At 36.4% G+C, this 106,176-nt stretch overlaps 7 protein-coding genes and 2 pseudogenes across 9 annotated transcripts; 5 read left to right on the forward strand and 4 right to left on the reverse strand.

Moving 5' to 3' along the window:
* Positions 1–28,537: 28,537 nt before the first annotated feature.
* Positions 28,538–29,662, reverse strand: LOC129248173 (stromal cell-derived factor 2). Its single transcript, XM_054887636.1, has 2 exons — positions 29,446–29,662; positions 28,538–29,338 (listed from the first exon to the last, which is right to left on the reverse strand). Exons 1-2 carry the CDS (start codon positions 29,519–29,521, stop codon positions 28,752–28,754), a joined length of 663 nt encoding a protein of 220 aa, XP_054743611.1. The 5' UTR covers positions 29,522–29,662; the 3' UTR covers positions 28,538–28,751.
* Positions 29,663–32,557: 2,895 nt separating this feature from the next.
* Positions 32,558–34,693, forward strand: LOC129235762 (uncharacterized protein CG1161). The gene is made up of 5 exons (XM_054869790.1): positions 32,558–32,725; positions 32,785–32,939; positions 33,010–33,118; positions 33,235–33,360; positions 34,193–34,693. Exons 1-5 carry the CDS (start codon positions 32,654–32,656, stop codon positions 34,358–34,360), a joined length of 630 nt encoding a protein of 209 aa, XP_054725765.1. The 5' UTR covers positions 32,558–32,653; the 3' UTR covers positions 34,361–34,693.
* A 1,029-nt stretch (positions 34,694–35,722) lies between these two features.
* Positions 35,723–36,815, reverse strand: LOC129244782 (proteasome subunit beta type-4). Its single transcript, XM_054882625.1, has 3 exons — positions 36,575–36,815; positions 36,017–36,515; positions 35,723–35,948 (listed from the first exon to the last, which is right to left on the reverse strand). The coding sequence occupies exons 1-3, from the start codon at positions 36,721–36,723 to the stop codon at positions 35,796–35,798; spliced, it is 801 nt and encodes a 266-aa protein (XP_054738600.1). The 5' UTR covers positions 36,724–36,815; the 3' UTR covers positions 35,723–35,795.
* A 2,103-nt stretch (positions 36,816–38,918) lies between these two features.
* Positions 38,919–76,602, reverse strand: LOC129244766 (ceramide kinase). 3 transcript variants are annotated; one of them, XM_054882594.1, is made up of 5 exons: positions 75,995–76,602; positions 44,799–45,104; positions 43,019–44,691; positions 42,760–42,959; positions 38,919–39,564 (listed from the first exon to the last, which is right to left on the reverse strand). In XM_054882594.1, exons 2-5 carry the CDS (start codon positions 45,046–45,048, stop codon positions 39,444–39,446), a joined length of 2,244 nt encoding a protein of 747 aa, XP_054738569.1. In that variant the 5' UTR covers positions 45,049–45,104; positions 75,995–76,602; the 3' UTR covers positions 38,919–39,443. The 3 variants fall into 3 exon arrangements, with proteins under 3 accessions (XP_054738569.1, XP_054738578.1, XP_054738586.1); XM_054882603.1 differs by lacking the exon at positions 75,995–76,602 and adding an exon at positions 59,873–59,955; XM_054882611.1 differs by lacking the exon at positions 75,995–76,602 and adding an exon at positions 45,257–45,348.
* Positions 56,628–56,813, forward strand: LOC129236589 (U2 spliceosomal RNA; annotated as a pseudogene).
* A 2,254-nt stretch (positions 76,603–78,856) lies between the features above and the next one.
* LOC129253222 (DNA-directed RNA polymerases I, II, and III subunit RPABC2) lies at positions 78,857–79,531 on the forward strand. Its single transcript, XM_054891507.1, has 2 exons — positions 78,857–78,996; positions 79,089–79,531. Exons 1-2 carry the CDS (start codon positions 78,968–78,970, stop codon positions 79,453–79,455), a joined length of 396 nt encoding a protein of 131 aa, XP_054747482.1. The 5' UTR covers positions 78,857–78,967; the 3' UTR covers positions 79,456–79,531.
* Positions 79,473–81,769, reverse strand: LOC129253221 (protein downstream neighbor of son homolog). The gene is made up of 4 exons (XM_054891506.1): positions 81,548–81,769; positions 81,327–81,481; positions 80,430–81,256; positions 79,473–80,369 (listed from the first exon to the last, which is right to left on the reverse strand). Exons 1-4 carry the CDS (start codon positions 81,596–81,598, stop codon positions 79,642–79,644), a joined length of 1,761 nt encoding a protein of 586 aa, XP_054747481.1. The 5' UTR covers positions 81,599–81,769; the 3' UTR covers positions 79,473–79,641.
* Positions 81,770–88,808: 7,039 nt separating this feature from the next.
* Positions 88,809–89,441, forward strand: LOC129253484 (jerky protein homolog-like; annotated as a pseudogene).
* A 5,892-nt stretch (positions 89,442–95,333) lies between these two features.
* Positions 95,334–96,644, forward strand: LOC129249486 (neuroendocrine protein 7B2). Its single transcript, XM_054889336.1, has 2 exons — positions 95,334–95,476; positions 95,567–96,644. Exons 1-2 carry the CDS (start codon positions 95,458–95,460, stop codon positions 96,325–96,327), a joined length of 780 nt encoding a protein of 259 aa, XP_054745311.1. The 5' UTR covers positions 95,334–95,457; the 3' UTR covers positions 96,328–96,644.
* Positions 96,645–106,176: the final 9,532 nt, after the last annotated feature.

Raw genomic sequence — 106,176 nt, forward strand, 5'->3', positions numbered from 1 at the left:
TTATGAATGGAATTGGTGTTATTGTTGTTATTACTATATACTTACTTAATACGTTATTTGAAAATGCTGCTGAAGTAACAACCCATGGCCGGTTATAAGTCCGAGTCGTTCCGCTCGCATAGAACCGGCTCTCATACATTGACCTGAAAGGCAAAAACAAACAAACAGTAAAAATGTAGCTCAAAGCTTCAAATTTGACTTCCTTGATGAGGATTAATAAAAAGTGTTAATATGAACGAAATCCACCCATAAATACGGTAAGGCGGTATTTTTTACCATATTTTCAAAGCTGTTAAAACTACTAGAAAGCTCTAACTTGATATTTAAAGCCTTCAGAAAAAATTAAGTCCGATTTAATAAAATTTTTGTTTTCAAAAAGAGGGGACACAGCCCACTTTTGAGCAAAAGACTTTTTATCAGACAGATGCGAACCTGCATTTAATGCCTGCTTTTGCTTTTTTATTTAAAGCGTTGTGCAATTGCAACTAGTATATACAGTATATATATATTTTTTGTATTCAATTTAATATTATTAAAGGGGACATTGATTGCCCATTTCTGCTTTAAAGTATTAATTTTCTAACACCTTCCAGAATTCTTCGTAACGCTCTTCCTTCCTATTTAATTTAGGTCAATACAAATTCTGCTCATAATGCTCCTATTGAACGTTCTCTTCGTTGTCTCATAACACGCACTAAAAAATATTAATTAATAGTGGCAGTTAATTATTGAATATTATCGATGTATGAAAATTTATCTTCAAAAATTTGATCACCAATACGAAAATCCAGGAAATTCGGAAAGCTTCTGAAAAAGCTTCTGCGACAAATGAATAACACGCATTGAAATTAAACGAACCACCCTTGAAGTCCACATTAGTGCCAATAACAAAGCTTTCTATGTCGTGAATTTTAAATCGAGCCAATTCGTGACAATTTACCCCACACTTCTATGAATAATAGAAAAAGTTCTTTTCTAATTTCGGTCGCCCCTCAGCAGGCAATGACAAACCTCCGAGTGTGTTTCTGAGATGAAAAATCTCCTCATAAAAATATCTGCCGTTCGAAGTCGGCTGAAAACTGTAGGTCCCTCCATTTGTTGAAGAACATCAAACCGGACACCAGAAATAGGAGGAGGAACTCGGCCAAGCACCTAACAAAAGTGTACGCACCAATTATTATTTTTTATTTATTTTATATAAGGTTACAATTTCACATTTCCGGTAATCACGCGAGGCAAGGCAAACAACTAGCTTTTTAGCTCTTTATACCAGTGGGAGTTATGAGAACACCGAGCTCGCAATTGAAAGAGTAAGCAATAACATAAGTAAATTGTTAAATATATAGATTTCCAAACACAAAAAAAAAACCGATCGATGCCAATGACGTCATTTCAATATTGTCGATTGATCGCGATAGACGATAAAATTTAATAAACTTACTAGAACGGCGTTTGTGTCTTCCAGCTATGAGTTTATTGCTAATCTTCCAACAAATGAATTATATTATTTTCAATTAAACTTAACCTGTTTTGTTATGACAATAACGAATAAAATTTTGAAAGTTTTAAAAATAAATCATTATTGTAAAAACCTAAAACTGATATAATACTTAGTTGTTCAATAAATTTGCGGTTCGATAAAAGAGGACATTTTTGTTGTTATGTTGTTCAATCTGTCATTTCATTACTTGTTTACAAGACTACTTACTACAATGGAAAAAATCAAGTATCGGCAGTGATTGAACTTTTATTTTTGGAAGGCTTAAAAGCAACGGAAATTTATGAACGAACGTTGACAGTGTATAAGGGCTTTCAGTCATCACAAAGACGAAAGGTGGGTTGCCGTACAAGCTTTGAAGATGATCCACGTCAAGGACGACCAAAAACAAAAGCAACACCAGAAATCATAGAAAAATATAGAATATCATATTGGAAAATCATCGTGAGACTGAAATATGTATGAGATATCACTATGGATGAGACTTAGGTATATCATCATGATCCTAAATCAAAACAAGAGGCTAAAGAGTGGTGTCAACCTGGTTCTTTGACTGCGAAACGAGTTCGTGGCCAGAAATCGGCCAAGAAGGTATTAGCATCAAGTTTTTGGAATGTGAAAGGAATTTTGTTTATGGATTACTTGCAAACTGGTAAAATAATAAATTCTGAATATTATCGTAACTTTTTAGACCAGCTGAAAGAAAAAAATCGTGAAAAAGACGAAGTTTGCAAAAGAATAAAAATCTTTTTCACCAGAACAATGCCGCAAGAGCATTTTGACAATGGCTAAAATCAATGAACTAAAGTTCGAAGTGTAAGAGCATCCACCGTATTCACCAGATTTGCCTCCTAGCGACTTCCATCTTTTTCCAGAACTAAAAAATTCATGCGTGGAAAGCGTTTCTCATGACCTCAATGATGAGGTCATAACAGCTGTGGAAGCGTATTTTGCAGCGCTTCTGGATTCTGGCTTGAGGGATGGAATTCGTAAATTGGAATCTCGTTGGAACAAGTGCATTGATGCTCAAGGGGACTATACTGGATAATAAAATGCATTTCAAACCATAAAATTGTGGTTTTCTTATTGAACTTATTGAACAACCTAATGGTAAACAGTAAAATTACATATACATAAATATTCATACATACATATAGTACTCGTATATCATTTATTACTTTCGAATTGCCTTTCAATGGTTTTTGTATACCCTCTAAAGAAATTATACGCTGACTTAGGGGCTTCTTTGGTAATCCTTTTTGACTCTTTATCCTGACCTTCAATTAAAAATAAGAGTTGCGCCTTGTTCACTCAACCAGTAGGTCTATGGCGACGCTTATTAGACAGAATTTCAAGTCCCTGATTTGATGGAATGATATATTTTAACACTGATATGATTGTCATCATGTAAACGGCACGTGAGAAGAGTAAGAGAGAAACATTCATTCATTTGTTTACAAAAACCCATTCACTAAAGTATTATGGAGAACTATAGCTGATAAGCCAACAGTTGTGCATAGAATCGCCATAGCTATTTTTCTTACGGAAAATCCGAAAGTGGGAGTCAAGGCGTTTAAGAGTCATTATTACGACAAATCGACAATCTAAATAGAAAAACTTAATCGAGAAGAGTTACAGAATGGAGTTGCAATTATACTGAAAGAAGAGAACATCTACAATCCTAAATCTATTCTATCTGCTATACCTTCTGAGATTAAAAATGAAGTGCCTGAATTCTCAACTACGAATATCGTCATCAAAGTTTCAACTAAGAGAATTTTTGGTGTGCGTCTGTTGTTTCACAAATAGGGCACCTACCTCTGAAGGGCAGATAGCTTTTATGAGAAGCTTTTTCAAGGCAGAAATACACTGAGAAGTTTGCCATTGCCTGCTGAGAGGCGACAGCTAATAAAAAACTATAATTTCATGCTTCGAACGCGAGGCAAACGAGTGGTAGTCAAACACAAACTGACTTGGCTAAGGCGTTCGTCAAAATATCAAAAATTGTAATATTTAGATCAGCTTATTTAGTCAAGTGAGCTACAGAGCTATGATACGATTTAGTCAGTGATCACCACTTAGTGCTAGTGTTTATTATTTACTTACTGTTTATGGAGTTCAAGCAGACTCTTGCTACCAAAAGGCAGCTCATCTATTACCTGCAAGGTTAATTATAGCTAGAAGTAATCCTTAACTAGACAGTACGATAATAGTCCCTTCACCTTTGACGTTACCTTTGACGTTAGAAACTAAGCGAAATGTCTTTGGCAGATACCTCTAGGATAGAAGTTTTTGTCTGACCAAGAAAGAACATTCACACAAAATACAACCGAGTGTGACCATTTAGGTAACCAGTAAAACTTATTTAGCGCTCTTTCCACTAAAAGTGTAGCCAAAGACTCTAATTCTTCTGGAAACCCCCACTGTTTTCCAGCTTATGCTACGCTCTGATTTCACCCCCTCAATAGTGTAACATCTACTGGAGGGCCAATTAAAGCCACAGAATAGTATCGATCTCACAAATATAATTGCTGACCCTCCCCTTACAAACCCAAACAAATATGGCCGTTGTTATCACACAAAATCCAGATAGAATTTAGATGTTTAAACAAATATGTATACGGAATTTTAACCAGACTTCATTTAAGTACTTCAGAGACTCTATTTTCTGCAGAAGTTTTAGGCTCCGCTGAAGTACTGTCTACTAATGGTGTGAACTAAGTAAAAATTATTTCATAAGTCTTCTGAGAACGGCTTTCATGTGCCTTGGTCAAATAATAACTCGCTTAAGGTTAAATTAAAAGAAAGAGAAAAGCTATATGAAAAGAGATGAAATGGAAAGATATTCTGAAACTATGGCTGAAAATATTCAGTTATCATAGGACACCAGCAGTAGAATTTCAGAAATACAAGTTAAATGCAGCTAATCTGTAGATATTAACATTTATCCGTTATTGCTCATGCCTACAACAACAGAAATATGTATGAGGTGCCTTTTTGCAGGTACTCATTAGAAATATACGGTCATATAGAAAGTATGAAATTCATCAATTCCAAATAGTCAATGCCAGGTTCAGCAGGCAAAGAAATAGGGGCGAAAAAGAATAGTAGAGCGGGTATGGCCTCACTCGTATGCATGTACGCTTTCACTCTCAATTTTCATTGTTGCCAGAACAATGTTGTGTAAACAAATTCTTGTATGCAGTGGTTGTAATTGTTTAGAAAATAGGCGCAAGAAATGCTCGTAGCCATATTTATGGAGGCGCTTGAAAGAGAGCTTGTATGTGAGAGCAGTATTAAAAAGGCAGCGGGCTTAAAAAAGTGGTCAGTGTGTTCATTTTTATAGGTGAAAACGAGAGAGAGAGAGAGAGAGCAAATGTCTAACGACGCAATTTCTTATGCCTTCAGCACCGAACCGTCGACCTCCTGAAAGTATGCTACACTACGTATTTATATGTATGTAGTTATAATTTTTAACAGAGGTGCCAATTGGTAAGGAATACTTGCACACACATGAATGCTCACCGATTGCTATATCTTATATGTGAAATTAATTTATTAATTTCTTTATTTCGTTTTAATTTCCTTCATATAGTTTTTATTTATGTTTGTTGGGGAAGAGCACAGTGGAAGGAAATCTGTCATGTCATAAAATACTTTTTTGGTGTTATAATAAATACTGATGGATTTCAAGTTCAATTTTTTCGCAGTGACAGTCATGTTGGCAGCAGTATGTCACTACTCGTATTACTATGGCAACCGGCGGAAATGACGAGAGCGTAAACATAAAATATACATAGCCTCTCAGTCATTCAGATGTTAGAATGAGTAAGTTTGATGACCGTCATTATTTGATTTTTATTTCTATGTTATTTTTTTGTTTTATTTTTGCCTCTATTCAGTGAGGGTTACACATGTTGTCTCTGCAGTAGCCACCACTTTCGTATCTATCTTTCTCTCAATGTCATGTATTTGTTATTTGTTTTGATTTCAAATGTGACGCTTTTAGGCTAACGGCGCTTTCTGACCCCCTCTCTTGCTATGCTGTTATACTGTCAACGCTTGAAAGCAACGAGAGATTGTCGAAATTTGCATTATCAACACAGATATCTGAAATAATGGAATCTATGTAATACATAGTTAATTAGAAGCTTACGTCCATTCACACACATATACATATGTTTATATGTACGAATATATGCAGATTGCTTGTTGCCATGAGAGACAAATGTTGCCAAAAAACTGATTTTGCATAGACTTCCTGTTGAAAATGAGCTTAAATTTTTTATTTATAGCTTCATTAGTTGAACACAAATACCTTACAGAGGTACAAATACAACGAACTTATTTTTCTACTTAATTAACTTTACTTATTTGTGTCAATTTAAATTTAAAGAATAAATATTTATTATATGTATGAATCAGTCCATTGTTCTCGATTATTTTATATATAACTAATATATTTGCGGATTAGAAATTCAACTTAAATAAAACCTCACAGCTTTAGAAATACATTCGTGCAAAAAAGAGTTGTACCAATATTCCAACCTGTGTGAATTTCAATGGTTGTTTTCACAATCACTGTCTGATTTTGCAAATTTTTTTGCAGACTGCTTCGAGTCAAACGTCATAGTGGATGATGAGACTGTTTATACGTCCGTCAGTCTTGAATCTTTAGATTTTGGCTCTCTGTTCGTCTGAAAAGTGGATGTCATAAAAAGCTTCTAGGGTCTAAAGACTTTTGTGAAAAGTGATAGTGACGATAAATAGATAGTTAGGCCATCAAAGACAACAAGTCAAACAACTCTGTCTCACTCCTGACAATATAGGGGTGCTCCATCTTTTATGTCGGTATGTAAACGCTGAATAACTTTGTCATTTACCAACCGATCGACTTCAACATATCGTCATATGAATTCAAAAAAGCCCTAAGTTACAAAAAATTCAAAATCGACTTTTTAGTTGATTTTCATGCACCGTATCATTATACATGTTCCTTTAAAATTTTATAATCCAACAACCAATAATGACGTTGGTATAAACAAAATTCGAAAAGCCGGTGACGGTGACGGTGAATAAAACATTTTCATTTTAAAAGGTTTTTTGCTTCTCCCGTAAAATTTTTAAAATGTAACTTAGGGCTTTTTTGATTTCATGTGACGATATGTACATGTTTTCGATACGTTAATTCAGTACAATTTCAACCATGGATCGCATTACACCGAAACAACCGAAATCGACACTATAAAACCCGAAATGCTTGACAAGGTGATGACAAGCGCAGAAAACAGATCGCAGTTTGTAATTGCTAATAAAGGTGGCCACTTGATTGATATTGTATTCAAAAAATAGTTTTAATAAAATAATAGTTTAAATAAATAACCAAACCAATAAAAATACCTCACTTATACAAATCAGAAGTTTTTTTTTCAAAGTTATTCAATGTTTCTATACCGACATAAAAGATGGCGCACACTGTACTAAATTTTTCCGACATATCCGCGCCTGTCCAGATCACAGAATTTTTATTTTTTGAAACTTTTTCGGTGAAATTTATCATTTTGGTTCAAATTCCTAAGTTCTGTAATTTGACGATCTTTGCTCTTATTTTCTCAAGCAATATCAATTTTCTCTTTGCGTGCCTTTACATATGATATTTAACCTATCTCTTTCTTCAGGTTTTTTTATTAACCAGTGAAAGATCGCTTCTGTTCACTCTATTTTTAAATCGGGTAGTGGGCACGAGCATTTGTAGCAGGAAGTTAAAGAGCCGTAACAAACCCTGTTGTTTCAGACGTTCTACTGTCACAAACTTAGCCATTTTCTCTGAATAATGTATTTCTGAATTTAAATGTGGTTTTAAATTTTACACCATCTATGCAGATTACCCGAAAGCCTTTGATAGAGCATCACATGCAATTTTAATGCATACCATAAACCTGAATGCATCGGCTCCCGCTTTGTTTTTTTGGCTTGGGTAAAATCTTATCTTTCGAACCAATTGCTATTTATTGAAATGGAAAATTTATAGCGCCCTCAAAAGTTCCACAAAGTAGTATTCTTGGGCCAATTTTATTTTTTATTTTTATGGACATTTATTCCTTTTTCAAAACCTCGTACTTTTCACTTTATATATATAGAGTATTTGAACATTTTTGGTAATATTACTTGCGAGACCGATTTGTCTTAAATAAGTCATGTCATGAACTAAATAAATCGAAATGAAAATATCGACATAAGAAATTATGGCCGAAGCAGCAGAGCCTTTGAATTGTACGCCTTTGTCGATACGCAGGCCTCAACACCTTGCATGACACAGTGACAGACTGTGAAGCGTGTTTTTCTTGTCCACTTATTTCAATTTAAATCTTGTTGGTAAACGTTTTGTAAGAGCACCTGTTGTATTTCGAGGCTGATTCTCAAATTCGTTGACTAGTTCAAAATTATAGCACGTAAATATGTTGTCTATGGAGTTGATCGCAAGAGATAGAAAACGTTTCCAACCCCTTTTTATTTATTAACTTTATTTTAAAAATATACAGTACAAATTGCCTTACAGACAAGTCAAACATGTAAAGAAAAACAAGCCAAATTTGGCAACTAAAATATTAGTAAGCAAAATAAATACAATATTAAGCAACTAAATTTAAAATTTTACAAAAGTAGATTTGATAACGCGAAATCAAATAGACTGGAATTGGATAATAAATTATAGTCTCTAAGTGCCCGGGCAAAGCACCCAAATTCAGTAATTTAGTTATTACCCATAAAAAGAGGTAACATTGAGATGTTCCCCTTACATCTTATATGTTCAAGTAGAACTGAACAGTCGACGATGCCATTAACAACACTGAAAATAAACAAATGTGAAAGAGCTGTTCATCTCTTTTCTTGAGATTCTAGATTAATTAGCTTTAACCAAGAATTATGGAACGGAACAGAGGCCTCAAATCGTAGGCACCGTAATACGGCAACTATCTGAAGGATAATGAGACAGGATCATCTATGCTTTGAATTTTTCGCAAGATCATCAAAATTTTCTTTCCCTAAAATCGAGGCTATTTCAGTATAGTCAAAGTCAAAACTATCACCTGAAAAATGACTATACTTAGACTCACCCTCCTTGTTCCTATAAGTAGGCTTTCTGAGTGGTTTTAGATATGCATTTATACTCGTAAGTGTTTTTTGAGTAAGCTCTGGGGCACAGTTGGGAAAGGATTTGCTTCATTTGAGACGCCAGAGAGTTCAAGCTAGAAAGTAGGTTCCCCGTTTAAATATTAATCAAAGTTTTCTTGGAGTATATTTTTCTCAAACGTAACTTTCGTTACAATTCAAAAAAAAGTGTAAAGAGCTGCTATCTTACGAGCTTCGTTAACTCTACGAAATACATCGGAGTATCGTTCAACATCAAATACACATAATGCAGAGAAAGCAAAAAGGAATTAAATATAATATAATATAACGAATATACCGACTGCCAGAATACGCTAGAAGCTCATTTAGTTGTTGGAGTAATCTTCATTCAATTGCAGAAACTTTGCAAACAATGTTCAGCAATTATTAATTATAATATATATATACTATATACACCCTTTTTGTGGTGTGGAGCTTTTTCTTGGCAGAAATACACTCAGAGGTTTGCCATTGCCTGCCGAGGGGCGACCGCTATTAGAAAAAACGTTTTCTTAATTTTTGGTGTTTCACCGAGATTCGAACCGACGTTCTCTCTGTGAATTCCGTATGGTAGTCACCCATCAACCCATTCGGCTACGGCGGCTGCCATTATTAATTAATTGCACCAAATTGGGCACTTTACTTTAGCATACATCCTTCATAGGTATACCCCTAATCATCCCTGCATTTATTTCTGCAAGTGAACAACCTACCCTGCTCAAGTGCTCGATTACTTCGATGGCTATGAAGATAGTACAGCACTTCTAAACGGCGTACATATGTATGTAAGAGTATATATACATTTTCACACACATTGTACGTATGCGTACAAATTTATGGTAAGTATTATATATACTTATACATACATACATATATACCCAAATATGTAAGTTATACCTAAATACATACATTTTGGGCATATGCATAAAAAATTGCAAATTGCACTGTGTGGGCGGTATTAACATACCATAAATAAATAATCGTGATAGAGTAGATATTGTTTTCTTAGATTATCTTTCCTCTTATGTACATATATTATACGGGATATTAAGTATGTATGTATATGTGTAAATGTATGACATTTAAATTAAGTTAAGTTAGGCTAAATTAAGTCAAAATAAGTTAAGTTAAGCTTAGTTAAGTTGTGTTATATAAAGTTAAGTTAAGGGGTTATACGCAGTTATGACTTTCAAAAAAATCGATTTTTTATTGCATTTTTGTAATGTACATGTATTCAAAAGTATACGCCCGAAATTTGAAGTAGATCTAAGCAATACTTTCGGAGTTATACCTAAATATGTAGAGATGCCTCGGCACGTTTTAAGGTAGGTATTAAAACTTTAAACGTGTTTTTTTCAAAACGGCATTTTTCAAGTCGGTGTACACGATATCTCGAAAACGGCTTGTTTGATCGGTCAACCGTTTTAACTCAATCTTTAAAGATACATTTTCTAGTAATTAATCGTTCCTTTTGTAAATCTGATACTTATTTTCCATTTTATAATCAATTTACGGCCAAATTTTAACGTAAAAATCGAAATCATTTCTTTTAAAAGCTGCCATTTTGTGAAAATTCACTATTTTGATTAGCCGAACGATTAATTACTAGATAATCTTATATATTAACAAAATTTGTTTGGTTTTTTGATTTCAGATAATCCAATCCTGAGTTACGATGTACACCGTAAATCGTCTTTTTTTAAAGGAGGTTCCAGAAATCGCCTGCAGCGCGCTCTATAATCAACATTTTCATAAATAAAAAATTTTGTTACGTTCTTGAAGGATGCTTTTATAACCGCCAAAAATTAAAATATTCTGAAGTTTCTTCAGGATAAATCCTTGACAACCCGTCTTTTATTTGCTTTATAACTGCGTATAACCCCTTAAGGTATGTTAATTTAGGTTATGTTAAGTTGAATTAAGTTAAGTCAAGCTTGGTAAAGTTATGTTGTAGGGCGATTGATTATCCGATTCATCCCATGTAAAGGAACATAGCCGAAAAAAATTGTTGCCTTGCTTTACAAGATTTCAGTTTTGTCTAGTTTTGTCATGCTTTGACTAATACACCCCGTTGCATATTTATAAACGCACAATAGTTTTACTAATATTTTTTACTGTGTTTTAGAGAAAATATTTTTGCATACACTGTTTAGACAAGTATGTTAAGAGAAACAAGTTCACATAACAAGGAACAAAAACAACATATTATAATTTGTTCTAGGCAAGAAGAGAATAGACAACTATAATTGTTGCAAAATTATAAACGCACTTCGGGGATTCGTTTATAATATTTTTTATTTGCTCTCCCTAGTAATGTGTGTTATTTCCATTATTTTCAATAACTTCAAAGATCCTGGACGCTATTGAATCCAATAACTTTTGCACTAGTTGTGTGCTAGGGGAGTCTCATGAATGAATAACGGCATCTTACAGCTCTTCATTTGCAACTCTTTTCTGGAACGAATTCCTCCCACTCCAAGTGACGCCTCATCGTATATTGTCATCATCCAAGCTTTGCGATTTTGGCCGAGTTTAATAAAGCGCGCCAGTCGTTTCTTTCTTGTGATAATCGGCACCAGTTGGAAACACTAAGTGAAGCCTAGTCCTTCCTCACCTGATCTTTCCAACCCAGAGGAGGATTTTCTCTTCCTTTGCTACCACCAGCTGGTACCACATCGAATACTTTTAGAGCCGGAGCGTTTATTTCCATCGGATGGCATGACCCAACTAACGAAGCCGCTGGATCTTTATTCGCTGCGCTATGTCTATGTCGTCGTAAAACTCATGCAGCTCATTGTTCCATCGCTTGCGATACTCCCCGTTACCAACGTACAAAGGTCCAAAAATCGTTCGCAGAATCTTTCTCTCAAGCACACCAAGGGACGGTTCATCGGATGTTGTCACCGTCCAATCTTCTGCGTCATACGTTAGAACGGGCATTATGAGAGCCTTGTAGAGTGTGTTAGCTTTGTTCGTCGAGAGAGGACTTTACTACTCAATTTCCACACATAGTCCAAAGTAACACTTGTTGCCAAGAAAAATTCTGCTTTGGATTTCAAGGCTGACATTGTTATCGGTGTTAATGCTAGTTTCCAAATAAGCGAAGAGTCTTACAACCGCAACAGTGGCGTGGGTGCCGATACACGAGTGCGCCGACTGTTTGGATGATGACAGAAGGAACTTCATTTTGTCCTTGTTGACCACCAGACACCTTCGCTTTGCTTCTTTATCCAGTTTGAAAAAGGCAGAACTGACGGTGAAAATACTAAGGTCGGCACTCGCCAGCAATTAAGTTCTGCGGCTCGCACGATCTTTTCCAGCATCAAGTTAAAGAAGTCACACGACAGTGATTCACCCTCTCTGAAAACTAATTTTGTATCAAACGGCTCGAATAGGTACTTCCCAATTCTGATGGGGCTGCTGGTATTGAGCAACGTCACTTTGCATAGCCGTATTAGTTTTGCGGAGATACCAAATTCAGTCATCGCGTCATATAGGTAACTTATTTTCGTACTGTCGAAAATCACTGACAAAAAGATGGTGCGAATTGATTCTATTTTCATATCTTCTTTTTCTTTCGACGTATTGTGAATATCTGATCGATGGTGCATTCTTCACTGGTGGCTCAATTTTAGAGAACTTAATAATTCCCAAACGCTTTAAAACTAGACTTGAAATAGCCCGAGAAACATTGACATCACATTTAGTCTTGATATCAAGTGAGCTCTTTGTACTGTTTCGCGCCACGCGAATAACTTTTCACACTTCACTTTAAAATTTGTTTTGTAATTGTTTTTTTTTTTTTATAATTTCGCACGATACAGTGACTTCTTCTTATTAGGCCTTATCAGGCCTAAATTTTAATTTTACCATTTCTGTAAGTTATATACCACGCGGCATTTCGATATGAAATGACAAAACACCTTCAAATTTCTACATTTCTGAATCACTGTACTATGCTTTTATAATTTTGCAACAGTTATAAAGTGTGATTGATTTAGAGCTATCGGATTTTAAATTAAATTCTCTATTATTTTTGTGTAGAACCATTTATAACATTTATTTTTTAAAGATAATCCCTTTCAAATGTTGGCTGAAACTGCGCCGTAATTCGGCCAGTTTTTAATGGCTCGCTGGAGGACTTCGGTTGGTATCTCGTGAATAACTTTAGTAATGTTGGCTTCCAATATCTCAATCGAAGCTGGTTTATCCCCAAAGCATTTAGACTTTACATATCCCCACAAATAAAAGTCCAAAGGTGTGATATCACGCGATCTTGGTGGTCAATCCACTGGTCCGAGACGAGAGATAAATTGCTCACCGAAACGACCACACAGTAAATCCATTATTTCACGGGCTATAGGGTGGGCCATGTAAAATTTGCTTTTTGAATCGGCTATAAAAAAAAACTAATAAATATTTTTTCAAACTTTTTTTTTATCTTGAAGATTAAACATTGTCATTTATGAATGAAAAATAATATCGTTCAAATGACTGCCACGACTGGCTTTACAGTAGGCCATTCGATCAACTCAATTTTTAAGCACATTTTCGATTGTTTGGGCTCCAATTTCATGAATGGCAACTTCGATTTTGTGTTTTAAAGCATCAATCGTCTCTGGATGGTTCGCATAGCATTTGTCCTTAACTGCTCCCCACAAAACATAGTCCAACGGGCTTAAATCACAGCTCCGAGGCGGCCAATTGATATCGGAATTCAAATACGGTAGCCAAAAGTTCGAGTGTAACTTTGGCAGTGTGACAAGTTGCACCGTCCTGTTGAAACCAAATGTCGTCCATGTCATCCTCTTCAATTTTTGGAAACAAAAACTCGTTGAGCATGTCACGGTAACGCTCGCCATTTACTGTAACCGCGGAAGAAGAAGAAGACTCACCACTTTGGAAATAGGTGTTCAATATTTTCCAATTTTGTTCAAGCGTATAGCGTCCCATTTCGTAAATGTCAAACCTTTAAGTAAATTATGAACCCATTTGACATGTCATTTGTGTTACCATTCTCAAAAATATAGGTGGTTCAAAAAGCAAACGCTATATGGCCCACCCTGTATATGGCAAATAGCGCCGTCTTGTTGGAACCAAATGTTGTGGAGTCACAAAAGTCATCGCTGTTACATTGGCGGCAGCCTCGCCTTTAAAGAAATATGAGCCGATTGTTTTCAATGGATGTAATGGCTGTTCTTGAATGGCCTTGGTTTGCTCTTCAGTCAAAATATGTCAATTTTGCTTATTGACGTATCCATTAAGCCGAAAATGGGCCTCATCACTGAGCTCTCATTTGGCCAGAGCGCACGATGGACACTTTTCACAGAGCGTCAATTTTCATAATATTTAAAATTATACGATTTGCAATCGTTATTGAGGCGTAAGCCTTTTCATTAAGAAATGTCAATGAATACTGAAGAAAATATGTATTTAATTTGACAGTAGTCACCCCTTATTTATCTTAGTCCCTTAGGTTTGAACACTTACATATGCCGTCTTATATGTGAGATGTGCGGCCGAGCTTTTCCTCAAACATTGTCAGATGAGTCGTCTGAGAAATTTTTTCATGGTAGAAAAATGCTGCAAGGCTTGCCATAGTCTTCCAGTGGATGGCAGTTATTAGAAAATATTTTCCTATCATATGATGTTTAATGTCCACCGAACACTGTCACGCACAGACCACTCAACTAAGGCGCTTTGGCGTCTTTTCGCACAATAAAATGATTCTGTGATATTTTATTTTCAAAGAAAGTTATGGATTTCTGATGGAATTTATAAGCATGGAAAAGATCATCTGTTTACAAAGCAAATAAAGTAATCATATTTTGAAAAAATTCTAATTGAAAGTAGTAAAAAAGTAAATTATTGTAATGCCTGAAATAAATAAACATCCTTTTTGTTAAATCCTCTTACGAAACTCGGTTCAAAATACATAATTTTGCAATATTTTTGCTATTTCTCTACTTGAGGTTTTCCCTACAGGGGTTTATTCAATCATAAAAAGCTTATATAGTGTATATGTATAAATAATACATATATAACCTTTATGCTTGCCTATGTCTAATTTTGTACATATTTTATAAAAAATTGATACCAGACCTCCACGTCACTACCACTATATCCGCTGTTGTTGTGTGATTTGTTTGAATTACAATTTTTTTTTGTTATATCCCTGCTTAGAGGCCTGCAACTGCATCAAGTGTGTCAACGAGGACAAGGCAAAAATTAAAGGCAGCCTTCGCAGGATCCGTGAGGCTTTGAAAATCGATTAAATCAATATCGTACAATGCCATGCTGCAAATATACGAGCGTCATGTGGTTAATAGACAAATTTGCATTATAAATGAAAGTATAATTTTTGAATACGTATGTAAGTACATATAAAAACATGCACGTACATATTTTTTATAAAGAGTTTTCATGCACCTATATTTTCATAAGTAAATATTGGCAACTGAGAATGGCAAAGCGTGTTGATATTTCCGCTCAGTAAAGTTTGGTAAGCCATCATGAATCGTTTAATGCCAGAACAACGTTTCCAAATATTGGAAATTTACTTTGAACATAAACATAAACCTATTCGCGAAGTTCATAGAGTACTCTGTCTTTTTTAAGTGTGGCTTACACGCTTGACGCATGATCGGTCCTTATTTCTGTCGACATAAGAAAGGAGCTGCCGTTACGGCAAATGGCGAATGGCCATCGAGCCATACTGACTGATTTTTTGTCAGCTAAACATTTTTTGGCATTTGGTTCCAACAAGACGGCGCAACTTGCCACACAGCGCCTTTAACAATCGTTTTTTTGGAATATTCAACCATCAGTGACACCTTACGGTCCAAAAATTAGGCTGATCGAATGGATCATGTAACTCGTAGCCGCAACGGACATATGCCGAATATCATATTCAAAACATAAGTGCCAAAAATTGTCCATCAGATTATAATAAAAAAAATTCATTCCAACAATATTTCTGTTATTAAGTTGTCAAGCCCTTAAAAAAACACCGTTTATGATACATATATATGTCATAGTATTATTACTTATTTAAAGAATATTTCCAAAACCATTTACGGACCCAAATCAAAGCAAACTTCCGAGAACATTTCCGTCAAGAATCCTAACAAAGATGTAAGTTACCAAGCCAATTATAAAGTTTTTGTTTTTCACGTTTTCATAAACTGTTAGTTAAATCTTGGGATTAGTTATAGAACATAATGTCATTCAAAAGACTGTCTCTGACAATCCATTTTTTCAGCTCCTCTCCGAAGGTATTCCTACAAGTTGCGCAAACAAGTTGTTGTTATTGTGGTCTAAAATCTTTGGCTCTCTTTTGGAATATTTTTTGTCCTAGCAGTGTTATGAAATTTTATCTGCAGTGATGAAATTTTCATAAGGAAATTCGATATACGCGTCATCTCATTCTTATGTTAACACATATAGTACGTACGTAAAAAATATCACCGTACTACTAACTGTCGATAGTAGCATTGTTCGGAGAGCAAGTCTCTCCCCAAGTCAAATTTAACACTGCCAAATACTAGTTCGCCACCTGTTTTCGCGGCCAGACGCAAATGTGCAAGTACAGGGTGTCCGATGGAGGGCGACCTGGGTGGCCCGAATATTTCACCAAAAAATCAGTTTGTTTGGGAAGAAATCATTCCGTATCGTCATGGTCTCTCTGGCGGTGTACGGCGCGGCGCCATCCACAGAAATTGCTTTTCCTTGTTGATTTTCAAAATCATGTGGTCCAATTATTCCACTGCTTGACAAAGTACACCCAACCGTCACTTTGGGACTGTGAAGTTGTTGTTGATGTTTTAATAGTGTATTCTGTTCTTTAGGTGATAAACATCGTGGATTTTGCTTATTTACTCTTCCATTAGATACTTTGCAGTACGAAATCGCTCGAACATTGTAGCGCAGTAATTTTTAAGAAAATTATGAAATGGTGAAATCTAAGATCCTTCGTCAATATTTCATGTACAATAGTTTTTGGAAGCCCCTGGGCAGCCACTCTCTGACGCGGATTATCGCTTAAACTTGTAACGACAAGTGCAATATTTTCATTTGTTCTCGATATCCGGCCTTTCATACAATTCCGAACTTACAACGTTTACCAAATTTTCCTTAAAAGTTACCAGATTTTACTTACGAATGCTTTTTTTAATGTGTGTGTTTTTATATGAAAATACAATTCTTACGGTTAATTATGGCCTATATGATGAATCCAATGTTTCAGCACAGCAAAGATGTAAGTGAAATATTCAACCTGAGAATAGCGACGAGTTTATGCCCTTGATTGTTCTTGCACACTTTCAGCAACAGCAGCATTTTCTCCGCTATGCAAACACCAGAACGTGTTGCTGTATCTAACAGAGATCTACAATAGTTTCGTAGGCACGTTTCCTTAACCCTCTAGTGCCCAAATTTTATTTTTGAATGAAAAAAATTGCTTTGGGTGGGGATTATGATAAAATTATAGGTTCTTTATCAAGAAAGTGAAATTTTGTTCCTTGATCCGATTATTTAGGGATAAAACCTTACCCCGCCCGCAGGCGGCTTTGGGAAAGAACGCCAAAAAAAATTTAAATGAAAAACTTGCAAATTCAGTGTATTACGTACTTTTATTGAAAAAAACGGAAAGTTTTTAACAGAAATCAATACAAAACAAACAGTCAGTCTTATTTCAAATAGTTTTACAAAAATGTCTACAAAAGAAAGGCATGCTTTTGGGCATAAATAAGCAGTTGGTGCAAATTATTTATGGTGAAAATTTTGAAAGCAGTCCTTTTGCTGGAAAAAACAAAGATTCAGATTACATTTTCGGCACACGATTTGAGTTTCGGAGGTGCAGCCAGGATATTTGCACCTTTTTTTACCGGTGCGTGAAAAAAACTTTGCAAAATATCCAACTCCGTCGTTGCGAACGTCATCAGGAGGTAAGTAAGCTTTTCTTCCAGTAAATTTTACTTGAGGAGCTTGTCATGGACGACCTGGAGCTCTTGGTATTGAAGAATATTGTTGTTTGCAGAGTACGTATGCGATCTCTACCCGGAAGTTCGGCGGTTGGTACTGCCTAGCATACGTGTCAATCTTGTTAATTCTTCTGAACAAAACATAAGCGTTTATCATGGCCATATCATGCAGGTGTAAAAAAAGTCGGTGTGTGTACTTATTGCTCTTTACCGGAATCTTATATCGCCCAATTAGTCCATCCATGAGGTCGACGCCCCCCATATGACTATTATATTCACGGACTACATTGGGGCAATCGACATCAACAAATTTTTTTTCTGAGCAGACGAACCGCGACACCTTGTTTCTTGTTTCATTCTGGAAGGGCTTTTCGCCTGCGTAACTCGATGCGAGTCGCACTATTTTATTGTCCTTCCAAACTGATGAAGAAATGTCAACTCCTAAAGCAGATCCACAAAATTCAGTTGAATATCCACGGGGTTGTTTCCTGAGATCAAGATCTGTCGGAAGTTTGTAATTCGGAATTCGATTTGAACGAATAGTTCCCAGCGAATATACCTATTCCGCGTGATTTTAGATAAACCAGAAGTGGCAGTGACGTGTAATTGTTGTCGAAATATGTTATATGGTTTTTAAAATCTGGAATATTACGGGACAATCGGACCACCACATTCGCTGATGCCCCAAGATCTGGTGTATCAGTCAGAACAGCATTGTCTCCAGCGCCGCAATATATTTCGAAGTTACAACAAAATCCGAAGGAGTCACACAAAACGAAGAGTTTTATACCCCATTTATGTGGTTTATCTGGCAGATATTGTCGAAGGAAAGTCCTCATCTTCGTTTCGCACATTTGTTCATCGACACGTAAACGTTGAGTTCTCGGAATGGACTGACACCTGTTATTGAAATGATCCACGATAGGTCTTATTTATACAAACGGTTGTAATCTGGAGCATTTTCGTTGCTTCTTATTAGATCAAATCGATTTCGTGACATTGTGTCCTGAATTATTTGGAACGCATATTCACCCCAGTATGAACGTATATTTATATATTTTCGTATTTCCGAGTTGGTTGTTGAAAAGGTAGTGCTAATAGTCTTTTGAGCGCTATAGAGATTGGTTTGTTCCACGATATGGTCGATGACACTGTCGCCCAAAAAGTACTCGAAGCACTTAAAGGGAGTGTCAAGACTTTTTATATCATCTCCCAAATCTAGCACTAAGTTCTTCTTTCGCCACAACATTTTTTCAAAGGTCTGCGATTTAGGATCGATATCATTAACTGACCCAACCAACTCACCTGGATCGGTTATGATAGTTTCAATACGTTGACCGACAACCTGCTCACCAGGAGCTTTTCGTTTGCGATTCTGTGATTGCGGAATATTTGAGGAAGTCGAAGTAGATGGGGGTAATACATGTGCAAACGACGCGGGACTTCCATTTAAATTGACACACACTTCTGATTCCAGCATAGAATCTGACAAATTTACCGCCCTGTTAAACACCTCGTCAATTCTAGAGTCGTTAGGTAATTCTGCATCGTCCACAATTTCGTCTAAAAGATCTTCCAAATCTTCTTCCACGTCTGTATCATCGTCTATTTCTAGTAAATCCAAAAGTGATGCAATATCTTCATCATTGAGGGATGATAATTTACACTTTTGTCGTTGATCCATTTCTAAAAAACAGAAACTTTAAGCTTAGCCCCCCTCTAAAAATATCAAAATTTCAAACTTACCGCATAGTGTTATTTATTCCGAGTTATCCCAGGACCGCCTCTAGACGGGCTGTCTTCAAAGGTTTATAAAATACAGAAAACACTTTTTTTTTTGTTATTATTTTTAACTTTCGTATTAATTTTTATTATAAGCTAAATACACTTCTAATATTTTTTTTTAATTTTTAAAATACAGCACTTCACTATTTTCCGACTTCAAATGACTATGACGGCTGATTAAAAAACAAGACGCTGCTGCAAACGCACCAGCAATAATTTTGGGACTTCCCCGAATTAGAAAGAGTTTAAAAAGTAACGAAATGGTATTTTAAAAGGGAATAAGCGTTAAATAAACTTAGGCCGTCTACAGGCGGTATTGGGTACTAGAGGGTTAATTGCAGGAAAGTTAGAACGTATTTTTCGTGCAGGTTCGGTAGATGGTACTCTATTTTGCAAGTACATTTTTATTTCCCTTGCTCAACCCATATCGTAAATGTTAATCTTAATTTATGTTTGAATACCAGTGTGTTTTTTATTCATTATCTATTCTATCAAGTTGCTTACAGACTAATTACAACGAAGAGTGGAATAATTATCAACTAAATATGATTTTAATACCTAAAAAATGAAATATAAAGTAATTGAAAATAGAGTTTTCGGGGATGAAAAATACAGTTGTATAGAACCCGAGATTCAATTGAATTCACTTTAGACTCGAGGGAATTAGGACTAGTATTATCTGTCCGACTACTATAGCGTCTACCAGGCAGAAGTTTTAGTCATAAGGGAGGTAGCTGTATACCTTAACATGCACACCGTCACAAAAACTAGGATAAATATCTTCTCGGATAGCCAGGCGGACATTAAATCAATGGAGGCAGTTATACTAAGCTCAAAAGTTGCTTAGGAATGCCGGGAAACTCTAAATTATATTAGCACTATCTTCATGGTCAGTCTTATATGGGTTCCGGAATATAGAGAGGAAATTGCAAGGCCGATCAGCTAGCCAAAAACAATCCTAATCTTCCACTGCTTGAAAACAGAATCATTATTGAATTATTATGATACTATGGCAACTTGCAAATTAAGAACAAAAAACAATATTCTCCGCCAACAGGTCATGGATAGATAAGAAAAGGCCAGGAGAATTGATCTAAATGGTTCCATGATGAATAAGCACTGAGGCAAGGTGAGGAAAGTGGTAGTTATATCGAAGGCAGAAAAGAAGAACTTATTTATTCCTAAATCCTTCAGGACAGTGTTACTTACCGTCATTTACATTAACACTTATAGAAAAGGTAGTAGGCAACTATATCGGGACCATCACCCTAGCAGATGCACTACTGCATTGACGTCAACACACATACATATAGGGTGGGCTGCCCCTAGACTGCTCTGTATCAACTAACCAATGTGCTTCGAGACAGTATAGAAAAGATGGAAAGTGCATTTATCTGCTATTGTTTATTCCGTTTTATAAATATTTTAATTAAAAATGCATGTTTCGGGTGTTTTTTTAGCTGCATGAAATGACATGCATCGATAACTATGGTTTGACAACTGAGAATGGCAAACTGTGTTGATATTTCGTCTGAATAAAGTTTGGAAAGTCATCATGAATCCTTTAACGCCAGAACACATACAGCACTTCGTACATGTAACGTGCGTTTTATACCCTAGCAGCATTATCGGGCCTTATTTCTTCCGAGGAAGGAGCTGACAGTACGGTGAATGACGAGCGGCATCGATCCATGCTGACTGAGTTTTTGTTTCCAAAAATTAATAACAGACAGCACAACTTGCCATACAGTGCGCTTAACAATCGATTTATTGGACTGATCGAATGGAAAATGTAAGTCGTAACCGCGGCAGCTATCATATTCATAAAGGGTGTTTTTTTTAGAGGTTAGGTTTTCAAGATGAAATAAAACGTATATAATTTAATGTTATGGCCACGAATTTAGCTTTATTATAAAGATAAGGGTTTGCCATTATGTTTTAAAAATGATTTCGGGCAAGTGGCCGCCGCGGCTGCCTCGAATAAATTCCAGCCGAGAGGCCCAATTTTCGACCACTTTTTGCAGCAATTGGGGCCGCATGTCAGCAATAACGCGCCGAATATTCTCTTCCAAGACGTCAATCGTCTCGGGCTTATCTGCGTAGACAAGCGACTTCACATAGCCCCACAAGAAATAGTCCAGCGGTGTTATATCGCACGATCTTGGAGGCCACGCCACAGATCCACGGCGCGAGATAATGCGCTCACCAAAAGTTTCCTTCAATAAATCGATTGTTGCGTTGGCTGTATGGCATGTAGCGCCGTCTTGTTGGAACCAAAGGTCGTCCACATCAACATCGTCCAATTCAGGCACGAAAAAGTCATTAATCATGGCTCTATAGCGCTCTCCATTGACTGTAGCATTATGGTCGGCTTCATTTTTAAAGAAATATGGACCAATGATTCCCTCTGCCCATAGAGCACACCAAACAGTGACTTTTTGAGGATGTAACGGCATCTCAGCAATGGCTTGTGGATTATGTTCACTCCAAATGCGACAATTTTGCTTATTGACATACCCGATCAACCAAAAGTGAGCTTCATCGCTGAACAAAATTTTCTTGTGATGCGTCGCGCGAACCGAACCATTATTTTCGTAATAAATTTGCACGATTTGCAAACGTTGTTCAGGTGTAAGTCTATTCATTATGAAATGGCACACCAAACTGAGCATAAATCAAGTGACAGCTGTCAAAAAGACCATCTACGAAAAAAGTAGTGCCAACTTGAAAACCTAACCTCTAAAGAAAACACCCTTTATTATTCATATCATATTCAAAAAATTAATGCCATAAAATTATCAACCAGATGATAATAAAAAAAAATGCATTCCAACAGTATTTGTGTTTTGTATTATCCTTTTAAGTTCTCTAGTTCTTAAAAAAACACCCGATAGTTGTCAGCTGTTATCAGAGTTTACCCTACTCTTTAGCGTTACTCTCACTCTCTAAGCGAATTTTTGTTCTTTTGGGAGTTTTACTAGTTTTAGTCCGAGAATAAGGGATCGCGTTAGCTTGTGCAAATTTCTATTATATTAAATTATACATCAATTGTACTTGCACTATTATAGCCACCTACGATTCAAACAATACTACGCTTCATAAAAGAAATATTCTAAACGAGCTCTCCAACTGAACTCAGTCAGCCGATGTGAATGATCAACATATGTATGTATGTAGGTAAAAAAGTTGACATAATATTATAATTATGTGCACATTTGAAGCTTTTCTCCTGAACTGGAACCCATTTAATATAAAAGATTATAAATTATGACTTTAATTACGTCACGTACTCATTATTCGCTATCATTATGCACGAGGTATTAGCATTTTTTTTTTTTTTTTTGTTAAACAAATCTCACTTAAAAATTATTTTAAAATACATACATGCATAAAAATGTATCGCGTAGTTTATAACAAATAGTTATTTAAGCCTTAAGACAACAAAATTAGATAACCGTGGCATGTGACACCTCTGTTAAACATAAATTAGCTGCCGGTCGATTTCGTCACACCGTAAAATGCGCTCATCCCAAGTTTTCACCATTCGAAACACCAAAATTCTACCGAACCGAGCAGATAACCATAAACGCATAGTAAGTTTGAAAACAAAAATGCAACTGTCACCAACCTGTCGGTAACGCACACTTTAACCGGTTGCTGCTACCGATCGACGACAGCGATCATAACAACTGCTTAGCGGCTATACAGTGCGTAGAATATGGCGAAAACGTAGAGAGAAGATAAAAAATTAATATTAAAAAAATTATTAATACTAAAAAAAGTTCGGCTTCAATTTAATTCGGCTATAAATAATAGTCCGGGAGCTAGAAGTCATTTTGACTTCATCATTTCATGCCGACTGATTTTAATACTGAAGGCAGACGCCATCCAATGGATGACGAAACCAACCGTCACCTGGCGCAGTAGCGGTGTTTAACAACTCATTTAATACCGGCTGAAATTTGTTTGTGTATTGTTGACATTAAGTAGAATAAAAAAAAAGTCAGCTGCTCCGTAGAGGGACCGTATTATATTTCGGAAATTTGGTCTCAAGCACACCTGAAAGTACCAACTGTCAATGAGCCTTCTGACTATGGCTGGGTAGAAATAAATAACAGATATGAATTCATGTGGTTTTCTGGTACTCAGTTACCAACATCCATTGATCAAATAACTCAATCAGAAGAAGGCAAGAATTTTTTTTTTTAATTTTATTTTTTTTTTAAACATGTATCCTAAATTATTTTTTGTATTTTTAAACAGATGACGATAATGAAGACATGGTGGAAAACAGCTCCGACTGTGACTCTGACAGTGAGTCAGAAAGGGAAGAAAGTGAGATGAGCAGAAGCGAAAATGAAAATGATTAAATTACCAAACATAATTAAATAACTTTTTGTATTAAATCTTAAACATTATTAATTTAAGTACTGAAAAATTATAAATTAGTTGATTTGCTTAACAAAATATTTATTTATTTCTATTCTTAAGAATCGGAAAGTTCCCATAAAAAATTTGATTTAATCGAAACATTGCCATAAAATTATACATTTCAGTTTGCACATTAAATGTAATGTTGAATAACTTCAACGTACGTCATTTCCTCCCGAAAAAAAATGTTTGTGCGGATTGTTGAAATGATCCTGTAAGTAATAAAACAAATCAGCTGGCAGTATGTTGGGGGAAAACTCGTCAGCTGATATATTTACTTTGGCTATAAATGTTTCCGACTAGGACCTACGTTACACCTTCAGGGCATCAGCTGACGCACATTCCACCTACATATAGCCAGCCGACTTATTTATTTATTAAAAACAATGCATAAACTATCATCTGATAAATTTTCATTTGGGAGGAAATCACTGAAAAAATATTTTTTTTTTTTCATATTTGTGCGACCAGCTGACGTATAATCCACCACTTTATAATCAGCTGACAATTTTATTTCTTCAAAATATTAGTCTAACTTTAATTTAATCAATGTTTTAATCGGGAGGAAATGCCTAAAAATATTTTTTTTTTACGTGCGAGGGTGGCTATAACTGCTCAACCCACCCTCGGAGCCGCAGCTGACGCTTACAACGCTTCATAATGCAACTATCTGAGGTAGTTTACGAATTATCGACTGAGAGGAACTTGGTCGTGAAAATCTGTCGCTGGCTTACGGACTATAAGGCGCATGAATAATTTTCAATATCGTTTATTCGATTTTTAATATTTCTTAACTTTGTTCAAGCGAAGAACAGCCCATTTTGTAAATACCTCACCGTAAACTAAATTTCTGCTGTTAACATAAAAAAATACAATCGGGGACTCTTATAGAAATAAACCACATTTCTTAACGTTTGGGTTCATTTTATATTTATTTCAGCAATTCTGAAGTGAAGCTAAATAGTGTATCTGCAGATTACAGAAGCAAAAATGTATTAGAAATATTTTCATAATCCTCTCAATGGTGTTTTATGAAGAAGTGTTACAATTTAGCAATTTACAGACAAGTGATAACCAAAAATATTTTTTTTTTCTTCCTACTTTTTCATTTTGTTTAATGTAGTGCATGAATATATTCTGTACAAGTACTGGAGTGAAAAATATCAAACGAATGAGTGTTTTGAAAATGTTTGAGCCACGTCTACGTACTTAAAACGGCACTTTTTTATATTTTTGCTTTAATTAAATTAGTTTTAGTATGTAATAAGAAGTTTTTATAATTCCACCGAGGTTTGTTTTTTTTTTTTTGGGTGCAATTTAGGTTAGGTTATGCTGGTAGTCGGTCCGTATGACCAACTCACTTAGACCTTACAGGTCATTGTGATACCACTGTGCGACACGGGAACCTTGTTTATTTATTTTCATTAAACCATTTTGAGGCTCTTATGAAGCGCAGGATTGATCTAATCCCCGCGCCAGATAGTTCTGTGAGAGAATTGAAAAATTGTTTACCTAGACAACCTGCTCTGATTTTAGCTAAGGCTGGACAATTGCAAAATAAGTGCTCAACTGTTTCTTCCTCATCTCTACAACTTCTACAATATTCATGGGATAATACTCCCAGTTTCCAGAAATGCCTGCCAAATAGCCAGTGGCCGATGACACAAGCCACGACCTTCGAGAGATCTTCTTTTGAGAGGCTAAGCAATTCCTTTGTCCTTTTCTTGTTTATTTGCGGCCTGGGCGTTACGCATGTATCTTCATCTTCCCATGACCTATTGGCCTCTTGGGTAATGTTGTTTTTTATTATTATTTTACTCGTGGCCAAAAGTATTCCAATGGTACTTTTATCACGGAACAGTTGAAGAGCAGTACCTTTTCTGGCTAGCTCATCAGCTCTACAGTTTCCCTCAATATATGTATCTGTATCCCGGAACCCAAATAAGGCAACCTTGAATACGATTGATCATCATTGATTTAATGGCCGCTTGGCAATCCGAGAATATATTTATAGTCGTTTTCGTTACGGCATGCGTATTTAGGTATGTAGCCACTTCTTTTATGGCTAGAACCTCTGCCTGATAAATGCTGCAGTAGTCTGGTAGTCGAACAGATAGTTCCGGTCCTAATTCTTTCGAAAATACTCCATAGCCAACTTTATCGTCTAGCTTGGAGCCATCTATATAATAATTTAATCCCCCCCTTCTCCATGGCCTTGCTGTCTGCCACTCCCTTCTTGACGGTCTTGAAGAGCTTGTCGAAGGTAAGTCTAGGAATAAAATAGTCTATTTTTGTTTGTGACTGTTCAGAGTGTGCTAAATACAGGCGTGGCCAAACCGCCGTTCTTTCCATAGCGCCATACTTTTGAGTCTAAGCGCCGGGGCGACGGCCACGTTTTTCCCTACGAGATTCAGTGCAGACAAATTGATTAACACTTCTAGCGCTTTTTTTGGGTAGTCTTTAAAGCACCAGAGATGCATAAAAGAGCTGTTCTTTGGACCTTACTCATGATTTTAGCGTAACTCGCCTTTAGAGCAGATGGCCACCATACAAGTATTCCATATAAAGGCTGGTTAAATTTCAAGGGCCGATGTTGAATGTGAACCACACCTAAACGTCAACGACACCGTTGGACTTCTGGGGTTATTTGAAAGAAAAGGTGTACGTCGATAAGCCAGCAACAATTCCAGAGCTAAAGAATGAGATAATTCGGCACATTAACGGCATAGAACCTCAATAATGCCTCAGCGTTATCGAAAATTTGGACCATCGGGTGGAGGTGTGCTGCCAAGGCCGCGGCTGCAATTTGGCCGATATTTTCTTCCATACGTAATTGAGCTATACCAATATTATTATAATATAGAGAAATGACAATAATTTCCTAAAAAAATTCTATTTTATTCAAAATCAACACCGGCCCTTGAAACTTAACCACCCTTTATTAAGATTGGTCTAACTACCGAAGTATATAGCCAATGAGTAACGCGAGGTGTTAACCCCCGTTTAATCCCGACCGCTCTTTTGCAAGTATATAATGCAACGTTCGCCTTTTTTACTCTTTCCTCAATATTAGGTTTCCATGTGAATTTCCTATCTAATATGAGTCCTAAGTACTTGACATTCTCTCTCAAAGGAATCTCCACACCCTTGAAAACCAGCGGGGAGATTATAGGAAGCCTACGTTTCCTTGTGATGAGAATTATTTCAGTTTTTCAGCAATGGGCTAACCCATTTATATTCTTACTCCTGTCTTTATTATTATTTTTGTTATTATTAAGGGGGTCTTCTGGTCTCGAGGCCCTGAAATGAAGGGTTTTTTTGGGGATTGATTGTGACAAATCCTGTGAATATTTAAAAATTTTTTTTTTTTTATTTTAAAGGTACATGTCTTGGCTTTTAAAAAATGGTTTTGACTTTGAAAAAAATTAACACCCGCGACCTTGAAATGGCGCTGAAGACGTCCACCTCCAAACGAAACAGGTCTCCATTTTGGTCACGGTTTTTCCACCTGGGTAATCAGAAAGCAAAAATTAGATATGCGTTGTCTTCAGAGTTGCCCTGGTTAAGTTTTCCCGTGACAGATTTTTTTTTTAAATTTTTTTTCAAAAGTTATGCAACAATTTGCAAAAAAAATTTTTTTTTGCTCATTTTTTGAACTTTAAAAGGTTATAAAAATGGAATGAAAAAAAATTTCAAAAATCGTACACGGGGAAACTTAGCGGTAAGTTTTCCGAACCTTTTAAGACCAAAACCATTGAAATCGGAGTATAACTACTATGAAAAGTGTGACCAAAATGCTTAAAAAACACGATTTTCGGGGAAACGCGTTTAAAGATAAAGTTTATGATAAAACGGCCGGAGGAGGGTACACTTTGGTGCCCAGAAAAATGTGAAAAAATGCGATTTTCAAAAAATCCTTTCTGTGGCGTATTCTCGCATACACATACAACAAAACTATGCAAAAAAAAATCGATTTTTTTTTCGCTGGAGACCAGAAGACCCCCTTAATATGAAAATCGTTTTGGTATAGACTCTCATAAAGGACTCGTTTTTTATCGTTCCCACGACAGTCAGTCATTCCAGCATTCCGTTATTTCAGTATTCTGTGTGATACGAATAAAGTGAGCTCCTGTGTGCAGTTTAAACTTGTTTATTTACATATAATAAATTTGTTTTTTTTTTTCGCTTAGTATAATGTATTTATGAGATGAATGCAAAATTTCTTTGCCAGTTTCCAAAAGCGTCATAATTCTCAAGAACTAAGTTTTTCAATCAATTTATGATAAAAGGTTACGCTTATAAAGAATATTGAATTTTTTCACGAAATGGCTTTTAATTTTTATTTATATTGGAACATTATTCATACAAAAGAGCTTAAACGCGGGTTTATTTAACTTTTGAGACATCCATAGGAGTAATATAATTTTTTCAAATTTTTTTGTAACCAACTATTAACAAAAAACAAGAGTTGGACTTTAAATACCGACCGTGCCGGAAAAAAATAGTATGCCGGCGGAGGGTTAACTCTAAGATACAAATTTAAAAAAATTTAAATTTATTCTCGGTTGCGTAGATTAGTCTCTGAATTTCATCAACTCATCTTCACAAAAAACTGCTGATAAAAAAACATACAAATGTACATACATTATATTAAGAAATGTATACAGAATTTTAAATTTTTTTTCACACAAAGTGTATTTATTTGGTTTTCTTACAAGACTTGATCATTGCTTCAGTGTGGGCGAATGTATGTTGTCATTATTTGCAACAAACTAAATTCAAATTGAACTAATTATAGTATATGAAAACATAAAAGTATTATAAAGTAGTACTGCAAATTCTTACAAAATGAAAGCGTAACTCATATATTTATCTCAGTTCTCTTAGAGTTCCGTATGTGCATATTCAGCATGTGACTCCTTATCCTTTGGTACGATAAACAATCCTTCCGCTGTTGTCCACCGAGAACCGTGTTGCGGACTACTAAAACCGACCACCTCCATTTGCCCCGAAATCGGTCTTCCAAACGATCGTCCAGAAAGACCCAAATAACTGCCTGTATCTAAATGCCGTAATCTAATGTGAGCATCACGCACCCACTCATCGTTGGTGCACACCACTTCCCAATGATCTCCCGTATCGCCTACACCATCTTCCCCATAAGCAGATACCTCCTGTTCTCCAGACAACGGTGAAGAAAAATGATGAGAATGTAAATTCTTTTTGGTTGTCAAATGTTCTAAACGGATAGTATCGCCGCATTGTATAGGTTCGCCACGTTCGCATTGTTTATTTGTTGGAGCCTTTATGACCCAATGACTATTTACGTCTTCTTTCAAATCAACGCCTGTTACCGACTGTTGTCCCGAACCAGACCCATATTTAACATCGTGTGAATGCAGGCGAGAGCCATAATCAGAGTTGAGAAGCTTAATTATTGATCCACAAGTAACAAAATTCGTTTTGGCAGCTAAAATAAAAACGAATATTAGTGATAACAATTCACTGACCGCAGAAAACAACAAACACATAACTAGTGGGCGGACCACCAATCACGGACGACCACATCAAACTTACCTAAAGACGCCGGAAATCTGCAGAGAATCAATGTAAGCATTGAAGTTAGAGGTAAATACACTTTACTCGACTTCATTTTTTCAAACTTTACTAAATTCTTTAAATTTTTTAAGTAAAAGTTCTAAGTTTGTTCGTAACAAAAAATTTACGTTTTCATTGGAATCTGTAAAAATCTTAATTGTCAAAATCGCCGAAAGACACGCAAACAACCGTCAAAAAAGTTTCTTGCGAAAAAATAATCAGCGTGCGCAAACTTATTAGAGGAATACCAGATCGCTAAAAAAAAAAAACAATAAATATTTTAAGGTAAACCTCTTATGCCGTTCTATTTGTACAATTATGGCCGCATGCGAGTTCGACTAAATATGATATCATTTCATTTATCATTTATTAAGTCTATTCTTTCAAAACCTTACAGACTAACAAGAATGATAGAGTACTCAATTCGCTTTAGCAGACTACTACCTCTAGTAATGACTATAGATAAACATCTGATTTCAGCTTAGATAAAAATAGAGATATAGGAATAGCGAAATTAATTGAGACTATTAAAAATTCTATTAATATGATTAAGCGACATAGCAACGGGGTAAAAACTTAAATAATTTCATATAAAGAATTTAACATCCACCGGAAAGAGAAAACGCAAACCCTTTTGAGAAATACTAAAATTTATCTGATGCAGTAGGTCTGAACAATTTATCATACCACAGATAGAGAAAACTCCTAAATCACTGAAAAATGTCGCCAATGCAGCTAATAGGAACAAATGGATTATTTTTGAGTTTACCTTTCAATCTAAATTTACTTAACTATTTATTTATTTAATAAACAATAAATTAATACAACAAGAACATTAACAGAACTTTTATATTAAAATGAGTAGAATAAAAATAAAAAAATGCACATGAATATGACAAACGTAGCCGAATGGTTTGGTGCGCGACTACCAATCGGGAGTACCTAGGTTCGAATCTGCGTGCATGAACATCAAATATTAGAAAACGTTTTTTGAAGTGAAAACTTCTTTAGAATCGTTGGGAGTGATTTGAGAAAAAGTGAAACGAAAAAAGCGACACTCTTGGCTACGAATATTACATATACACGTAGCGACGAACTAAATAACTTTTAGGCCAGCGCCGACAGCATGGCGCGATAGCCGAGCGACTAGCAATGTGAGCTTCCGATCCAAAATCCTTGGTTCGAATCACAAGAAAAAAATTTTTTTTATACAGTTATTTTATTTTATTTTATGATATGTTTATGAGGAGCTTTTTTTCATGGCAGAGTAGATCGGGTAGATTTAAAGAAAATTAAAAGGGAATCCAAGTGTGGTACAATGGACTCAATTAATGTCAGAGTGCTGCACTAAAAAAAAATGTAATTATATTTAGGTTCAATAAGATCAACCCGGCGAGACAATTTTTTAAAGATAATTTTTCATAAGCTAAAGCGTCTTATCCAACATAAGCTTTGATAAATTCAAATATTATATTTCACATCCTAGTAACCAAAACCTCCTGCTAGGGATATGGTCATATTTCGATGGTTAAAAATTAGCGCAAATTTAATCATCCAATTTTGCTTTTGATAAACTTTTTATTAAATAAAAAAGATCAGTTTGAGTGGTGGAAATCTTTTTTTATCTTTACGCGTTTCATTGCTTGTTCGCAGCTGCCTAACGAGTAACGTGATTAAATACTACAAAAATTTTGAGAGCAGATGAGGGTCCAATCGATGGCAGATTATTGGCCATATAAGCTGTATGGCAAGTTTAAACAGCTATGTTTTGTCTTAAAACCAGACTGGAATGAAGATTGCAAACTAAATTTATTAATGTGCGAAGATTGTTCAGGCAGTGAAGATTCAAAAAGCTGAGAGAGAGCGGGTAAGATAACTTGACTTGAACTGAATGAGTTAATTGAACTGTAAACTTGTTAGAGCCAGCGTTTCATAAGGCAATGGCACACAACTCATTATGTTGCTTAATAGTCCCCAGACCACTGCAAAATTATTCATGTTATATATGTATATTTGATAAAATCAGACAAACAAAAGAACGCGCACAGTTTAGCTGGATAAATAAATTTATATTTAGATAGCCAATCGACCCTGAAAGCATTACAATCACCTAATATTAACTCGAAGACAGTAAAAGAATGTATCTACATTTTGACAGAACTATCAAAGTACTTCACAATAAACCTGATCTGGGTGCCGGGTCACAGCGGCATAGCAAGCAACTGCAAAGCAGATGAACTAGCGAGATTGGGTACCACATTACCGATCCAACTAGCAACTTTGTAGATGCTTAGAAACTTGTAGGATGCTTATAAACAAGCACACTATCACAGCTGCCAACGGGCTATGGACTCAGTCCCTGACCTGCCCAACAAGTAGAATGGAACATGGGCAACAACTAGAAGGGAAAAGTGGAAATATTTCACTTACTTGGGGCTCTCATTAGTTTCATCGTAACAGCTGGCACGGGCCTGAGTTTACGTCGGTGAATGCTGGTACCATGACAACCATTACGTCAAAAGCGAGATATTATCTTCATTGAAACATCCATGTCCTATTCCTATTCCATTCAGACGTTAACGTCAGAAAATAAAGCAAACTCATATGTATTGTAATTTTTACAGGAAATGAAAACCTTCAAAGCGATATCATGTAAAGTGAAAAAACATTGTAATCTCTTATGATTTGTGATAAACAACAGAGTTTTCAGAGAAAGAGAAACATAATTTTTAAACGCACATATAGAAAAATTTGACTTGACCTTCTTAAAAAACGGTACATTTGGTTCAGTCTGCTTTACAGCATCTGAAAGGACTAGTCAGTTCTTCCACGACAGTTGGTTCTTCGTAACCGGAACAATCCGGAAATATATCCGGCCAAGAATTGTCGCTTCAGCTGCATTCCCCGTATTTGTATGGGGAATGTTTATGCTGCTACAACCGCACCAACGAGTTTTAGTTCTTTGATAGTAAAATTATTAAGGCAAAATATATTTTCTTTCTTAACAAATAATGAGTGGCATCCTCCAACCACAACAAAATTTCAAGTCCATCTTTCTGAACATGCTCATATCAACAGCTGGTAGTTGACAGAAAAGGAAAACATTAAAAAGTGATTAAATTTTCGTTTTGTGTGTCGACGATATTTTGTTAGAATACTAGCAATTGGTTATTTAATTTAACCAAAAATGGCAAGACGAAATCAATCGACTTACAGTGCGCCATTATTGGGTATAATTTGCATATCGTTTGGCGTTTTGGTGAGTCGAATAATTTTCACTAGTAGAGTCACAAAAGTTTAGTTGGATTTTGTTTATAGTTGGTCAAGGCTGACGTACCAGCACAAAGTAATATCACCAAACTAAGCCCGACTGGAAACAATAATGTTGCCTCAACAAATAATCTGTTGAGCAGTACTGCAGCAACACATTTAGTAAATCCATTTGCACCAGCAACAAACTCAACACCTAAGTGGTATGATAAGTGACATTCAATACGTCGTCCTCTCGATACTAATTACGTTTTTTTTTTTTGCTGCATTTAGTGTTTGCGATGGAGCTTTAGTGCCAAGACTCAGCGAGAACGGAAAAGTTTTAGAAATATGCCCAGAATGTAAATGTCAGCATGAAGCTCGCAATACAACACTTATTAAGGTAATTTCATACATATAGAGTCTTTATATCAGAGTGAACCACATCTTGAAAACATAAATAAAATATTTCAGTTATGAACAACTTTCCCAGGTAAATAATACTAATATCTTTAACAGGTCGTTGTCATTATTGTGATTTGGATTATATCAATATTGGTGATATATATGCTATTCCTCATATGTTTGGATCCCTTGCTGAACAAACGTGTTAAGGCGAATTATCAGGAACACACAAACGAAGATGTAGATATCAAATACTCCAACGTACAATATAGTCTCTTAGTAGATGACAATAAAGACTCCGATTGATTTTATTTTAGTTTAAGTTTTCGTTTTCATATTATTCTAATGCTGACGTACATATTTCAGTTATATTCTTTTGTACTTGTTATTTTTTATTTGAATTACTATTAACCATAGATGTTAAATAATGATTAGATAATGCTAATGATTGCTAATTAGCCTTCTTTTGTGAAATTCTCTAATTCATTAAACAATTAGAATTAGTTCAACTAATTCCCATTAGATAATTCAAATTTTTATTCCAATGGTAAAACTAATTGCAATTAGTTGCCATTGGCAAAAAAAATTGGTTTACCTTTACAATTAGAAATCTAATTGACTTCTGCTAATGCAATTAGATATTCAATTAGTTAATTCTAATTCGAGCTAATTAAATATCTAATTGCATTAGCAGAAGTCAATTAGATTTCTAATTGTAAAGGTAAACCAATTTTTTTTGCTAATGGCAACTAATTGCAATTAGTTTTACCATTGGAATAAAAATTTCAATTATCTAATGGGAATTAGTTGAACTCATTCTAATTGTTTGATGAATTAGAGAATATAAACCAATTGCATCAATTGCTAATTCTAATTGGAATTTAACATGTTTGCTATTAACACACTAACTACTCACACATACATTTCTAATTTTTGTTTCCATAAGAGTTAACTCCTTTTCTAATCGAGTATTCGTAAAAAACACTAGCCCAAAATGACACTACTACTTTTTTAAACTCTATAGTTTTGAAATTTCTAACACGCTATCCTTATTTTTCTTTACAATTATTAGGACGACGCAAGCGCCACTTCCCCACCATTGCCAACTGGCATGGGAAACCAAGAATTGAATTCGCGCGCCAATGTATTGAATCGTGTTGGTCATCAGACGGACAAATGGAAGAGACAAGTACGCGAACAGCGTCGTCACATTTATGACCGACGTACAATGTTGAATTAAATTTTTTACATATGTGGAGAATCCGCGTATATTTTCTTTAATATTTTTGAATTTAATATTTTAATCAAGACATTAAAACTGTAATGTATATATACATATTTACATATGTCACCACTATCATTAGCTATTCAACCATTCGCGCAGTGGCGACGATCTCATACCGGAAAGTACTTGCTTAGAAAATCTTTTTTTGTTTGTGTAAGTAAACTTTATATAAACCGATGTATTCCAACTAATCGTTTCAAAATTACGCATATGCCTGCATACTTACGAATATACAAATATACACATACATTTGGAAAAATAAAGGCTTTTGGCGATAATGTTAGTAGAGCTCCTACGAGTTATTATTGAAAATGCCAGAGTAGGTGACAAACCCCGATTTCTTATTTATGGCACGGTACTGCGCAGTTAGTTTTATGAAAGTCAATAGAATGATTACCATTTTATTTGCTTATATTGAAATTCAACAAAATAGTTAGTTATTCTGTACTCCGTACATTACAGATGCCATTTGTGCAATACTTTGTAAATCACAATCGATGAGCAAAAGGAAAACATTTTTTTAAATATTATTCCTATACCGTTAAAAGCAATTTCCGCACGAATCAAATCAACCATGGAATGAGCTGCTGTTGTTGCTGAATGGATAATGCTTGGACGAATACAAACTGTTCCAGTCACGTAGAATCGGCAGTCATGGGAACGGTATATAAGTAAGGCTTAATTTTGTAATTGTTAACTAATCCTTCTGAAACTAACTTTTAACATCTCGGCAATTAAATCAAACTAATTCGTAACACTTGCTGGAATACTTCATCGCTGTTACTGTTGTTGAAGTCCAACCGATTTTTTCAATTTAAGGGAATCGTATTGTACTCAGATCTTTCCAGTTGTCATTGTAGCAGCCCTAATTAAATCAATGGGATTTGTAAACGCTGTAAGGTACGGTGCACTAGACAAAAAACAAACCTAGTCATTCCAGTAACGTTGAACCGGCTGCCATGCGAATATCAGCCATTGTATTCATCTGCCAGCCGCTGCCATTGAAGTCATCTAACGATATGCCCAGGAAACGTACTTCTTCGGCCAATATGTAATGCAGTGACTTGTATCATGCAGGGCTACTGTGGTGCAACAGTTTAAACTTTACCCTTAATAGTAGGGAATGTGAGTGACATTCCTTCGCCTTATATTTAAGAATTCGGGTCCTTCCGGCGACATTGCAGTGACTGAGGTGGGAACGCGCAGATTCTTTAATGGGTTGCATAGATCTGTCCTAAATAACGGACAGAGACTATCCACATATTCTAAATTTATTAAATGTAGTCGACTTTTTATTTTTTCAATAAAACAATACCATTGTAGTCCAAACACTTCAAAAAATATATTTTTAATTATATTTTTGCTTTATTTAAAAATTATAGACTTGTATTTAATAACCATTAATCATAGTAGCCAGTTCCCAATTTTGGCTAACTTCGAAAGGACCTTGTACAATTGTACCTTGAGCGGTGGAAACAGCCACTGAATATTTAGATATAGCACGGCAATCACGATAGTACAAAACTTCCATACACTTGCGTAACTATCAAACAGATTTTAATCATTTTTTTATTACGATATGTTAAATTATAATTAAGAAACTTTACTTACCACTTGCGAGGCCTCACTTTGCGAGAGCACCTCCCCATTTGAGATTTGTTCACGTACTAATGGCAACGCGAAATGTTTGCCAAAGCCAGTAGCTACTACATTATCTTCATAAGCACGCCCGCGCAGATCCACATGACCTAAGAATGGCTCACCATCTTGCATGCCACCAACAACCATTTCTAGCCACAGTGGATTGAAGCGGCTGCGGCGATTGTAGAGCACGCGAGTTAACCAGTTATACAAGGACTTAGGTTTCATATCAATGTCATCCTGGTAGCACATGTCTTCAACCATCTTTTGATCTATGCTTCGTTTCAGACTTTGAAAATCTGCAAAATCACCACCGGCACCTATGATTGTTTTTTCATTGATCTTGAAAACGCGTTGTACATCCTGGTAACGTGCTAAAGAGCCATAAGAGATGAGGTTGTCGGCAGCAATCATCACACCACCATCAAACTTAACGCCTATTACGGAAGTACCGGTAGTCATTGGGGATCTAAAAATAAATACATAAATTAGCTTCCAAATTTTTAGTGGCTATATCTGCTAACTTACGACGAGTGCTGGGTACCAGACTGCCCAGCAGCTGAGAAACCGCCGAAGTTTGCCGTGCTTTGGTTAGTTCCGGGAAAGTTGTAGAACTGTCCAGGTACTGGACCATGTTTCCACAACTCTGTTTGAATGAAAGGTTGCTGAGAATACATACTTAACTACTTTTTCCACCAAAATTAAAATTCCAAGCTGAAACAATGAAATGCAAGTTGTGAACGATGACAACCAAATTATTGCTTGTCAGGTGAAGTCTGCTAATAGTTGCCATACCGTTAAAAATTGATCATAAAATAAAAAATAGCCTTACTCAACACTGCTGCTGAAATAGCAGACTGTAGCAGACTAATTATTCCATATTTATACTAGGTAATTATTTAGCACTATATTTAAAAACTAAAGGTACGTTCACATATGCAGTGATTAGCAATAAATCTACAAATCTAATTTACCCGTTCACATATGGAAGATTAGCTGCAAAATTGTCAATCAGTTGTCAAGACTGTTTTTAAAGGTTTTTCTTAATAGATATTGGATTGATGGAATATATTTGGTGTTTTCGGTTCGTTTAATTATTATTAACCAAATTACTTACGTTCGCTATCACGAAATGCTTTATTGATTTCTTAAGTACTTAAGTCGAGATGAAGTACTTTGAAGAAATGAGGGTCGCAGTAGCGCACACCCCAAAATCTAATAATTTCTATGACAGTACACTTTTAAAAATACGCATATTCTCTTATCTAACTAAAACACAATGCGCCAAAACCAGAGGATAAATTGTATATAGTATTTCAAATAATTTTTAAGTAAAACAAATGATCCTCATATGACTTTGCCTATAACATTTTACTAAAAACAGGCATTCTTTTTTACCCAAGCATGGAAACTCTTTGTAAGTTATTTTTGAAATATTAAAGTCTGTTTTTGAATTCCGTAAAAAAGCAAAAAAGTTCAAAAGTGTCAATCAAATTAATATCAACTTAAAACTACACTTGTGCTCGCATAATTGAGTCACATCATCGCTCTACAATGTTCGCAATATTTTTCAAGCAAAAATTCATTAAAACTTTCCGCTTTCTCTAAGGAATCTTTAGAAAATATCTGGGTATATAACTTTATATACCGTTAACTTTTAGATCATTAAAATGCAAGCTTGAAGTTGCTTCAAAATCCGTTGGTTTTTGATCATTTTTGCATAGGATATTAAGAATTTTCTTCCATTTAAAGCACATTTTCGAAAGTTATATATGGGATGTTGAAAATTTTGATATAGTGTTTGAAGCGAAATATCTTCGGTTCATTTTAACATTTTTATAATTTTTTTAATTTAGTATAAAATATACCTAATAAACAAAGTTCATTATTTTGTTCAAAATGATTGGTGCACATTAACATTTTTTCAGTTAAAAAAAAAAGCTGGTTCTAATGCGAACGATAGTGGTTTGCTTACAGAAGCGAAAGATACTGCATTCACAAGAGAAGGAAACCGCTGTCAATTTTATTTATTTATTTACTTTTTTCCTAGTTCACTCCTCTCGGGAGCATAGGGCCTCGACAAGACTCTTCCATCTTACACAGTTCTGTGCTGTTGTCTTTGCACCGTCCCATGAGATGTCGGCATCTGTTAGTTCGCGCGGCATCGACCTTCTCCAAGTTTTTTTTGGTCGACCGCGGCCTCTGCTCCCTTGCGGGTTCCAGTCAAGTGCCATTCTCGTGATGCTATCTGGTGGTTTTCTCAGTGTGGGACCTATCCATCGCCACTTTCTGCGCTTGATTTGCCTAAGAATGGGTTCCTCGATCGTTAATCTCCACAGTGCGTTGTTGTTGTTGTAGCAGCATAAACATTCCCCGTGCATTTACGAGAAATGCTGCTGAAGTGACAGTCCTTGGCCGGATATAAATCCGGGTCGTTTCCGTTACGTAGAACCGACAGTGCGTCGTTGCTGATGGTGTTTGGCCAGAATATTCTGCAGATGATGCGGAAGCATTTGTTGATGAAGGATTGTAATCTCTGTGTAACCGCTGCCTTTACACATGAGCCGAATATTCGTAGTTTAGTGCGCTTGGAGATTTGCGAACTCCCCCATACCGTATGCATTCGCCCGAATTCCGCCCTTGCTTTGTTTAGCCGGCAGTTGGCATCTTCATCTGCTCCACCACCTGCCGTGATGATGCAGCCGGGGTAGCAGAACCTTTCAACGAATGTCAATTTTATACGTACACTCAAATGAATAACAATTTATTTTTATATGTTTGATTTTTTATTATGAATAAATTTGAAGGACGACATCATATCCCCAAAATGTCACCAAAATTATAAGAAAAAAAAAAATATATACATATACAAAATTAAGAAAAATTTTACAATATTTACATAATTAATACTCAAATGGAATGTTGACTTTTAAAATCCCATAAAAACATACGAGCTCGTACATACTGGCATACACAAAAGTAGTATGTAGACATCATATAAACTTAATAAAAGGAATGGATAGAATAATTGAAACAAAACAACAACAATAATAACTTAACTTATGTAGATAGGAAACATGTTGTTTGATTTTTGATTTTCTACTTTTTAAGACACACTCTTCGATTGGAATATTACATCCTGCACATGCATATATACAGTCTTATTTATAATAATTGATCCAGGACCAATTCCACTGCATACATAAAGCTTCTGGTTTCCCTATTAAAATTCTTATAACACTCTCGTTCATCTCTTAATTTTCTATGAAAGGACACGTTTGCGCAGACGGGTCAAGGTTGCCAATATAAGGTAGCATACGATTGCTGTCCCCAATACCTTTGGAAATGTTACTCTGTTGATCATAAATCAAAGTACCTCCGACGGGGTGTGTCGATGTTAATCATCATTTTTGCAGCAGCCACAGCAACAGCAGACAAACGACTTTTTGTTACTTTTCGATGGTTTGTTGTATGTGTGTGGGCCACGCATGAAGACATCAATGAGTTGGCAATGGGAGCTGAAAAAATACGAAAAAAAATATTTGAAATTTGATATTTATTAAATTTTTAACCCAAGTTTTCAGAAAGATTCTGCAAGATTGTTGTAACATGCGACCAAGCCCTTGTTGTCGTTAATGTAATTTAAGGGTAGACCCAAGATGTGACTTGCTTCGACAGGGTCGGACTTAAGGAAAAGGTTTGCTGGGTGAGTAACTTTGTGGACGACAAGTGATTACGACATTACTTAGTTGTTGTTGTCAGTGCGGAGTAGTCACCGGCCGTCTTCGTCTAACTCACCTAATGGTAGACCCAGAAAACTTGCTGTTTCGACAGCATGTGAACAGGTGGTTAGTGTCGTGCGGTGTGCCTTCACATGCTGGACATATATTGGGTAGGTTGGGGTCGATTCTGGATAAATAAAAGTTTAATCTGCTGTAATATCTAAAACGTAATTGGGCCAATTCTCATAGCAGCCGGTTCTACGTTACCGGAATGACTCGGGTTATTCCCGACCAAGGGCTGCCGTCCCAGTTAACTGCAAGCAAGACATACATATATTGAGCATGCTGCTGTCCAATCTGAATTCAATTGCACTTGCTTGTACTATAATGAATAAGATGGTCAAACCTAAATGCAGACAATGGAGCTACTAAATAAACCATGGACAGACGTATTTAGAATTGTAGTAACCATCACTGAACACTGGCCACTAAGAAATCATGCTTTAAGAATATGACTATTGTAGCAGTTAAATCACAACAACAACAGCCACCACCAAAAAAATACAACAAGAAAGTCCTCTTATAACAGCACATTACGCTGTTGTCAGGACAATTGCGAAGAAACTGTTCCCTATTTCCTGAGCGAATGTCAGGCAAGGAACGCTGTTCTTTTTCTATCCTCGACAGAACCAGTTTCTTGAAATTTTTCACCAAGCTTTTAGTTGTCGACGCATTCGGACGATTATTTCCACCAAAAAATTCACGAATTTTGTTCTCAAGGATCGACCATTTTCTAAATAAGTTTCAATAATTTTAACGCGTTGTTCTATCGTGCAAAATTGTACATTTGTCTACTTGAAAAATGTCAAAGGTGACATAAAAAAAAATATCGTCTAGGAATTGTTCACTACTAACTTCTAGATGCCACTTTTGGAATACCCTTTATTTGGCGCGTCGAAATGAAATTACAAAGCTGCGTGTGTGGTGTTAGGTTAGGTTAGGTTGAGGCGTTTGTCCTGTGGGACACACTTAGGCTCATAGCCCATTATGATTCCGCGTGGGGAGCTTCCCTATTTCTCCTAAACCCAGTGTGTGCTTTTCAAAAATTTTAGAATACCTCCTATTTCTGCAGAACTGAGATCTTCCAATTCGTTAAAAATTGTCTGCCTAGAATAGCAAATCTCCGTCTGGATAGAGCAGGACAATGGCACAGAAGGTGTAAGATTGTCTCTTCCACTTCCTAATCAAGACAACTTCTACAGCATTAAATAAATTCTATTTTTATTTCAAAAGAACATGGATACCTACGATATTGTACAAATGCTCGAGATTTAATTTTAATTAATCTGCTGTAGGTATATATCCGACTGATGATCTGGGTTATGTTGCTTTGAGATCATCGGTCGACTGTGACTTACTGGCGTAGATCTGACTTAAGTAAACTCCCAAAAGCGTAATAAAGTCTAGTGAGGTAAAATCACATGATCTTGGTTGTCAATTCACGCAACCCCTTGCGAGGTGACGAAAAATAACTCGGAATATACCCTCAAATTGTTCATAACAAAGTTTTAGCATTTTCACCTGCTGGTCAATTTTGTTACTGGTCATGTGGCGATTACGAGTCAGTGGCTGAATAATTAACGACATACAGTGGTGGCTAAAACATATGCAACCAGTGCATATGGAAGAATCACATAATTTTTAAATTAATTTTGTAGAATGTTGATTGAAAGAAAAATAATTATAGTTCTGTATGTATACGTTCATTTAACGTTTTCAAAGTATTTTTTTCGAAATTTTCGAACAGAATCCATCCTTATAGAAACAAATAATTCAATTTTTATAGGTTCAGTTTTAGCGGTTGTCTACTATGGGACACACTCAGACTCATAACAATTTTTTCAAACTCATAAAATGCATGGGCAAAACAAATGCAATTCCCGAGAATAGCTTGAAGTATTATAGCGATATTTTACGGTTTATTAAATTTATAATTACAAAAGATAAACTTGGAATGGGGCTCCGGAAAAGAAGGAATGATACAAAAACGGATTTCTAATAATTAATAAATTCACTAAGGGATAAAAATCGATTTTTTTTTTGCATGTTATTGTAGTAAAACATTTCAAAAATACCGTGTTAAAATTTTAAGTCAATCCGAGCAAAACTTTTTAAGTTATAGAGCATAAAGCCGAGCCGCCTCAAACATCTGCCGAGACGCAGCAGTTGCGCGCGTAGTCCGTTACAAACTTTAAAAGCGGTTTTCTCGAACCTTTTTTTTTTAAGTGCGTAGTCATTGCCATTTGAAAACTACTCAACCGATCCTTTTGAAATTTTGCACACATATTTTACATATAAAAAACCTCCCCGCAACGTTTTTTTTCGCCATTTGTTTTTATATTAAGGTGGTTTTACACCTACAAAATGGCGGCATTTTTTCGTCAAAAATCACTTGTTACTTCAAACGACTACCAAATGGCTGAAAATGAAAATAAATCGTCAAAATAAACGTTGGGGGGAAGTTTAACTCATACTTTAACTAAATTATTCGATTTTTTTGATTTCAGATGATTCTCGCTGAGATATGCTGACTACTGCAAAATGTATTTTTGAAAAGACGTCGACTTGAACCGTTGCGCTACAATAAATTCATGGAAAAAGTGTTTTTTAGTGTTTATCCCATTAGTTTAACATAATTCTGATTTTGTGTCCAGAAGTTGCATTTGTTTGATCCATGTATTTTTTTTGGGTGTTATAAAAAATTAAAATATCTGTTTCTATAAGACTGGATTTTGTTTCATTTGAAAACATAAAATAAAAATAAACTAAAATTATCAAACTTTCAATCAACATTCTGCAAAATTGAATTAATAAAATTGTTTATTATTCTATAATAGGACGCCAATGGCCACGATGGTATTTAAAAAAGCCGACACAGCTTGCCAGCATCAATGCGTCCCTGTTAGCAAACCCTTTATATATGATACTCACATCATTGTTAGCTCTTGATCAGTGATAACCTCGCCATCACAATTCCAGCTGGATAATTCATCCGTTTCGTCATAATTAAAATCACTTTCTGCAATTGGTTGGCTGGAACCTCTAATGCTATACTCCTCTTCAAGACTGGCATTGGGAGAGCGAAAGCCGAACTCTTTGGTGCGATACGTCTCCACAAAAGGTAAATTTCTCTATAAAAATTTTTTTAATTACGGGTTATAACCTAAATTATATAAATATCGTTACTCACAATATCTCCATTGCGACCAGCCATATTTATGAGCAACCGTATGCTATTGAGCAGCGATGTTTTTCGCACCAGAACTAAGTCTAGATAGCCATCGCCAATATGACTGTACGGCGCTACACCGTTTGGGCTACGCGTACAAGCACAGGTAATATTAGCGCCACTTACCATGAAAAATTTGCCCTTTATTGTTTTCCACTGTGCACATTGCCTTCTTACGTCTGTCGTACTCTCGGAGTTATCAGTATTTACTGCAGCAACAACATCAGTTGCATCCTTTTCTTCATTATCATTAGTCACAGTCACCGCAGCTTCGGATCCTTTATAACAGTCCGTTGAGCTGACATTCTTTATCTCGTCAAAATCTATTGTTTTCTTGCTGCTTAAGAACAGCTCATTTCTTGGTGATTCTGTACCAGCAAAGCCAATTGCCAACCCCTCTTTCTTACATTTCGCACTGCCGATTACATCACTGTTATCGCCACAACTCTTCAACGAGTCATTAGAAGAAGAGGGCAGTTCATCATTGTCGAGCGCTGACGTATCTACGCCCACCAATATCGCTTTCTCCAACAACGCGCGCTTCGTTGCCAGTTCAGCTTCTGCAGCAGCGACCATATTGCAACGGTCACAATTCGCACAACAAATTGTGTCATTTCGCGCTTCCGCACTTGTCTTACTCAACGGCTGCAGCACGCGTAATTCCGCTTCATAACCATTATTGGCAATGAACGTTTTAACACCGGCAAACTCATAACGCTTCGGACCCATCCAACGATAGCGTTCGCTCTTCGCCGCCACATCACCCAAGTAACCGTACGATAATAGACTAGCACAAAAACGTAAGATGCCTTCACGGTTGCGCACGCTGCAAATATCCATGCCGCGACGTTGACCCAAAATCAAATGTATGGCTGCGGTGGGCACATCGGCAGTACCGTGCACACTGTAAGCGATGGTGTCGGTGCTACCTGCTGGTATTATAGCGATCGGCAGAGCTGGTTTGGGCACATACGCCGGTTGGCGTGGATTCAAGCCGGCATCATATATAGCACGAAAAAGAAGACCATTAATTACCTCCGCTACTGTGCCATCGCCACCAACACAGCAAATCGCGTCGAACGGAGTCAAATCGTCGCTGAGCAGGATATCACGAATTTGATTTGAGCGCTGAGTTAAAATGCATGACGCATCGATACCAGCCAGTTGAAAGATTGGCTTGCAGTAGCGCTCATAGACGTCCACACCAGTCTTACGTCCGCCATAGGGATTGATGAAGACCAGTAAGCGACGTACCCGCAGCCGTGTCGGCGCCGTATTCGCCAGCATTTTGTTGAGCAATGTGTGCCATTGGCGAACGACGTACGCGTCTTCGTTATACAACAACAGTTTGCGCACTTCCCACCGATTACAATCCGTAGCCGATTTGACAATGCGTGTGGCATACGATAGCGCCAAGTATTGTTCTGTAGGTGGCGAACTGATGACTTGTTGTTGCTGTTGTTGTCCAAATATACCATTCGCACCGAATTCAGCATTTGGCTGTGGCGCGGTAATCAGCAAAGCCGCCGATTTTGTATTGCCTTTACTCACTCTGATTAGCTCGTTTATGTGCAGTACCCTCGAGTTGCTGCCATAGTTTGCGCGACGCGACAGCTGCTCCGTTCCGCACTCGGCTTTTGAAGTAAAAATATTGAAAATGATATGTAGAATTTATTTAATTTACATACACACATACATCCACACATTCGTATACTTAAAATTGCTTGCTTGAGATGAGTACCTTTTTTGAAATCACCCTTGGCATCGCTGTCGGTGCTGAGTTTCGTTTTCAGTCGCTCCCAAACGATGTGGTCATAATTGAGCAAGACGCGATAGCTTTTCTTCTTAATTTGAAAGATGTTTAATAATATATCACAATGCTGGCTGCCGTCAAGTGTAATCGGGGCTTGTGGTGGTGCTGCGGCTTCAGCTTCTTTCTCCTTTTTGCTTGCCGCGGTAGTCTGCGTAAAATCCGTGCTGGTCTGCGTCATCTTGGCGGCTGCTGGCGTGTGACTGATTAGTTAAGCGCGACTCGACATACTGAAAGCTGTAGAGAAACACATAATCACATAAGTAGAAGTGATTGAAACAGGTTTTTACGGAAAATAAATAAATAAATGAAAAACTGTGGAGAAGCAAATTGTAAAAAAGAACCTAATGTGCGAAAACATGAAAAGAATACAAAAAAATTGAGAAAACCATTAAAGCCGCATTTTCCACGCCAGCGCTTGTATCGAGTCAAGAAAAAAAGACTAATTTGTTTTTGTTTATCAGAATTCGCCAAATGTAAGCAAAACTTGTTTCTTGGTGAGCCGATGTACACAGACTAAAATTGCTAACTCGAAACTGATTGCTAATTGTGGTTATTTTTATTGAAAAAAATTTATAACTCGTATTGTGTAACAAATTATAAATAACTTAGTAATTTTTTTTTGTATCTGAAAGGTGGTAAATATGGGCAAACATATGTATATGCACGATTCTCGTTACTAGGGTGGTTCGATGTGCCCATGAAAGTTAGAGCTGATGGGTTTACAGCTTCAAATCTAACACTTGAATTGTAAAAAAAGTATCTCTTACAAGAACACGCACACTAATTTTTTGACTAATCTCGCACATAGTTTGGTGATGATAACCATGTAAAGCAGACTTCCATGAGCATTTCCGTAAAAATGCAACAAATTTTATTTCATGCACTTATTTTTTGTGTAAAAAATTCATCAATCAAACCTAATATAGGTATGAAAAGTATTTTGTGGACTCTTCACCATCGATCGAAATCTACAAATCCACTAAATTACACAATTTTGGACGCGTCTGTATTAGCACAAGTGATATCGAATATTCTGGTCACCCAATTGAGGTCATCGAATCGCATAAAGGGTCGACCAAATTTACGGAAAATCGTTGGAAAATCCGCGAATGATGGTAATAAGCTATCCGCAAGGTGAGTGTCGCGTTTGCTTTTAATTGACAACAAAGGTTTACCAACATCAAAGGAGTGTTTTCGCGATCCAGCAGAAAGAAAGCAATCCAGAAAGAAAGCAGAAAGAGGGAATTTGGATGTGGGCGGTGGAAAATGCATTGCTTTGAAAAGGGTAAAACGATAATCGGCGTATATTAGTTATGAAAGCAAAAGCGACCCCATTCGGCGAGGAATAATTATTTCCCATCAGGAACGCGCACCGGTGGAAAAATCTACAGTCAATATAGCTAACAACGAATTGCTGAATTGCTGTCTTATCCAACATATTCTCCAGATTAGGACATTGAAATTGCGTTGTTTTCAAATATAGTGTGAAATAAAGGCTCATCGATGAAGCAAATCTCGATAAATCGTATTATTTGGAGGGTATCAAAAAATATACGCAGAATATCACTTATATGACGATAGCGAAACCAGAAAATGCTCTATTTCAAGCAGGACCGGCGGAAGAGGAAAATTCCGAGTATTGGGCTAGCGAACCATACAGCCCCCTCATATTCGGAGAACTGAAAAAAGATCTATCGTTCGTACAGGAAGAGCCAGGTATAGTCATCAGTAACTGTACACATTTTAAATATCCGGAGAGAAGCGATCGAATACTTTCATTTTCATGGAAAAAATCAACAATATCCTTTAATTTCTGGATTACAATATCATTCCTTTTCGTCGATCGCAAGAACATGTCTAAGTCATTTTTCAACCTCGATTCGTCAAAATCATCTTGATAAAACTCAATGATTGTCTGAACCTCAACAGATTTTCCAGTTGCGAAGGCTTCAAGAGAGTAGAAAAATCGAGCAGAATTCGTATCGAATCGATCTTCTAGAGAAGTGATAACTTGGTCGAATACTTCAAAATACATCTTTTGGAACATTTCTTTTGGGGTTGAAAACAGATGTCTTTGTTCTGGATTAAAGTCGTAGTGCTTTAGAAGTTTTCGTCGTCGAGGCAATTGTGGCTCATCGATGCCAAATTTTCCTGAATCCTTGATGCATTTTTCCCATATTAGTACCAAAAATCTTCTGTAGGGCAACGCGATGAGCAAGCGTTTTTTTTTTGGGAATCAGTAGAGATAACTTGAACGATGTTGCTTTTGACATTTCGCAACTAATAAAGGGTCTCTGTACTTTCTTTGTATAATGCAGATGCAATGTGTTTTTTCATAGCCGGTGCAGCATTGCTCCATTTCAAAAATCCGCACTCTACCCACGCCTGTTTGGACTTCAAAACACGAGAGTCTAGTGCATTAATCAATTTTTTTATCACATGCTTGTGTGCAAATGGAAGAAAAAGCATTGTCGTTTTTGAATTCCAACCAAGAATTTTCCTCTTTCCAACGTTTCCACGTTGGAAGCAATTCTGAAAAAAGATTCGATTGTGATTCTTGATTGAAGTCTGCTTTGTTGGCACTTTCACTCGGTGATGCCGAATTTTGATTTGATTGCGAAAATTTGGGATTATTTTCGTCTTTTTTATAATTGATGAGGTATTTGTCCATTTTATCGGATTTTCCGGTGCACGAGTAGCACTCAATTTCAAAGTATTTTACCGGCAATGCAGTTCGTGTTGACCATGAATACGTATATGAAACAGAGAGGTTTGAGAGTTTACGCTTGTTCAACTCAACGAAGGTGACATGGAGGGACATTTGAAATGTATAATTTTGAGAAAATGTTATAGTTTGTTTTGGTTTTCATTAATTTTATTGTTATTCAGATAAAAATTCATCTTTGTTTCAAGATTCCGAGTATTGGATCCAATACTAGGTGAATTTCGAGTATTGGACACCCTATACCAACAACATATCTTTCGCCGGCCCTGATTTCAAGAGTACTTACTTTGGAGCACATCTGACATAACAATTGGTGCAGCTCGTACTAAAGCTGTCGATTTTATTCGCACAAAATTTTCGAGCATGAGCTCGAGTATATATCGAGCTTTTTCGAGTAATTCGAGCAATACTTCTGATTATTTCGACTTTCTTCTCAGCACCCTTTTAAGTTTTACAAAAAATTTGTATGCAGTGCTAATGTCGTGGAAAACTAAAGAAATTCTGATAAATAAAACGGACAATTTTGAACAAACTTTCGATCAGTTAGTTGAGCTTTCGAGCTACGTGCCTGGGTATCTGGAGCGCAAATTGAAACCAATAGAAAGTTACAAATACTGGAGGTATAACCTCTGTAGATACACGTGGAAGAATGGGTAAACAATTTTAACTTGCTTGGTAAAAATCTACCTTGCGTTAGAAACATTTATATATTTATATATTTATATGTACATATGTACAAGTATAAGTAGTTCTATATGATTGGCAAGTAGAAATATATTCGGCGATTTGTGATTGCCGAGGTCGACTCACATAAAACAATTCATTGGCTTTATACTGGAGCTCGTTGAAAAGACTACATTGGTTTAGCTGCTGAAGAGAGTGAAACGAATTCCTTTACTGGAATAAATGTGGCTATATTAAATTTTGTACCCGTAAACATTGCTAACGGAAACCCTGTAGCCCTCTTACCCCTTCAAGGGAACAAAGGGCCAGTGAAATGGTTCACAGGAATTTAGAGGTTGGATATATACTTTCGTACCACGATGGAGAGCATAATAAGGTGGCGCCGATCATAGTACCGCTGCTTTACTCTCAGCGAATTTGAGAGAGTCGCTGTGTGTGACGTCGCACTTGTGCAATTTATTCATGTGTTGTTTGTGTAATTTCCTCTTCTTCTTGCATTCCTGTTAGCGATTAAATTCCTCGAGCCAATTTAATTCTTAGTCTTGGCAATAGCAAGGGTGTGAATCGGCGGCCGGCCGCACATTATTTCATGTGTCTATTGCAGGTGGATTCATCTCAGCAGCTTAGCTTCCCCTAAACTCCCTTGATTTCTCTGGTAGGACGAAATGCTAATCTATTCCCATTTTTGCCACTTAGGGGCAACACAGGTATACTACAACAGGTATACTCACAACATTGTTATGGTATCAAATTAGTCAGTGAGTTTAGTGTTGTTGAACGAGCCAAAAGAAGTGCAATATAATACAACTATATTACTTAATTGAAAACACCGCACTGATTCTAAAACAACAAAAACAGAGATAAACTTGTTAAAAGCTAAACGACAATTATTGAGCTTCCATAGTATTATAAATGTATGTATATTAGCCAACGACAAAAGATTTAGTTTCCAGTTAAAATGTAATTGCTCAAATATATTTTTGTAGCATTTTTTTGCCGACTGCCACAGCAGAGTGTGCTTGGCACAGAGCGTGGCACATCGGCTGCAGATTATGGGTTCGATTTCAAATTTACGAAATATAAAAATCAAAAATTTTAGTTTATTTTAATATTCACGATTGAATTATCACGATGCATGCGGCATGAAAATTTTAGTCCGTCTAACTGTATGTATGTATATATTATGTTCTTTATATTAAAAATATAATTAGACAAGTAGATACATATATGTAAAGGGTGTTTTTTTAGAGGTTAGGTTTTCAAGATAAAATAAAACGTATATAATTTAATGTTATGGCCAAGAATTTAGCTTTATTAATATATAAAGATAAGGGTTTGCCATTATGTTTTAAAAATGATTTCGGGCAAGTGGCCGCCGCGGCTGGCTCGAATAAATTCCAGCCGAGAGGCCCAATTTTCGACCACTTTTTGCAGCAATTGGGGCCGTATGTCAGCAATATCGCGCCGAATATTCTCTTCCAAGACGTCAATCGTCTCGGGCTTATCTGCGTAGACAAGCGACTTCACATAGCCCCACAAGAAATAGTCCAGCGGTGTTATATCGCACGATCTTGGAGGCCACGCCACAGGTCCACGGCGCGAGATAATGCGCTCACCAAAAGTTTCCTTCAATAAATCGATTGTTGCGTTGGCTGTATGGCATGTAGCGCCGTCTTGTTGGAACCAAAGGTCGTTACCACATCAACATCGTACAATTCAGGCACGAAAAAGTCTTTAATCATGGCTCTATAGCGCTCTCCATTGACTGTAACATTATGGCCGGCTTCATTTTTAAAGAAATATGGACCAATGATTCCCTCTGCCCATAGAGCACACCAAACAGTGACTTTTTGAGGATGTAACGGCGTCTCAGCAATGGCTTGTGGATTATGTTCACTCCAAATGCGACAATTTTGCTTATTGACATACCCATGCAACCAAAAGTGAGCTTCATCGCTGAGCAAAATTTTCTTGTGAAAATCGGGATCGATGGCCATCTCGTTTTGGGCCCATTCACCGAACGTGCGACGCGCTTGATGGTCGTTCAGCTTCAATTCTTGCAAATGGCAAACCAAACTGAGCATAAATCAAGTGACAGCTGTCAAAAAGACCATCTACGAAAAAAGTAGTGCCAACTTGAAAACCTAACCTCTAAAAAAACACCCTTTACAAACTTATAACTAGTAGAACGTACGACTATAACATTGATTTTAATTTCAAATAAGTATATGATAACACATTTTCTGCATTTTTAATTCAAAGGATTCTGGTTCAAGTGTATTATTGCAAAATGCAAACGATAGCTAAAGCTTCAGTACGCACAAAATATTATTATTTAAACTCAAAAGTGTAGTTATGAAAATTCATTTAAAATCATTTCCCTATACTTGAGGTAGCAGGATAAATATTTACACAAAGCTCTATACTCACAGCCATTTAAGATATTTATAATATTGGATAGATCTAACGTATTTTCACCAAAATGCTCTAAACGAAAATGTTTATAAATTGGGATGTTTTCGGGGTGACCCAAGTTACAAACTGTGCAGGCCGTAGAAAGTATATTATTAAAAGGTATCGCATTTAGATTAAAAAGACTTCCTCTTGCACGAAAAATTAACCTAATAGCGTAGGCAGAAAAATCATTACTCTAAGTGCTAAGTTAGCATACCAATCGTGTGATTCTGATTTAACAGCAGAGTCCAGAAAAGTGGAACGTCTTTTATTCTTAAGATTGTCTAAAAACGAAGGTATGACCGCAGACAAAAACTCAGAAGTAAAAGCAGTAAGAGGCTCCATATTTAACATTAGCGAAATGACCTTCAACTTTTTACCCAGTGAGCGCCGAGGCGTACAGTCTCCTCAGCAAGGATGCGGGGAAGCCTGTGACTTGGCATAATAAAACACCGCGAGACAAAGTACATATGTGCTCGGAGTTTATGTAGATATTGCGGAACAAAATCTGTTTCGATGTGAATCATATAATTCGGAGTATTTGGCGGCAAAAAAGTTATTTTTTATTCGTCGTCACCCCAAACTTGCGCCCCATAAAACATGATTGACCTTGAGCACGCGTCATAGATTTTCAGTTTATTTGAAATGCAGATACGAGGATTATTGATATATTTAAGCCATGTTGTATTGATAACGGTTTTAGAATCAGCAAGCTTCAGATTTAATTGTTTCGCATAAGAAAGTTTGTATGCAATTAGCCCGCCCAGATGTTTATATTCGTTCACAATCCGTCTAACATAACTGTGGATGTAATCAAAACCAATATCACCGGTTGGGAAAAGCCGGCCCAAAAATGCTAATCTAGATTTATACCACATATAGCACATTCTTTTTTATTATTATTTTTATTTTGCCTTTTATTGAATGAACAAAGCGTCAATTAACACGTGATCTTGTAATTGTACGCAAATAATGAGAATTTTTTATTTTTATTGTTTATTTGCATGCAAGCGAGCTGAGCTTTTAGCTGCTTCTGAGTAACTATGCACTTTGCAAAGAAATGCATGTATTTGCAAAAATAAAACGAAGATTATTAAAAATAAAGTGCGCAGTTTTAACAGAAATTCATGAGGAAATAGCGTCAATCTATATACATATGTACATATGTATAGTGGGAAGTAAATATTCAGTAGGTATGCTATACATATAGCATATATAGGGTGAGCCATGTAAAATTTGCTTTTTGAATCGGCTATAAAAAAAAAACTAATCAATATTTTTTCAAACTTCTTTTTTTATTTTGTAGATTAAACATTGTCATTTATGAATGAAAAATAATATCGGTCAAATGACTGCCACGACTGGCTTTACAGTAGGCCATTCGATCAACCCAATTTTTAAGAACATTTTCGATTGTTTGGGCTCCAATTTCATGAATGGCAACTTCGATTTGGTGTTTTAAAGCATCAATCGTCTCTGGATGGTTCGCATAGCATGTGTCCTTAACGGCTCCCCACAAAAAATAGTCCAACGGGCTTAAATCACAGCTCCGAGGCGGCCAATTGATATCGGAATTTCGGCTGATTATTCGGTTTTCAAAAACGGTAGCCAAAAGTTCGAGTGTAACTTTGGCAGTGCGACAAGTTGCACTGTCCTGTTGAAATGAAATGTCGTCCATGTCATCCTCTTCAATATTTGGAAACAAAAACTCGTTGAGCATGTCACGGTAACGCTCGCCATTTACTGTAACCGCGGCTCCTCGCTCATTTTCGAAAAAAAATGGCCCGATGATGCCGCCAGACCAAAAACAGCACCAAAAAGTGACTCGTTGTGGATGCATTTGTTTCTCTACAGCAACGTGTGGATTTTCTGAGCCCCAAATCTGACAATTTTGCTTATTGACGTAACCACCGATGTGAAAATCAGAAAAGAAAAAGAAGACTCACTACTTTGGAAATAGGTTTTCACTATTTCCCACTTTTGTTCAAGCGTATAGCGTCCCATTTCGTAAATGTCAAACCTTTAAGTAAATTATGAACACATTTGACATGTCATTTGTGTTACCATTCTCAAAAAAATAGGTGGTTCACAAAGCAAACGCTATATGGCCCACCCTGTATATTCATTTTTCTTTTTTTTCCTTTTTTTGTAAAACAATTTGACTTCGAGTTAATATAAGTAATTTTCAAGAAGTACAACAGAAATTTTGTTAATTGAATATTAAGAAGATAAGTAAACAACATTTGACACTTCTCTTAAATCATTTCTACACCAGTCACAGGGATTAATACACTAGTGTATTTTTAATAATCCAGGATAGTACGGCTCCATTAACCTTCATTTAGTCAATCCATTGAATCAAAAATGATAAAACCTGGTTATGAATGCCGACTGGCAGCAGGGGGACTTTCCTTGTTGTTGTTATAGCAACATATAGGTATCTACATTCCTCATACATGTACGAGTAATGCTGATAAAGTGACAGTCCTTGGCCGGATATGAATACGGGCCGTTTTGGTAACGTGGAATCGACTGCTGTGGTAACTGATAATCCCTTAGTGGTAGTTGCATCTATTACTTGTCGACACTCCCAATAGGGGTGATCATATTTACTGGACGTTCCAAAAGCAGTGAGCAAATTTAGAAATTGAATTGGTGTATGAATTCGGAAGTTAAATGAAAGTGTTTTTTCATAACAGTTATAAATAATTTGTAGTTGCCCTCTGTATCTATATCTATACATACGAGTATATGTAATATGATACACGAAGGTGTTGTATTTTTTGACCCGTTTCAAAAATTGCCGCTTTTGAAAAATTACAAATCGAACTAAATGAGACAAAATAGACGCAGGAGTGGATTGGTTATAACTAAGCGGCAACGAGGAACTGCAGCCTGTACGCGGTTTGAGATCATTGAACCCTTGTTTTCAGTGAAGGTTTAGAAACTGGACCTGTATTTTCACTGAACATGCAGTGATGCTTATAAGTTGTGGAATTGGTGATTCGAGTTCCTGAATGTAATCGGAATACACTATGTATTCATCGGATGGCGACGCAGGATGAAGGGTTTATATCTGGATCTTAGATCTGGATTGGCGCGTACACCCTTTTTGGGTGTTTGGCTGAGTTCTTTCTCCTATTTGTTGTGTGCGTCTTGATATTGTTCCACAAATGGAGGGATCTACAGTTTCAAGCCGACTCCGAACGGCAGATATTTTTATGAGGAGCTTTTTTCATGGCAGAAATACACTCGGAGGTTTGCCATTCCCTGTCGAGGGGCGACCGCTTTAGAAAAATGTTGTTCTTAATTCTGGTGTTTCACCGAGATACGAACCAACTTTCTCTCTGTGAATTCCGAATGGTAATCACGCACCAACCCATTCGGCTACGGCGGCCGTAAATATGTATATATGATAATGTATCTTCCTCTGATGGCTGAAATGTCCTTGTCCTCTAGTCCTCTATTTTGAAGTGATACTAAATTTAAATTTTACAACGAAAGAAACCTCGCCGAACAGCGTTTAACATACATAGTTACCGCTTTAACTGTTCGGCGGGGAAATGCCTAGGTTAACGGCCTTGGCGTTGCAGTGACTGGGAACAGTTGTTTGCAACAGTCGGAATAGTAGGCGCGCTATTAACACTAGGGTGGCTTGTCGTGATGAAGATGAAACGGCCGACGGTTTTTTGTGCGACTGGACCGCCTTTGTGAACATCTGAACTTTCGAATACCCAATATGTAAATTAATAAAATTACGCAGACGGAGCTATGAGAGAGTGCTGAGAGCAAAGTGCAAAATTAGACAAACTTTTTAAGTAAAAAGATTTACTTTTAAATCGGTTAGATGTACGAGTATATCAAAGAATATTTAAAGGGACCAGAAAAATGGACGATAAGTATTATATATAATAAGGTTTTTGTTTTCTACGCGTATTTTTGTAGCGGGTAAGAACCTAATAAAATTTGTTATTGTAGTTTTCCAGAAATAAGTTTATAGGGTAGGATCCGGAGGGAAATAGCTTATAAGATCGTTTTAAAACTGCGGACGATAATGCGAATAGGTTGAACGCTTCCAAATGTCGGCTTGTGTGGATGACGACTTGTCGAAAAAGTTCATTTAACTTTAAAAGAAGGTCCAAAAACCCCCTAGGGGTAACTATTCTCTTGAGTTATTGAATCTTGAAATTTAACCTATTCATTTCTTACGAGTTGCAATTAAAGAGGAAAATAATCGATGAGCCATATTTCAACGGTAAATTGTTACTAAAACTTTTCTTAAATGACAGTTAAGTGGAAAATATTTCTTTTTTGTAAAACTATTTTACATTCATAAAAATTAAAGAACTTTATTCAAATATTCGTATACCAAAAAATCAAATATTTACAACTGCCATTTTTCAGATGTCCACATTTCTGTGTTCGCTAGTGTTCATCGGTGCATATGTGTAATCGTTGACAATAACACTGTGTAGGCGGAGAAATCGAAACTATCACTGCAGCTCGCATAAGTACATATACTTATATATTTCCAAAGGTATCGACACAAATTGTTACAAATCGACAACAAAACGCACGCAAAAGCCGGCAAAACGCAAAACGGAATGATGGCAGCGGTTTTCACGATATAAACAGTACTTCGAAACTTGTACATGTGGGCTCGCTTAATTTCACTCCCTAATATGTTAATAAAGGTAGAAAAGATATAAAAAGAAGAAATAATCGTTAAAACGCATTAAAAAGCATTTTTATTTCATATAAAATCGTACAAAGTCTAAAGTTCCGCATCGAGTGGCAAACGTGAGGGTAAAACAAAAAAAATACTTATTTTATACTAGCTGTGTTACACATACATACAAACACACAAACACATACATAAAGTACAAAAGTTTTAAAAAAGTAATCATTAATGTCAAGTTCAAGTACAAAGTGGTTCACCTTCGAATGTGGTAGTGATGCATTGTATGTACAACAACACTTCCACATCTACGAATGCACTCAGGTATGCACTGCCATATCTGCGAGTAAGATAACAGTATCTAGTGAATCTTTATTTTTCTCTTGGATATAGAAGCATATACTTATGTATGCATGCATATGTGCATATAAATAAGATTGACGGGTTGTCTGTGATTTTTAATTTTACATTTGTTACAATTCAACGATGTTAACTCGTTTGCGTCGTCATAAACTGGCGATATGTATGCAAAAAGCTGCAAAGAACTGAACACAAGCAATTAAGAAACCTGCTGATCTTGAAATGTTCCCCCTAGCCAGTAACACCTATGTACGTTCCATTGTTCTTTGTTCGTTTTTAATTCGCTGAAACTGGCTAGAATGACATTTGCTTCGTTTACGTGCATATACATACATATATGTATACTCGTACGTACATATACTTATGTATGTAGATGTTTTAGTTACGACCCCATTAGTGATAGAGGCCAAGCAGAGGTGATAATAAAAGTAAGTAAATGCCCACGCTTGGTTGGTTAGTAAAGACAACCTTACTCATAACACTGGAAGTTTTACGGTCACACTATGCGAAATAGCTTATGGGACACTGAAAAAATGTTTTTTGAAGTGAAAACTTCTTTAGAATCGTTGGGAGTGATTTGAGGAAAAGTGAAACGAAAAAAGCGACCAACTTGGCTACGAAGCGTTATATTATATGTTGATATGAAAGTAGCGACGAAATAAATAAAAATAACTTTTATTTTTTCTTGTGATTCGAACCAAGGATTTTGGATCGGAAGCTCACATTGCTAGTCGCTCGGCTACCGCGCCATACTGTCGTCGATGGCCTAAAAGTTATTTAGTTACGAAGCGTTATATTATATGTTGATATAAATAATTTTTGTGAGCGTGTAATTCTCAAAAGTTTTATTAGGTTTATTATTTAAAATGTATTGACTAGGTAGTGTGGTTATCAGCTTAACATCTGAAAGATCCTCCATCGGAGGACAACAAATGTTAAACTAATTTTTGGAAATGCGCGGAGTTTTTTAGGGGCTTGCTCTCCACCTCTGCCACGGGTTGGCCCGGTATTGCAGTACCGCCGGGATTTCAGCTTTGAATAAATACAAGAAAAAATATACTAATACATTTAGCTTTGGTGGGAAGAGACATAAATTTTTATATGAATACAAGTAGACGAAAATGGAAAAAATTTGTAATTCTGTTTCTTCGGTCCGTTTGGGTATTTTTTTTTGACAACATCGAAACCAAAGCATTTGTATCATATTTTAGCTATCATAAGCCACTCGTATCATTTGTTGAAATTGAAAACATTGAGGATGAATAATGATAAAATGAAGAAAATAAAATATGAACTTTATAGCAATATTATAATGAACCTATAATTATCCCGCTCCTAATGCTGCTTTCGTCTTATTCTCTCTCAGTTTGTTTTACGGAAGGTTTCACTTCTATCAAGTCTAACCGTTAGACTGGTATTTTTTTTTATAATAAAATAAATCAAAACTTAAATCTTTTTATCTTTCGCCATAAGGAAAGAAAACAAACTTAAGAATAAAGGATTTTAAAGGAATTTTTTCAACCTTTTAATGTAATAAAAATTAAATAATTTGAAAAAGTGTAAAAGGAAATAGATATTTGCACAAAACCAATATTAAACCCAAGAAATAACAATAATCTAAAGAAAACAGCATAAAATAATATTTACTAGCTCAGTCGTCATTGCATCGAGTTTATGAGTAAATGACGGACACCAAGGACGATTTTTGCCCATTCCTATTAAATAGTCCTTTTAAGGTGCAATAGGCTAATAAACTTGCGCCCGTCTTGATAAACTTGCTTGCAACTATTTTAGAAGAAAAATTATGAAGTTGTTTTGTCCCATACAGCTATTTCATTAGTAGATATACATAGAATCTTTAAATTAAAGTAAACAGGGCACAGCTTTCTGCAAAAAGGTAAATCTAGAATACGATAAAATGTTCCGTCTTGGATACAAAAAATCCTAACTCTTTGAAATTTTCATACAACCAATATAAATGTTCAAGGTGTTGTTAATAAAATGTATGCTGTGTTTGAAACTAGACTACTCCATAAAATCAACCGTCTAAATTACAATAGTATCCATCTTTTTCAATAAGTTTATATGGTAACTGTCCAGGTCAGTACCCAAGTATTTACTATGCCAGGTCCCATTTATTTGATATTTCTAACGCCGAGGAGGTATACACTTCCGCGGCCGCAGTTACTAAGCTAAAATGGCCATAAATCTTCCAGATCACAGATCACTCTAAGAACAATCAAACACGGAATTTATAAAATTCAATGTTTGTTTGTCGAGAGAACATTTTACTTCCATATTTCCAACGCGGTCCAAGGCAGCATTTATTAGCTGGAGTACGAAATGGGTCACTTTATCCTTGAACAACGTTTCGAAGTATTGAAAAGTGGCCGCCAAAAGTCACATCTGCGCTATCTAAACTGTACATTAATTGAAAGGAAATTTCGGATGAGGTACAGAAGGGGGAATGTTTACTATTCTACCCACTGGTTGGTGCGGTGGGTGGAAGGATAGTAGGCATGGCATCTAATAACGTCAAGTGTGTTACAATTTTTTGGTTGGGGTTACGCATTTGGACACAATAACCCGAAATCAATGAAATTCAACCTTATAGTAGAAGATCCGGCCATAGAATGATCTTCCCCCATCACGTTCCGGGTTGAAACATATTTTTTTATAACATTTAATATGTCACAAAATATATTTCGCAAAGGTTGCCTAGAAATTCCTGTGCAAAGTATAATTAATTAATAATTAAAAAATTAATATTTTTTAAACTGTGCACTTATTCCGTTACGTATTAAAATGTATACTAATCGTAAGTATGTAACTTGTGCAACATGCAGCCACTGGGTTGCCTTATTTTTTCTTGTGCATTTATAAGGTAGCCAGGTGTATACAGGTAAGTCGCAGTAGTAAGTTGCAACTATCGAGTTACGGAACGAAACTAAAGTTAATTTTATTGCAAATATTATGGTATAGGGTTGACTGCGGAAAACTTGTGCAAAGTTCCGGTTGTCGATTTTTAAAAATCTAAATTTTCGTGTGACTGAGTATGTGCGACAGAAAGGTCCGAGAAAAATATCTAATGCGATAAAAAAGGACGCAGCATCACAGCTGTGTTCAGCGCGTGTTTCGAATTAGAACGAGTGCGCATGCCCTTTGAGAAAGATAGCGACAGGCTATAGTATATGCATTATTTCAGAGCAACTGACAATTTTTTTTTCAATTAATTGATGAATAATTAAATGAAATTCACTGCGTGATAAATGAGTAAATAATTAAGTAAATAAATAAAAAGATGATTTGTATATATATATTTATATATGTATTATTGTATAAAATTAATACATATATCTATATAATAATTTTTATAAACAAATAAATAATATTAAGTATACTTATCTTGAGATTTTCATGTTATATTAGGAGACTATATTAAATTAATAATAATGTCTAATGAAATTAATAATCATCTTATATCAGGAGACGGAATTAAATTAAACAAACTAGAAAATCGCAATTTAAAAAAAAAAAAAATTCAATGACACTATGAAACAGTCAACCCGATATCATAATATTTGCAATAAAATTAACTTTAATTTGATATAAGTTTCATTCCGTAACTCGATAGTTGCAAATTACTACTGCGACATACCTGTATACACTTGGCTACATTATACCTGCACAAGAAAAAATAAGGCAACCCAGTGGCTGCATGTTGCACAAGTTTCATACTTACGATTAGTATACATTTTAATACGTAACGGAATAAGTGCACAGATTTAAAAAAAAAATATTTTTTTAATTAATTATTAATTAATTATACTTTGCACAGGAATTTCTAGGCAACCTTTGCGAAATATATTTTATGACATATTAAATGGTATAAAAAATATGTTTCAACCCGTAACGTGATGGGTGAAAATCATTCTATGGCCGGATCTTAGACTATTACCCGAAAAAATCATTCTTTTTAGTAGTCATTTAATTTATTTTATATTTAAGCTTATTTAAAACCATTCTTTTTTTTAATTTCAAGCAAAATAACAAAAAATAATGATCTCGTACGGAGCACGATCAGTCGGAAGAGCCACTCACCTTGTTCGCCTTATAAAGAACAGTTCAACAATACCGATCGGTAAAAACAACACCCGTCTACTAAAATAAAATAAGCAAATAAATATGCGATGCGAAAGGCAATCAAACAAACTTTTAACAATAGTGATACCGAGCAGTAGATGTGAATACATATATGTTATGTACGAGCAAATGTACCCTCTAGGAAAATCTCGATAAAAAAGGACACACCTTAAAATAAAACATGTAACAATTTAGCGGCTTTGTGAGATATAACGCATGAATATATTTGCCAAATAAAGCCAGATTCAATTTAGTTTTCACACTGTTGTTGTTTTATTTAAGTTTATTTTCTTATTGTTCTATAATTTGAGTACAGAAGCCTTGCCATTTGTCAAAATGAATGTCAAACATTGTTGTTAACTTAAAAATCAAACCGCGCAATTTCACCTCAAGCGCAAGAATACGGAACTTGTGGGTTCCCTGCAGGGCATACATAAGTACAAGTGTGAATAAATACATACAAAGCTCAGACAAACTGGTTGTGTGTAGCGCGGTGTGAAGTTACTGTAGGTGCAGGTGCGGTGCGGACACAACCGAGAACAAAACGGTGTCTGTTGTGGGCATTTGCATTGATGCAGCCAAATGAGGTGAATAATACAAGTCCATAAATCAATATGGAAGTGGAATCGTAGAAGCTACAATATTTACATACAAACTAACTAATTCTCTATACAAATGTGTATTGTACAAACATATGTATGTGTGTATGTATGTATGTACATATGTATATGCGACCCAATTTTTTTGGGAGAGCATTTTTTGACGTGTGTGGCCTTTCTATGGAGTTCATTTTTGTATGCTTTCTGTGCTTACCTATAATAAATGAAGTGCAAACATTCAGCGGCTGCTGCTACTTGCTCCTATCACCCATAATCATCAACACATTTTCACTGAATTTTGTTTGTTGTTTCGTTAGATAGCAATTGTTTATAAAATTTATGGTTTATCGCCAAGTAATTTTATTATATTTTCTAAGCACACACACCCTCAAAATAGTCTAATTCGGATTACTGAGTTTACCTTTAGAACTCCGTGATAAAAATGATAAATTTGTTACTTAAAAAGCGTCGCTTTTTAGTACAATTTGCTGCTTAAGTATATTATATCGGCACTTAACCAAACTCACTTAAATTTTGAGTACTTCAGCGAAATATAGAACTACAAGTACTGTTCGCATTTACATATTCATATCTAAATAATACCGAAAAGATTTTACTTTCACTTCAGCTAAATATAATTTGTATGCACAGTATCATGGCCTTCCTGTTGAATGACGCAGCAGCATGAATAATGGCTACATCCTACGAGGCGACAATTGGATATTCCCAGAGAAAGATTTCGTGGAAGATGTATGCATAACTGGATTTTCATCAATAGTAACTATTTTTCGTTAAAGTTACAATTTTAGGAAACAAAATCGAAAGTGAACTTATTTTTGCGATTTTTAAATGTCCACGACGATTTTCGCAAAAAAAGCAAACAAACCAACTTCTTCAATATAATTAAGCCCGTAGCATCTGAAATAAAGGGTTTTCCAATAACAGGTGTTACAGGTGAATGGATTGCGCTATCGAGAGATGATTAACGATTTTTTATGGCCGGAATTGGCTGGTATTGATCTGGACAACGTTTATTTTCAACAAGACGGCGCTACGTGCCACACAAGCAACGAAACCATTATATTTTACGGAAAAAGTTCCTGGACCGCATTCTCTATCGCAGAGGTGATCACAATTGGCCATCGAGATCTTGTGATTTACCACCTTGTGACTTTTTTCTTTGGGGCCACGTGAAAGAGAAGGTCTACGCCAACAGCCCAGAGTCGATTCAAGACCTCAAAGATGGAATTCGTGAGGATATCGAGGGCATAAGACAGCCACTTTGCAATTCGGTCATGGAAAATTTCATGAAAAGGATATTGCCCTGTAAGCGTGGTCGTTGTGGTCATTTGCCTGATGTTATTTTCCATTATAATGTTATTTTCTTTATAATGAAATAAGCATCCGACTTATATTAAAAAATTTCATTTTTCTTTGAATCTCAAAATAACACCTCTTATTCAAAAACCCTATACTAGGCCGATTACTAAAATATGTAAAAATAGTTATAGTTCTTTTTTTAAACTTTTCATTGGGGGCGATTTTTAAGTGGCGGGGCTCAAACACAACGCACAACCAGCTATCCTGGAATTTTTCGCCTTCTCACGTTAGCTCACTCCCGAACGGATGTTCGGAAGCTACCCAGAGGATACGTGGGCTAATCCCGGCCGTTGTGAGCTGCTTGAACCATATGCAGAAGAATCGTCCTGGCCATTTCCAAGTGAATGGCGATCAGTAACTTTCCCCACTTGCGTGGACTTCTAAACATGGAACCATCCTCCTGTGGCCTCAGATCTGGAAAGTCTACCATCGACCAAATATTCACAATACGCCAAATCTTGGAAAAGACCCATGAAAGGAGAATCGACACACACCATTTTTTCGTCGACTTCAAAGCTGCATTCGACAGTACGGAAAGGAGTTACCTGTATGCCGCGATGTCTGAATTTGGTATCCCCGCAAAACTAATACGGCTATGTAAGATGACGTTGCTCAACACCAGCAGCGCCGTCAGAATTGGGAAGGACCTCTCCGTGCCGTTTGATACCAAACGAGGTTTCAGACAGGGTGACTCGCTGTCGTGTGACTTCTTTAACCTGATGTTGCAGAGCATCGTACGAGCCGCAGAACTTAATCGCTCAGGCAAAATATTTTATAAGAGCGTACAATTGTTGGCGTATGCCGATGATATTGACATCATCGGCCTTAGCAACCGCGCTGTTAGTTCTGCCTTCTCCAAACTGGATAAAGAGGCAAAGCGAATGGGTTTGGTGGTGAACGAGGACAAAACGAAGTACCTCCTGTCTTCAAACAAACAGTCGGCGCACTCGCGTATCGGCACCCACGTCACTGTAGACAGTTATAAGTTCGAGGTTGTAAAGGACTTCGTTTATTTAGGAACCAGCATTAACACCGATAACAATGTCAGCCTTGAAATCCAACGTAGAATCTCTCTTGCCAACAAGTGCTACTTTGGACTAAGTAGGCAACTGAGCAGTAAAGTCCTCTCTCGACGAACCAAACTAACACTCTACAAGACTCTCATCATGCCCGTCCTAACGTATGGCGCAGAAGCTTGGACGATGACAACATCCGATGAAGCGACGCTTGGAGTGTTCGAGAGAAAGATTCTGCGTAAGATTTTTGGACCTTTGCACGTTGGCAACGGCGAATATCGCAGACGATGGAACGATGAGCTGTATGAGCTTTACGACGACATAGACATAGCGCAGCGAATAAAGATCCAGCGGCTACGTTGGCTGGGTCATGTCGTCCGAATGGATACAAACGCTCCGGCTTTGAAAGTATTCGATGCGGTACCAGTTGGTGGTAGCAGAGGAAGAGGGCGGCCTCCTCTGCGTTGGAAAGATCAGGTGGAGAAGGACTTGGCTTCACTTGGTGTGTCCAACTGGCGCCGGTTAGCACGAGAAAGAAACGACTGGCGCGCTTTGTTAAACTCGGCCAAAATCGCGTAAGCGGTTATAGCGCAAATTAAGAAGAAGAAGAAGTTATAGTTCTTATTACCTCATTCAGGCAATTAGCCAACTTGATCTGCAAATACATGCCTTGAAACTTCGAATTAAAAAAAAAATCATGAACAAATTTTCATCTCAAGTGCGGTCAAATACATGAAAAAATCGTAAATAAAATTGGAAGGAAAATGGCTATGTATAGTGAAATTATCGCAATTCCAAAAACAAAAAAAAAAAAAAATAGGGCTGATGAGCTCTGCTCTCAATAATCCTAATACTATGATTGCTATTTGACTTGAGTAAAGCAATGAATTTTGTGAAATAACTTACATTACAAATATTTTGCAGACAATCCTAGACGCTTCTGCAGTGGTTAGAAAGCCTATATTTAAGGTTGATAGTAAGTAAATGGGCTAAAACTACTCTTCTTAGCCTTCCACTTGTCTGTGACTAGATTCCCGGATTTCTCGTTGCAAATATAAAATCTCGCTCAATTCTCTATTTAAGGAAAGTTGCTGAGAAAATGTCCTATCCGAGACATTACAGAAATTATTCTCGTTAAATTCGATACTTTTAAGCATTTTTGAGCACACATTCTTCATGCTAAGCCTATTGCCAGAACCACTTAAACAAACCGCCGTCCGGGCTACATCACATCTACTTTACAGTTTTATTTTCAGAGTGGCAAATTATGAACTTTCGACTTTCATAGCGGTATTTAATTTAGATTTATGTTGATTTATAAACACATTAAAGTTATCAATCCCAGTTATTTTTGCTTGCACATAAACAGTGCTGCTCTGAAATACCTCCCCATACATACATACATGCATACGCGCGTAAATATAGCAATACATATTTCTGTACATTGTTTTGCCAAATGACAGCTGGGTGCCTACTTGGCATGCAAATCATTTGTACGCGATTAATAAAAATCTAAAACGCGATCGTTATTGCTAATTGTTCACCCAAGCACCATAGAATTTTTAAATAGCACTCATTCACGTAAAAAACATAAAATTATATTTTTCGCAAGTAGGAACTGCAATACATTCAAGCAGACATAGTAAGTACACATGTACATATGATATATGCAAACATATACAGGGTGGGTCATATAGCGTTTGCTTTTTGAACCACCTATTTTTTGAGAATGGTAACACAAATGGCATGTAAAATGTGTTCATAATTTACTTAAAGGTTTGACATTTACGAAATGGGATGCTGTACGCTTGAACAAAATAGGGAAATATTGAAAACCTATTTCCAAAGTGGTGAGTCTTCTTCTTCTTTTCTGATTTTCACATCGGTGGCTACGTCAATAAGCAAAATTGTCGGATTTGGGGCTCAGAAAATCCACACGTTACTGTAGAGAAGCAAATGCTTCCACAACGAGTCACTTTTTAGTGCGGTTTTTGGTCTGGCGGCATCATTGGGCCATTTTTTTTTTCGAAAATGAGCGAGGAGCCGCGGTTACAGTAAATGGCGAGCGTTACCGTGACATGCTCAACGAGTTGTTTCCAAAAATTGAAGAGGATGACATGGACGACATTTGGTTTCAACAGGAGGGTGCAACTTGTCACACTGCCAAAGTTACACTCGAACTTTTGGCTACCGTTTTTGAAAACCGAATAATCAGCCGAAATTCCGATATCAATTGGCCGCCTTGGAGCTGTGATTTAAGCCCGTTTGACTATTTTTTGTGTGGAGCCGTTAAGGAAAAATGCTATGCGAACCATCCAGAGACGATTGCTGCTTTAAAACACGAAATCGAAGTTGCCATTCATGAAATTGGAGCCCAAACAATCGAAAATGTGCTTAAAAATTGGGTTGATCGAATGGCCTACTGTAAAGCCAGTCGTGGCAGTCATTTGAACGATATTATTTTTCATTCATAAATGACAATGCTCAATCTTCAAAATAAAAAAAAGTTTGAAAAAATATTGATTAGTTTTTTTTTTTTATAGTCGATTCAAAAAGCAAATTTTACATGGCCCACCCTATATGTACAGTGACTCCCAGCTTATTTGATGCAGGTACTACTTTTTTAGAAAAAAGAAAATTACTCGATGTTTATTAAATTTAATAAAAACAATGTATACGACTTGCCATGAGATATGTATGTACTGCTTACCACTGCAGAAAGAACAATAACAAAAACAAAGCTTGTTGAAAAAACATAGAAATAAATAGTTTTTTCATCAAAATATGCTCACAGCTTAAATGATGCAGTGTATTTTATATTTTCTCTGAGAATGCAATAACGGTGAAATGTATTTTTTTCTGATTAGCTTAGCGTCTTAAGTCATTCTCAAAAAATGTTTGTAAAGAAAAGTTGAAAAAATGTAAATTTTTTAAAATGGGAAAACGGAGCTCACTTGAAAAAAAAGGAAGACGTTATTCGCCATTATAAAGCAGGCAAAAGCCAACGAAAAATTGCAGAAATTGTTGCTGCTAGTTTCTCAACTGTCCAGCACATTATAGAAAGGTTTCGTCACGAAAACAAGATAGAAGAAAGGGCAGATCTGCGCCAAATAAAATATTTAATGATGCAGATAAGAGGTGGATTGTTTGCAAAATTAAAGAAAACCCAGATTTAAACGCTCCAAAATTAACGAACGAAGTGGAAAAATACTTAGGCAAAATCTGTAACCCTGAAACTGTTCGTAAAGTTTTGCGCGAAGAAAATTTTCATGGAAAGACTGCCCGAAATAAGCCGTTGATTAATGCTCGTAATAAATAGAAAACAAAGAATATACTTTTGCAGACAACATTGGAACAAAGACATTTCGTTCTGGAAGTCCGTTGTTTTTGCGGATGAAAGCAAATTTAACCTTTTCAGGTCTGATGGGAAGTCCTGCCTTTGGAGAAAGCCAAACACCACGCTTCAAACATGTAATTTTCGCTCTACAGTTAAACACGGCGCAGTGTGATGGTAAGGGGTTGCATGTCCTATTTCGGCGTCGGAAATTTAACATTTATCGAAGCAAACATGAATAAAGAGATGTATATGGATCTGCTAAAAGATATTTCTGTACAAAGTGTGAATAAAATGGGCATTAGAGATTCATTTAGGTTATACCAAGACAACGATCCCAAGCATACGTCTGGTATTGTAAAAACTTAGCTTATCTAGAACTGTCCACATGTAGTACAGACACCTGCACAGAGTCCAAATCTCAACGTTATTGAGAATTTTTGGTCAGTGTTGGAAAATAAAATAAGAAACCACAATATTTCTAATGCTTCTGATCTGAAACGGGCACTACAAGAAGAATGCGATGAAATTAGTTCCGATTATAATTAAAATTATTCCCGATTAAAAGCAGTTCTGAAGCAAAAGGGATACCCTACTAAGTATTAGCCGTAATCATGAAATCGAAATATTAATGTGTTTATGTTTTTTGAATACTTTTAATTTAGTGCATTATTTAAGCTGAGACCTCAAACTGCAACTGAATTATTCTAATTTGCCATATCTTTCTTATGAAGAAACATTATTGTTATTTTTTGTTAAATAAAACATGTTATTTAACAATGAAAAATATAAGATGTTTTTTTAATGGAAATACCATAAAATATATTTGATATTTAAAAATTTTTTTTTTTTGCTGCATCAAACAAGCTGTGAGTCACTGTATATGTATATATGTATACATATGTACAAAGAAAAGTTTATAGATAACAATTTTTATCAGTTGTAGGCATATCTTAACTGACGTTTGTATCATAATTTAATGGTGCCACATTGGAGAGCTGCGACATATGTGAGTGCATACACATACATACATACGTGCTATACTCATGCATATAATTTGAAACGGCAATAACTGACTAGACGAAGCCAAACCTAAATACAGGCTGGTTCTTTTGAGTATTTTTCAAAAAAGCTGTTAATTGTGCAATGGTTATGCATCACTGCATTTGCAAAATGGTGTATTTTTGCAAAGCCTTAGCAAAAGTAAAACGAGCAATACATTTAAAACTATGTCCACTGCGTCGTAATCATCTTCCATTCCTAAATCAAAAATAATTGACTAAAATCATGCACTCAACAGGGTAATTTCCAATGAATGAATGTATTGTACAATTGCAGACTAACAAGAAAAGCAAAAATTAGAGATTCCCCCAATAATTTTTCACAAACTCTAGAGATATTACTCGATTAAAAAAGGAGCAGTTCTTAACTAGGAGTTAGCAGATTTTAAAGCTTCCGGCTGACTGCAGTGAAGCGACAAATACTAAATTGACAGTAAGACGTAAAGGACCTAAGCTGTTTCTATTTAACTGAAATTAGATTCCAGCGAGCATAAATGCACTCATTCCACAGGCTCAAACTAACCTTACTTTATCTAGAGTTGCATAAATTTGTTATTGAAAGTTTAATAAAAAAAATCGTTTCTATTTGCCATAGTTTTGTGCCGCAAATGTAGGTTTAATTCATATTGAAATATATAATATTGTATAAGGGACATACGCGTTAGATATTTAAAGCTCTGTTAGACATAATTTTACATAATTTAGACCAGCATCACTTGTTTTTGGTTAGCCTAAACTCCTCTTAACTTAGAAAGCATAGAGAGCTGTTAGTTTTAGATTCCTGAGTAAGGGATTTTACGTAAAATGAGAGCCGTGAGCGAATCATGCTGACATATAATTTTTTATTTATTTTGAATAAAATTTCTCCGAATATTCCATACAAAATTGAAAAGATCTGTCGAATATAAAGACGAAGTAAACAAGCACGCAAAACAAAACATTATAAACATTGCTAAATGATGGAAACATTTGTTTCTAATAGCGGTCGGCCCTCGGCAGGCAATGGCAAGCCTCCGAAGGTATTTCTGTCATGAAAAAGCTTCTCATAAAAAACCATTTGCCGTTCGGAGTCGGCTTAAGACTGTAGGTTCCTCCATATGTGGAACAACATCAAGATACACGCCACAAATAGGAGGAGCTCAGCCAAACATCCAAAAAGGTGTAAACTCCAATTATACTACGCGGCTAATGTAATCATGATGACATACTGAGTAACCATCGCCACGTTTCTACGAAAACTAAATAAAATCCAAGTATTGGCTAACATAATTCTTAGACATAGAAGGTGTCTTGTCATATGTTGGAAGTTTAATTACATTGAAGAAAACTTGCCCCACACTGGCTAAACTGTGCCGGTCAGCGTCAAGACAGACTTCACCACCTTGGTGGTATCGTAATATCTCCATGCAATCTTTGGAACAACAAACCCAAAACTGTGCTAAAATTTCTAAAAAGCCTAAAACCCTAGGGTTACAAAATAGGCCTTTCACAATAGATCAGCTCTGGTCGCAGTGCGTAATGGCCTTCTAATAATAATAATAATAATACATTGAAAATGGGGAAATGTAAGCAGAGAAGCTTATCTTGTTGAGGTAGTTAAGCTTATTCTATGCTTTGAGATTTAACGAAAAAAAGTTAAAAACAATAAGAAAATGCTTCTCGTCTTGCAAAATTGCACAATGCCATGAAATGCAAGAATTCTATACTAAGATATGCAAAAGTGCGAAAGCATTCAAATTACGAGCTTCAATGCTACAATACAATAATACCAACAAACAATTTACACAGAAAGCGAACGACTAAATAACGTCCCATGACAGTCGGTTCTACGTAACCAGAACGACCCTACGTAACCTACAACAACAACAACACCTAAACAACGATGTCTCTCCTCTTAATGATATATTAACCGTTATCCAGTTTTCAAGTTGTCAAGGTCCTGTCACGACTGCTTATTGACCTATGGGGGACAGATCGAGCTTTTTTTCATCGGAAAATCAAATTTCACAATTACGTAAAAAATATATGTAAGTGAAATTTATATATGTATATGTACATTACATTACATTACATGTTTACATGTATACATTTATTATATATGTATGTACATTACATGTTTATCGGTGCAATATCTGTGAAGCCTTATAAAGCATTTTTAATACAATATTTTCTTGAAAAACTTTGAATGCAAGTTCACCTTGAACTAGCAATGTTTAAATATGATACAAAAAATATTTGATCAACAAAAATTGCTAAACATGTGCCTATGATGTACATATATAAATAAACTCAGCACTTTTTCTCCAAGGTAATTATTTAAAGTTCTCGTAAAAAGTTTATGCAGAGAAAGCTACCAAGAAATGCTGAGTATTGTAAACTGAGTGCACAAGTTCATTGAACATAAAGAAATGCCATAATTTTTGGTACTATAAGAAACGGCATTGCACTTACGAAGCATTTATAGCTCACATATGTTAAATGCCAGCTATAAAACAGATATACATATATACTTACATATGTACTAACTACTGTTCAAGACGAAGCCGGAATTTGTCAATAAAACGCAAATGATTATATTATTCATTCATATTGCATTCCATTCCGCAATACTTGCTACGGTCATTCTCCCTTGTTGTTGTTGTTGTAATTAGCAGCATAAACATTCCCCATAGTGTGACAGTCCTTGGCCGGATATAAATCCGGATCGTTTCGGTAACGTAGAACCGACTGCCATGGAAATACTCTCTCCACAACTGCTTGAATTATCTGGATGTATTGTCGGCTGCCACTTAAAAACATGCATCCCTTTTTTCAGTAAAAATTTATTGTTGGTGGAAAATAAATATTTACTTAAAATATCTTAATGATAATTAGCAACACTTGTTGTATATGTACAAGTATAAACAAAGGAATGAAATGCTAACAAATTATCGTTGTCTGCATTTTTGGGTAAACTTGCAATTGTGATTTAAGAAAAATAATCTGCTTGAATTATGATTAATATCTTCACACACGATCGCGTATTAAGCAAATATGCACATACAAACAAACTTGTAGAAGAATAATTTAACAAGCAATTACCTACATACGTACATATAATTATACCCTGCAACAAAAATTTAGACTAGTGGAGCAAATCTCTGCCTCAGAACTAGTGCGATTTTCTTAGTTGCGAACCACTTTAAAACACTTCGCGAGGAGCGAAAACTGTCTTCTGACAACGACAGTGTCTAAACAAAAACGTCACATATTAATACAGTGAATAAGTTTCGATCATTGTGCAAGTCCACAGTTGAGAGAATGTAGAGGGTTGTGCCTATCGCAAATTTAACAGTTGAGCTGGAATCCAGTTATAAAGGACTCGCAAAGACGAACATTTTTATGACCCTAAAAAACTCTTAAAGTAGTATTTCCAATAAAAATCAAATAATACACATTGAAATTACACAGATGCTGTGGGCCAATCGACACACCAACGTGCTACCGGTTGCAGATATGGAGACGAGAACTAGTTATGGTTCTAAATTCACTAGAGTAGACCAATTGCACACGAGCCGATTTCCCTGCAGGTTTATAACAGCTAACCAATTATGAAATTAGTTGTAGATCACTGCTGCAATATTTTGTTGCTTCTATCCTCTCAATGTTGAAATATTCATATGACGACACACACTTTTACATATATATGTACATATGTAATATATGCAAGTATATTTGTAAGTTCATTCTGCGTACATTGCATTGTTATTTAGTACCTGAGGTTCTAGGGGAGTGCCGCTTGCGGTTTTATGATATCATAAATTGACGTTCGGTGTATTTGTAGATAAATATACATATGTATGCATACATGTGTAGATATGAATGCCTTTAAGTACGCTACTCAAGTGTGGAAACTTTTTGAAACGTGTAAACATTTAATGATAGTATTTTGTTTCACACAGTGCAATCTGATTTCTGGTTCGTGTCCTGCATTCATAAGCAGTTTCAATAATTGAAGAAGCTATGAAAAGACAACTAAAACTGTGAAAACGATCCTCGGTCTTTGCTTTAATCTGGAAAAGCTTGTTACGGTAGCAAGATTAGCAGTGTTAGGCAAATATGTATATTCGATCCTCTTTTTTCAAGAGAGCGGCGAATTTTAGCGACCAATCTCATGAATTCCGACCACTGTAAGTTCCCCTTTGTGGGTATGCACAGAGCGCTCCGATTACAAGTTTATTTTTTAATCATAAGTGTTAGAAAAACTAGCTGAAATTAAGTATCCAACACGCCAGCTATACGTAAAATTATTCAAAAGTTGGCAAGGCTAACCTTCTGCCGATGTATGATCCCTACCAACGGGTGTGGGGACGTTGTGGCACTTTTGTGTAACGATCTAGCATTATTCACTTACTAGTTCAAAACTTCTTGGCAGTTTTGACCATCCGCTCCATTACTTTTGCTTTGCTAAGGCCTTAGAGACGCTCGAATTGGACGTGGAAATCGGCTGATATTCCTTTTGGAGAAGCGCCTTTTCGTCTCGGTGGTTATGTCAGCAAACCAAACTCAGATTAAACGCGGACTTAACCAAAACCGCCCCTGCGAAAGGACTGTCCTAGTAGCGTTGGACCTAAAAAAGGCTTTCGACACTGTCTGCCACGCCACGCTACTAGATCATATTTTACCGTTGATACTCCCGCCAGGGCTGAAGAGGTGGACCGCGAGCTACCTGAGTGGTTGTCATTCGACGGTGCCATTTCAAGACCAAGTCTCTCAACAGAGTCCACGAAATCCACGGCGACCCTCGTCACCACCTAGACAAAGAGGGTCAAACTGCAACTTAAGACCTGCTTTAGCCCGTTCCCACGTCAATCGGTTCTACGTAACCGGAACGACCCGGATTTATATCCGGCAAAGGACTGTCGCTTCAGCAGCATTCCTCGTATATGGACGGGGAATGTTTATGCTGCTACAACAACAGCAACAACAACAACATGCTTTAGCCTGAGCCGCCTCCCAGGCACGTCAGGAGGCACCTCCTCAATTACGCGGACGAGATCCAGGACAAAACAGACCGACCATTACTGAACAGTTAACGACATTCATCGGGAGACTCTTACCACCTTCTTAAGCTCCCGACCCCCGAATGCTGTCATCGGAGTCCAACCACCACCCATTGCAGACGAAGAGCTCCAACTTCCCCGCGAGTCCCCCTTGACACAATTACGTTCTGGATAATGTAGCAGGTTAAACCCCTACCTATCCAGAAATTACCCCGGCATACTAAACATATGTATATCCGGCATGTGAAGGCATCCCGCATGACCCTAACTAATTACCTTTTTACAAGCCCCATCAAACAATAAATTGTAGAATTGTCATATATTGCGGACGCGCAAGTCATGATTTTTAGCACTGACTGTGAAAACTGTTGTGTCTAACTCCCCTTTTGCTTTTATAACACTGAACTTAACCTCCGCCATTTGGTTACAATGGTCGTCTAACGCCGTATTTTTTCATATTATGTATAATAATTTCGCATTTTAATCAGCTTTTTCGGAGTCTAGGAAACATGTAATTATATACAATTTAAAACATGTGTTTTTTTTTGTAAAAAAATGTTATTCAAAAACCAAATTGGATGATTACCTTACCGGCACCTTACGCATACAGTAAATATGTTTTTAAAGGGTTGGTGTCGAAATTCTGTATGCACAAAATTCTGCTTTTTAAAATTTTGCTTTTTAAAATTCTGCTTTTTTAAAATTCTGCTTTTTTAAAATTCTGCTTTCTAAAATTCTGCTTTCAAAATTCTGTATTACAAAATTCTGTATTAAAATATAATGTTAACAATGTTAAAGGGGTAATGTAATTATTTAATTTATTATTATTATATTATTATTTTTTATTATTATTCGAGATATTAAATAAAAAAAAATAATAATAATAATAATAATTTTTTCTTCAGTTTCGATAGAATCCACAGTATTTTTGCGTAGAACTCTTCTAAAAAACGAACCGCTGCGAAGGATTATTAAGAAAAGAAATGAATTAAGTCACACTAAATGTAATTGGCTAAACTAAAATATTGTTATCGCTTAAACATATACATATGTATATTTATGGAATAAATGTTTATTTTGTTACTTCTTGTATGACGAAAATCACAAAACTTGAATAAAGCAGAATTTTTCGCATTAAGGGGGTCTTCTGGTCTCGAGGCCCTGAAATGAAGGGTTTTTCTGGGGATTGATTGTGACAAATCCTGTGAATATTTAAAAAATTTTTATTTTTATTTTAAAGGTACATGTCTTGGCCTTTAAAATATGGTTTTGACTTTGAAAAAAATTAACACCCGCGACCTTGAAATGGCGCTGAAGACGTCCAACTCCAAACGAAACAGGTCTCCATTTTGGTCACGGTTTTTCCACCTGGGTAATCAGAAAGCAAAAATTAGATATGCGTTGTCTTCAGAGTTGCCCTGGTTAAGTTTTCCCGTGACAGATTTTTTTTTTTTAATTTTTTTCAAAAGTTATGCAACAATTTGCAAAAAAAATTTTTTTTTGCTCATTTTTTGAACTTTAAAAGGTTATAAAAATGGAATGAAAAAAAATTTCAAAAATCGTACACGGGGAAACTTAGCGGTAAGTTTTCCGAACCTTTTAAGACCAAAACCATTGAAATCGGAGTATAACTACTATGAAAAGTGTGACCAAAATGCTTAAAAAACACGATTTTCGGGGAAACGCGTTTAAAGATAAAGTTTATGATAAAAACGGCCGGAGGAGGGTACACTTCGGTGCCCAGAAAAATGTGAAAAAATGCGATTTTCAAAAAATCCTTTCTGTGGCGTATTCTCGCATACACATACAACAAAATTATGCAAAAAAAAAAAATCGATTTTTTTTCGCTGGAGACCAGAAGACCCCCTTAAACATGCAGAATTTTGAAAAAGCAGAATTTTAGAAAGCAGAATTTTAAAAAGCAGAATTTTAAAAAAGCAGAATTTTAAAAAGCAGAATTTTTTTGCAATTTACAGAATTTTGTCACCCAGAATTTTGTAATACAGAATAATGACACGCTCCCTTTTTAAGGGGTTAGGGGTAGTCAGAGGCCCGAAAAAATGATGATTATCACGAATTTTTTTTTGCTACTTAATTAATTTATTTAACAAAAATAAAAACATAGCATAAAAACATCATGTTTTAACTTGACTTCACCAAAATTTCAACAAAAAAAAATTAATAATTGCAAAAGTTATCGCTGTTTGTGTGAAGCCCGTTTCTCCAGAAGTCCCTTGCGGTGAACATCCCAAGTCCTTGCAGATTCATCTAAAACCAATCGGACAAGAAAAATTAGTTTTATTAATAGATAATCTTGTGCCTGATCGAAGCTTTTTTTTTCAAAATGAACAAAATGGCGGCCTCAGAAAATTTTTCCAGATTTTAGAGCAAAAAACCAACAGTTAATTGTTAAAAAAAAATCGAAATTTTTGAAAAAAAAAAAATCCTTCGATCAGTTTTTTATGTTTTTCAAAAGCTGTATAAATTTTATTGAAATCTACGTAGCGATTTTTAAGTTACAGTGTTCACCAGTTTGAAAAACATAGTTTTGAGAAAAACGCATTTAAAGTTTTGCTATCGGCTCCGGAGCGGCCGAGCGCCCTTTGTTAATTGTTGAATAACTTGAAAAGTATTTGTCGGATTCACTTCAAATTTTTACACAATATTTTTAAAACATTATACTTTAAGAAAATGCAAAAAAAAAAATCAATTTTTTGAAAATTCTGACTACCCCTAACCCCTTAAATTTAAATTTATTAAAAAAAAGCTTATTTTAACCACCGTTTAGCGTCTTTGGAATACCTTACCTCATAAAATTAAACGTATAAAAGAGAGCTCGCTCTTCAAACATAAATTGCTTCAATACCTTTCCGAAAATTGCTGAATGTACTCAAATGATTTTCTCATTATTTCAATCTATTCCAATTAATCTCTACTCCTACTACTACTATTTTTATCTTACCCTTATCTTCCATTTTTAATACCTTCTCCAACTTCAACTTCTTTACCACTAGCTGTAATTTTAATTTTAATTTTATTGTTAAGGCTTTTATGTACGATTTAATTATGTAAACTATTCTTAAGGCCAATCATTGTAAAAATAATAAATAATAATAACTACATAAGTGTAGCCTGCCGCCGTAGCCGAATGGGTTGCTGCGTGACTACCATTCGGAAATCACAGAGAGAACGCAGGTTCGAATCTCGGTGAAACATCAAAATTAAAAAAAAAAACATTTTTCTAATAGCGGTCGCCCCTCGGCAAGCAATGGCAAACCTCCGAGTGTATTTCTGCCATGAAAAAGCTCCTCATAAAATTATCTGCCGTTCGGAGTCGGCTTGAAACTGTAGGTCCCTCCATTTGTGGAACAACACCAAGACGCACACCACAAATAGGAGGAGGAGCTCGGCCAAACACCTAACAGAAGTGTACGCGCCAATTATTTTTTTTTTTTTTTATATACATAAGTGTACATTCATATTACATAATATATAATATTTCATTAGCACGGTATCTACTAATTGCCTCCGAAATAAACTCAGCCGAAATACCGGTATATGTGTTTTATATGCGTGCATACACTTGTTTATAGCACCTCAATGATATTCTTACATGAGAACTTGAATTTTCCATATTTCTTTATTCACCTTGATAGACTTTTGGTGTTTTGGACATTAATTTGGCCGTCTCCAGTGAGCAACGCAAGTCCCCCATAGACTCGTGTAGGTAGGTACGTTGTTCCGGTTCGTTTAGTGCGAAATAAATGTCGATGTAAGTATATTTGTAGCTATTATTGTTGTAGTGTTATCTTTATTATTGTGATAGGTATATAATCCTATAATAAAAGTTTCAAGAAAAGTCGATATACCGATCAGCACTTCACATATGCAAACATTTTTCTGCTGCTACAATTTTTCGTTAAAAGATATTTGTTTTACTGCTTTTATATACTTTCAGATTCAATCACTTTCTAAATTGGTTAATTGTTTCCGATAAAAAACACTAGTTCGACTTCAATGTCTAATACGTTGCTTTATCACTTTTTGACTTAGTAAACTATTGCCGATTTAAATCACTGTTTCGTTAAACACCTCAGGTACATTCAATTATACAATCACATAATTCTGTAAACGAAAACATAAATAATATTTCTTTAATTAGCCACTTATGCTTATTAAAATACAAAAAGAAACACCGAGTGCCGTAGTTTGCCGAAACTAAGCGGAGAATTTAACTCTCAATCACACCAATTCAATTTCACTGCTATGAAAATACTAAACAAAAACAAATTTCAAAAGCAAAAAATTGCATTGCACCCAAGGCGAATTCATCCAAAGTGGTAGCAGTAGTACAAATACCAAGGCGAATTGAGTATCTACGGTGGCGCCATTAAAAAAACAGTTACTTTATTTTTCGTAATTTTGACAATTTCGACCTCAGCTCAGTTCGCAATACAAAACAAACAAAAGTAGGAAAAATTACGTGTTTGTGAAAATTCAGTGAATAGCTTGGTAGTTTTGTGATTTGTGAGATTTCAATGCAGTTTGTTTGCGTTTTTATGCGGAAGACGCTGTGCCAAAAGTGTATGTGTGTGCGTATAATTTCTTATGTTTGGTTATTTGCATTCAAGGTGGATTTATTAAGGTGACAGCATTCACCCAGCTGAATTTTTCGCCGTAGGTATAGCTTACGTCAAAATGATATGCTTTGTTTGTATGTATTGGTATATTCACATTCGTATGTTTACATTTGATTACTGATTTTGACGTGATGCTTGGACCAAACGCAACAACAAATACATGTAGGGTTTTACTCAAGGTGGATTTAATAAGGTGACAGCATTCACCCAGCTGAATTTTTCGCCGTAGGTATGGCTTACGTCAAAATGATATGCTTTGTTTGTATGTATTGGTATGTTTACATTCGTATGTTTACATTTGCTTGCTGATTTTGACATGATGCTTGCACCAAACGCAACAACAAATACATGTAGGGTTTTACTTATATGTGTTTGCTGTCACCTGTAATAAATTCGCCTTGGTTTTACTTATATGTGTTTGCTGTCACCTGTAATAAATTCGCCTTGTTTGCATTGCTCTCGCCTACTCTTCTTCTTCACAAACAAATAATTCCCATTCTTTTTTCTTGTTTATTCATCCGCTCGTACGACACGGCGAATTCGGAAGGCGCCATCGTTATTTTGTAATTCCTGTACAAATACCATATTTATATGAATTTTCACTGTGTGGAGAATATAGAAGGTGGCACCTTCCAAATATCGCAACTTTATTTAAGTGAATTTGACAAATCGGTGACATCAGTACAGATAATAAACAAACCTTTGATTACAAGTTACGTAGTTGTGAGGCAGTGGCAAAACAAGCGGGTGCAGTTTTGTCGGAAAGATAAGCCATTTAACTTAAGCTTCAGTCTACTTTATGCCACTTTACGGATAACGGAAATTAGTAAAATCTTTTCCATAAATTTCTTTAGGGATTGTCAAATGTCACATACTTAGCTTCATGGCTTCGTGTTTATTTTTGTTTTTTATTTTTTGGTACTAAATTTTATGTATTATGTATTTTATCATTCTTAATGAATTTTGTAGTTGCAAATTTATAGTTTGAATTTAAAAATCCGCTGTTTACTCTCCACAAATTCCTAAAATTTCAATCAAACTGTAAACAAAGCAAATTATTTTGGTATTCAAACTCTGCCCACCAAAACGAAAGACAATAAGACAAATTGACTGTTTTAGAGAGAACATCTTACATGAATTCGCCTTGTATTGCACTAAGTCTAACAGTATTGTTACTTCGATTAAAATTGGGGGTACATTTAATTGATAGTTCATTGAGTTATGGGTATAGATATCTGGGACTTGCAAAAACACATCATTATAGAATTTGAAGATAATCGCAAAAACAAGAACGCGGCGTTAATCCGGATTAACAATGAACGCGTAAAAATAATGATCTATTACACAGAAAACCCAGGGTATGTCAAAAAGTATGGTTATTATCTAAGATTATTTTACCTCAGATTTTGGGAGAGAAATTTCGTATGGGAAATCTCTCGTTTTAATTACGGATTGGCAGTTAAATACGAAAAAGTATACACGAAAGTTGTATGTGGACGTATTATAAAGATGTTGTTCGCCTTAGAAGCCCAACGTGCACAATTAATAATAATTAAAAAAACCAAAAACACCGAAATATTCCGCCAAAATAATTACTATGAAGAGAAACCTTTCACAACAATATTGTCAGCTGATTGTCAGTTTTACAGGTAATATGCCATATATGAACGTATAGAATAGATTTGTGGATTTATTGGAAATTAATGCATATGGGAACGTACTTAGGAAAGCATGCCCAGTTACCCATTACCGAGTACAATGTACGAATTCTAATATATAATTGAATGAGGGGATATGGCAACCTGTACATCTTTTTGGTGTCCAACACTAATTTCCCTAATGTGGCAATAAAAGACGAACAGTACTTTGGGTGGCAGCTCCTTCTAGAAGAAGATTATTGTGGTATTTTTTGCACGCCGTTAGGCGAAATTACATTTGTTTTTTATTATAAACATTTTGAGATTCTAATCAAATAAAAAACATGGATGAAGGTGATTACGATAATGATGAGTAAGTAGTGAATAGTTCTCCTCTAAAGAAAACCTCAACAGGGCTACTTTTCAATACACTTCATGGTTTATTAAATGCATTTGTGTTTTTAGTGTCGGCGGTGATGATTTCGATGATGTTGACGAAGAGGACAACATTGATGACATTAACCAAGAAGAGGAAGCTGATAATATAGAAATTATTGCACCTGGAAATGCAGGTGGCGGCGTACCTAAGTCGAAACGCATTACGACCAAATATATGACGAAGTACGAACGGGCGCGCGTGTTGGGTACGCGTGCTTTGCAAATTGCTATGTGCGCACCAATTATGGTAGAATTGGAGGGCGAAACTGATCCGCTGCAAATTGCTATGAAAGAATTGAAACAAAAAAAGATACCAATTATTATAAGACGATTCCTACCAGATCATTCCTATGAGGACTGGAGCATAGACGAATTAATTATAGTAGATCATTAAAAATATTAGTGTAGAACTTATTTAAAAAATATATGTATATATATTTTTTTATTCGTGCAAAAGCAAGTTACTAATATACAGGATTTTATTTTTAAAGATTGCTATATGATATAGTAGAACTGGCTCGAGGCGGCAACTGATCACTTGATACGATTTCAGTATTGAGCTTCAATAAGCAAGCACTTGTCAACTCCACGCATAGCCGTGGACTTTATCAAAGCACACATGCTCCAATAGTGTGACTGCATTTTGCCCAGTGCGACACATACACTCTATAACATCAGGAAGCAGGCCGCAATCGGATAAGTTTTCTTGCCCAAAGACCTGCCCAGCAGCTTCGTCTTGGGCTGCCTTAGGTTGCTCCCGTTCATTGCCGACAGGTCCTGCTTGTTCTAGCAAACGTTGCGTTGCTTTGCTGAACGCCAATGTAGTGGTGTTACTGGCAAGAGTTGCGCTAAATGTGTCTTTCGTTTCGCCTAGTAAATGACAGGCGTACGGCAAGAACGACGGTAGCACAACACCTTTTACCTCGATGCTATTGTAGTCCACACCATCCATACGTACTTTGCTCGAACGTGTAGCCAAATGTTGCATAGTAGCTTTGGGAAAAGCGACGGGTGCAAGAAGGGTGGGTGGAACACCAGCCAGCTTTCCTGCAGTGGAAATAGTGCTTTTGGCGTTGAGTAGGAAGCTGAAGAATCCTTGACATTCTACGCCCTCTATTAATAAGATTGAACTGTCACTGAAGTCATCGGTCATTTCCTGGATGTTAAGTTTACGTATGTGTGCAGTCTGCATTCTACGCAGATCCTTATCATTCACTTCTAGATTTTCTAAGAAATTATCGGTATCTTCTTCATCATCATCCACCAGAAGTTGTTGATTTGTCACTTCAACGGTGTTAACATTGTGTGCTATAAATTAGAGTTATGTTAAACTTTTGCCATGAAAAAGAAGGAAAATTGCATAGTTACCATTATTCGCATCATCAACGCTGTTGCTTTCCTCAGTGAAGTTGCCATCGTCAGACTTATTTAGTGTATTATCCTTTTTCAACGGCATAGTGTACTCTATACCCTCTTGCCGCAAGGCGCTGCGCAGCCCGCTTGTACTTGGTGACATCATAGCATGAGTTTCCACACAACCACCTGTGCCGGCTGCACGAAATAGTACAGTGAATGAATTTGCACACAGATAAAAGTAGGGGCATTGTCTTGCACGTAGCAGCTGAAATAGTCCTCTGAAACTGTAATCCCAATCATCGGCTAGAGCCTTGCGTTCGCGCTCCCCAAGCACTATACCATTGTTGTTTTTAGCAGTGCGTGGAAATAATGTCATCCAAGGGATGTGTGGATGTTGCCAATAATAAGTCGACTGGTTGAAACGCGTGGCCGGCGAAATATCCAAACCGCATTGCGTTTTTTGTGTGTCAATGCAGCGTACGAAACTCGTCAGACCGCTAGCCAGTTGGCTTGTTTTCAGCGTAGTTGCAGGTAGTTCACTGCGACAAAATATGCGCACTCTAGTTTTGATACTCCAGTCCATTGGAAGATGTTTAGTGAATTTCTGTTCCTCCAAAGCAGTTTCATCATCATCTAAGGCTGAATTGCTTGCTAGCATAGCAGCGAAAGACTTCGGATCAAATGGCTGCAATACCAATTTGGCGGGTGCTGGACGTGTAGGCGTTTCGCGTATAAATGCTTCTTTCTGTGGGGGCGGGGTGTTAGCGAAACTGAGCAGGGAATCCTCCTCGATGAGTGGCGAAACATCGTTCCTAGGTCTTTTAGTTTCCACAGATTTTCTGTATAATGGGTGGGTGAATTTTATTATTAGTTGGGATGACTATTACTATTTCTGCTTGTATGACTTACATTGCAAACGGATTTTTTCGTTTCTGCGCGATTTTCGCCTCCAACAAACTTTGTTTATCTATCCCTGGTTTTTCTTGGCTAGTCAGCGCGTTGTTCTGATTCAAACGCGCAGTCAGCTGCTTTTTCTTTTGTTTCAAACGATGTAATTTAATAAGCTAGTAAAGACGAAGAAATTTGCATACTTTATTAAGTGAACATTTTAAACCGCACATCTGGCATACCTCGTCTGGATGTTTCCAGTTCTTCGTGTTGCAATTTTCTGTTGCCGACATTTTCTACTTTGTTTTAGATCTAAATGAAATAAATAAATTTTAATACTAAAGCTGTCGGTTTCTACTTTATTAACTTCCTATTTCCTTAAGCGTTGCGCGCGTAATCTCACATAAACTTGATTTCCATTTTTTTTTTGCATCTATCAGCTGCTGAATGAAACGGAGCTGCCAATTATTTGAAGGCGAAAAAATTTGGGTAATTACATTGTGTGACAAAAAAACAAAAACTAAATATACTTTTATGGAGACCTAGCACAACTTGTAGGTATAGTAAAACTAAGAAAAATGGTATAGGAGAAATTTCCAATACACCCCCAAAATCTCGTTTTATGGCCAAAAACCCGTTTTTTAGTAGGTTGATGTGAACAATACCTCCTAACTTCGCCAATTTCCATCCGATTTCGATTTTTTTTTTAGATCGAAAGGACAAAAACAAGCCTTTTTGTCAGTGTGTTGACAATTTTTCTGAAATGATAACTGACGAGGCTGTAGACGGAAGTATTTGGATTTTTTTTATTTTTTCAATATTTTTTCAACTTTGACATCATTTTTTCTATATTATCCGATATTGAGGATTTTTTTTAGTACACTACTGTTATAGTAAATTTAATTTTGCGTCGAATGAGCTATATTTGACTGTAATTGAATTAAATTTCATTGAGTTGTGTGAGTTTTAAGATTTTTATCAGAGGATCAGAGGTGGGCAGCGGAAAGGGAGCGGAAGCGAATTCGCCACAATTGGACTCGGGAGTTAAAAGGCAACGCTGTCAGGAAGAGGATATCTCCTAAGAAAAGAGGCCCAGAATTGATGGTGGCCCGCCAAAATCACTTAGCGAAGTCGCTAAACAGGCGGGCTCCATCATTTTCGGAGTGATGGACAGCGGTAAGGAGGACGGCACTATCTCTAGGGAGGAATGGAAGAGGGGAGCGACCGCCATCTCCGCAGTTTTTATGAGGGTAGTGAGGGAAAACCCTGCTTGACCTCATTCTGGCTTCTTCTTTACTAATAAACCGAATCTCCGATTGGAGGATGCTAAATGCTCACTCCTTCTCGGACCACAGGTATATTCAGCTCTCTCTCGCTGAAACTCGTCCAATAAAATCCTACAGGATCCTGAGGAGGAATGAATGGGATGCATATTACAGAAATTTGCTGAATTTACTCCCGATCTATGAACTCGTGGAGACTTTCACCTCAGCTTGCAACAATGCCCTGGAAACCTCTTGTCCAACAAAAGCTTTTTCCAAGGCAAAAGCTTTTTCCAAGGAACGACTCCTATCCTGGCGCTCAACGCAATGTTAAATGTGGTACCCGTAGACATCGCAGGCAGAATTGCCGCTACACGTAATGCAGTCAGACTGAGGCGCTTGGGCTATAAGCTCAACCTCACTTATGGGCATTCAAGCATCCTTAGAAACTTCGAGTTTATCCCTCTGTCAACGGAAGAGTTTATACCCTAGCTTAGTCCAACCGTAACCTTCTCCACTCATATTCCGTCAAGGGAAGAGTGGACGGAAGGCTACACTTGAGGGCAGGGCCTGATGAACTTGTTCACGGATGGATCTGTAATAAGTTGGAAGGAAAGGTTGGCGGAGGACTCTTTTGCGAGGAGCTCCCCATCAGACTCAAATTTAGGTTAATGGACTGCAGTGTGTTCCAGGCAGAGGTAGCCGCATTCAAGGAGACAGCTGATTGGTTGCTCAGATGCGTACTAACAGTCAAAAAAGTAAATATTTACTCCGACAGCCAAACTGGTCAAGGAATGCTTGACCTCACTTTCGACTGCGTCCGAATTCTTTGACATAAGCCTCATCGTTCGTAATCCACACTCTCCTAACCATCCCAGCACTACCTCTCCCCGCCCTCTCCCTATATCCCATCGGTCTTTCTCTTTCACCTCACCGCCTTCACAATGGTATCACAAAGTACGAATCCATCAGTGTGCTCACTCCTTGGGCAACCATACCAACCTTACCTAAACTAACCTGGAGGTTGCTTTGAAGCTGTGGGCAGAGAAACATTTCGGTAGCAGACCATGGACGTTTCAACAGGACTCGGTACCATCTCACAAAGCTCGAGTGAACCAAGAATGGCAAAAAAACAACGTTTCGAACTTCATAACGTCCACACAATGCTCTCAAATGCACCAGACGCGAATCACATATATTATTCTCTTTGGGCCATTTTGGAGAGCAAGGTCCGAACTAAAAGATTCCCCAGTCTCGAAGCGCTGAAAAAAGCCATTGCCCGCGAGTGGGCTAAAATACTTGCAAGTCACATTCGGGCAGCTTGCGGTTCGTTTCTGGACCGTATAAAGGCCATAGTCAAGGCAAAAGGTGGTCATATCGAGCAAAAGTAAATTGATTCTTAATTTTGTATTATTTTCATACATTTTTGAAATAAAAGTAATTTTCCAAACTAAAGTTATGGCCTTTTTAATTGGTTACATTTCGAGTGCCACACCCTGTATATTCATTTGTGCGCGCGGCAATTTAATAGGCGGCACTTCATTTACATTAGTTTGTTTAATTTAAATCTTCAAATCACAATATTAATGAGCCATTCACTGAATATTTACAATAATTTTCAAAGCTCAATGCACAAAAAGAAGATTACCTCTGTGCCATAAGTACCGTCCCCTTTGGTACAATGAAATTCAGCTGTCTTGGACTCAGTTTACAGTTGCCTCTGCTTACGCTTGTGAGCCATTTATGACACTCTTCTTATCATACGCCTTATTACCTTTGTCTGACATAAGCGCTCGGGAGATTCTGCGGCATTTGGAATAAGGCAATGGCCGGGTGAACTTAACGAATATATAGTTGGATCAATTGACAATCAAAGCATGGAAAGATATCAAGTGTTTCGGCATGTTCTGGTTGTGACACTAGAGGAAATTTAAACTTGATCCTCGGTGCCTACGTCAAATGAAACTACAGGGTGGCTGATGAAAGCCGCTACCAAAAAAAAATTGAATAACTTTTTTTCTTTTTAAGTTATCTGTTCCATTTTTGTTTTAATTTGCAGATTGATCTTTAAAATTTATTAAAATGGATAACTGGGACACGCAAACAAGAATTTGGATAGTCCGCCGCTATCACGCACTGGAGTCCGTAGTTTTGGTACAGAGAGAGTACAGGCGGATGTTTGGCGGCGATCCCCCGAGCAGATGGACCATAATGAGACTGGTGAATAATTTTGCTGAGCAGGGAACAGTCGCAAGAAGGCCTTATCATCGAAACCCACCAGTTCGGACGGAGGAAACGATCGCTGCTGTAGCTGCAGCTATACAAAGCAATCCAAGGGTTTCAACAAGAAGCTTATCTGCTCAACTTGGTGTCAGCCGACAGTCTTTGCAAACAATAATGCACAAAGATTTTGACTTATTTCCCTACAAAATTCAAATGGTTAACAAACTGAATGCAGCAGACTTGCCGATTCGCTTGGAATTTTACCAGAAGATCCTGCAAATGGTGGAAGAAGACCAAAACATGTTAAACTGCCTTTTCATGTCTGATGAGGCCCATTTCGATTTAAACGGCAATGTGAACAAACAAAATTGTCGAATATGGAGTACTTCTAACCCACAGATACTCCACGAGACGGAATTGCATCCTCTTCGCGTGACAGTGTGGTGTGCGGTTTCTTCACGCTGTATTGTCGGGCCTTATTTTTTTGAAGAAAATGGTCACACCGTTACGGTTACTGGAGACCGTTATTTGAAAATGCTGAAAGAATTTTTCTATCCAGAATTACGCCGAAAGAGAATTCCTTTCAACTCTGTGTGGTTTCAACAAGATGGGGCAACGTCTCACATAGCCCAGACTATTATGACAGAGTTGCGACGAAAATTTCCCAATAAACTGATTTCAAGAAACTCCCAATTTCGTTGGCCCCCCAGGTCGCCTGACCTTACTGCACCTGACTTTTTCTTGTGGGGTTTATGTAAACAAGAAGTTTATAAAACAAAGCCAACAAATTTGGATGAACTAAAACAATTCATTCGGGCAACAATTGCGGCTATTCCTGTCGCAACTCTCAAAGCAGCAATGAACAACTTTTTACTAAGATGCCGCACTTGTGTCAACGAGCATGGGGGGCATTTAAATTCAATTATTTTTAAAACTAGTTAAGCTACATTTAATAAAATTTAATGACCTTCAACTTGAAAAAAAAAAAATAAATGAATTCCATACACTAAAAAAAAAGTTATTTGAGTTTCTTAATGTAGCAAAATTCATCAGCCACCCTGTAAAAAGATTTTGGTACGCCATTTTCTAACAGTTCATTAAAAGATTGCATAATTTATGGGTTTATGGGTGTATGGGTGTATGGGTGTATACATACATATATGATCAATTTATGTTTAAGAACATTTTCCGAGAAGCAGAAAACACTCTTAACTGCTAATTTTGATAAGCATTCCATATCAGTCGTAAATTTAGCCTCTATTAGTTGATTATCAAAATGAGTAGCACCCTTTCAGGCGCAAAACATTGCCACGGAGTAATGGTGAAGTATTGAATAAAATTTCTTACTCTCTCTTGCGGATACCTAAGGGACTGATAAATTTGTCCGCTTGGTGTGTACTGAAAAAAGTTTCCGCTTATGGGAGAGAGTTTTTTTAGTTTAGAGCGTTTCCAGAGTCAATACAAAATATACATTGTTTTTAACAAAGCATATCATACCATTTATGGGACGTGTGTCAAATTCAAGAATTCAAAAGAGGATATTAAATTAAACCGATCTATAAATATTGCACACCAAATTTACAAAAATGTGGAAACTTAATGATAATTTTCAAAGCGTTGGAGAAGTGGGTAAATATTACTAATTTCTCTCGCCGTCGAACAAATTTAAGGAATACGAGTAGTACCAAAGACAAGGTTTTTTTACCATCCTAATGCATGTACACGCCTACGTAAGCATCCTGCTTGGAAACCGATGTATGACATTATGCAAGTTGCATGTGTGACATGGGAAATCATCGATGACATTTGGTAGGCTTTTCCAAAATAATACTCGTATGAAGATCTTAGTGAGACCATGACGCTCCGCATGACATGTCAGCTATCATGTCATGTATACTATTATATATATTTTGTTTACTTCTTTACTGTTATTATTTTCTGGGTTAACCTCATCGAGTGACGGTAATTTGTATTACACCATGGGTACACCTCATATATGTATCTACTTCTCACCTGACATACCACCACCCATCATCAGCACGCAAGTAAATGGCAAGTAGCAAGTCTGGCCTTGAAAATCGTTGATGACATTTGCCAGAATTTTCCAAGAGGAAACGACTTTTTTCGAGAAACTATTGCATTTGTAAGGCTTCCTATGGATGCATAATTCTTCACATGACCCTTCACTCATCATATCACATTCAACATACTTCCCGATTACTCTCTTCAGTACTGTTACTTGTTTTTGTGGCTCATCGCCCTTCTCGATAGCTCGCTATGCATGGCGCTGCATTTTTTAAGTAACAAATTATTTTACTACTTTTCTAGCTGGACTAGCACGTCTACGCAGCACCAGATTTGCACTCAGCTATAATAATTTGTTGTAGAAAATTTGAAATAAATTGTATCTCATGATTGTATTATAAAAGGTAAGGTAAGCTCCCTTATTTTAAATCGTGTTGCTTCTTTATAAAAAAAAAAGTACAGTAGGTTCTGTTTTTATGCGGCTGTTTTTTATGCGTTTTTGAAATAGTGAGGTTTTTTTTTTAATTAAAAAATGCATGTCGACCTATCGGGAATTGTACATATAAACAAGATTCTAAACCAGCTAAGCAAAAACTCATCACAGATTACATGAGAAATGCTAACGCTACAAGTATGGAACCGCCTGCATACGTGTGTACATTTCCTCAAGTGATGAAAGTGATTTTACGCCAAATCCTAAACGAATGCGCAACATGTGGGTACAGTAGACGCTCACAAATTAGAACTCTTAGTAATTAGAATTTCCAGAAATTAGAATCAACTTCTTGAATTCGATTCGAATCGAAAATTCTAATTTCAGAGCGTATTTTGTTTTTTTGTTGCAAAATAGATATAAAAAGGGGAATCCCAATTTATTCATGTTACGCTCGGTAGTCGTTGGATTTTCGTCGCTATCTGTACAGTTTTTGTTAGTTTTTGTTTGAAATTCGATTCGCGTGCACGTGTTTCGGCATTGTTTGCTTAAAAGTAAAAGTCGTTCGTTGAAATGCCAAATAAACGTAAGAAAAGCTTGGCCAAGGTATTCAAGGGAAGCGGTTAGCCCTAGAATTTGATGTGGCGCCATCTGCAATCACCTATATCAAATCTATGAAATCATCAATTTTAAGTGCTGTTTCTAATACCTATCATAAGGCTAACAAAAAATCATTGCATATCGCTGAATATCCAAAAATGGAAGCAAGTCTTTATGAGTGGTTTTTAAATCAACGCGAAAAAAAGTGTACATTAACTGGGCCAATACTAAAGGAGAAAGCCAAACAAATATTCAAAGTGGAATATCCCGATAAAGATGAAAGTACATTTAGCGCAAGTGATGGATGGTTTAGCAAATTTAAAAAACGACACGGAATACGTTTTTTAAAAATTTGTGGCGAGATTCTCTCTAGTGATGTTGCTTCAGTCACCCCGTTTATTCACAGATTTCGTGCAAAAGTCGATGAGATGGGGCTAATGGAGTCACAAGTATATAATGTAGATGAAACCGGATTATTTTACCGTTGTTTACCTGACAAAACATACGTCTCTCTTTTCGAGAAAACCGCCCCCGGGTATAAAATCCAGAAGGAACGAATTTCAGTGTTACTTGGTGTAAATGCTGATGGATCACATAAATTAATGCCATTAGTAATTGGAAAAGCAAAAAAACCAAGAAGTTTCCAAGGATTCAATAATTCACTCCATTACAACTTTTCAAAAAATGCTTGGATGACATCTCGGATTTTTCATGATTGGTTTCACAAGATATTTATTCATGAGGTATATTAAGAAAAAACTTTGTTTTTAGGTTCAGTAATTCCAAAATATTTTCAATTCACAGGTGATTCGTTTTTCTCAGGAAAATAATTTGCCTCCGAAGGCAATTTTGCTAATTGACAACTGCTCTGCTCATGCACCAATTGAGAAACTTCAAAGCGACGATGGAAATATAGTTGCATTTTTCTTTCCACCAAATGTAACAGCAACTTTACAACCAATGGATCAGAATTCTATTAAGTTAACCAAGCTAAACTACAGAAGTATGCTTCTTTCTCAATTAATTGCTGAAGGAGGTGACCTCAAGGTTCGCTAGAAATCCTTTTCAATTCGAAATGCAATCATGCTATTAAAGCAAGCTTGGTATGATGTTCCAGAAAGAGTAATAAAAAAGTCCTGGTCAAAGTTGAACAACTGGGACTCTGATCAGTATGAAAGTGATGACGATGATGTGCCATTAGCACAGCTACTGCAAAAAGATCAAGACTGCAATGGAGCTCTTCAGGCAGCTCAAGCACTTTTAACAGAAATAGAGCCAACTAATAACATTAGCATACCAGAAATTGAAATATGGAACAATGATGTGCTTGATGACGACCCTGCACATGATCTCAATAGCGATGATGAGTCTTCAGGTAGCAGCGAATTTGATGACCGGGAGGTCTTACCAGTTGTCTCTACTTCTACAGCCATTGAAAGCGTCAATAATTTAATAAAATGGTGTACTTATAGTGAATCGTTTTCCGCAAAGCACACAAGCAATCTGCTAGCTCTTCGCAATGAGATTGTTATTGCAGAAACAAATAAAAGGAAGAAACAAACAGCAATAACAGACTACATGCCTGCAAATTAGTTACGAAGTTTTTGATTAATTTTTGGCTGTTTTAATGTATATTTATCGATCTCTTATGTATTTTTGATAAAAAAAAATATATTTACTGTAATTGGAGTTTTTGTTTTTTGGACCTTTTTTTGACTTAGCGCATAAATACATATATGTATATTGGATTGTTACCTTATGTTTCCTCGTTTTTATGAATAAAATTTAGTAAGACAAAATTTCATTGTAGTTTTTCAATGCAAATTGACTTAAATTTTAAGGTTTTATTGAAATAAAAAAACGTCCAGGAATTAGAATTTTTCAGAAATTAGAATCACCCTAAAAACAAAGTGGTTCTAATTTGTGAGCGTCTACTGTATTGTCTGATTCTATTTCTGACGTAAATTTATTTTTCGATTCTGACGTTTCTTAAATAAAGATATAATTTTCAAAAATACAATATTTTGTTTGTGCGATTTTATTTATAATAATTATTTCAGATTCATTCGGTCTATGGAACGTATCTATAGTTATAATATGGGACTAGTGCCCTTTTTTATGCGATTTTATTGCATTATTTCAGATTTATGCGGTTTTAGCATTTGAAACGTATCTATAGTTTTACTATAGAACTGGTAGCTTTTTTTATGCTGTTTCTTGCGGAACGTATCCACCGCATAAAAACAGAATCTACTGTACATGTTTCACAAAAAAACTTTTGAATTGTAGTAAAAACTAAACTTTTGGTGAAAATTATATGGTCGGCAAGACTGTTTCCATTTTGACACGTTGCTTTATTCATATTCGTTGAAACCCGTTTATTTAATTGGAAACATCCGAGTAAGTATTGTATTAAAAACGAATTATTTTGCAAATTAATAATGTTTTTCATTATTTATATCGATCATGCCCTGATTCTGGTTATAGACTGTCATTTCAAGCTGTCTTCCTGCTACAGGCAGTACTCGTTTGTAAATACTCATGCATGTAAATCTCGATCAGGCATTTGTACAAGTTCTTATTAAATCTTTTCCTTCATAGGTTGTTAGAACTGCAAATATAATCGCGGTTACCCTACATGTACCACAGTAAGTAAATTATGTTAGAATATTTGTAAATATATTGTACAGTATAATTCCTCTTAACCGGCTTCGCATTAACCGGTCGACGGATTAACCGGCCTGTTTACAACAGCCGAGCGCAATGCAATATTTTCCAAGAAATTCACCGGCGAGGCGATGCGGCTGGGATTTCCCCGATATTACGGGGAAGTAAACTATAAACGATGTTAGATAGGATTTTGTCGTTTGTAGCCGTTGTACGAGAAAAAAACCGATTTGCGAAGTCGTCGATGAAGCTTTGTGGATCTGGTTTCTTCAGGAACGTCGAAGAGGTACACCGATTGGCCGCCCAATTTTGAAAGAAAAAGCTTTGGCTATCCACCAGAAGATTAATATTGGAGGTGACTTTGTGGCAAGTAGTGGTTGGCTTAATCGATGGAAGAAGTCACACGGAATTCATTTCGCACATGTAAGTGGAGAAAAAATGTCTGCTGATACTTCTGGTGCGACAGAATTCAAGACTAAGTTTGGTGAAATGGTTAAAACAGAGGAAATATCTCCAGAACAAGTCTATAATATGGACGAGACCGGGCTAAACATTAAAATGTTACCGGAAACAACTTTTCTAGGCAGTCATGAACAGTCTGCCTCTGGCTTCAAAAAGAACAAAGAACGTATTACAGTGGCCGTTTGTTCGAATGCAGGAGGGACTCATAAAATTCCTCTTTTCATTATTGGCAATTCTGCCAAACCACAGGCATTCAAAAACTTGAATCCATCTTCCCTTCCGGTTTATTATAAGTCACAAAAATCAGCGTGGATGAATTCAGACTTATTTAAAGAGTGGTTTATTTTGGAGTTTGTTCCAAAAGTCAAAAAACATTTAAAAAGTGTAAACTTGCCTATTAAAGCAATTCTTGTGTTAGATAATGCTCCAACCCATCCTCATGACTGCGCTGTAGATGACATAAAATTAGTTTATCTTCCTCCTAATGTGACAAGCTTAGTGCAACCAATGGACCAAGGAGTGATCAAAAGCTTAAAAAGACGATACAGGCGTAAACTTGTTTCTGAAATCCTGCAACATTCGGAGAGTGAAGACAAAGGTCTTAGAAGTCATCAAAAGTATCAATATCAAGGACGTTATCTATATGTTAGCTACAGCATTTCAAGAAATGCCCTCTTCAACGTTTGTTAAGTCTTGGAGAAAACTTTGGCCAGATGTTGAGAATCTAATTATGATCTCGAATATTGCAGGGACTGAAGAAGAAGAAAACAAATCTACTTTACAAGACCTTCAAAAGTTATCGGGTAACGAATCATTACAGGCAGAAGATGTGGAAAATTGGATGATAAACTGTGACGAACACCTTGAAAATGAATTTTTGAATGATGACGAAATCATAGATTTAGCAAACAAAGAACAAGAGGAAGATGATGACGTTGAGGAGGAGAAAACAGTTTCTCATGAAGAAGCCAAAAATGTGATGGAAATTGCATTGAAATACATTGAGCAGCAACATGAGTCAACAGCATTTGACGTTTTGGTGATTAGAAAATGGAGGGATGTCGCATTCAGAAATTCACTGAAGGTTAAAAAACAGAAGAAAATCACAGACTTTTTCAAAAAATAATTATTACACTTATATTTTATTGATGTAACACATTAACATATGTAAATATAAAATACATAAATATGTAAAAAATGTTTTTCCATTTTTTTATATGTATGTATACAATATATTATACAAGTACACTTCGGATTAAACGGCAACCGGCCAAGTATGCAGTCCCGAGGTGACCGGTTAAGAGGAATTGTACTGTATTTAAGAGTTTTTATTTACAGGAGTTTACAGGCGCGTAAGTGCAGCGGGAGGTGTGTTGAAGAGCTAAGTGGTATAACTGTAGTGCTTTTTAGAAACGAAGGCAACAATACGTGTGCTCCTACCATTGTCATATGTGGTTCTTCGGACAATTTCACTTCACTTCACTTCACTTCAAATTAACTTCAAGTGTTTGGCACGTGACGGTCGCTATGTGTCTGGTGTTGGTGCCACTGAAATCGACTTGGCCTCCGAACTGGCTGTCTTCGTCGATACCATACGGGTCTAGAACAGTACGCTGTACGTAGATCTACGATCAAGTCCTTGCACTTTCCGTCTACAAAGGACGTAAGTCGTAGTTATACATATATTTGAAGTAACACATTTTAAAACTTCTGGTTTACAGGTTTTTGGTTTCTGCGCAAGTTCAACGTCCCTACATCTGCTAACACTAACTAATATTACAGTAGGTCCAAGTACATTAAGGTAAACAAACTTTAAACTACTAAACTTTTAATAAAAAATATACTCGCAAATCTACATTAAAGCTTATTTTGTTTACTGGCAGTATTTCCTTTTTAATGTAATGAAAATACTCCGTTAGAGACTCCATGTTTTTACTTTTGCTCGTTTCACATCTAACTAATATTTGTTTTACAACTACGAACTAACTTAAAACACATACAGTTAGTAACAGAAGTTAGTATACACCGGATACGTTCTCAATTTGCCCCCAATCGTTTCTTTCAAACAACCTAAGTTATAACAAAATTCTGCTTTATTTACATGAATGAAATACAAAAATTATATTTAATCCAAATAGTGACAAAATTTTAAAAAGGAACTTAATTATGGCTTTTTATATAAAACTTTATAAAAATTCATGTCTCAAAAGTAAGTATACAGTTCATCATATTATTAATTTGTGAACTAAAAAACATAATTAAAATCAAGTCCTAGTATTTGGTAGGATAACTATCAGGTTTTACAATCGCTTTAAGTCGTGATGGCATTGATTTCACCAAGTTTTCAGTTACAGCTGTTGGTATTTTTTTCCATTCCTCTTGAAGGACGTTTTTCAGTTGCTCCTTATTTCTAATCGGATGTTTACGTATTTGCCGCTTTAAATGTTCCTATAAATGTTCGATTGGGTTAGTATCCGGGGACTGTGGCGGTGTTTTCAGCTGTTTTCGCACATTGTATAACAGCCACTCTCGTACAATGTTGGATGTGTGCTTGGAGTCATTATCCTGCTGGAAGATAAACGTTCCTCCAAGGCCCAATTTCGTAGCGCTTTCTTTTAAAATACTTTTCAAAATATTTAAATAACCATATCGGTCTATAATATTTTCGATAAATACCAACCCCGTTCGCAGCCATACATCCTCAAACCATTACAGAACCCCCTCCATGCTTCACAGTGCCGGTCATATTGCTTGGATCCAACGTTCCGCGTTATTTTTTCTCCAAACTTTTTCACGACCATCAGATCCACAGATACTGAACTTACACTTATCAGAAAATATGACTTGGTTCCAAAACGTTTGGTCATATTTTTCATGACCTTTTGCGAATGAAATCTGTTTACTCCGATTGACACTACTCACGAAGGGCAGCACTATGCAAAACCCGGCGAATAGTTTGGGTGCTAAATTGTTTTCCATTTCATTTTCAACTTCAGATTTCAATTTGGGGGCACTTATTTTAGGGGTTGTCCTGATTTTCCGTACGACTAAGATTTTTTCTCTGAGACTTAAGAGCGATGGACGCTCCCAACGCTCTTAATTAGTGGGGCTTCTCGCACTTTTATATTTATTCACAATCTTTTGAGCTGTAGTAAAACTCCTATCTATCAAACGACCGATTTCTCGCAATGATTTATATTCCTTGTGATATATTATAATAAATTTTTTTTACATCATCAGAAAGCTCTTTTCCTCTTGGTGCCATTACTAAAAATGTCGCAAAAATTAATACAAAACGTACTTCGCTAAATTTCTATACTCACTTTAATTATTTCCTTGTAATAGCTTTAACTTTTTTAATCAATACGTAAAAATAAATGTTATGCTAACTGAACAATCGTTAGCTGTATACTAACTTTTGTGACATAAATTTCGCTGGCATCAAAGGCAAAGCAAAGCGTGGATAACGGTACCTAAAATTTACAGCTAAATTAAGGCGCATATGAAAGCTTATCCCAGTACCCAATTACCATGGGTAAAATATTTTGATTACATATTAAGGAAAGCGTTGGCGTGAAACAATTCCATAAATCAGGCTCCTGTATACTTATTTATGGCACTAACTGTACTTAAATAACAAAACTTAGTTCTGCGTGCTTTTGTGCTGTTAGATAAACATCGAAAATATTCTAAATAAATATAATATTATATTTGCTTTACAAGAAAACAATAATTTTTTTATGGTTTTGTTTTAATGTAGTTTAATAACCAATATAAACTAATTGCAGGACTAATTAGCTTCTTTACGTACTTTAGGCAAGAAGCAGAAAACATTTTTCCCTCTTTCTCCATCCTTGGTAAATGCAGCCCTAAAATAAGCGAGTGTCAAAGCGCCCTTGTCATTACTTACCAAACCTTCTATAATTGAATCAAGATTGTAACTGTAAAACTTCAAAGGCTACTATAACGAATCAGTGACAAGCTGCATGCCATCGAGCAGCTAAATAATTTATAACACATCTTCTAGAGAATTAAAACCTCGTCTAGAATTGCGTAATGGTAAAGTTGCATCCATTTTCTCACTTCGATATGCGCATTCTTGGGCACTCATATTGCCGTGCTTCTCTTTGAAATAACATTTGACGATGAGCTTTTTCGCCAACAGACCAAAATATGTACATAGGGAAGTCTGTTTTTGTTTTGTTGTTTTGCTAACAGCCACAAGGCACAACAGTTGGCTTTGCGTCAGCTGGAAACACGAACTCACTCACATACTTGCAATTGGACAACAACCGAATACAAAAAAAAAAAAATAAAAAAATAGCAAAATAACAGCAACATACGACAAGTAGTGCAGTGCTGCCGAAGCGAAAAATCAATAATATCACAAGCGTCACACGTCACAACTAAGTAGATACCAAAAAGCGTTTGAGTGAGTGAATGAAAGCGGAAAAACCCGCAGCGACTCATCATTAACAATATGTCTACTCAACATAACGGTAAGATTAAGTTTAACAAGAAAACAGTGGAAATAAATTGAAACAAATCAATCGGCATTTTTGAATACTTATTACTTTGTCTACTTTCAGGCGCTTCCAGCTTTGTGCTGTTGGCAATTTTATTGCTTGGCAGTCAGCAACATGTTAATGCTTTTAGTCCAATGTCGAAGGAAAACATATTCGCCGATGTACTACTTACCGAATTGCTAAACCGCATGGACAAGGATATTGATCCGGTGCAAAATTACTTCGATTTACTTTCAGATGCACCCAAAAGTGTTGATTTAGTGTCACGTTCTTCGAAGAACAACAACGATGGTCCAGATGAATACGAATACCGTGCCATGTTTGGCTCGCATCCGTCCATACGTGACCAGGAGTACTTACAGCACAGCACTTTGTGGGGCCATCAGTACATAAACGGTGGCATGGGTGAGATGCCAAATCGCTTCCCAGCCATCAAGACCGATGCTACATTGCCGGCCTACTGCAATCCCCCAAATCCCTGTCCATATGGCTACGAGGAGAGTCAGGGCTGTATATCTGATTTCGAGAATACGGCAATTTTCAGTCGCGAATTCCAGGCTGCACAGGAGTGCACCTGCGACAATGAACACATGTTCGATTGCGCCGGCCAAGATAGCAATGCTAGCGCCAATGAGATGACTTCGACTATGGAAAAATTCTTGATGCACCAATTTCAGAATGAGAATGGTATTGACAATCCCAACGCTGTGGTGAAGAAATTCTATGGCTTTGCTGCTGGAAAACATGGCGGCCCAAATAATCCATTTTTGCAGGGCGAGAAGCTTCCCATAGCCGCCAAAAAAGGTGATCATATCAGGGCTTAGGTTAAGTGCAAATATTAAGTGGAATTTGTTAATAAATGTTATGTACCATTCTATGTCTCTTTGTGCTGTTGAAATATGTATGTGTGATACATGTTGCTGTGTGGTTGTATACACGAACATATTATATGAGACACAAGCGTAATATTATGCGCCATTTATTTTACTGTAATTACGTAGAGTTATAAGTATTGTATTATGTAGTCAAATCATTGTAGACATTAAATGTGGAAAACCCATGTTATTTAAAATTAACTAAAACGTGAAATGGTGAACTCGCTGCTCTCATGAAAACAAATTTCAATTGGAATGAAAATAAATTTATCTGCATTTTAATTTAATAGCAATCGACTTGGGACACTCTGAGGAGCAAAAGAACGAAGTGGAACGACCCGGTTTCATAAGCGCCTAAGGAGTGTCACTTCAGCGGCATGCCGCAAATGTTTAGCTTGAAAGAAATTTCATGGCGAAGTTTGACTCAAGTTTGACTAGATCTAAGCACATTAGGGTGGATCAAATTTTTTCCTGTTTTATTTTGATGCCTGAATAATTCTAAATGGTCTTTCAAAAGTGACGCCTAGATGCCAGTAGTGAATAATTCCTAGAAGGTAAATTTTTTTTTATGTAATTTTCGACATTTGTCAAAATTATTATGAAAATGGGGGACCTTTAAGGGGTTAGGTGGGTTTCAAAATTTCAAAAAATCGAATTTTTTTTTTTTGCTTATCTCATAATTGAATATGTTGAGAATATTCCTTAAATTTTAAAACGATCCGAGTCATATTCTAAGAGATATAGCCCTTGGATTGGCAGGTATATCGAGGCAGCTGCTTAGCTATTAAATCTTCAATCGCGTTTTTCTTGAAACTACATTTTTGAAATCGGTAGTCACGATTTCTCGAAAACTTATAAACCGATCTCTTTCAAATTTTGCACACTTCTTCAAAATAACATTATCTCGTGCTTGAACGAAGGAATTTTTTTTTTTCTATTCCAAGTAATTTTTCAAGGGCATGAAGGGTGCAAATTCTACTCAAAATAAGGGTTTTTTGTTTTCAACGCCGCCAAAAATGTAATTTTTGTTTTTTTTTTTTTCCTTCGTCCAAGCACGAGTTTGAAACATCTACTAACAGAAAATTTTTTGTTTTTGAATTTCAGATGAATCTGTCATGAGTTATCCTGACTACGCCGAGAGAACTTTTTTTTGAGGGGTCATAGGAGACGACGTGTCCACGCCTTAATTTTCAAAATTTTTCAATGAAAATTTCACAAACTACTTATAAAATATGTATCTTTTATGTGTTAAATTGATGGAATGAAATATTCTGTTGATTAAATAAAAAAAAATTCATAAAAATGTACCTATTTTGAGCTTTTGAAACCCACCTAACCCCTTAAGAACAACATATCGCAAAATTCGTGATTTTTTTGGTGGAAATAATCGTCTGTATGAGTCGACATTTCAAAGGCTGGTGAATAAATTTCAAGAAGCTGGTTCTGTCGAGGATAGAGAAAGGACTGGTAGACCAACAACTGGATGTTCTGTTGAGAAGATTGCTGCTGTAGCGCAAAATGTTGCAGAACAACCTTCAACATCGATATCTCGACCTTCTCAACAATTAGGCATTCATAAATCGACTGTTTAGCCGATTTTTCCTGTAGAAGTGCTCATGGTGGATATTTAAATAATGTCATTTTTCCTGGAGTCGTAATTTAATATTTTTCGTAATTATTTTAATGGAATTTGTTTTGGAATTACTAGAAAAAGAAATAAAAATATGTGGAAATAGAAAAAAAAAATCACTTAAAGATGTCTGATCCATAATTTGAAGGAAATGGTCGCCAGTTTTCGTCGGTAGACACTGCGTAAATTAACTGACACGAACTCATCCACTATTTTTTTTAACAATTAACAAATATTAGGTTCTACATCTTATCAAAACTAAAAAGTAAACTTCCACATAATTTTTTAAAGCATTAAAGGCATTTATTTATTTTTGTTGTTAATTAAAAGATATGTTCATTTACTTCTATTATTACGTTTTTTTTTTAAATAATATGAAATAATTTTCGCGCACTCTATGTAGTCGTACATGATAGATATTATATACTACACAAGTATATAATATTATATAATTGGTGCTTACACCCGTTTTCGGTGTTTGGCCAAATGATGTTGTTTCACAAATGGAGGTACGTACAGTTTTAAGCCAACTCCGAATGGCAGATATTTTTTATGAAGAGCTTTTTCATGGCAGAAATACACTCGGAGGTTTGCCATTGCCTGCCGAGGGGCGACCGCTATTAGAAAAACCTTTTCTATAATTTTGGTGTTTCAACCTACACACTTCCACACACTAATCCATTCGGATACGGCGGCCGTACATGAGATTGCCCTACAGTCAGGGCCGTGGAGAGAGTATTCGGGCCCCGGGGGAAACTTGAGATGCGGGCCCCTTCAAATTGTTTTTTATTTATCAAAATGCGTATTATGTTATGGTGATATAACATTTAAACATTGAAAAACTCATTGATAAAATTTTTGATAGAATTAATTTTGACATATTGATTAAAATGAATTTTAGAACACTCTTGAGCAGATCTGAAATGAAAAACGCAGCTGAAAAAAGTTAAAATTTTTTATTCATTTTGTGAGCCTTACAAATATTTGAAAATGACTGCCACGATGCTTAGACTTTTGCTTTTCTTGCTTTAGCTGAGGCAAAAGCTCTTATAATATCATCGAAGTCGAGTTTCCTTGCTAACTCAGATTCCAAATACAAAGTTGCCAATCCTGTTACTCGACTCTGAGTTGAACAAGAACGATGGTAGTCTTTGATCTTTGATAAAGCGCTGAACGATCTTTCGGCGCCGCCAACCGATACTGGCAGGGTGCAGAATATTCGCAAAGCAATGCAGATGTTCGGGAACAGAGTATCCAAGTTTTTAGCTGTGATGGCATTCAACAAGTCGAACGGAGGCATACAACATTCCGAATTTCCAGTAAAATTCGCCTTGTACACACTCTTCAAGTGACATATCTCACAGTGACACATTTAGCAAAATTAAGAGCTGCTGTCTGAAGTTCTGCTTTTTCAATTTTAGGAAATAGCCACAGGAATGAGAAAATGTTGTTTATGTTTTTAATTGCAGTAAACCGATTTTCAATAGCAGTGATAACTGAGTCCATGATGACGAGAAATATGTTCCTCTTGAAATCAATTTCTTCGGCGGTCATATTTTCCGCTGAATTCTCAGGTTCTTCATCATTACGTTTCTTCTTTCGGCTTGCTGGCAATGTTGACGAAGTGTTTGGCAAACCTTTTGCAACAGTTTGACATTCTTTTAAAATCGATCCCCAATGGCTGCGTAACAATTGTAGATCTGCTACTAGGCATTCAAGATTCTTTACCTCGACGTCAATCGTTGCTTCTTTTCTTTGTAAAATCAAACTGACGTAGTTTATTGCTGTGAGAATCTTGAACCATATGGAAGACATTAAGACACATTCAAATTTACTTATGTACTTAATAATTCCATCGACATCGCGTTTCGTTTTTACGGTGAGATTAAGTCCTGTCACTTTTGTAAGAGCTTTCCTCAGTCCAGGTAGATTTTGAGCAAACGCTTTGACTGTATCTGCTTGAATTGATGTATCCGATGTATCTTGTATCCGATAAGCGGTGAAGTGAAGTTGGTACACATTCTTTCAAAATATCCCATCGTCTCGTACTACTACTGAATATGTTGAAACATTTTTGAACGTAAGGACAAATTGCTTTAAAGAATAACTACGTTTCAAAATTGGTCTTCATTTAAAAAACAACTATCTAAATTTAATCTAATCATCACTATAATTATTAATTACCTTATAAATCAGTAGCATAAAATGTTCCATTTTAATAAGAGCTCAATAATATACACTTTTGTATTACCATATTATATTTATTCTTCGTAATCGTGATCATAACATTCGATATGGTGACACCAAAAAAGTCTGTGATGGAACTCTGGTAGAAGTATTATTTACTATATTTTTTCAAGCAGGAAATTTCTTGGAGTCCGGGCCCTTCTGAAAACTCCGGGCCCGGGGGAAAAAGTACCCGATAGAAATCGTGAAATTTTATTTTGAAAGTAATTCTTCGAAAATCCTAACTCAGCGTTCGTACATTTCACTCTCAGACGTGGGTTGAATAAATAAAATTGTTGGCTCTGGAACTTTGAAAATCCTCGAATCACACATGAACTATGCCAAAGTCACTGTTTGGTGGTGTATGCGCTACGAACATTACAGGGCCATTCTGTTTTTATGGACAGCGAAGACCGTCCAGTCGATGGTGATCGATATTGGTTCGTGATCGCCATATTTTTGCAGTCATTTGTCGGGGAAAATTAGTTGGAAGATTTCTGGTTCCTTCAAAATGATGCAACAGGCCATATGGTGTGGCAGATGATGAATTTATTCAAGACTATGTATTCTCAGAAGCTCATCTGGAAAAACGGCGTTTTCGACCTCCTCGCTCGCCCGATTTTATGGAATTCCAAATGTTTCATTATCAAAGCCCTTAAAAAAAGGAAGGTAGATGGGTTAGGTTGGCCAGGCCCATTCCTTAACTAAGTTGCTTAAACCACTTAGATCTGTTTAAGTAGACAACTAGTCCCTCCAATGAGACGTTTTGCAAATTTTGCAGGTCTTCAAAGAAATAATCGCCGAGATATTTGGCACAGCTTCTTTGAAGTGCAGGGCATTCACAGAGAAGGAGTTGTACCGACTCAATTTCTTTTTCAACCTCACAACTCCTGCAGAAGGTATTGTGAGGTACACTCATTCTATTGGCTGGGGAGCATAAAAAAAGGTATGCTCTTATAAAATTTATATCCAATAGTTCATACCGTTTATGCTCTATAAGATTTTGAGTTTTATAGCAATCATTATTCTTATCTATACTAATATTATAAAGAGGAAAACTTTGTTTGTTTGTTTGGTTGTAACGAATGGGCTCAAAAACTACTGGACCGATTTTAAAAATTCTTTCACCATTCGAAAGCTACATCATCCACGAGTAACATGGATTGGTGAATGCTTTAGTCCAGAGTATTTTTCATGCCGCTCCGTGACTAGGGTCTCGAGATAGAGACCAAAACGTGGACCCTAGAATGTGTTTGTACAATATGGATATCAAATTGAAGCTGTTGGTGAATGCTTTAGTACAGAGTATTTTTCATGCCGCTCCGTGACTGGGGTCTCGAGATATAGGTCAAAACGTGGACCCGGGTAACCTTTGGTTGTGGGTATCAAATGAAAGCTGTTGATAAGTGCTTTAATGCGGGGTAATTTTCATACCTATTGATAACTAGGGTCTGGAAATATATGCTAAAACGTGGACCCGCCGTGTCTTTGCACCGAATTAAACCAAACTTACACACATTGTTAAGGAGGTATTGAAGATGGTTTCCGTATAGTTTGGATATCTATTGTTAGATAGGGTCTCGAGATATAGGTCAAAACGTGGACCCGGCTAACCTTCGGATGTGTATGTACAATATGGGTATCAAATGGAAGCTGTTGGTGAATGCTTTAGTTCAGAGTATTTCCATCCGCTGCGTGACTAGGGTCTCGAGATAGAGACCAAAACGTGGACCCTAGAATGTGTTTGTACAATATGGATATCAAATGAAAGCTGTTGATAAGTGCTTTAATACGGGGTAATTTTCATACCTATTGATGACTAGAGTCTCGAAATATATGCCAAAACGTGGACCCGCCGTGTCTTTGAACCGAATTAAACCAAACTTACACACATTGTTAAGTAGGTATTGAAAATGGGTTTCGTAAAGTTTGGTTATAATTCGGAGCACTGGCAACGGGTACAGCGTTCTTTTGAACCAGCCATAATGTCGCTTACTTTTTTAACGCTTGGGCCGGAACTGAACTGTCAAATTGACAGTGTGAGTTACAATGTGTCAATATTTCTTTCTGATTTGGATGCCATAAGGAAAAAACGTAAGTGCAACATGTAAAAATTGTTTGTGAATTTTTTTGGAGTGGATTTTGGAACAGTGAATAATTTCTTACGAAATTTGAGAATTTAATGTGAAATCCGAATGTTGAAATGAAATTATGTGTTCGTGGAAAAAAAATTTTTTTTCGTTTTTTTTTGAAAAATATAAATGGATAATGGTTAAAAAAGCTCCAATGCTTAATAAAACATATAAATTGAAACGAAAAATGCATGGATGATCAGGAAAAAAGACGATTGTTTATTCATATGCGTTGATTTGAAATTTAAAAACAATCTTCTTTTTTCCTGATTTTCAATTTATATTTTATATTTACTCAAAAACAAATAGAAAAACAAAAAATATTGAAATATAAATAAATAATATGAAAATCATATATTTTCTGTTCTAAACCATATCTATTCTATTTTAGTGTGCCCAGCGAAGGGGGCCGGGTTTGCTAGTATATTTATAAAAGAAGAAGGGAAGTCGCACGATAATCATTATTCCTGATCAAAAAAATAAAAAATCAACTAAAAATCATCAAATAAAACTCAGATCTTAAATATTATATATATATACAGTAGTAACAGCGATATTCCGTCTACCATGACTTGGAATAATCTATCGGCTGACTCCGGCATTGAGATTAGTAACATGTTCGCATCTTTTTTCAAGAGTGTATATAATCAGGATCGGCATCGAGGCTTAACGTTAGCTGATCTAGGACACAGGTCGACTAATACTATAACCGAGTTCGAGGTTAATATAAATGACGTTTACAAAGCACTGCTGACATTGAATACAAAGAAAGGTGCTGGCCCGGATGGACTACCAAACACCTTCCTCAAAAACTGTGCTACCAGCCTCAGCGGACATCTCACACATATATTTGATTACACTCTACAAACCGGTACCTTCCCAACAGTTTGGAAATCCTCCTACGTCTGTCCCATTTACAAGGACGGTCCTAAGTCTGAGGTTTTCAACTATAGACCAATCTGCATACCATCCTCTCTCGCTAAACTCTTTGAAAAAATAGTTCTCCCCCAATTCACAGCATTTTTCTCGAACGTTATCACCAGCAAGCAGCACGGTTTTGTTGGCGATAGGTCTACTACTTCGAATTTGTTTATCTATGTCTACCTCCAAGAAGCGCTAAACGAAGGACCATTTACACGGACTTTAGCAAAGCATTCGATAGGGTCGATCATTGTATCCTGATAAATAAACTCAACAGATACGGCATTCAAGGCAATGCTCTGGGCTGGATCCACTCATATCTATCTGAAAGGCAGTTTCAAGTGAGGGTGGATGGTCATCTATCCACGAAGCATGATGATCCCCAAGGATCACACCTGGGTCCAACTCTGTTCAACATATTCGTTAACGACATTGGCGATCATTTACTGTCTGAGTACCTGCTATATGCGGACGATTTAAAAATCTTCAGATCGATTACTAGTGTACAAGACACCAAAATTCTCCAGAGTGATATTGACTTATTGTCGGCCTGGTGCAGCAGCAACAAACTAGGCCTGAATATCAAAAAGTGTGCAGCAGTAGCTTTCTCAAGATCGCACGTCTGTACTCCAACCAACTACAATTTAAACAATGAGACAATAAGTGAAATAGACAGCATAAAGGATCTAGGTATCATCAAAGACAACAGATTGACAATTAACAAACATATCAACAAGGTTACTCTCCAAGCGTTTAAACTCTTGGTTTTATTACAAGAACCAGCAAGGACTTCACAAATCCCAACACCTTACTAAGCCTTTTCTCCTCCTTAGTCCCTCCAATTCTGGAATATGGCACAGTAATCTGGTCTCCTTTTACTGACTCTGCAATCAAACGCGTTGAACGAGTACAAGTAAAACTTTGCAGAAGCCTGGATTACCGATACAGTCGCCAAGGAGGATACAGATCAACACTTGAGATCTATGACCAGTTCCACATCAATAATTTGCAAGCACGTTGGCATGTAGCGGACCTAATATTCTTTTTCCAAGTTGTGAATGGCCTGATCGATTCCCCAGATATCAATAGTTGCTTTGAATTCGCACCTGTTGGACCTCCACTGAGACGCAACCGCCTGCTAAAAACCACAAAGACAACTAAAAACTATGTTTTTAACGGTCCACATAACCGAATAGCTAGGATCGTCAACTCTCTGCACAACGAGGTGGACTTTTACAGCGGATCACTCAATACCTTTGTACCAGATATTAAATCACGTCTATTACCATACCCTAGGTCAAACAACATTTCGAAAATTTTTTTTTTTTTTAATCAATTAATTGTTACAAATACCCAATTAATTTGTTTAAACCTTTCCCCTCAAAATTAATTTTTTCTCTTTTCATTAATTGTTACCAAGTTGTATATTGCCGATTGGCGTTTGTGTATTAAATAAATATAATGTATATTATAAAAAAAAATATCGTAAATTACAATAGTTCCTAGATGGAGCTCCATTTCTTCATGTGCTATTTCGAAAACCCTCAGAAAGTTCTGCGGACTCCACGCCATTCAATTTCCAAATTCGTAGCTGGGCTTACCGGCCATTGGACGATCGGAACACAAGCAGAAAAGCTATTTTTACCGTTTAATCTCCATTACAGAAGCTGGGGGACCTTTCAGAGAAGAATACTGTCGAGCATTTTCTCTGTGAATGTACGGGTTTGGAAGCTAGACGATTCAGGTCACTGGGTGCTCTTTCAATCTTCTCCATTACATCAACAGTTCTGCCTGGATGTAGATATCCCTTGGAGGTGTCATAATGGTATCAAAACGGCGCTTTAGCGCTATTTAAGTACAACTCAACCATTTCGCTTACCTACACACAGTAGTTCATACGTGCACAAATATATGAGTGTAACATAGTTAACATTTTTTTATGATGTTTAAAACAAATTTTTTTGGTTAAAATTTTAAATATAATGGGTACAAATTTGGTAAAAAATTTTAAAACAAATGGGACTATAAGTATAATAGACTTTATTAAAACGGATCTATTTTTTTCTAAAATCATGTTTATGGGCTCATTGTATACTTGAAAGTCGCGCCAGAGGCATTTTAAAGTTGAAGTGACTCATTTAGTTGTGAAAACTTAACCTTAAATTTTCTTTCGCTATTTTGAGTGAAATGGCTGGCCAAATACCAGCAGATATTCACATCTGCCATTGTTTGCTTTTGGAATTTCACAAGGGTAGTAATGCAACAGTTGGCGTATGCCGATGGTATTGGCAACCGCGCTGTTAGTTCTGCCTTTTCCAAATTGGATAAAGAAGCAAAGTGAATGGGTCTGGTGGTGAACGTGGACAAAACGAAGTACCTCCTGTCATCAAACAAATAGTCGGCGCACTTGCATATCGGCACCCCTGTTACTGTTGACATTTATGATTTTGAGGCTGTAAAAGATCGCGCAAGCGGTTATCGCGCCAATCAAGAAGAAGAAGTAATACAGCAGTTGTTATCAAAAGCATTTGCCTTGATTACTCAAGTGGTTGCTTTTCTAAGTTCAAATGTAGTAGTTTCGATCTTTCCGACTCCGTGTCAAACAATTGAGGAACTGATAAATACTATTAACCAACTTTGGTCCACCATCCAAGAACATTTGGAACAAATTTGTAAAATAAACAGAGCAGGTTTTTGGGTTCCGCAAGCAGAAGAACAGAGAACTGAAGAAAACATAGCTCACCGATCCACGACATGCAACTTATTACTTCAACGGTACGATGCAGCACCGATTCTTGATTGCTTGGTCAGTGCAAATGGGCCCCTTATGATAGTCCAAAAGGCAAAAGGCAGCGGCTCTCTCCGAATGAACCGCCACGAAGCACTGCT

Source organism: Anastrepha obliqua, chromosome 1, assembly GCF_027943255.1.
Source record: "Anastrepha obliqua isolate idAnaObli1 chromosome 1, idAnaObli1_1.0, whole genome shotgun sequence".
Lineage (NCBI taxonomy): Eukaryota > Metazoa > Arthropoda > Insecta > Diptera > Tephritidae > Anastrepha > Anastrepha obliqua.

Bases quoted from the DNA above. Each gene is read 5' to 3' on its own strand.
- LOC129248173 (XM_054887636.1), bottom strand. From the start codon at position 29,521: ATGAAGTCGAGTAAAGTGTATTTACCTCTAACTTCAATGCTTACATTG. The intron at 29,339-29,445 runs GTAAGTTTGATG...TTTTTATTTTAG, and splicing joins CAGATTTCCGGCGTCTTTAG to CTGCCAAAACGAATTTTGTT.
- LOC129235762 (XM_054869790.1), top strand. From the start codon at position 32,654: ATGGCAAGACGAAATCAATCGACTTACAGTGCGCCATTATTGGGTATA. The intron at 32,726-32,784 runs GTGAGTCGAATA...TTTTGTTTATAG, and splicing joins GCATATCGTTTGGCGTTTTG to TTGGTCAAGGCTGACGTACC. The intron at 33,119-33,234 runs GTAATTTCATAC...TATCTTTAACAG, and splicing joins GCAATACAACACTTATTAAG to GTCGTTGTCATTATTGTGAT.
- LOC129244782 (XM_054882625.1), bottom strand. From the start codon at position 36,723: ATGTATTCTCAGCAACCTTTCATTCAAACAGAGTTGTGGAAACATGGT. The intron at 36,516-36,574 runs GTAAGTTAGCAG...ATTTATTTTTAG, and splicing joins TCTGGTACCCAGCACTCGTC to ATCCCCAATGACTACCGGTA. The intron at 35,949-36,016 runs GTAAGTAAAGTT...TCTGTTTGATAG, and splicing joins AAAGTGAGGCCTCGCAAGTG to TTACGCAAGTGTATGGAAGT.
- LOC129244766 (XM_054882594.1), bottom strand. From the start codon at position 45,048: ATGACGCAGACCAGCACGGATTTTACGCAGACTACCGCGGCAAGCAAA. The intron at 44,692-44,798 runs GTACTCATCTCA...TTACTTCAAAAG, and splicing joins CAAGGGTGATTTCAAAAAAG to CCGAGTGCGGAACGGAGCAG. The intron at 39,565-42,759 runs GTGAGTATCATA...GTATTTTTTCAG, and splicing joins GATCAAGAGCTAACAATGAT to CTCCCATTGCCAACTCATTG.
- LOC129253222 (XM_054891507.1), top strand. From the start codon at position 78,968: ATGGATGAAGGTGATTACGATAATGATGA. The intron at 78,997-79,088 runs GTAAGTAGTGAA...TTGTGTTTTTAG, and splicing joins GGTGATTACGATAATGATGA to TGTCGGCGGTGATGATTTCG.
- LOC129253221 (XM_054891506.1), bottom strand. From the start codon at position 81,598: ATGTCGGCAACAGAAAATTGCAACACGAAGAACTGGAAACATCCAGAC. The intron at 81,482-81,547 runs GTATGCCAGATG...CGTCTTTACTAG, and splicing joins ACTGGAAACATCCAGACGAG to CTTATTAAATTACATCGTTT. The intron at 80,370-80,429 runs GTAACTATGCAA...TCTAATTTATAG, and splicing joins CGTTGATGATGCGAATAATG to CACACAATGTTAACACCGTT.